The sequence below is a fragment of the Pavona decussata genome, unplaced genomic scaffold (assembly GCF_977016875.1).
Source record: "Pavona decussata unplaced genomic scaffold, jaPavDecu1.1 SCAFFOLD_184, whole genome shotgun sequence".
NCBI classification, from domain to species: domain Eukaryota; kingdom Metazoa; phylum Cnidaria; class Anthozoa; order Scleractinia; family Agariciidae; genus Pavona; species Pavona decussata.
This window is the reverse complement of record NW_028145593.1, coordinates 2,468,979-2,610,423: the sequence shown is the minus strand read 5'-3', so window position 1 is coordinate 2,610,423 and position 141,445 is coordinate 2,468,979. Positions and strand designations below refer to the sequence as shown.

At 39.1% G+C, this 141,445-nt stretch overlaps 14 protein-coding genes, 1 long non-coding RNA gene and 3 other non-coding genes across 24 annotated transcripts in view; 8 read left to right on the top strand and 10 right to left on the bottom strand.

Moving 5' to 3' along the window:
* Window positions 1–16,188, top strand: part of LOC146462950 (E3 ubiquitin-protein ligase MIB2-like) — a 23,477-nt gene extending 7,289 nt beyond the window's left edge. For both annotated transcript variants that reach the window (XM_085084996.1, XM_085084997.1), the window contains exons 6-20: window positions 1,189–1,293; window positions 1,998–2,102; window positions 2,756–2,924; window positions 3,567–3,697; window positions 4,807–4,914; window positions 5,263–5,303; window positions 6,482–6,647; window positions 8,399–8,553; window positions 9,072–9,198; window positions 10,229–10,429; window positions 11,649–11,830; window positions 12,819–13,143; window positions 13,374–13,677; window positions 14,845–14,910; window positions 15,674–16,188. In XM_085084996.1, coding sequence (XP_084941122.1) covers window positions 1,189–1,293; window positions 1,998–2,102; window positions 2,756–2,924; window positions 3,567–3,697; window positions 4,807–4,914; window positions 5,263–5,303; window positions 6,482–6,647; window positions 8,399–8,553; window positions 9,072–9,198; window positions 10,229–10,429; window positions 11,649–11,830; window positions 12,819–13,143; window positions 13,374–13,677; window positions 14,845–14,910; window positions 15,674–15,903 — 2,415 coding nt within the window. In that variant the 3' untranslated portion in view covers window positions 15,904–16,188. The remainder of the gene's footprint in view (window positions 1–1,188; window positions 1,294–1,997; window positions 2,103–2,755; window positions 2,925–3,566; window positions 3,698–4,806; window positions 4,915–5,262; window positions 5,304–6,481; window positions 6,648–8,398; window positions 8,554–9,071; window positions 9,199–10,228; window positions 10,430–11,648; window positions 11,831–12,818; window positions 13,144–13,373; window positions 13,678–14,844; window positions 14,911–15,673) is intronic.
* Window positions 7,275–7,358, top strand: Trnal-uaa (transfer RNA leucine (anticodon UAA)). Its single transcript has one exon. It is a non-coding gene; the product is annotated as a tRNA-Leu (tRNA).
* Window positions 7,552–7,635, top strand: Trnal-uaa (transfer RNA leucine (anticodon UAA)). The gene has a single exon. It is a non-coding gene; the product is annotated as a tRNA-Leu (tRNA).
* Window positions 16,189–17,506: 1,318 nt separating the features above from the next.
* Window positions 17,507–28,038, top strand: LOC146462949 (uncharacterized). Its single transcript, XM_085085199.1, has 3 exons — window positions 17,507–17,551; window positions 17,670–17,856; window positions 27,735–28,038. Exons 1-3 carry the CDS (start codon window positions 17,507–17,509, stop codon window positions 27,908–27,910), a joined length of 408 nt encoding a protein of 135 aa, XP_084941325.1. The 3' UTR covers window positions 27,911–28,038.
* Window positions 28,039–28,470: 432 nt separating this feature from the next.
* Window positions 28,471–30,148, bottom strand: LOC146462948 (uncharacterized). 2 transcript variants are annotated; one of them, XM_085085221.1, is made up of 3 exons: window positions 30,081–30,145; window positions 29,355–29,841; window positions 28,471–29,012 (listed from the first exon to the last, which is right to left on the bottom strand). In XM_085085221.1, exons 2-3 carry the CDS (start codon window positions 29,791–29,793, stop codon window positions 28,564–28,566), a joined length of 888 nt encoding a protein of 295 aa, XP_084941347.1. In that variant the 5' UTR covers window positions 29,794–29,841; window positions 30,081–30,145; the 3' UTR covers window positions 28,471–28,563. The 2 variants fall into 2 exon arrangements, with proteins under 2 accessions (XP_084941347.1, XP_084941346.1); XM_085085220.1 differs by having other exon boundaries at window positions 29,355–30,148.
* Window positions 30,149–31,130: 982 nt separating this feature from the next.
* LOC146462946 (uncharacterized) lies at window positions 31,131–44,833 on the top strand. Its single transcript, XM_085085218.1, has 3 exons — window positions 31,131–31,400; window positions 42,179–42,665; window positions 43,929–44,833. Exons 2-3 carry the CDS (start codon window positions 42,227–42,229, stop codon window positions 44,411–44,413), a joined length of 924 nt encoding a protein of 307 aa, XP_084941344.1. The 5' UTR covers window positions 31,131–31,400; window positions 42,179–42,226; the 3' UTR covers window positions 44,414–44,833.
* Window positions 35,247–35,330, top strand: Trnal-uaa (transfer RNA leucine (anticodon UAA)). Its single transcript has one exon. It is a non-coding gene; the product is annotated as a tRNA-Leu (tRNA).
* Window positions 44,834–47,521: 2,688 nt separating the features above from the next.
* On the bottom strand, window positions 47,522–68,229 carry LOC146462945 (solute carrier family 12 member 8-like). Its single transcript, XM_085085126.1, has 13 exons — window positions 67,893–68,229; window positions 64,964–65,042; window positions 64,239–64,306; window positions 62,773–62,964; window positions 61,149–61,380; window positions 60,181–60,382; window positions 58,903–59,137; window positions 57,661–57,909; window positions 56,259–56,568; window positions 55,402–55,514; window positions 53,983–54,100; window positions 53,415–53,475; window positions 47,522–52,148 (listed from the first exon to the last, which is right to left on the bottom strand). The coding sequence occupies exons 1-13, from the start codon at window positions 68,055–68,057 to the stop codon at window positions 51,998–52,000; spliced, it is 2,175 nt and encodes a 724-aa protein (XP_084941252.1). The 5' UTR covers window positions 68,058–68,229; the 3' UTR covers window positions 47,522–51,997.
* Window positions 68,230–70,971: 2,742 nt separating this feature from the next.
* Window positions 70,972–72,472, bottom strand: LOC146462944 (trace amine-associated receptor 8b-like). Its single transcript, XM_085085219.1, has one exon. It carries the CDS (start codon window positions 72,272–72,274, stop codon window positions 71,156–71,158), a length of 1,119 nt encoding a protein of 372 aa, XP_084941345.1. The 5' UTR covers window positions 72,275–72,472; the 3' UTR covers window positions 70,972–71,155.
* Window positions 72,473–74,581: 2,109 nt separating this feature from the next.
* Window positions 74,582–84,957, bottom strand: LOC146462943 (very-long-chain (3R)-3-hydroxyacyl-CoA dehydratase 2-like). Of its 2 annotated transcripts, none has more exons than XM_085085166.1 (8): window positions 84,841–84,957; window positions 83,510–83,627; window positions 82,257–82,275; window positions 81,481–81,569; window positions 79,397–79,518; window positions 78,646–78,685; window positions 76,814–76,952; window positions 74,582–75,386 (listed from the first exon to the last, which is right to left on the bottom strand). In XM_085085166.1, the coding sequence occupies exons 1-8, from the start codon at window positions 84,894–84,896 to the stop codon at window positions 75,313–75,315; spliced, it is 657 nt and encodes a 218-aa protein (XP_084941292.1). In that variant the 5' UTR covers window positions 84,897–84,957; the 3' UTR covers window positions 74,582–75,312. The 2 variants fall into 2 exon arrangements, with proteins under 2 accessions (XP_084941292.1, XP_084941293.1); XM_085085167.1 differs by having other exon boundaries at window positions 83,510–83,601; window positions 84,841–84,896.
* Window positions 84,958–85,399: 442 nt separating this feature from the next.
* LOC146462942 (uncharacterized) lies at window positions 85,400–90,143 on the bottom strand. Its single transcript, XM_085085168.1, has 4 exons — window positions 89,871–90,143; window positions 88,687–88,758; window positions 87,681–87,947; window positions 85,400–87,015 (listed from the first exon to the last, which is right to left on the bottom strand). The coding sequence occupies exons 1-4, from the start codon at window positions 90,036–90,038 to the stop codon at window positions 86,950–86,952; spliced, it is 573 nt and encodes a 190-aa protein (XP_084941294.1). The 5' UTR covers window positions 90,039–90,143; the 3' UTR covers window positions 85,400–86,949.
* Window positions 90,144–91,098: 955 nt separating this feature from the next.
* On the bottom strand, window positions 91,099–95,045 carry LOC146462941 (melatonin receptor type 1C-like). Its single transcript, XM_085085163.1, has one exon. It carries the CDS (start codon window positions 94,075–94,077, stop codon window positions 93,004–93,006), a length of 1,074 nt encoding a protein of 357 aa, XP_084941289.1. The 5' UTR covers window positions 94,078–95,045; the 3' UTR covers window positions 91,099–93,003.
* A 4,421-nt stretch (window positions 95,046–99,466) lies between these two features.
* LOC146462939 (melatonin receptor type 1A-like) lies at window positions 99,467–111,571 on the bottom strand. Its single transcript, XM_085085162.1, has 2 exons — window positions 106,409–111,571; window positions 99,467–101,474 (listed from the first exon to the last, which is right to left on the bottom strand). Exon 1 carries the CDS (start codon window positions 111,054–111,056, stop codon window positions 109,893–109,895), a length of 1,164 nt encoding a protein of 387 aa, XP_084941288.1. The 5' UTR covers window positions 111,057–111,571; the 3' UTR covers window positions 99,467–101,474; window positions 106,409–109,892.
* On the bottom strand, window positions 103,047–104,854 carry LOC146462940 (melatonin receptor type 1B-B-like). The gene has a single exon (XM_085085164.1). The coding sequence runs from the start codon at window positions 104,376–104,378 to the stop codon at window positions 103,305–103,307; it is 1,074 nt and encodes a 357-aa protein (XP_084941290.1). The 5' UTR covers window positions 104,379–104,854; the 3' UTR covers window positions 103,047–103,304.
* A 3,140-nt stretch (window positions 111,572–114,711) lies between the features above and the next one.
* On the bottom strand, window positions 114,712–118,652 carry LOC146462938 (melatonin receptor type 1A-like). 2 transcript variants are annotated; one of them, XM_085084994.1, is made up of 2 exons: window positions 118,064–118,652; window positions 114,712–116,811 (listed from the first exon to the last, which is right to left on the bottom strand). In XM_085084994.1, the coding sequence occupies exon 2, from the start codon at window positions 116,699–116,701 to the stop codon at window positions 115,736–115,738; it is 966 nt and encodes a 321-aa protein (XP_084941120.1). In that variant the 5' UTR covers window positions 116,702–116,811; window positions 118,064–118,652; the 3' UTR covers window positions 114,712–115,735. The 2 variants fall into 2 exon arrangements, with proteins under 2 accessions (XP_084941120.1, XP_084941119.1); XM_085084993.1 differs by lacking the exon at window positions 118,064–118,652 and having other exon boundaries at window positions 114,712–117,449.
* A 4,078-nt stretch (window positions 118,653–122,730) lies between these two features.
* LOC146462937 (uncharacterized) lies at window positions 122,731–124,445 on the top strand. The gene has a single exon (XM_085085165.1). It carries the CDS (start codon window positions 123,162–123,164, stop codon window positions 123,933–123,935), a length of 774 nt encoding a protein of 257 aa, XP_084941291.1. The 5' UTR covers window positions 122,731–123,161; the 3' UTR covers window positions 123,936–124,445.
* A 2,539-nt stretch (window positions 124,446–126,984) lies between these two features.
* On the top strand, window positions 126,985–130,235 carry LOC146462936 (macrophage-expressed gene 1 protein-like). The gene has a single exon (XM_085085161.1). The coding sequence runs from the start codon at window positions 127,198–127,200 to the stop codon at window positions 129,487–129,489; it is 2,292 nt and encodes a 763-aa protein (XP_084941287.1). The 5' UTR covers window positions 126,985–127,197; the 3' UTR covers window positions 129,490–130,235.
* Window positions 130,236–131,578: 1,343 nt separating this feature from the next.
* Window positions 131,579–139,380, bottom strand: LOC146462935 (uncharacterized). Of its 3 annotated transcripts, XR_014857054.1 has the most exons (8): window positions 139,233–139,380; window positions 139,073–139,149; window positions 135,646–135,685; window positions 134,835–134,879; window positions 133,658–133,675; window positions 133,434–133,451; window positions 132,569–132,623; window positions 131,579–131,701 (listed from the first exon to the last, which is right to left on the bottom strand). It is a non-coding gene; the product is annotated as an uncharacterized LOC146462935 (long non-coding RNA). The 3 variants fall into 3 exon arrangements; XR_014857055.1 differs by lacking the exon at window positions 133,434–133,451; XR_014857056.1 differs by lacking the exon at window positions 133,658–133,675.
* Window positions 139,381–141,445: the final 2,065 nt, after the last annotated feature.

Here is a 141,445-nt window from a genome sequence, read left to right as displayed (position 1 = left end):
AATCGGATTATTGTTCTGCAAAAGGCGATAATCAGAATAATATCTAAAGTTTCTTTTGATGCTCATACTGGTGTTCTTTTTAAAGAACAGGAGATTTTAAAATTCTCTGACATTTATTTATACCAATTAGGTAAATTTATGTATCTTTTTAAAAGAAGCTTACTTCCAAATTATTTTCGTGATATGTTTACTCTTGCAAGCCATATACATTCTTATAATACAAGAAATTCCAACCTTTTCTTTATATCTTTATACCTTATTGTCGAACTATAACCTTCGAAAATTCTCAATTCGGTTTCAAGGTCCTACGTTTTTCAACTCGCTAAGTCGTGAAATTCAAAACAGTGAAAACATCAGTTTGTTTGGCAAAAGACTTAAAAAATTCCTTCTTTCTTAGTTAAATTGACTCTTTGTTGAGCTACACACCTTTTCTTTATGTTTTCTTTTTTTCTTTCTTTCTTTATTTCTTCTTTAAAAAAAAAAAAAGAGTTTTCATTCAGTACCCTTAACTTCTATGGTTTATCCTATAGTTCCAGGAAGCCTATAGTTAATAAGCCCCCGGCTTCTATATAGGCTTCCTAGCCTTTAACAAATTTAATCTTGTAAATAGTTTAGTAGTCCTGAATATTGTAATAGTAGGAATATTGTGTATTATCTTTAATGTATTTATGTTGTATTTTTTGGTTAATGGCAAAATAAATAAATGAATTGAAATGAATAAAGGAATTTCTATTTTTGTAGAAGAGAGGAGAAGGGCTAGTGAAAATCATGTTTTTTACATACTCGAATTTTTTTCCGAAGACTAACCTCATTCCCCTGAAAAACTGAAAAGGAAACCAAGAAGGGTTTTACTTCGCATTACGTTAGAGAAGTGTCTCTTTTGACTATTATTACCTAGAACCTCTCACCTTTCCTCAATTCAAATTCGCTCTGTAATTTTCATATATATAAAATGTTTTGAAATGTGTCTCAGCCAAAACGACAGCCTGCGAGTGAAACAAGGGCCGGAAAAGCGCGTCTGCTCCCGCAGGCAAAAAACGACTACGTCAGTAAAGTACAATTTATAAAAATTCAAAGTAAGTATTCTTTTAAAGAGTAACTTGCAAAAAAAACGTTGCCTAAAACTAGTCGTTCACCTCCTTTCATTACATATTTTCACGTTTCCTTTTCTCTAACATTTTCATACAGTTTATTGGGAAGGTTGGTGTCGTGCAGGATTTTGCTTCAAACGGAGATGTGCTTGTGGAGTATCCTGACAAGCTATGGCGTTATAATCCTGCAGCATTAACAAAGGTGGGTAAAAAAAAAATAAATCGGGTTAACAAAATTTATAAAAATAACGTTTTTATTTCCTAAGATTATTCAATAACACTTGACACTAGAATATGAGTTTCTATCGCGTAGTGGTTGATGAGAGCGGCGCAGCCCGAATCAACTATCAAGTATTAGAAATCTTGGAGGGCGAAAAATCTAATTGTTTTATTACAAGCGTTGATTAATGTCAGTTCTACAATGAAATGTTTTACTTAGTTGCATTATTATTTTTAAGATTAAACTGCATGAGTCGAGCGCCTTTACGCTACTCACTGTCTAATTAACAATTATTCCACTTGCGCTTGTTGGATATGAGATTATAGATAGCCAACTCGGCGCGCTATAATCATCTCATATCATATTTAACAAGCGTGGGTAGAATAATTGTTTTATTAAAAACAATACAAAAATGCTGATTTTGCTTTGGAAGAACAACCAGAAGACAATTTAATGGTTCCTATTTCTCGGGCATGGTGCAATGGCTCATATTCCATGGCCGCTACGCCAATCAAATCCCTAGAATTGCATTATGTAATGATCCAGTTTTTAATAAACAGATTTATTCTACAGAGAGTAATATCACAATCGTGTGATATCACATCATTGCTCACGTCGTGTAGTATTGTATCCTACTATGTGACATGTATTATCTCATTTCGTTTTGCGTCAATGTCTTCGAACAGATCCAGCAATTTAAGCGTGGAGACGAGGTCATAATTAAGACTGACAAGAACCAGGTTAAAGAACTTCAAGATGGTCATGGAGGCTGGAACGAATCGATGATTTCAGTAAGTCTCTTTTATATTTTATTACACAATTATCTGCTAACAAGAGTTAAGTTGATGACACAATGAGGCAAGAGAGAAACCTTTAACTACTCTTCATTCTCTTGAATTGATACCTACTCCATGAGAGTGGGCGAGAATTGACGAGAGTCGTCAAGGGTTACAGGAAAGCTATAGGTAAATTTGAAGGTTTCAAGCTTCAGGCTTCCAGATCAATACTGACTCATCGGCCGCCAAGTCTTGTTTGACCTCTAATGATATCTAGACCTGGGAGTTTTCGTTCATTCTTTGAGAGGGTGGCCCAAGTACACAAATTGGCTTGAACGTTTACAGACGAACACTAATTCATTCATTCATTCATTCATTCATTCATTCATTCATTCATTCATTCATTCATTCATTCATTCATTCATCCATCCATCCATCCATCCATCCATCCATCCATCCATTCATTCGTTCTTTCGTTCTTTCGTTCTTTCGTTCGTTCATTTGGTCGTTCGTTCGTCGTTTCGTTCGTTAATCCTCTCGCCCGTTCGCTCGTTCTTCATTAATTAATTAATTAATTCATTAATTAATTAATTAATTTATTTATTTATTAATTTATTTATTTGTTTATTTATTTATTTATTTTTTTTTTTATTATTTATTTTCAACAGATCCTTGGTCGCACTGGCAAGGTCCTGGAGGTTGACGGGACTGGAGACCTGGTGGTTTCAGTTGAGGGAGATAATTGGATGTTAAACCCGGCTGCTGTGACGTATGTCACTGATCCAGAACCCGATGAGGAGCCAAGTGGAAGTAATGACAGCAGCGATGATCCACTAGGTCAAGATGCAACCTTCAGTTGTTATTGTTGCCGTAGCTGTCACTGTCGTAGCCATTGCCCATGCCGAGGATATTACCATTCAAGAATGTCGTCACTGTTCACTGTACCTGTTGCTGCTGCTGCTGCTGCTGTTCTTGTTGTTGTTGTTGTTGTTGTTGTTGTTGCATTGTTCATGTTACTTTGTTGTTGCAATGCTATGAGGTTTCACGAAAGTGGCCATTAAGTTGTTGCTTTAGAGTTTCTTTTAAATTTAATCAATCTCTAGTTTGCGTCTATTGTATTTTAAAAAGAAAGAAGCGATGGCGCAGTGATGAGAGCACTCGCCTCCCACCAATGTGTCCTATTCTCAGAAGTGCGTCTAGTGTGGATCCTAAAAGAGGCTTTTCGCTGGGTTCTCCAGTTTCCCCTTCTCCTCAAAAAGCAACATTTCCAAATTTCAATTCGATCAGGAACGAGAGAGTTTTGTACGCTTAAGATATTGATACTTAAATAAAGTAATTTATCTAAACAGATTTCCTGGACGTTACCACGTTACTTTAGTACCATCAGCTTTATTAGCTATATATCACTTTCAAACGCACTTGTTTCTTCTTGCTTATTAGTTATTTTCAATTTTGATGACTTTGTATATTTGTTTTCAGGCTTATTCCATCTCTTTAGAGATCTTCTTCTACATCACGCTATCGAGCAAGGAAGCCGCCATCTTGTCAGTGCCTGTAGAAACAACCAGGTGTCGAGAGTCAGAGAAATTCTTGATAATCATCCGGAAACGGTATAAGAAAATAACTTTAAAACGTTTTCATACTTGAAAGAAATAAGGATGTTGTGGTCAGTGATATTGGCATACTCGGAAAAAGGAGATCCGAGTTCACTCCAGCAGGAGTTGAATCTGTGACCTTCCTATTACTAGTTCGAATGCCACTGAGCTACAGGAGACTCGTGGAAACTAAGGCCATTAAACTAGGTTCTCGTGACAAACACAAGTCTTCTGTAGCTCAGTGGTAGCGACACAAGTAGCGACGCCTCCTTTATGGTTTAGTCTGCAAAACATGTAATATCTTTTTATCCCTATCTAGACCGGTCTTCTGGGGGCGGATTTCCCCCCTCCCCCTTCCTTCCCCATAACTCCGCCAGTATTAAACCAGCGACAATGACACATTGAGATCCGCAACTAGAAGATTTGAGTCCTATGTCGCGGTAGTTACGTCATAACCGCCAATGGCGGCCATCTTGGATCCGCCATCTTGGATTTCTGGATTCTATAAATCCTTGGGAAAACGCCATAATTGAATAAAAATTAATCAAAACCACGAAGAGAACACCAATTTGAGCTAAAAACATAAAAAAGTTACAGCAAAAAAAAATAATTTTTCTTCATTTAAAAATAGGATTTCCCATTTTTCCGAAAAAAGAAAGGCTTTTCAAAAATTGGTTCAATGAACACTGAACGACCACATCAAATTGTATCCAGATAAATGTTGAAAAAATCACCAAGTTTCATGGCGGTTAAGAAAATGTTAAAGAAACGTTTTTCAGGTTCAAAGTCGCCAAGGGCAGAACCCCCCACCCCCTCCCCCTCTCCCGGTCTAGATAGGATTAAAAACGATTATTCCACGAGCGCGCCGAATTAGTTGTAATCACCTCATATCCAACAAGCAGGAAAAACATTGCTAGATCTTGTTTATTTCGCTTTGCAAGAACAACCAGAAGACAATTTAATGGTCTCTATTTCTCAAGCATAGCCAAATTCCTGGAATTATGTTATACAATGATCCAGTTTACAATAAAGTGATATTATATCCTACATTATATCCTAAATGTGTAGGGTTACTAAGGTATAGGTATCCCTTCTAGACGTGTTGCTGTCATGTTATTTTTCAGATTGATGAAGTAGAAGGCGGTCATGCAGCAATTCATGTAGCCTGTCACGAGGGGCACTGTGACGTCATTAGAGAGCTTATTGACCGAGGAGCTGACATGAATAAACTGGTAACGAAAATACGTCGAGAAAGCCCAGTTGTATATCAAAGGGTTATTGATTATAATTTTCGAATTTTAGAATAGTCTTGCTCAATGGGCCTAAACCATTTCGTTTCCCAGTGGTTTCTTTCCTCTTTTCATGGAATGTAATTTTCCACATTCAATTTGTAAAACGAGATAGACGAACAACATTTGTACCAAGACTATTGTCTCCATGGCTGCAGGTAGCTAACGACCTGAATTGCCAAGTAGGAATTTTTTTTAGTTATACCGAGCATTGATTTACTTATAAATAAGAAAGAAAATTGTATCTTTTTTCTACGTAAACTAATTGCGCTTCATTTTGACATGGTGTAGGATACGCAAGGATATACAGCTATTCATCACGCTGCCTATGGGTGAGTCAATTTACTGCATTTAGAATTAACACTCAATAAGTACATATTACTGAACAAAAGGTGCATCTAACTGTTCCGTCGATCACAATTATACAATAATCTGGAAAAAGTCCCAACCTACCGTCAGATTTCAGTACGTTACGCCGATTTTAATTCGAACACCAGAAAAGAATGGCAAACGTTGCAGTAAACCAGCCCAACGACCACACTAACAACAGATAAGACTCTTTAAAAATTCATGTCCACTTAGTACTGCAAGAAACGATTCTGGATATGGCGGGCTGTTTGTACAGGAAAAACCGGTTTGGCGATTATTTGGTCCGGCTTAAAAAAAGTTTAAAAAAAAAGTTTACTAATGTGCGCTCACTCATCCGTTTTCTTTGTAACTTACATGGAAAGATATGTTGGACAACAAATCGCTGTGCGGCTGGTCATTGAAATACAGCTCAACATTGCCCGTTCCGAAGTTCATGAAGGGACTAGGCCCTAGCTTACACATTGTTCAAATTGCGTCATATGAAGAAATGAATTGAAATGAAACTGGGGACGAGTTTTTAAATTTTCATTTTATCGGCAATTGGAATCCATCACCAGAACTATCACATAAAAATTAATAAGTTTACTAAGCTTGGTCATGTTTCATTGCGTAGTAACCAGGCTGTGGCCTATAAAAGGTCGTCCAAATTCCATACAAATGTCTCTAATTCTGAGACGGCGTCTCCCAAATCCATACAAAGTCTCTAATGTTTCCGATTTTGAAAGCCTTTCACATGGTTGCAATCTGACGACAGAACCTCAAACTTGATAGATTTATTTTAATGTGATCTTTCTTGTGATGAATGAACATTTAAAAACTCGTCCCCAGTCTTCATTTGAACTCCTAAACGGGCAATTATCAAAACATCTTAGCTAATCTGGGATTTCTTACATTACACGTCAATTATACTGAACACTACGAACATCACTTACAATACTCACAATACTAACCACAATAACTATATCTTCATTGTTAACAATACTTACTATACTTACAAAACTAAAAGTACTTGCAATTTCCACAATGTTTTGTAAGTAGTGTGTTGAATCTTAGTATATAGCTAAAGTAATCGCCAGAAGATGTGAGCTACCAAGTGTATAAAAGCTACATTTTTACGAGCAGCATTTTCTGTAAATTCCAGGGACAAAAGTGGCGAAGCACTGAAACTTTTACTGGAGAAGGGTTTCAGTCCAAACGTACAGCACGGTGATAACAGAAGCACACCTTTGCATCTGGCGGTGAAAAAGAACAACGAGGTGGCCGTGCAGATCTTGGCACAGTATACCGAGTGCGATGTCAATCTACAGGTATGTGTGAAACAGGACTATTAATATAAGGTTAAGAGTTATGTTTTCAGTAAACTTCCAAAGGTGATAAATATTGTGATGAACAAAAGTTTACATTATCCTTGGGGGTGGGACATGCACAGAATATGTAATGCATTACGGCCAGGCAGTGTCTTCCACATACCATAATTCGGGGCAAGTTTATATAGATTAAGGACGGTGCCTACTATTGTTACTGCGCATACGGTCTGCGCATCTGGAGATACTCGGGTTTCCTATGGGTGGTGCCTACTATTACAGGGAAATTTTTACGCGCCTCAAAACTGTGTGGAGAAAGCAGAACTTAGCAAGTGATTTCGGTATCCAAGAAGAAAATTGGGGGTAACCATGCATTTTTCAGAGATAATAAAGCTTCAGTTTGGAAAAAAGCGCCATACATTGCTTTATATTTTGCTGCTTTTTAAAATAATTGTTGGTTAGTTATCTCTAAAACATGCGTGGTTACCCCCAATTGTCTTTTTGGATTTCAATAGCCGCTACCAAGATCTGCTTTTCCCGCATAGTGATAAACCGTGCCAAAATACTTCGCTATTAGTAGGCACCGTCCTTAAAATCAGTTCTCAAAGAGAAATAGATTCATACGTCCTCACCAGGATGGCCGAGTGGTTAAGGCGTTGGACTTAAGTTCCAATGGATGTATTGTCCGCGTGGGTTCAAACCCCACTCCTGGTATTTCACTTTTTTTTTCTACTTAAATTGCAAACGTGCTCAATTGTGAACAACGTGATATTTTATATCCGCCAAAATGGAGAGAGGCATTTTAGTTTTGATGTTCCAAAATGTAACTTTGGCTGTTTCTGCAATCTCCAAGAGAAGTTAAGGTATTTGAATTACATTGTTAGTAGTAAAGGATTCATGCATCCTCACCAGGATGGCCGAGTGGTTAAGGCGTTGGACTTAAGTTCCAATGGACGTATTGTCCGCGTGGGTTCAAACCCCACTCCTGGTATTCCTTTTTCTTTCTTTTTTAAATTACTAACGTGTTCAATCGTGGACAACGTGATTTTGTTTACCGGTTTCCGCCCAAATGGGGTGAGGTTTTGAACTTCCAAAATGTAGCTTTGACTGTTTCTGCAATCTCCAAGAGAAGTTAAGACATTTGAATTACATTGTTAGTAGTAAAGGTCAATTTTAACTAAAAAACGGTTAATGTACAAAAAATAACATATAGAAAAATGCGAGATAAAAGCACTTCTTTAAGCGCAATTCGCAGTAAAGCTAATTTGGTTTTGGAATTGCTTAACTGCGATTATCATCAGAACGATCATCAGTCATAGATTGCTTTTCGCTTACCAGAACTGGCGGGCCGGACCAGCCAGTTTGTAAATCGAATGCGTCATTTTGAAGGGATGGTGCTGGAACATCTTTCAAAATAATCACTCCGAAACTGGTACACTCTATTTTGAAGAACTTCGAGGGACTTGGATAAAACTTATTCTTAAAACGGATGTATTCCATTTACGAACTGAGCGATCTTTCCAACTGGAAAGAGCCCATAATCATTGTCATCATCATCATCATCATCATCATCATCATCATCATCATCATCATCATCATCATCATCATCATCATTATCATCATCATTATCATCATTATCATCATCATCTTCATCATCTTTAGTTTAAGTGCCACTTCTAGCAACAAGGGTAGGAAAAATAAAACCTATCTTTTCAATAGACATGAACTACTAATTATGCGTTGACTGTTTTCAGGATGAAGTAGGAGACACTCCTCTGTATGATGCCATCGCTGGTGAGAAGCACGATATGGTGGATGCACTGTTGGATAGTCCAAGGATTTCTCTGACAATGACCAACCAAAGAGGCTTCAATTATCTCCAGTTTGCTGTCTTGAAAGGAAATACTCGGTAGGTCAATAACGTTTGATCTAATGGTAATATATATATAGCGGCGACAAGAGAGCGTTCTTGAGTATATTCAACACCGAGGTGAGGGCGGAAAAACTACAGTTATAGACAATATCCCAAGAAGAGGTCATTACGGTGTTTTTACATGATATGCATATTATTTTGTATTGTGAAAGGCCACGTTTAGAGGGTGGCTTCCTCTGCCTTTCGATCCAAGTGCACAAGGCTTCCAGAGAAAAGTGACGAAGGCACCTCCGTTCGGCAGAAACTAAAACAACGCCGGAAAATTGGCGGCTAATTTGCGTGTCTTGTGAGTTGATGTAAAATATTTCGCATGTGTTCTTGAAGACGTTTTCTTCTCACTCAAAACATTTAAAACAACGGTAATCAAGCTAATAGAACACAATTTATCTATGTATTACTCGCATGTTTTACCTGTCTTTCCAGCCTAGGACGCTTAATCACTTTAGGGATCCTTATCGTGATTATATTTTTTGCATTTGATTTTGTAATTGCAGAGCTGTAGAGAAGCTGCTTGCGAGAGCTGAAAGCATTTTGAATGTCCCTAAAAGTGATGGGTTCACAACAATTCATATTGCGGCAATCAACGATCATCGTGAAATAGCCAAACTACTCCTAAAGCAGGTTAGACTTCATGTTTGTTGTGGTCTTCAGTCTGACACTTTGATAAAGGGATTAGTTTCTAAGATACTGTGGAGCTGCATCGTTGATGGTGTGGAAACAAATATTTGGTTTTATCAACTGAGCTGATAGGTCAAGAGCTGGCGTTTCGAGCGATTCCCTCTGATGAAGGGCTAACGACGCTCGAAGCGTCAGTTCTCAATCTCTTTACGTTGGCCAGATCATCTTATCAGATATTTGCCTGACACTTTGCTGCACGCGCCAGTTAGCTGGAAAAAGTCAACATCGCTAAAACTCTGTTGTTGGCCGAAAACACATCATGTGTGGACATGCACGTGGTCCAAAACTTCGACTTTTAAAGTTAAGACGACAATAACCTTATAAAACAGATAAAGAAAACGCTACCCATATACAGTGTGAGAACCAAGTAACAATTTTAAACAGTGTTTGTAGAAGGGTACCTACGTAAAATTTCATAAATTGTTTCAATTGTCCTTTTCTGATTTCCGATACTTTTACAGCCCTCTGTTCCTTTCAGTAGGACAGAGGCTTTTAAGAACTCCTTTTTTGTTCGGGTTTGCCGCCAGTGGAATATACTACCTCTCTCAGTCTTTCGTAAGAACTTGATTGCCTTCTTTTATCATAAATTTAAGGCAAATTGTCTTTTTAATTTAGTTTATTAAAGACTATGGTATATTAGGGGGTTTATTCCAAGGAATGTGATTTGGAATTTTGATTAAAAAGACAAAAATTACCTGATAACACCGCTCATAAATACTTTAGTACTTTAATGTTGACATATACTTTGGCCGACTACTATCAGGTGACATGGTTAATTATATTACGGGTACCAATAAATCGGATTGTTTTTGTTATTGTGGTTTATTAAAATCACATACTGGCACTCGGAGGTGAATTACAATGTGTTCACAAATCATATGGACTAATTTACAGTATTTGATTGTTATCTCGATTGCTCAAAGAAAATAGGTTTACAATGGGAGTAAGGTGATGACTCCATTCTGTCTTTTAGCCCGGTTGCCTTGTTAATGCTCCAACAAAAGAAAATCAGACGGCACTTCATCTGGCAGCCAATGAAGGTTACGCAGTCATGGCTGAGATACTCTTAGATCATGGAGCGTATGTAAATGCCTTGGATAATGATAGAGACACACCCCTACACATCACCCTGGCCAAGGAGTGCGTGCTAAAAACAAATCTTGTTGCTCAGCTGGTAAATATACTTTAGATAGAGTAAATATTATAGGCATGAAACAGACAACAGGGATATTCGTAGATTATGAATCAGCCATATTTTTTACTTATGATTACTGCCTTGAATACAACTATAATAGTGCCGTAAAAACTTGTGTAACGTATGACTAGCAGTTGCACATTTTTTGTAACTTTTGGCGAGAGAACCTATCCTTGAGGTCAGGATCGGTTTTCGAGTATGGATCTCTATGGATCTCAGTTGTGGAATTAGGATGTCGAGTTGAGATAATGCATTTTTAGAACTTCAAATCAGGCAACGTACAAGTCTCTCGTGGGATAGGGAATTAGTAATTTGAGTTAAATGATTTCAAGTCAGGACTTCGAATCGAGATCCTGAGACTAGTTTGGAGTTAGGGAGGGGGCTGAGGATAATTAAGGGTAAGGGATGACCGGTCAGTGCTAAGGTTAGGGCCACGGTATGGTTGATGTTAGGGTTAGGCTCAAAGTGCTTTTCTCCGAATCATGGCTTAAAATCTGACGTCATATTGCTGCCTAGTTCTTGAGATACGAACGCAAGATATTGTAGCTTATAGTTTGTCTCCCTTTTGACAACTTTCTGATGATTGTCCTTTCTAGCTAGAATATTTCTAATTACTTTGGTAGACAGACTTATCAAGTGTCGAAAAGCGAACGTGGAACTTGTCATCTCCACTTCTTACAATTGGATGTTTTACGGTTCTGTTTTGTGTTTAGTGATGGGCCGTTGCTATTTAAGTAATGTTTGAAAAACGAGCAGGAGTGTTTTATCGGGTTAATTTATTAAAACCACGAAGCGCAGCCGAGTGGTTTTAGACCCGATAAAACACGTGCTGCGACTTTTTTGAACGGCTTCAAAAACATGCCTGGGAAAGCGTGTTTCAATAGAGTTCATAACAATCATGCTTTTGTGAATCAAACGTTGGAAATTGGCATACGAGAAAAACAGCATACTAACGAGGAGTGTTTTATCAGCTGCTAAAACACTTTTATCAGCTGATAAAACACCGCACACTAATAAGGACGGTTTATCAGCTGATCAAACACCGCATACTAATAAGGAGGCGGTTTATCGATATAAAGTCACTGAAAGTAATTTATTATCGACTATTTGATAAATCAATTGGCTTATGAATTATTAATGAGTTTTGAATAATGTTTTACTCCACTGTATCATCGTCTATTTCCCCTTGACCTTTCAGCCGGCACTTCATTTGCTTTTAAGAGGAGGAGGCGACAGTCGATCTTATGCAGCTGTTTCTCGATGTTTGTTAACTTACGGAGCGGATGTGCGGCAGATGAATAACAAAGGAGAAACACCCCTGGACAAGTGTGCGGGCACAGAAGTCGAACAACTCGTCAGGGTGATCGCGGCCTCTAACGGGTGCATATTCATTTTTTTAATGAATATTAATGAAGATGATGATTTATTTTATAGTGCAATATTTTGCTGTTTGTGCAAGTGCACTATCGTACAACAACAACAACAACAAAGAACCTCTTGCCCCCGCCCCCCCCCCACCCCACCCCCGAGCCGTCTTGTTTAATTCTTAAACCATGTTTGTGTATTGCTTTAACCAATAGTGCAAATAGTGAGCTTCAACAGTAAGATATGCTCTTGTTTGCCAGGTTCTTATACATGAAAAACATGTCGTGCATACCCTGCTAGGCCTAGTGTTATCGAAAAAGCACAGCATGATGCTTAATGTGGATATTAGTTCACTTACCCTAGCTTGACTGACTTGAAGCAGATTCTTGCTAGCGCCACCAAATTTCGAGAAAGAAATTTATCTTAGAGCAATTTAACTAAATTCTGACGGGCCTTTTTTTTCCCCCTTTCAGAAATTGGAATATTCCTTATAGCTCAAAATTAATCGTTGCTCTCACGACTGTGTCACGTGGGCTCCTGTTCCTTTTAGGTCTTAGATCATTTGAGTGTTTTTTTTTTTTTTTTCGGTTTGGTGTTGATTACTTGTTAGTCAATTTTGGTGGCTTCCTGAAGTATTGGGCAATTTCAGAAATCCAGGATGGTAGATCCGCATCCAAGACGACTGCCATTAGGAATTTTTCACGTAATTTTCACGTCACTTGACTTAATAATAATAATAATAATAATAATAATAAGTATTGCGCAAATTCTATATGAATATGCTTAAATGCGCATACAAATACTTAATAAAAAATTACAATTTCTAACTACTAATCAGCAAAATGCAAATTAATCAGCTTAATCACTTCACGTTGCTGACCTCAAAGGAAACATCTTTGGCACACTACTCACCTTTCAAGTCTCACTGACCTGCTTACTGTATGATTTATTTCAACATACATCTATTTATTTAACAAAGCGATTTTGTATTCTCTAATTGTAGAACTTCTCAAGTTAAGAAAACTCCAACCTTTGGAGGCACTGTCCATTCAGCCTGTCAAGCTGAGCTTACAAATGAGACAGGCTCATCACCTGCCGAGGCCCCTGCAGAGACAGAAAACGACGAAAGTGTTGAAAACCAAAATGCTAGTGCTGTTACTAGTGAAGAAACCAGCAGTGCAAGCTCTGAAGAACAAAACGACCCAACTTCAAACGAAGCCTCAAACCAATTGACACAAGGAGAACAGCAAGAAGAAAGCGGAGAGCAAATAACAGAGGATGTATCTCTAGATAACAATCTTGTGGACACTTCCATGCAACAGATTCAGGTAAGAAGCTGAGACAGCCTTTCAAACTGATCCATACTCTGACAGCGTTAAAATGAAGTCTTGCTAGGCGCCTCCAAATTTTGTGGAGGAGACCCGAATGTTAAAATCTATCAAGAAATTACTCCCTGTGATGCTGTTTGTTACACTGTAGAAAGTGGTTGTAGCCATTTGTGGTGTTTTTTTTCTCAATTTTGCATAAAGTAAAACATTATTGTTTCCCCTTTTCTTAGGAAAATGTCGTTCTTGAAGTTACCAATCAAGTTCAACAGGAACTCTCTGCTTCTGCAGAATTGTCAAATGGTCATGCGAATACCTCTGAGTCAGTGATGAATAATAATAGCGCAAGCGCAGCAAGCGATGAAAATGATGTCATTGGAGACAACAACAGCCCACCACTGCGAAAGAAGAAGAAAACTGAAGTAGATGCGGGTGAAGAAACAGAGGTCAAAGCAGAAAAACCAAAGTGTCAGATCTGTGAAGAAAATGAGGCGGATGTGGCATTTAAACCCTGTGGCCATATTCCAGTCTGCACAGGTCTACTTTTTGTTCTGTTGTTGTTCAGGTTGTTTTAGCCGCTGCCGCTGTTTTTGCTGCTGTTGCAGTTGCTATTGCGATAGTTGTTATTGTAGTTGTTATCGCTGATGATGCAGTTCTTAGTGATGATTTATTTAGTTGTTTCTATTGTTATTGTTGTTGTTGTTGATGTAGTTGTGTTTTATGTATTTTCACATTTTTGTTCCCGATAATTCAGTTGTTGTTGTTGCTGTTGTTGTCTGTTCCAAGGCGGTGTCTTTTTAAAGAGAACCTCCACTCCGACAACAAATTGACGTTAATTTATTGGAAAAATGTACACATTCTAAATTTTAGTTTGAAAAGAAGGAATAACATTTATGTTTGCTAAAAATTAGCTGTGATTATCCTCTGTTTTTGCTTTAAAGTTCCCGGCCGCCACCATATTGGATTTTATGACGCCACACGGTTTCCGCTATTGTCATTAAAAAGGCGTTCCTTTGTGTGAAACAATTGAGCAACCGTGTTAAGACGTAAAAACCAACATGACGGCGCCTGGAAAACTTGAAAGCGAAAATGGGCGACAACTAAATCTTGTTTTGTCCGACACAGGAATATCATTTCTATGTTTTCCAACGAAATTTGAAATTAGATTGCATTTTTCGACATTTTAACGCTAATTTATTTCAAGAGTGGTGGTTTCCTTTAATGTCAGTAACCGTTAAATGTTTTGAGGCCTTATGTTCCGATGAGGATGTGTGTATGTGTTACGGGTAAATCACATTAAGCCCCGTTTAAACGGTTACAACATTTGCTCAACATTCTTTCAACAAAAGTTGAACAGATGTTGGGAAAATGTTGGAAGAACGGAGTGTTCAAACGGTTTCAACGTCATTCAAAATTTTCAAGAACAAAGAAAATGTTGCATCGATGTTGAATAAAAGTTTAAACAATTTTAATTTGATTCGAAACATTTTCAACAAGCTTTCAACATTTCTTTTACGCTTTCAACAATGTCGAACGACCTGTTCAAACTCTCCTGACATTTGGTTCAACAACTATGTTGAACGCATGTTGAAGTAAATGTTGAAACCGTTTAAACGGGCCTTTATTTTACCAAGGAAAGAAAACGTTAACGGCTGCGAAATAACAAGGCTCCTTTAAAACGAGGCATGTGTCTTTTACTTGCAGAATGTGCACCTCGATTAAAGCGATGTTTGGAATGCAAATCTAAAATTACTGGAAAAGCCAAGAAAGGTAATTTTAATTATTAATAAAACTTGCTTTACTGTGTAATAATGTAGAAGCTTGACCTTGGGAAAATTTATGCTTAAGTGCTCATTCTGTCCACTTCTCGCCCTTTTTAACCAGTTCTTAATGTGGTTTTTTTTTTTTGTCACATTTTAAAGGCAATAGTTTCAACTCCACCGATTTGAATTTTATTTTTGGACGTTGAAGTTTGAACTAAGACCCCCACCACGCTAATGCATTTCATTTTTTTGACAAGGAATACTTTGTTGTACATTTTCCCGCTAGTCCTTACTAAGACTTTCCAAAAACAGATATCTCTCGGTAAAAACGAAGGTTTCCAAAACGATCACCAAAGTGGAGGCTTTGCGACAACACTGACGTCACAACTAATTATTCAATGCTGGTAATATCCCTGCTCGGTGCCATTGAAACACGCGCGCAAGACACCAAAAAGGCCTGAAAAAAGCCTGGAAACGTTCTATTTTCCTAACCCTTAAGCGTTTGTTAAAACTATTTTCCACTGATTTCAAGCTATCGTCTTGTTACAAAAAAAAGCTGATGAACAAATGATCCCTGGTCTTTCCTTGCAAGCTCCTAATCAGAGTGTACCTCGGCGTGTTTATCTATGCCTTGAAATGGTTTACTCCCAGTTATCTTCCGATTCTAACAGCGTACAGTAAATCAAACTTTTGCCCTTGGTGCTTTAACGTTTATTTATTGCTTATAATTTAAGTGTTAAGAATTACTGTTTCTTAATTATAATTTCAAGATGGCACGCCGATAACAGGACTCAACGACAAGTCACTGGCTATGAAATACCAGCTACTGGAAGGAAAGATGCGCAAGTTAGAGGAATCCATTATGTGCTGCATTTGTGTTGAAAGAAGGAAGAACGTCATTTTCCTGTGTGGAAACGGCACGTGCCATAGTTGTGCATCGCAGCTGAAGACCTGTCCGATTTGCCAGAAGCAAATTGAGAAGAAAATTACAACATTTTGAATCTCAACTTTGACCTTTTGCTTCTAATAATAACTTTAACTTGTGGACGTTAGATAAGCGACAATGCACGTTTTGGTTTAAAATTTGAAACAGGTGACACTTAAATAATCCCATGCACGTATGGCCAGAGAGTTGACACCTGATCCTGTAATGAAGGAGCTGATAATTTATCAGAACCAAACTGCCAATTCGTAAGTTTAAAGGAGACTGGGGAGGTGGTTTAAAATCTTAATCAGAAATATCAGTCCATGGCAGAAAAGATCGTATTAGAATCAGTCAGTTTACAACGTTTGAGGTTCTTTCGTTATCTTGCAGCCATGTAGAAGGCTTTCAAAAATCAGAAAAATAAGAGTTTTTGTGTGGGTTTGGGGAGGCCATAATGACATTTGTATGGAATTTGGGCGACCCTTGACAGGTAACATCCTGGTTACTACGCAATGAAACATAACCAAACTGGATAAACTGGTTAAATTTGACCAATGTGCAAACTGGGGCACTGCAATTGTTCCTTTATGAAACTTCGGACCGGACAACTGAGACAGGAAATTACAATATGTTATATCAGAACTTTGACATTTTGCTTGTAACAATACTTTTTACTGAAGTCCTTGAGTCAAGATTACGACATTTTTGCACAGATGTCCGCTGAATTGACGCTAATTCTATGCTGGTGATCTTTATACTGAGAAATAAAACTGCGCTCCATTGAAAACGGTTGTTTGTCAATCGAGAGAGTGATCTGAACAATTCATAGTTGCTGACTAAAATCAGCCAGTGTGATCGTTTAATTAGAACTTGGAATTGTTGGTACAGTACCTGAAAACAACCTTCATTACTTTGGGTGAGAAAATTTCTAAATGCACGCAAGACTCCCAGAGTAACGATAGATAAGAAAATCCGTCAGCCAGACGCAACTCTTCTCAATAGCTAACTCGGAAGTTGATTTCAGATTAATGCATTCAAGCCAGAAACAAAGTTTGACACTAAACACTTCATAAGTCTTGGAAGCTCCATTTGTGTGTAGCAAGCGTGTCGGAGGAGGTTTCTGTACTTTTCGCTTTTTAGACCGCGCGAAAGTTGGAAAGAGGTTGTGGAGCTGCTAAAAAAAATGGGGGGGGGGGGGGGGGGGGGGAAGAGACCTTCACAGAAATGCTTGCCGCCAAGCTAGGTCGCTCCTCGTTTCATCGTAATCCTGGCCAGCATGCATGTTTCTAGTTCATTTTCAACTGTGAAAATCCTCCACGAATCGTGATTGCGGAAGGACAACGTATTCGCGGAAGACTGGCACGATGAATAAAATCTATAAATAACTCGAGGCATATTCTCTAGGAAGGGATTATTTTATCTTTTTGTCTGTCGAATAACTCAGGCAGGGTATAAAAGCAGGATAAATTTGTTCTAGCTGGTTGAGCGTTTAACCAAAATTACCATGCATAAGCTCGTGAATTCGATTAAACTATATTAAGTACGTTCCAAACATTTTATGTATCGATATGGGTTGCTAATTAAAGTATTCTATAATGTTATAACACTGTAACGTATGTGTAACGCACGTTTAAGGTAATAATTGTATCAAAACTCAGAAACAAAATTAACACTGCTCATGATCAAGATCGCTGCTGGCATTTGTTCGGTGTTATGTCACTGGGTAATTGTCGATTTGGATATGTTTTGGTTAAGTTCTTAGTTGAATCCACAATCTAAACATCGCACTTTACTGGAGATTGAAATAATTCATCACCCAAAACACAAGTCTCCTTTGTCAGAAACTTGGAAAAACAAATCTTCTCAAGGTACGATTCCTCCACACGCCTGAGAGAGAGAGTAAAAAAGGAAAAGGCTTCTTTAAAACGAGTCTTTCCACAGGCATCTGTCTTTTACTTGCAGAATGTGCACCTCGATTAAAGCGATGTTTGGAATGCAAATCAAAAATTACTGGAAAAGCCAAGAAAGGTAATTTAAACTATTAATAAAACACGCTTTACTGTGTAATATTGTAGAAGCTTGACATTAGGAAAATCCTAAAAACATATACATGCTTATTCTGTCCACTTCTCGCCCTTTTTGACGAGTTCTTAATGTTTTTTTTTTTCTTTTTCACATTTTAAAGGCAATAGTTTCGACTCCACCGATTTGAACTTTATTTTTGCACGTTAAGGGTTGAAATAAGACTGCCACCACGGTAATGCGTTTCATTTTTTTGACAAGGAATACTTTGTCGTACATTTTACCGATAGTTCTTACTAAGACTTCCCAAAAACAGATATCTCTCAATAAAAACGAAGGTTTCCAAAACGATCTCCAAAGTGGAGGCTTTGCGACAACACTGAAGTCACAACTTATTATTCAAAATGGATAAGAGGATTTACGGAGGAGCTGAGAAGGGTGATGGTCATTGACCAAGGGAACACAGCATTAACATAAACACCAGCCGGTCTCAAGACACTACGGACAGCTGTTGGAATAAACAGCACCATGAACGCCACCAAGGTGTACCTCATATCGGCTAGGACTTTCTTCTCTCTGATGATTAGCCGCTGAAAATGAAGTGAACTTACATCGTTTATGACAGAGTGGCTGTAGCGCGACACAGCCACGAAGATTTTGACATGATAAGCTATCAGAAAAGTTCTCAATACAGTTGCTATGGCAGCTCTAACGGCTGTTTTTGCACGTTCTGCGATGATCCATTGAAGTAGAACGACTATGATGCCCAGGTAGTCCAGCATACGAAGGCTTGGTAACCAGCCACTGTAAAAGAGAAATGTATGTTTTAAACAACGTAGATAAGACATCACTCTGTCTTAATCCTGTCTAGACTTGTGGAGAAATCACCACGCACGAAACCATGCATTTAATATGCCAACAAAACCAGCCACAAATCTTTGCGACTCTTGCAAATATTTATCTAGGAAAAGTTTGGTCTGGCTCATCGTTAATCATGAAATTTTGTTGTTACCATGGCAACCGCATTAGATTTTTGAAAATTTTGCATTTCTTGTTTCTTAAAAAAATTCACGTTTCGTGAGGCAAACTGCAACAATGTCTCACGTAGTGCCGAAAATATGGCAAAAAGAAATTCACGAGCAAATTCAGGACAAACGAAACTGCAAGTCAGTGTATGCTTGTGTTTAAGTGCACAAAACGGACTAGCGGCTAATTACTTACTGAATGATTTTCAGCATACGTCCATTGTGTATAACTTATGAGGATCAAGAAGAGGGACCTTTTAAGGCTTCCTCTATGGAGAACTAATTATAAGACATTGCTAGGGACTTTTCGAATTAATTGGGCAACACATTTCCTAGGACAATTAGATCAATAAAGACCCCTCTAAAGTCGAAACAACTCCAGCGAACTTCTTTGAAAGACAGTCAGTGATTTTCGAGAATGGTGTATTATTCAGTGAGTGACACAGGTAACTCGGAAAAAGGTAATCCGGGTGCTCCTATCTGGAGTCGAACCTTAGACATACCAATTACTAGTTCGGATGCTCTACCATTAAGCTACAGGAGACTCGTGGGAGCAAAGGTCATTAAACTAGGCTCATAGGACAAACAACCTGCATACTGCTAGGATTTGAATGTCGATCAACGTGTAGCACTATGCGCAATGGAATAAATGGGATGGTATATTTTATGCCTGGTGAATGAATGAGAATGGAGAATTAAGTAAATTCAAACAAAGTTCATGTGACAAACATCCTGCTCACTGCTAGGATTTGAATTTTAATGTGTGGTATCTGCGCGAAGACATAAATATGATGGTGTTATTTTTACTCCATCTACCTTTAGCAATTTTGTGCATATTCCGGTGTATTTTTTCTATGTAAGCTTTGTCCTTTACTTTTAATATTTAATTTAATATAAATTCAGCAATCCATTTAAACTACAGAATTGAACATTTCCTGTATAAATATTTGTTCAAATTGAAAAAGAGAGAGAGAGAGAGAGAGAGAGAGTAAAAAAGGAAAAGAAATCAAATAATTCATTTCGGAGCCAAAGAAAGGCTCTTAGAAAGTCTATTAAACCCCAGGTTTGAGCCTTACCTTTCTTCTTTCTTGGTGACTGATACTGAACTGGATTGCAAAGGGCATTGCATCGATCCCGTGCAATACACACCATATGCATAAAGGAACAACCAGGTAGACTCCGCTATCTTTGCCAGGCGCTCTAGTGAATAGCAAGTCACTTGGTTATAGTGAAGAACCAATCGCAGTGCAATGTACAAAGGCCTGGCTACTAAGACAGCAACACTGTCCACTAGAGTGAGGCTGAAGATCAGAGTGTGGCAAGGAATCTTGATCAACTGTTTTGTCTTCATTACCACCGCGATAGCAAGGTTGCAAATCAGAGCCAAAACAGCAGAGAAACCATTCACAGAAGATAGAGCGAGGTCGTTGGCGAGATACTTGTTTCCAGCCTCCCATAATATAAATGAAGATAACAGGCATGTGGAGTTACCTTCTGACATTTCATTGACAAATGTACTTCAAGACCAAAGCTTGCCAGGTGAGTCAAGCTATAAAACACGAGAAAAACATAAGAGGCGATAACACTATTACACACCAAAACAACCAATATTATAAAATGTTGCTTTGATCATAAAATAAAATAGAAGACTGAAAAGAACGAAAAAAAAAATACTGACATGTATGTACTGTCAAAACAATGCACAAGTCGGTTTGAGACTACACAAATAACTCTGTGAATATTGTGCCCTTTCGATACTGCAGGTATGTTTGGCACGTTTTCCCTACAATATTAAGTGCAGTTGGATACCGTTTGCACGTGGTAATTGCAATCCTACTTAAAACGTAACGTGAGTTGCCGGGAAATTTCTTTTTCTGGGCCGTCCTGACTGGCCCTATAATAGAGACCTTTAGATTTTAGTACGAGTACGAGTACGACTACGAGATTTGACTTCGAGTTTTTAGCGAAGTACTCAGAAAAGATATATCACAGAAAGTTTCATTTCACTCTTAACAACCGACGAACTTGACGCAATTGGTTTGAATGATGATAGTTAAGCCCTTTCGTGTTTCCAACAAGACGAGATCACCTACGTTTCGAGGACTCGTTCTCGCCATTACAAGATTCTTACAAACACTCGTAGTAAAATGACGACAGCTACCTCGTTTTCCCGCCAAAATGACGCTGGTTCACGCGCGCGCACTCTTTATTTATTGGAGAAACTCGTAGTCGTACTCGTACTCGTACTAGAATCTAAAGGTCTCTAGTGAACCATGACTGTCGACTAGTTGAACAGCGCGCGGGTATTTGAGCTTGATTAGACTGAGTGAAGGTAAGTGGAAATTCAGCGAGTTGAGGTGTAGCTATCTTTTAGGGGGCAGGGCCTGGCTGCATCTTAAGATAAGCAGGAGTTTTCTACAGTGGCCCCCTGCCTTTCGAATAATTTTCTTGCGCTATTATTGTGTTCCCTATCCTCAATAAATCGCCTTCAACCGACTGATCCCGTGCGCGAAAGAATTCGTCGTAACGTAGGGAACGACTGCTAACGGTAATCTGCTCAAAATAGCGGAACGCCCGGAGCCCCGTTGATAAGAGATTTTGGTAAACCCTTGAATGAGCAAAATTTTGGTTTTGGTTATGTCGTCACTGTCCGACCGTCCGTCCGTACGTCTGCCCCTCTATGTGAGCCATTGTAAAATGCCATACTCAACCTGTGTCGCAATCCGCGTTTTTTTGTTTCTGTTTTTTTCGGCAAGAAGTTGCATCACCAACTGCGTTTAAAACAAAAAGCTAAAAATAATTTGAAGACAAAAAAATATAAATTTATGTGACCAACGGCGGGAGAAATACCAAGGAGACTATAGGCAGGAGAAACAAATCTACTGGCACATAATCAGAATCTTAAAGTGAAATCATTTTACTGCGATCCGGCGCGACGAAACGTTGGATTTTTGCTCTTGTATTAAAACTTTTCGCTCACTTAACGTGTAAAACGAACCAAAAACTCAGCAATCGAATAAAAGGACCAGTTATTTTTCAAAAAGGCGAGTATATTCATGTGGTTTTGTTGACAAAACTTTGCTGTTTTGCAAGATAAGTCTTATTGTTTTTCTTGCCGTGTGGACACTGCAACGTGTTTAACTTAAACGTAATACTGCTAACTTCAAAGCAGTCTTTTGAGCTCATTTTTTTCGGTTCATGTTCGTTATTTCCCTTGGTGTTTTATTTTCTAATCTCATCCCATTTTGCTTCATTTAAAAAAATTTGATCCTTAGCTAAAATATTCAGTCAAACAAACGTCTCGAAACACCGTTAGCATAAACTACTGACACGTTTTTCTCGCATATATTTCTAATATAGCATTTATTTGTGACAATTTTGACAGAGAACAAGCACAAATACTTAAAGTGCCCCTGGGACGAAAATTTCATTTTCCATCTTTTTGCATTTTCGTGTAGAATATGACCCTCTTACTCATGTTACCAAATTTCATTCCTTTACGGCGATTGGAAGTATTTTTTGTTTAGCTTTTTATTCGAGATTTCACGGCCGCCATTACTTGGCCTTGTTCCGGAAGTTAAGGCTCAAATTATAGGAAGTGACGTCATTGGGTCAACTCGAAAAATTCCACATGGCTAATTTTCATATGGATTCTACTTCTTAAACTGTATTCTGCTGTTGTTTAGCTTGCACTAACAGTCTTTTCAAAGAACGTTAAAAGCAAATGTAAAATTAAAGTGTGACTTGATTTTCATCAAAACAAAGCTTACGCAAAACATTTACTAAGTATTCGCTTACAGTTTGTGCGAATTTATGAAACATCGTTTTTTAGTTTATTTCTGTATTGATTTCTATGAATTATTACAGTTTGTTTTATTTTCCATTTAGTACTCCAGAATATTAAGCAAAATTTACTAGACCTTGACAGTGCTACGTAGCACGCGTTGACTGTCAATAAACCGGTTCGCCTCGATCATCTTAAAAACTAAAAGAGTAACATAAAAACAGAAAAATAAATATCTTTTGGAGTCCATTCAACGAAACTCTATGCAAATATCACTTTGAGCGTGAAGAAAACTATCATAACTCATTAATTCACCGATCCCGTCCTGAATATTTACCTACAGTGTACATGTTGAATATTTTGATATTTTTTTGGATCTCCCACTCACATAATCATGTAACCTAGAGAGTCAGTTATACTGAAGTGGGTGGGTTTTGGGGGTTGAAGAGGATACCTTACTACCTTGTATAAGAAGTAGTATTTTTATTCGCATGAGGCCGAGTAGAATTACTTATTAAGAATTAATTTTCAAGCGCATTTCTAAAGTTTCCCAAATTGCGCGACAAGGGCAATTTGAGAAAACTTTGAAAATGCACAGGGAAATTAGTCCTTAATCTACGAGGAATCATTGCAATTACGCTTTTAAAACACAGAGGATAAAATTTTCTTAAAACAATCAAGGAAGTTCGTAAAACAGTCAGTAAAACACTCGCCGTAAGCAAGCAAACAAACAAATTATTTTACTGTTCGTAGTGTCAAAAATAAACAAAACTGACGAGAAGAGTTACCATTATACACATGTAATTAAGAAAGAATACAACTTTAATTCGGGAGCAACGATAAAACTTAATGTTAGGCAACTATTAATTGTTCATCTGCGCAGTGAGGCTTCTTTGGCCGCTTGAAAATCGCACGAAAATAAATCGATAAAAATAGGAAACGGTGGATCAAAAGAAGCAACGTACGGAGTAATTGCTTCCACTTAATTTGACGTGCTTCTTCCTCCCATCAAAAGGACACTGTTATGCTAGGTTCTCGTTCCTTGTAAGAACAAGTAGCGAGGTGAAAGCACTTGGTCGCCATGACTGATTTCAGTTTTTCAGTCAAACAAATATCTATCCGATCCAAGTTTTTTGTTATGACACAAATAATCTTTTTCTGTTTCTTGTAAGAGACACGAAAACATAACCTTAACGAATTTCCTTTCTATTCAAACCTCTCTATGAAAGGCCAGAGTTACTTTGCACTAGACTGTAAAATTTCATTTTACAGTGTATTCTTGTCTATGTTCTATTTTTTTTTTTTTTTTTTTCAATAAAACTTGAACGCGAATGTTTGGCGTTGGTCGTAAACTCGATTCTAAATCGGCCAAACCTCAATAAAGTTCGCTGGAGAGAATGCAACATTTTGGTTTGTCCAGAAGTACTGATCAAAACTGATCAAAACTTCTTTCGGCAATTTTTTGAATTTATTTGGCCAGTTGTCAACCACGCAAAAGTCTCGATAACACATATTGCGCGTCTTGTTTAACAGAACTAATGTTGAACTAAGAACTGTCCGGCATCACTTCGGTTCATGCCGCGCAGTTTCTATAAAATATTCAATTACTCCTTACAACGAGATATTAATAATATATGAAATAGATTATAAAGATTTTATATTTTCAGATGGTTTCCTATTTTGGTCATTTGAACAGTTTACGTTACTTGGTTAGTTAAACAAACAGGAGGCTTGTCATAACAAAGTACAACTTGTAAAACTACAAACTACACACACCAAACATAAAAGAATACTTTTGATGAGATTTTTCATTTTTTGAGATTTTTTTTCCATGTAATATGTCCTTTTGACATCCTCTAGTTCTGTGATATTTATTTTTCCATTTGCTTGCCCAGCTCCGGCTGCCTGATAATTCACTCCGGTTGAAATTAAAACTTTACCTGCCATTCGATCCCACGGTTAACAACAGTTGTTTTCACAAAACCAAATCAAACCTCATTGTCCAGTTTATGACATCGAAAAACGTTGCCATAGAGTTACTTTGAATCAACCGGAGATCATTCGGAAATGAAGTAACGTACATTGCTGAAAAGTAGATTAAGAAGCATGAAAAGACTCGAATCGTAGTGATCATTAGAAGCGCGCGGTAAGTCCATTGTGCGTTAACTTTAATGTTATGATATTCACTCATAGACAATCTACGTGAACGGCTCCACAAAAAGGTTTTCCTTTAGGAAAAAACCGGGATGATTGCATTTAAATAATGTTTCGAGAATATTGGATGGCACTAAATCGCAGCGTTAATCGGGTTATTAAAGTTTCCGCCAAATCGTGAAAGAAACTCTTAATATAAGCTAAGCGAACTGTCCACAGGACTATTTTTGTTTTTAAAAAAATGTGAGGTTTCCTTTTTGTAAAGGAAACCTGATTTGTTGTCGATAAGCAATGTTTGTTTTTTCAGTTTGCTATCAATAACTTGGTCCATACATTGTATTTTTTTGGCGATGGAATAGGAAGCGGAGTCTGAGTCGAAAACGTAAAGAAATCTTCGAAATCCCTTCCAGTGTGAATAAAAAACGGAGACGGAATTGCAATCGTAAGTACGACGGAATCGGAATCACAAAGATTAGTAGGTTTGGTACATTAATTTCCTTTTTGTTCCGATTATGCTTCTGATTCGGTCGCTTGCGATCAAGTGTAAACTGGTTGATCGGAAGCGGAGGAGTAAATCTTAGCAGTATGCAGGATGCTCGTTCCATGAACCTAGTTTAATGGCCGTAGCTCCAACGGGTCTCCTGTAGCTCACTGGTAGAGCATCCGAACTAGTAATCGGAAGGTCTTGGGTTCGACTAGTGATAAGAGCCCTTGGATTTCCTTTTTCCGAGTATGCCTGTGTCACTCATTGAATAATACATCATTCTCAAAGAATAAACCGGGTAAAATTTGCCTGTTAACGTTTATATGGAAAGGTCTATAAAATTCCAAACGATGCATGGTCCTGACAACGATGATGACCATGGTTAAGATCAACGCATTTTAACAATTTTAAAACTAATCAGATCTTCTTCACTGCCAATTACAATTAAAATTTATCTTGTATTTTTCGCGAGGCTTTTTAGCGTCTCTACTTAATTCAGGACTAATTGCAGCAACAATCAGTGTTGGATTTTGGAAATCTCCATGCAATTTAGGCAGACATAAATAGCACCTCACTCGTGAAAGTTTAACCAATCTACAAAACGACAAAAATTAAAAAAAGTACCAGGAGTGGTGTTTGAACCCACGCGGACAATACGTCCATTGGAACTTAGGCCCAACGTTTTAAATTCTCGGCCATCCTGGTGAGGATACATTCATTACTTCCTTCATTCCAGGAGAGATTAGTCTATACGATCGTTTTCCTGGATTTCATGAGACTTGTGGCCTACAAGAGATACCGCCCAGCTCTAAATGCTAAGGACAACGTTTTTCTATTGCACTTGACGTTCAAATCATGATATCCTTTAAAGATTTTTTAAACATGAAATTATCCTGTTCCAGGCGTTCGTTTACATTCCAGCAGATAAAGTTCCCAGCAACATCTGGTTTAACAACATTCATAATATGAGCATCGGCAAAGGCCATTTAGTTGAGTTTTGAGCGTTGCTACAAGAGACCAGCTATTCCAGTTTAACAGAAACCTTTACGAACAAATTTGCGGTGTCGCAATTGGATCGTCTTTAGGCCCATCCATGGCAAACGCGTTTATGTGTTAAGTTGAAGAGAAACTTGTGCTTGAGAACAAGCTTCCGAGTTTCTATAAGAGGTGCGTAGATGACACGCTGGCTTCAGTACGTAACCATTCTGACGCCACTGACTTTCTTACTACTCTAAATGATGCCCATTCTTCCGTTCAATTTTCGACGGAGGCAGCCACAAAAAAATCGGTAGCCATTCATTGGTGCAAGGAGATCATCACATAGACATCATCTAGAAACTTGTCTATATGAAAAAATAAGAAGAAAGGGTTTCTCCTCCATTAAAAGTCACGTGAATTGCAGATAAAAACGGTCACTATGGAACTATGATAGAGCGTGCAAGGCGATTATCGTCTACACGAGGTTTCCTCTCGCGAGAATGTGAGAAAGCGGATGCCATTGAAACACGCGCAAAACACCCCAAAAAGGTCTGAACAAAGCCTGAAAACACAAAAGCATTTTTCTTTCTCTGGTGAGGACGATAAAAAACGGTGTGAAAACGCCAATGTGGGCTCGGATCTTTTTATACGTTATCGAGACACTAAAAACGTATTAGGGCTGTTTAGATGAAGGGAGGAAAATCCTAGAAGCTTAAAACAACTTTTCGTTTGGCTTCCATCAGAAACTTCGGTCGGGGTGGTTATCAAGTGGAGAAGGAAAGGAAGACGAAATTGTCGGCCTTTAGCAGCTGAACAATGGGCCTCGAAGGTAGAACGGAGGTAGTTTACATGGTAATAGGATCTTCCTATCTCTCAGATAGGAAGACCCTGTAAACTGAATACAGAAAACATATGGCGCTAGGATGATCCGCCTTCTAGGATCTTCCTGCCTCCATGTAAACATCCCCTTAGTGGGGACGGAGCATAAGATGTAAAACTTTGAATTATGCTTCAGCTTCATGAAATTACCTACTGTTAACCTAACATTTACAGTTCTCAAATAACAGAATTTGTAAATGAAAAACTAAAACTGATCCAAACACTTTTGGTTCAAAACAAATACAACAAGAAATGAGTTTGAATTCTGAAAAATGTTCTCAAAAACGTTCTATTTTAATAAACTTAAGCTCTTTTTAAAACTGTTCTCCACTAATTTCAAACTATCGTGTTGTTCAAAAAAAATGTTGATGAACAAAAGAGCCCTGGTCTTTCCTTCGAAGCTCCCAATTATAGTCACACCTCGGTGTGCTCACCTATTCCTTGAGTTGGTTTACTCCAAGTTATCTTCCGATTCTAACTGGATACAGTAAATCAAACTTTTGCCCTTGGTGCTTTTAGGTTTATTTATTACTTATAATATAAGTATTAAGAATTACTGTTAATTAATTATAATTTCAAGATGGCACGCCGATAACAGGACTCAACGACAAGTCACTGGCTATGAAATACCAGCTACTGAAAGGAAAGATGCCCAAGTTGGAGGAATCCATTATGTGCTGCATTTGTGTTGAAAGAAGAAAGAACGTCATTTTCCTGTGTGGCACTGCACGTGCCATAGTTGTGCACCGCAACTGAAGACCTGCCCGATTTGTCAGAAGCAAATTGAGAAGAAAATTACAGTATTTTGAATATGAACTTTGACCTTTTGAATCTAATAATAACTTTAAGTCGTGGACTTGAGACAAGTGACAATGCACGTTTTGGTTTAAAAACTATTAACAGTTGACACATGACTGAATAGTTCACACTTGATACCTGTAATGAAGGAGGTCATAACATTTGTCAGAAGCAAATTGCTAATTCCTAAGTTTAAAAGGAGACTAGGGTTGGATAGCTCAGGCAGGGAATAAAAGCAAAACAAATTTGTTGTAGCTGTTGACCGTTTAATCACAATTACCTTTAATAAGCTCGTGAATGATTTTAACTGTATTGAGTACATTCGAAACATTTTATGCATCACAGTATTGATATGTGTTTTTAATTAATGTATTCTATAATGTTATATCGCTGAAACGTATGTGCAGTGTAATTTCAATGTAATAATTGTCTCAAAACTAAGGAAAAAATTAACACTGTTCAAGGTCGCTGGGATTTGTTAGGTGTTATGTCACTGGATAATTGTCGATTTGGAGATCTTTTGGTTAAGTTCTTGGTTGAGTCCACAATCTAAACGTCGCCTTTTACTGGAGATTAAAATAATTCAGCACTAAAAACACAAGTCTTCTTTGTCAGGAACTTGGAAAAATAAATCTTCTCAAGGTACGATTCCTCCACACGTGGATAAGAGGATTTACGGAGGAGCTAAGAAGAGTGATGGTCATTGACCAAGGGAACACAGCATTAGCATAAACACCAGCAGGTCTGAAGACACTAAGGACAGCTGTTGGAATAAACAGCACCATGAACGCCACCAAGGTGTACCTCATGTCCGCAAGGACTTTCTTCTCTCTGATGATTAGCCGCTGAACATGAAGTGAACTTGCATCATTTATGACAGAGTGGTTGTAGCGCGACACAGCCACGAAGATTTTAACATGATAAGCTATCAGAGAAGTTACCAGTACAGTTGCTATGGCAGCTCTAACGGCTGTTTGTGCACGTCCTGTGATGATCCATTGCAGTAGAACGACTATGATGCCCCAGGTAGCCCAGCATACGCAGGCTTGGTAACCAACCACTATAAAAGAGAAATATCTGTTTTAAACAACGTATAAAAAAATAACTCTGTCTTAATAACGGTCTATACAGGAGAGAGAAATCTGCACAAACGTCCACCCTTTGTAATTTTGGACATATTTCGGTGTTTTTTTTTTTTTTAATGTAAACTATGTCCTTACTATTAATATCTCATTTTAATATAAATACAGCAATCCATTTAAACTGCTAAATTGGACATTTCCTATATAACTATTTGTTCTAAAAGAGAGAGAATAAAAAGGAAAGTAATTCCAAATAATTCATTTCGGATCCAAAGAAAGGTTTTTGAGAAAGTCTATCAAACCCCAGGTTTGAGCCTTACCTTTCTTCTTTCTTCGCGACTGATACTGAACTGGATTCCAAAGGGCATTGCATCGATCCCGTGCAATACACACCATATGCATAAAGGAACAACCAGCACAAAACATTATGGCGGACTCCGCCATCTTTGCCAGGCGCTCCAGTGAATAGCAAGTCAGGCGGTTATAGTGAAGAACCAATCGCAGTGCAATGTACAAAGGCTTGGCTACTAAGACAGCAACACTGTCCACCAGAGTGAGGCTGAAGATCAGAGTGTGGCAAGGAATCTTGATCAACTGTTTTGTCTTCATTACCACCGCGATAGCCAGGTTGCAAATCAGAGCCAAAACAGCAGAGAAACCATTCACAGAAGATAGAGCGAGGTCGTTGGCGAGATACTTGTTTCCAGCCTCCCATAATATAAATGAAGATAACAGGCATGTGGAGTTACCTTCTGACATTTCATTGACAAATGTACTTCAAGACCCTAGCTTGCAAGGTGAGTCATGCTATAAAAGACGAGAAAAACATGTAATAAACATAAACAAAGATTATTATTACGATTATTATTGCACACCAAAATAACTAATAACAACTTTACTATAAACTGTCGCTTTGATCATGAGCAACAAAGGAAACCACACTGTTTTACGTTTGGTTGGTCGAGAGGACAAAGGTGTTGGAAATACATGTAGACTCTCAACGAAATGTCCTCAATGGTTTTGGAGACCGTTTTGAGACTACTTACGTATTTATGAACTGTGTAGGATCCCAGAAGTTTCCAGAAGGTATTTTGAGTGTACTGTGATGTTCTTAAGGCGGGAAGTTACCGGTTAAACCAGTTTTGGCAGGTTGTGATTCTAGAAAGTTCTACCACGTAATGTAAGCCAATGCGTATTGTTCAGTCTCTCTCTACCTTTCAATAAAAGCCAAGTTACGTGTATCAAGTGCTGGACTCGTTTCGGTGTGTTTTCTGACTGTCGGCGCAGATGCAGCTGCAGGTTATAAGGGTCAAGTGTAAATGAAGCTTTTGAAAGTCAGTTGGAGACTATACAAATTTTTCTGTTGATATCGTACCATTTCTGTACGTATATTCGGCGCGTTTTCCCCACAATATTAAGTGCGGCTGGATACTTTGTACACGTGATGACTATATGTTATATGTCATGTTCACACCTCTACCATCACTGAAACTAGTGGCTTTACAATTAATATGTTGGGACCGGTTAACAGGCTCATCTAATGCCTAAACTGATTTGATAAGGAATTTTAGATTAAAAAGATGTCGAGAAAAATAAGTTCCTTTGCTAAAGAGACCATTTACATTTACGCAGAGTTCATCCAACCAATTTGAAATTGGGAAAAATTATCATAGACTTTCACTAGCTAAAGTCACGAGAAGGATGCCTTTTTTCGAAATATCACTTGTATCTTAAGAAATACATCTACATTGCCGCACAGGCGATCTCTTACACACCTTGCATCTAAGTAAGGTTCTGATAAAAACCAATGATGTCTGGGATATATTTATGAGAAAGAACAAGACGTTCAATTAAACTGCAAACCATATTGCATGAACGAATTTTCCTTTTACTGAATTCAACGAAACGGTAAGAATTCAATAAAACTATTTCAGTGTTGAAAACGACAGCAGAGAAAACATGCTCGAGGTGAACAGCCCTTGTTTTACGGGTAGCAGTCATATACTTTGCGTCGTAATTTCGCTAACATTTCATTTATATGATACTTTGAAAGAAAAATTCTACAGAACTGGCAAACGTTGTTTAATTCAGCAAGATGAATGTATGCTTAAAGCCCGTTTCGTATTCCATTTAATATTGGGATATTTCATAAAAGCCGGTTTTGATTGTTCGAGAAGGGGCTATTGTTAGTGGCAACTACAAGGAACGGATGATACGTAATAAGCATAACTTAAGTGATTGATAACTAACTTTGTCTACTGCGAATGTTAAATATATTCTATGTATTGATCAGAAACAATGTAGTCACTTCGGACTAGCGCCGGTACGGATCGGATTTTGTTTAAGAGTTGGCTGTGTTGACGAAGGTGAGTGCTGGGGATTTTCTCAGTTTAAGGTTTAAAAAATGTTGAAAGCTTGCCGAAAGCGTGTTGAATCAGTTTTAAATTGCTTAAAGCTTTCACTCAACATTCGATTGAACATTTCATTTGTTCTCGAAAATGTTGAATGGCGTTGAAGCCGTTTGAACACTCCGTTAAGGAGTTCGCCTCTAACATTTTACCAACTTCAACTTCTGTTGAAGGAATGTTGTTCAAATGTTGAAACCGTTTAAACGGGCCTTTATCCTCATTAGTGATAAAAACAATAACCTGCTCTTATGAAAAGTAGAGCAACGGCATATATTTTTTAACTAGTGTGACGAATGCCGGCTCTTTTACTGAAGAGGCAGATACATCGGTTAATTTTGGTCGAATTTCACGGATCCTGCAGGCTGCTTGATTTTTGAGGAGCTTGGTTTCTTGCTATTTGCGAAGAGGAACAAAACGACTTCTTCTGCCATTGTTTTGAATTTATTCGACTAGTACAGTTGTCAACTACACAAAAGTTTCCATAACACATACTACGGTTCTTGTTTGACTTAACAAGTCAAAAGTAACCCACGTAAAAGAACAAGTGGATTAAGAACCTCCAGGCCGAAATTCGTCATTTTAGACACCTGCTATATAAGAACCTTTAAATAAATATATGAAGATTTATTCAGACTGGCCTTGAAAAAAGTAGGTTGTTAAATTTCGGTGTTTACTGTACCGCGCAGTTTCTACAAAATATTCAGCTGCGCCTTACAATAACATATTTTAAAAATTAATAGATAAAATAGATTATAAAAATTATATATTTTCAGATCGGTTTCCTATATTTTCCTCATTTTAACAGTTTACGCTGGTTAGTAAATCAATTATTAGATGTTAGTCGTTTGGATTTTTAATAGTCGCCCTGGAGGCTTGACATAACACAGTACAACCGTACTTGTAAAAATAAATAGGAATAGTACACACACAAAACATATTTTAAAAAAAGTTTTTGATGAGATTTTTCAGGGTCTTACCTTCCATGTGATATCTCCTTTTGACCCCCTCTAGTTCTGTGATATTTATTTTGCCATTTGCCTGCCGAGTCGTGGTCGCCTCTGAATCCACTCCGATCGCCAAATAAAAACTTCACCTGCCACTCCAGCCCACGATTTTACAATAGTTGTTTTCACTACACCAGATCAAACTTCAAACTTTGTCCAGTTTATGAAATCGAAAAACGTTGCTATAGAGTTACTCTGAATCAACCGGAGATCATTCGGAAATGAAGTAATGTGCTTTGCTAAAAAGTACACGAACACGCGTGAAAAAAATTGAATAGTAATTAATGATCATTAGAAGCGAGCGGTAAGTCCATTGTGGTTAATGTTAATATGAAAAATTCATTTTGCTGATAAAATCAGCCAGTGTGTTCGTTTATTTGAGACTAAGAACTATGAATTGTTGGTACAGTACCTGAAAACAACCTTTCATTACTTTGGATGAGGAAATACAAAAAAGAAGGCAAGACGGAGTGAAAATAGATAAGAAAAACCGTCACCCATACGCAACTTGTCTCAATGACAAACTCTTTAAGGACGGTGCCAATAATTATTACTGCGCTTACTTTCTGCGCATCTCCAGATACTCGGAATTTCTATGGGTGGTGCCTACTCATACGGGAATATTTTGACGCGGTTTAAAACTATGCGGAGAAAGCAGAACTTAGCAAGTGCTCTTGGTATCCAAAAAGAAAATTTGGGGTAACCATGCATTTTTTTTTTAGAGATAATTAAGCTTCAATTTGGAAAAAAAATGTTATACATTGCTTTGTATTTTACTGTTTTTTAAAATAATTGTTGCTTAATTAACCCTAAAAAATGCATGGTTACCGCCAATTTTCTTTTTGGATTTCAATAGCCCTTGATTAGATCTGCTTTCACCTCATAGTCATAAACCACCAAGAATACTTCTTTGTTAGTAGGCACCGTCCTTAAGTTGATTTTAGATCAATGCCTTAAAGCCAGAAACCCAATGCAGTCCTAAAGTGATGACGTCACAAAAACTAAATTTACGAAATTACGGTTTTTGTTAGCATACTCGGAAAGAGCATGATGAAAAATGCCTACTTGCCAAAAATCAGCATCTTATTGCAATTTTGCCTCAGTTCCAAACTTTTGGAACTGAGGCAAAATTAGAAGGATTTGTATGGAGTCATTGGGGATAACAGAGCTAATATCTCGCCCCCAAATTGCAATAAGATGCTGATTTTTGGCAAGCAGGCATTTTTCATCATGCTCTTTCCGAATATACTAACAAATCCCATTATTTCAAAAATTCAAATATTTGTGACGTCACACTTTAGGGCTCTATTTGACACTAAACACTTCATCTCAGTAGCCCCTATTCTCCTTGGCAAGTGTCTCGGTGGAGGTTTCTGTACTTTTCGCCTTTAGACTGCGTGAAAGTTGGGACGAAGTTGAGGAGCTGCTCAAAAAGAGAAACGGGTAGTGACCTTTACGGAAATGCTTGCCACACAAGCTAGGTCGCCCCTCGTTTCATGTTATTCCAGGCCAGCATGCATGTTTCTATTCATTTTCAACTATGAAAATCGTAATTTTTAAGATTACGACATTTTTTAATTTGTAAGACATGTTTCGATGTTACAAACATCATCGTCAGTTATAGAATATTTGAAAAACCGTTAGGACTATATAACAACTAAGCGAAACATGCATAATTAATTATGATTAAATGACAAAAATAGAGAACATATTTGAGTGGGTAACAAAGCGTTGGAAATAAAATAAAGCCTAAAGCGGAAGTGCCAGGTTGACATGCAATGACACGTAATATTCTGTAACTGACGATGATGTTTTTAACATCGAAACATGTCTTACAAATTAAAAAAATGGTTCGTAATCTTCTCAAAAATTACGATTTGTTTCAACTATGAAAATCCTCAAAGAAACATGATCGAGGTAGGACAACGTATCCACGGAAGATTGGCACGATGAAAAAAATCTAGTATAAAAAGCTCAAGGCATATTCTCTTGGAAGGGATTCTTTTATCTTTTTGTCTGTCAAATAACCCACGCAGGGAATAAAAGCAGAAGAAATTTGTTGTACCTGGCGTAGCTGGTTGAGTGTTTAGTAACCTGTTCCAGGCTTCTAGAGAGACGCGCGAAGGAGAGGGCTAGGGGACGAAAATGAAGGGGGACTAGTACACCCTCGTTTTCGTTCCCTCACCCTCTCCTTCACGCGTCTCTCTAGGAGCCTGGAACAGGCTAAGTGTTTAGTCAAAACTAACTTTACTCTCAGACCAATAGTTGTAGGCAATAACGTTACAGAACGTGTATCGACTTACAAGATTTTAGGGGTTTTAGTTGACAGTGATCTTAAATGGAATAGTCATGTAGATTAAATGTATAACATGAAAAGCATGCAAGGAGCTCTATTCCTTACGTGGTCTACGTAGAGCCGGTGTTGAACAAGGAAGCCTATACAAGCTCTGTTAGACCAGTTCGAGAGTACGCCGTGTCCGTGTGGCAGTCCATTCCAGGTTATCTGTCTGAGAAAATTGAATCCGTACAGAAAAGGGCGCTAAAGATTATTTTCCCGTGTGCTGATAGGTCGATGAGGGTTGTTTATCTGCTGGAATGTGAATGGACGCCTGGATCAGTAAAAGGTAATGTTTCAAACATGTTTAAAGATATTTGAATATGAAATGAAATAATAAATATTGCCCTTAGCATCTAGAGCGGGGCGGTATCTCCTGCAGGCCACATGTCCCTCATATCATCCAGGAAAAGGATCACGTAGGCTGAACTCTTCTGGAATGAAGAAAGCAATGAACGCATCCTCACCAGGATGGCCGAGTGGTTAAGGCGTTGGACTTAAGTTCCAATGGACGTATTGTCCGCGTGGGTTCAAACCCCACTCCTGGTACTTTATTTTAAATTTTTATCATTTTGTAGATTATTTAAACTTTCATGAGTGAGGTGTCATTTATGCCTCCCTAAAATGCGTGAGCATTTCCAAATTCAACATTGATTGTCCCTGTAATTCGCGAGAGCATAAAACTAGTTCAGAGACTAAAAAGCCTAAAGAAGATAAATTTTAAGAGAAATTAGAAGTGAAGAGGATTTGGATTATTTTTAAAATTACTAAAATTCGATCAATTATCGTCGTCGTCATCGTCATTGTAGCCGCCATCATCATCTTTTGGAATATAAACGACTTTTTTTATATTATCCTTTCTGAAAATTTTATCGACGTTCATATAGAAACGAACAAGTTTTACCCGTGGTCACACAAACATCTACAAAAATCCCTGAATTTACGAAACTATATATTCTATCACATTTATTTCATTGCGCATATGCCACACATTGACATTCCAATACTAGCAGTATGCAGGATGTTTGTCCCATGAACCTAGTTTAATGGCCTTAGCTCCCACGAGTCTCCTGTAGCTCAGTGGTAGAGCATCCGAACTAGTTATCAGAAGGTCTTAGGTTTGACTCCTGGTAGGAGCACTCGGATTTTCTTTTTCCGAGTATGCCTGTGTCATTCACTGAATAATGCATCATTCTCATATATCTTCCCTTTACAAGGCTCTCAAACTTAGCCTCTCTCCTAATTTTAAGCCGCTCTTTCCAGCAGTATCAACTGTTTTTCGTTACCTGGCCTGCATAGAAATTTCAAAGTATCGTGATAAAGGTCTATTGATTTATTTGCATGCGACATAATTGCAGCCATGTTGGTGTACAGGAACCGTAAGATTTTCCTCCTCTGTGAGTTAACTTCCATTTTTATGCAAACTATGTGAACAAATTTTCTTTTGTTTTGTACACCAACATGGCGGCAATGCAAACCACCTATAACACAGGTAGCCCAAGCTCGAAATATGAGCGCTAGTTACGCAACGGTTGAAAAATATAAGGATTTGTATGGGAGAAAAACAGTTTATTTTAGAGGCCAAAAAAATGAACGAATTCTTAAATAAAAATCACCCACCTTACTTCTCCTGTGTATTTCTTGCCTCTTGTGTGGTTTTTAGGGCGATTTAGCGCGATTCCAGTGAGTTTTAGTTCCATCGCTCTCTCTGTATGTATCCTTTAAACTAAAACTCACTGGAATCGCGCGAAATCGCCCTAAAACCCACATAGAAGGCAAGAAATACACAAGAGAAGTAAGGTTGGTGATTTTTATTTAAAAATTCGTTCATATTTTTAGCCTCTAAAATAAACCGTTTTTCTCCCATACAAATCCTTATATTGTTCAACCGTTGCGTAGCTAGCGCTCATATTTCGAGCTTGGGCTACCTGTGCCTATAGTATTATGATCGAAATTTAGCCAGCATAATGTGTCACTGGTAATCGATCAGTTCAAATAGGCGCGACAACTAGAATTGCACGTGAATTAAGCTTCAAACGTAACAGGAACTGGATAAACAAGATTAAGTCATTAGGTTGAATAGTTTTCTCTGCATGTGTTCTCAGGACAGTACACCCAGGCCTGGTTCACACTGGCTACGGAAGAGAATCGGAATCGGAGTCGGAATCAGAAGGATCTTTTTACCTAGTATGTATCGATACGAAGGAAGCCTCCCTTTCGGATGGTCGCAAAAAGGAAACTTCAGTTTTTTTTTTATTTCGTAGCTAGTTTTTTACCCAGTGTGGGACAGGTGTCGACGACTACGCCATCTTCAGTGTTCTTCAGCTGGACATGGGTAGGAGTGCTAGTTACCAGACTGGCACACAAAAAGGAAAACATCGGTTACTTTGACCTTCACTTTGTGGAAAAGCTCTATTGAGTACTAATAGTTGTTCAACACAGGTAATAGCGGAGCTAAGAGATATTGGTAAACCCATCAGTGCGAGAAATTTTGGTTTGGTTATGACGTCACTTGCGTCCGACTTACCAACCGTACCAACGTACGTACGCTACTCCGTGTAAGCCAATGTGAAATGACACACTCAAACTTTGTGCTGCAACCCGAGATTTTTTCGGCGGGAAATTGCATGGCCAACTGCGCTACCGCCTGCGTTTGTTTGGCGGGGAGTTGCATCGCCAACTGCGTTTGAGAAAAAACAAAAAAAATCGTCTTGAAGACGACAAAATACAAAGTCAATTTATGTGACCAACAGCAACAGAAAAAGCACGGCGACTAGCGGCGGGAGAAACAAATCGATTGGGGCATCATCAGAATCTTGAAGTGAAATCATTTTACTCCGATCCGACACGACGAAACGTTGGATTTTTCTTCTTGAAGTGAAACGTTTTGCTCACTTAACTTTGTAAAGCGGACGGGAAAATTACCAATGAAATAAAAAGACTGGTTATTCTCAAAAGAGGTTGACACACCGTTTAAATTAAGCTTAAGCTAAATACTGCTAGCTTCAGAGCAGTCTTTTGAGCTCATTTTTTCGGTTTATGTTGATTATTTCCCTTGGAGTTTTATTTAATAATCTCCTCCAATTTTACTGTCAAATAGCGGGAGAAAGAGCAAGGCGACTCGCAGAGGGAGAAACAAATCGACTATTTTAGAGGCGGCACTTCATAAACAGCGGCCGAATCTTGAAGATAAATTATTTTACTCTGGTCTGGCGCGATGAAACGTTGGATTTTTCCTCTTGAAGTGAAACTTAACATTGTAAAACGAACGAAAAAATCAGCAATCGAATAAAAGGACTGGTTATTCTCCAAAGAGTCGAGTATATTCATGTGATTTTGTTGACAAAACTTTGCTGTTTTGCAAGATATTGTTTTTCTTGCAGTGTTGACACTGCAACTTGTTTATCTTCAGATCGAGCAGTCTTAATTAACTTCATTTTTCGGTCCATGATTGTTATTTCCCTTAGCGTTTTATATTCTAATCTCGTCCCATTATGCTTCATTAAAAAAAAATGATTCTTAGCTAAAATAGTCGGTCAAACAAACGTCTCGCAACACTGTATCGTTGGCATAAACTACTGACAAGTTTTTCTCGCATATATTTTTAATTTTAGCATTTATTTCTCACAATCTTGACAGAGAACAAACAAAAATATTTAAAACAGTAGGATATAACGGCAAAGATTAAGAAGTGTGAGTATTTTTCACTGAAAGTCTTTTCAAAGAACGTTAAAAGCGAATGTAAAATTAAAGTGTGATTTCATTTTCATCAAGACAAAGCTTACGAAAACATTCACTCGCTAGTATTTGCGAATTTTTCAAAGATCGTTTGCTTAGTTTATTTCTGTACTGATTGCTATGAATTATCACAGTTTTTTTTTTCATTTATTACTCAAGGATATATTTCAAGTCTGTTTTTTGGTTAGTGTATCCATTTTCTCTGAGGTTTACGTACGGCCTTCTTGATAAGCAAATTTACTAGACAGTGACAGCGCTACGTAGCGCGCGTTGACTCTTCAGAAACCGGTTCGCCTTGATCATCTTAAAAACTAAAAAGAATGAGAAAAACAGAAAAAATGAATATCATTTGGAGTCCATTTATTTCGCTTTTATAACACAGAGGGAAAAATGTTCTTAAGACTATCAAGGAACTTCGTAAAACCGTAGGCGCAAGCAAACCAACAAATTATTTATTTTTTTCGTAGCGTACAAAACAAACAAAACCGACGAGAGCAGTTCTTATTATACACATGTAATTAAGAGAGAATACAAGTTTAATTCAGGAGCAAACTAACAACGATAAAAACAAATGCCGGGCATCAATTAATTATTCACCTGCGCTTTGAAGCTTCCTACCGCTTGGAAATCACACAAACATGATCGATAAAAATAGCAAACGGTGGATCCAAAGAAGGAACTTGCAGAGTAATTCAGTCTTCCACTGAATTTGACCTGCTCCTTCCTCACATCAAAAGGACGCTGTTATGCTCGGTTATCGTTCGTTCTAAGAAGAAGTAGCAAGGTGAAAGCACTTGGTCGTCATGACCGATTTCAGTTTCTCAACCAAACAAAATAAAATCAATCAGATCCAAGTCTTTAGCTTTTGAGACAAATAATTTTTTGATGCAGCACTTGATTTCAATGTATTTTTGGTACAAACAACCTGGCTTAAAGAGTCGAACTCCAAAGAACCTCAAATTAAGAACTCGTTGTTTTTGGACACAAAATGAAGAAACAAACAAAATGTAAAACTGGCGTGCTCAGCCAATCAGAAGCGAGTATTTTGGCCGCTCGATCAATCAGGAGTAAGTAGTTTTGCTGTCGGTGAAAGGAAAATTACGAAAAACTGCCCTCTGTTACAACAAAACAGCATTCAGTATTTTTGCCCTCTGTATTACATTGTTATTGTTGATGAGCAGTTTGCTAGAATGGATGACTAACTCATATAAGGCTATTACGTTCATACAATAAGCAGACTTCTATTAATATTGTTAAAAATAGGAATTGTGGAGCTTCGCTTTTAGGCTCGGCTAAAAGTATATATTAGTCGAGAACATTTTCTCTAAGTCTGTCGAGGTCGTTAGTGTACAGCCATTCGCACGAACCACATTGCGAGTTGGCTCAATAGACCGTGACCTGGGTATGCGAATGACAGAATATTTTCAAGCTGTTTGATAGAAAAAAAATTTCCACTTTTTTCAAATAAATTAATCCAAACAACAGTTGATGTTGTAGGGGTGCTCCCCAGACTGTAAAACCACCCGAAAAATCGCGCTTAAAATCGTTCTATGGACAGTGGGCTTAACAAGATATACAGTTTCATATATTTACATTTATGTTTCATATATTTACATTCATTTATATATAGTTTCGTTCACGATTTAGCGGAAACTTGAAAAATGTTTTAGTAATTAATAACCCGATCAATTCATCGATTTAGCGCCATCCAATAATCTCGAAACATTATTATTGTTATTATTTTTTTTTTTTAAGGAAACCTTTTTTGTGGAACGGTTCACGTGAATTCTCAATTAGTGAACATCATAAGATTAAACGCACAATGGACTTACCGCGCGCTTCTAATAATCATTGCTGATTACGATTCAGTCTTTTTACGCGTCTTTGTGTACTTTTCAGCAATGCACATTACTTCATTTCCGAATGATCTCCGGTTGATTCAAAGTAACTCTAAAGCTACGTTTTTCGATTTCATAAACTGGACAATGAAGTTTGATTTGGTATTGTGAAAAAAACTATGGTAAATCGTGGGCTGGAGTGGCAGGTGAAGTTTTTATTTGGCGATCGGAGCGGATTAGGCGACCAAGACTCGGCAAGCAAATGGCAAAATATATCAGAGTATCACAGAACTAGACGATGTCAAAATAACATATTAGATGGAAGGTAAGACCCTGAAAAATCTCATCAAAAGTATTTTTTATGTTTTGTGTGTGTGCTATGCCTATTTAGTTTTACAAGTTGTACTTTGTTATGACAAGCCCTCAGGGCGACTAAAAATACAAACGACTAATATCTAATAATTGATTTACCAACAAACGTAAACTGTTAAAATGGCCAAAATACGATACGATATGAAAATATACGACCTTTATAATCTATTTCTTCTATTATTAATACCTCATCGTAAAGAGCAGTTGAATATTTTATAGAAACTGAGCGGCATGAAAAAAAAAATGATGAAAGATCTTACTTCAACATTGGTTCCTTTAAACAAGACGCGCAGTATGTGTTATCGAAACTTTTACGTAGTTGACATTTGGCCAAATAAATTAAAAAAAAAAAAATGAAATTCCCAAAAGAAGTCTTTTTGATTGGTACTCGAGGCCAAACCAAAGTGTTGCAATTTGTTCAGTGAACTCTCTTGAGGTTTGGCCGAGTTAGAATCGCGTTTACGACCAACGCCAAGCATTAGATTCGCGTTTATGTTTTCTTGAAAAAAAAAAAAAAAATACGTAGACAAGAATAATGCAAAGTAACTCTGGCCTTTAATAGAGAGATTAAGAATTACGTTTGCGGCAAACGGCTAACAGCTGAGATGACCACGTGATCATGTTTACCCTACTTTCCCGCTCGCTGTTTTCAGTTTTTCAGTAAAATTGAGCAGATTAACGTTTGTAGTCGTTCGCGACGTTACGAAAAATTCTCTCGCGCACGGGATCAGTCGGTTGAAGGCGATTTATTAAGAATAGGGAACACAATAATAGCGCAAGAAAATCATTCGGAAGGCAGAGGGCCACTGTAGAAAACCCCCACTGATATTAAGATCGATCCAGCCGGGCTCTGCCGCCTGAAAGATAGCTACACCTCAACTCGCTGAATTTACACTTACGTTCACTCAGTTTAATCAAGCTCAAATACCAGCGCGCTGTTCAACTAGTCGACAGTCATGATTCACTATAGGGCCAGGCAGAACGGTCCAGAAAAAGAAATTTCCCAGCAGCTCACTTTATACGTTTTGAGTAGGATTGCAATTACCACGTGCAAACAGTATCCAACTTCACTTACTGTTGGGGGGAAAAAGGACCAAACATACGTGCAGAAATGGCACAATATTCACAGAGTCATCAGTGTAGTACGTGTACGTGTATGATAGTGTTTTCAGTAGACATTCTCCTTTCAAAAGCTCTTTTTTTACTACATATTGCATTGATAACCTGTAGCTGCTTTTTTTAGGGCTGAAAACATTGTTCTGTTGTTCATGCTTTTGTTTTCTCGACCAACCAGGTAAGATGTTGCAGATGTGTAGGTCGCCCCAGTACCTTTGTTTGTTTTAGTTTTAGTATTCTTTGTTATTCATATCAAGGCGACAGTTTATAATAAAGTTGTTATTAGTGTGTAATAAATTTTATGTTCGTTTATGTTTTTCTCGTCTTTTATAGCTTGACTCACCTTGCAAGCTTGGCTCTCGAAAGATAACTGTTAATAAAATGGCAGAAGGTAACTCCACGTGCCATTTTTCTTCAATTATATTATGGGAGGCTGGAAACCAGTATCTCGCCAACGACCTCGCTCTATCTTCTGTGAATGGTTTCTCTGCTGTTTTGGCTCTGATTTGCAACCTTGCTATCGCGGTGGTATTGAAGACAAAACAGTTGATCAAGATTCCATGCCACGTTCTGATCTTCAGCCTCACTCTAGTGGACAGTGTTGCTGTCTTAATAGCCAGGCCTTTGTACATTGCACTGCGATTGGTTCTTCACTATAACCACCTGACTTGCTATTCACTGGAGCGCTTGGCAAAGATGGCGGGGTCTGCCATAATGTTTTGTGCTGGTTGTTCCTTTATGCATATGGTGTGTATTGCAAGGGATCGATGCAATGCCCTTTGCAATCCAGTTCAGTATCAGTCGCCAAGAAAGAAGAAAGGTAAGGCTCAAACTCTCCCTTTTTCAATTTGAACAAATATTTATAAAGGAAACGTCCAATTCAGCAGTTTAAATGGATTAAGTGGATAAGGACATAGTTTACATTGAAAGAACACACAAAAATATGCACAAGATTGCCAAGTGTGGATGGATGGATGGACGGACGGACGGACGGATGGATGGATGGATGGATGAATGGATTGATGGGCGGACGGACGGACGGACGGAGGGACGGACGGACGGACGGACGGACGGACGGATGGATGGATGGATGGATGGATGGATGGATGGATGGATGGATGGATGGATGGATGGATGGATGGACGATTGGATGGATAGATGGATGGATGGATGGATGGATGGATGGATGGATGGATGGATGGATGGATGGATGGATGGATGGAACAAAACTCGTACCATCACATTTATTCCATCGCACATATACCACTCATTGACACTCAAATCCTAGCAATATGCAGGATGATTAGCCTAGTTTAATGGCCTTAGCTCCCACGAGTCTCCTGTAGCTCAGTGGTAGAGCATCCGAACTAGTAATCAGAAGGTCTTAGGAGCACTTGGATTTCCTTTTTCCGAGTTGCCTGTGTCACTCAATGAATAATACACCATTCTTGAAAATAACTGACTTACTGAAGAATATCGCTTGAGCTGCTTCGACTTTAGAGGATTCTTTATTGATACAGTTATCCTATGGAGTGTGTTGCCCCATTAATTCGAAAAGACACTGGAAATTTCTTATAATTAGTTCTCAATAGCGGGAGCGTTTACAGGTCCCTCGTCCTAATCTTATAGTAATACACAGTCCGTGGACGTATGCTGAAAACTATTCAGTAAGTAATCCGGCGCTAGTCTGTTTATGCACTTAAACACTGACTTACAATTTCGATAGTCCTGATTTCGCCGTGAAATCTTCACCCCATCCCCACTACCAACTCCCTGGGTCTCCGAGGATGAGTTTCATAAGCTGTTTTTTTTTTTTTGGCACTACATGAGACGTTAAATGCGAAATTTCTAAAAATCTAAAATATGGTTGCCATGGTCACAAAACAATTCATGATTAACGATGGGCCAGACCAAACTGTTCCTAGATAATAAATTTTTGGAAGAGTCGGAAAGTCAGTTTTGTGCCTGGTTTTGTTGGCATATTGAATGGTTTCGTGCGTGCAGATTTCTTCTCAAGTCTAGACAGGATTGAGACAGTGATTTTTGTCATACTTTGTTTAAAACAGATATTTCTCTTTTACAGTGGCTGGTTACGAAGCCTGCGTATGTTGGGCTACCTGGGGCATCATAGTCGTTCTGCTGCAATGGATCATCACAGAACGTGCACAAACAGCCGTTAGAGCTGCCATAGCAACTGTACTGGTAACTTCTCTGATAGCTTATCATGTTAAAATCTTCGTGGCTGTGTCGCGCTACAACCACTCTGTCATAAACGATGAAAGGTCACTTCATGTTCAGCGGCTAATCATCAGAGAGAGGAAAGTCCTTGCCGACATGAGGTACACCTTGGTGGCGTTCATGGTGCTATTTATTCCAACAGCTGTCCTTAGTGTCTTGAGACCCGCTGGTGTTTATGCTAATGCTGTGTTCCCTTGGTCAATGACCATCACTCTTCTTAACTCCTCCGTAAATCCTCTTATTCACGTGTGGAGGAATGGCACCTTGAGAAGATTTGTTTTTCCAATGCGAAACATTTTAAACAAGTTTCTGACAAGAGGACGTGTTTAGTTTAAACCATCACCCTTCTTAGCTCGTTGGTAAATCCTCTTCTCACGTGTGGTGGAATCGCACTATGAGATTTTGAACAAGTTGACTCAGCTAAACAGCGGGAACCTAAATCGACAATCAATTATTATTTAGCGATATAATACCCAACAAGTTTAAGCGATCTTGAACATTGTTGATTTTTTCGGATTTTTGATACAATTGTTACATTAAACTTACGTTACACATACGTTACAGTGTTATAACATTACAGAATAGATTAGTTAGTAATACCAGCCCTATCGAAATACAGAATGTTTCGAACGTACTTAATACAGTTTAAAACATTTTCGTGCTTATTAAATAATAATAATAATAATAATAATAATAATAGTAATAATAATAATACGAAGAAGTGATTTAGAAAAACATTTAACTATAGAAAAATTGAGAAATAATATTTCTTAAAATCATTTTAAGATTAATACATTGCTAATGACGTTAGCTAAACGTCATTATCAAGTCAAAATATGTTGGTAAGTTGCAGTCTATAAATACTAAAAAAAAACAGTAGCTGATTAGCTACAGCCTATCAACAGTCTATACAACGTCCTCCCGTCTTTCACGCCATCTGACGCCATCTTACAAGGAGCCGGAAAAAAAAATCTACCGACGTGGTTCGCAGACTGAGAACTTCATGGCCTTGGAAGAATCAATCATGATTTGCAATCAATCTTCACAAGCAACAAGATCATTCATGATGTAAGAAGAACGGAATTCAAGTCTCCCTTAATCAACCAATTGAATGCTGTACATGAGTCCGGTGTAATGTAAGGGAAGTGGTCAAAACTACTATACTCGAACACGACCCACCAAACCCCAAAATAGATAGTGGTCTCTACCTGCACCCCCCTTCCTCAACCTCAAAAGATGGTGTCTTTATTTCATAGCCACCCTTCTATCCAGCAGTAAAAAATGACAGTGAAATTCAAACCTCACTTTCCTTGTTTATCTAGCAATGTTGACTCTTGCTAGCTGGATTTTTCTGTGTCAACTCAAATTTTAAAGCCAAAAACATTTTGTCGGTAATGTCCACGAGATAGGTGGTGTCTTTGATAACCACCCTACCCCAGACAAAGTGGGTCCTTTTTGAACAAACTTGTTATGACCAGTTTCCTAAGTTATATCGGTTACATGTGCCCGCCCGCTACGTACCTCCACCAACGAGTAGAGGAACATAATGAATCCGCAACTGGAAAGCACTTCAAGGCGAACATAATTATAAGGCTGGTGAGGCTTCGTGAGAACTTTAAAATGCTTTTCAGAAGCTTGAGTGTTTAATTTGTGAAATGCTCATGAATATAAAAAATTTCCCGCATAAAAGAACCTACATTGTTCCACGTTAGCCTCAAAAGGTTCTTATACACTTTCTCTTTACTGGGAAATTAGGCTATTTAGGTTCTTAAACAGGTTCTTATTTTCTAAAGAAAAAAGTTCTATTGTTATACAGTGGTACTGTTGTTGCCTCACTGAAAAGAGTCAACTACAGTTAACACCCGAAGAAGCTCCAGGCTGAAATTCATCATTTTAGACAACTCTGGGCCCAGTTGTTTAAAGCCCTATTTGGCTAATCCTGGATTGACGCAACTTTGATCCAAGTTTAATTACTAATCGGTAAGGATTTTTCTAAAAGAGTTTTGTCCCTCAGTTTTGACTTAGACTTTCCTTTACCTTTAGCTTGAAATTAGGCTTTAAAACCACTTTTCAAGAGCGAGATGGAAACCTCGATTAACTGTTAATCGTAGATTAGTGTTTATCGGCTTTCGAACAACCCGGCCAGAACCTTACAATAAATATATGAAGACTTATTCAGGCTGACCGTGAAAAAAGTAGCTTCTTAAATGTGGGTGTTTACTGTATTTAATTGTGCAGGTACAGTGTGCATAGTGTCTACCGTATACAGCTATTTCAATTAACGTTGTCGGGTCAAAGTATAAAGCTATAAAACAAGACCTCAAGGCTCTGTGGATTTTTTTAAGAATAAGTTCATCAAAATCAGCTATGCCTCGTCTGTCCAGTGAAGATATACGATGGCGAACCATTTGGATGAAAGAAATGTTGGGACATCAAATGGATGAGTTGGCAGCCTCTTTGAAGATGTCTTAAAGCTTTGGTCCCACAACGTTAATTGAAATAGCTATATGTATCTGAAATGACATTGCAAGGGAATTGGTTTATTTTCATGACCCATTAGACCTTGATTGATTTGAATTTTAAGTTTTAAACGAATACTATCAAATAAGTAAGATCTCCTATAATATGGGTCCAATATATTTAACTCATTTCCAGATACAGCTCACAATTTAAGGAACTAAATGAAAGATAAACCGAGTAATTGCATTTTTGTGCTTGACATTCCTTACGACAATATTTGTTTTTATTTTTTATTCTTTCACAGTACCATCATCAGGCATATAATGAGGGCTTTTTGAATAATATTTAATTGCAATATACATCACAATCCAAGAAAAAAGGTGTTGGATCCAACAGTTTCATGAAAGTTGTTCTTAGATGGTATGTCTTTGTGTTGTTCTAAAAATAGGTCAGGCTCCAGTTGTTCAAAGGCCGGATAACTTAATCCAGTGGATGTCAATATCCGACAGTTTCAACCTGTACAAGATTTCAGTCTTTCCTCGTGTACAAGCGAATATGCACCTCTAACCACAGTTAAATTTGGGTGTACGAAAACCTTAAACAACGTTTAACGTGAAGTATATTTTAGACCCTGAATAGTGCCTTATCCAGCGGATGAAGTTATCCGGCCTTTGAACAACTGGGGCCAAACCGTTAAGCTGAGCAAGCCCTTTGCGTTGAAAGAAGTGACATTTCTGAAGGGGTTTAAAGACAGCGCTGTAATCTTTATCGCGAAAACCATGGATTCTTAACCCCTCCCACCCCCCCCCCCCCCCCCACCATCACCACCAAAAAAAGAAAAAATTAACACAAAAACAAGGAGTAGAGGTATTTCAATCACTTATTACAGAGCCTGTGCGTCCTTCTCAGGGAGCAGCAGGACCATATAATAGGACCAAAATTAACACAAAATTCAAAACTCAAACAATACACAAAACGTGAAGATGAGTTTAGTTTATTCCTTTAACAGCCTCTCCATAGGATCAAAGATTGCTATTGAGAAGTGCTTTTGCCATTTCTTGAATGTCTCAGAAACCAACTTACTGACAGACAGCGCCATAACTTATATCTTAGGTCTGTGTTTTACAGGCCGCTTAAGGACGGTGCCTACTAATACAGAAGTATTTTTGCACGGTTTACCACTATGCGGGAAAAGCAGATTTTAGCATCCAAAAAGAACATTTGGAGGTAACCACGCACTTCCAGAGACAATCAAGCAACAATAATCTTAAAAAGTAGTAAAATACAAAGCAATGTGTGGCGGTTTTTTTTTTTTCCATACTGAAGCTTTATTATCTCTGAAAAATGCATGGTTACCTCAATTTTCTTTTTGGATACCACGAGCACTTGCTAAGTTCTGCCTTCTCCGCAACACTTTAAACTGCGCAAAAATATCCCTGTATTAGTAGGCACCACCAATAGTAAACCCGAGTATCTCAAGATGCGCAGAACGTATGCGCAGTAACAAAAGTAGGAACCAGTCGTTCCGTGAAAATGCTTTGATTGTCAAAATATCATTTAAAGATGTTTACATTACATTAGCCTGTTCTAAGCGTTCAGCTAGTGGGGATCGGCCCGAAGAAAATATTGCGAGTCTTCTCCCGTTTTTTCCCACTTACTATATATTTCTCCAGCTTTATTATTCGAACACATCGCAATTTTCTTCGCGCCTTCTCCACTAACTGAACGCCCGGGGCTGGTTAACATCAGATATAAACGTTTCTGGAAAGTTTCTTCAAGGGACTAGCTCAACCTATTAAATTAGGCGATTTTGACATAAACGTTTAAAAAACTCGAACGTTTCAAATCGGCCAAAGATATGCAGAAAGTAGCAAAAAGCCAAAACGGATCAGGACGGGAACAGTTGAAAACACGTATGCGTGTATAAGAAAAATGCAAATCGCATAGCACAGTCAAGAATCGCTAAAATATACGAAAAACACTACAAATGTAGCCAGATGTATTCATAACATAACGCAATGAATCGTTTGTACGCTGGCTCTGAGAAACCATTAGTCGAACCTTCGTACATCGGTCTAAAGACTCCCTTATGCAGTGAATGATTGTATAACAATAAATAAATTTCAGACATTTATCTTTGCTTTGTTGACCTGTTGTTTCTTTTTAAGAGGTACCATAATTTTTTGTAACTTTAGCACCTTTTTCGTTTGCATAATTTACACATTTCTGCCAGCGCATAAGTGGGAAAATCATGAAGATCGAAGTTCCTCGATAAAAAGAAATCTTTCTTCGTAACGTTTTTCAAAGCCAGCGTCAAACGAAATTTTGATAGAGAGAACTAGCCCCTTTAATATCCTATCAGGAACTGGCTCCATCCCAGCCGTTCAGGTAACTACATAACCCTGTGAGCGATGTATTACCAGACTGGTTTCTCATTGGCTACGGAAGAGTTGTTTATCGAGTCATAAACGGCTCTGACACTGAGAAAGCACAAGGTAGATATCGCTAGTGTCAGACCGCCAATAAATCGATTTTATCTATATCCTCAAATACGATCAGTACATAGGTTATGTTAACTTAAGACAAAAATTCGCGGTAAGCGGGGTTAATTTGAAATACCAGCTAAAAAGAAAAATTCTTGTTCATGAATATATTCGCCATACTGTATTTGCCAAACCTGATAATTTTCGTCCAGATCTCATTCTATTCAATCTCCGGTTAAAATAACAATTCAAAAACAGCGATTTTTTGTCCCACACTGAAAAAAATGCCGTGTAGTTTCAAAATTAGCTAAATATTTTAAATTTCCTCGCGTTTGAATGAGAACTTCAGGAAACTAGTACAGGCAACTCTCTCATAGCGACCACTTCTCGTAAGCAACCACCTCCCGTAAGCGACCACCTCGTAAATAACCGTTTTGATTGCTAGTTAAATACTGTTTCAAGAGTTCTCTCGACCACCACTCAAATTTCTTAAGGGACCGCGACCACTTTTTAGGCCAGAAATTCAACATCTTCTTTTGTTTTCTGTTTTCGGAGAGCGACCACCCAACATAAGCACGTATGATCGTTAATAAATCATTACTTAGAAGTAACAAAAGTTCAATTTCAAATCACGCTCCCCTGGACTGCTGGCAGATAATAACAGTTTATAGACAGAGAAAATGGCTATAATTAGATCTGCAGGTAAACGGGAATTGCTACTGTGATCTGTTACACAAAGTTTCATCAGAAGAATTAATAGATGTGAAAAAATCAGATAAAGTAGTTTCCATTTGCCTCATTTTAGCTGCTAAGGTAATATTTTTATGTGATTAATTTATCAATCCAGTATTAGGCTTATTTTGTTGATCTTTCCCGTAAGCGACCACTTTGTCGTGCCCCAAGGGTAGTCGCTTACGAGAGAGTTGACTGTATAGTTGATTATGGCGAATTTATCCATTTACCCGTTTTTCCATTCTATCAAATCATTGAAAAATGTCCGCTAGCTGAGAATATTAAACTCTCTTTAAGTAATTTGGAATATTCCCCCACCCTTTCTCATCTTAGCTTTATCTCGTCATTAAATTATTATTTTTTCTCTTATTGTAATATATTTATCCCATTGAAACAAATAGAAAAACAAAAATAAAGCTTTGAACATTGTTAATAAATTAAAAATCTCCACGAGAGATTTCTTTTACAACATGTATAATTCCAGCAGCCGATTTCGACCCAAGGTCGTAATATTTGTACTTTTTACACCCTGAAATACTAATAAATATATTGACAACTAAAAGTACATAATTATAAATTTCCAATGTTATGCATTTCTGTTATCCACAACCAACACTATATATAATTCCTTCAGCCAACACAGTGAACTGAAGATTTCTTCAAAAAATCCTTTAGTTGCTGAATAGAAGAAAATGAATTTCCACCCAGCCTTTGCTGTTGTTGTCGTAACCTGCGAGGGTAGACGCTTTTGCGGATTTTGTTTCACATCGGGAAAAGAGCGACGCTCTCTTCGCCGAGGCTCAAAAAAAATACTCAAAAAAAAAAAAAAAAAAAAACACCATAAGAGGCGTCTGCTCTCGCAGGCTATAATCATAGTTGTGTTTAGTTAACCTTGCAACCCATAAAACTATTAAAGGGCCATTTCCACAATTTTACTAATTAAGAAGTTTCAGATCATTTTGCGCTTTTCGTCTTTTTGATAACATTGAAACCGTCCTTCTCCATTGCGTGTGCAATTTGTAAGCGACAGCAGCAAACAATGGTTGAGTCTTTTCAATCATCCGTTAGAAGTAAACAAGCGCTACATAAAGGCGTCTTTTTAGCGTTCGCTTTCAAACCGCTCTGGGTAAACAAATATAAGCGACGGACCAATTTAATTTTAAGGGGGTGGGGGAGGTAGGGCAACATTCTTCAGTCAGATTTTTTCGCGACTTAAAGCTTTGTGTACTTTATATTTCACCAGTAAGGCAGTTTGCAAGATATTGCTTTGCTTTGTTACGCCGTGCACGAATTTGTGTTTTTTCTAATGAAGTGCTGTGGACTTCCATTTACCTAACACCTCCCCTCCCCCACCTCTCGAAAAAAAAATAATAATAAAAATAAATAAAATGATCCGTCTCTAACCCATGTCATGTCATAGAATACTAGTTATTGTATTATTCTTAAAAGGTACTGAACAACAAAAAGTATGTATAAATGGCCTTAGTTGAATGGGTAATGAATATAACTTAGCACACTGTATTCACAACGTTAAATTCCGTTATTTCTTGTACCGTACTCTGAGAACTATTTTCTTGGAGCATCCAAATAATTTTTAGAACAAGAGGACGCTAAATTGAAAAGAGAGAGAGTAACATGAGTCCATCAAAATAATTTACACGGATAATTTAAGCATACTTTAACCTTTTCCCACCCAGAGACAAATATTAGTCATAAGATGCGCTTGCAACTATTCAAGGTGAAAGCTTCTCAGCAGCGCTTTCATGTGGTGCTGTTCATTATGCTGTACAAGGTGGTTCTAAATTTTGAGTCCGTAGATGAAATCCAAAAGTGTGACCATTCAGAAAAAAGCTACTGAGCAGAACTTTCCTGTGGTGTTGTTTATTATGCTGTACAAGGTGGTTATAACTTTTGCGTCTGTTGATGAAACACTAAAGTGTGACCATTCAAATGAACGCTACTGAGCAGTACTTTCCTGTGGTGCTGTTTATTATGCTGTACACTATTTTGCGTCTGTGGAAGAAATTCCAAGGTGTGACCATTCGAATGAATTTACTTTCAAACGGAAGAACTCCACGGAGAGAAAAGGTTAAATCAATGCATGAAATAAATTCCGGAAACCTAACTAAATATATATTACATATATACCTCTTTTGATAATTTTAAATAAATGCACAATTTCAAATCCCTTCTGAATCCTCCACCTCCCGCACCCCTCCCCACCTCGATCATGATTCATTCACTGAGGGCCTATACTGGTTACCATGGAAGATTGATGCCGCTTATCCCTGTAAGAGAAGTCTGTGTTTTCCTCTGTCAGCTGGTAGGTAGACATCTGATATGGGATCCCACTTACTGGGACAACGATCTGTTGCTGCGAAGACTCCTTCCTATATACAGAATTCACCATGATTCAATATTATTACTTTGAACAAAACTGCTACAAAGAATAGCAAGTTGTAACATTGTAAATACAATATAGTTGCATCTCCATTCGTTAGTGGAAATAAGCGCGAACAAAGAGTTGAAAATGTTTCAAGAGGTGCGAAACACGGTCCAATTAAAGGGGAAGAGTTTTTGACCTGTTAGGTTAAAAATGGTGAAATAAGACCTTCGTATAGCTACAAAACAATTTTAGAACAACGACATGAAAGAGATCAACTCAATTCTTGAAAAGAACAACTCGTTATCTGGTCTAGCGCATTTGTAAAACAAAAATGCAAGAACTTGAAAAAGTTTAGCCTAACATTTTTCAAGTTTCAATCCATACCGGCCTACCCTGTCTCTAGCCAGAGGCACTAATCGACAGTTTTATTGCACTAGGGTGATAACTTATAACAAAACTAGACAATTATTTTATGTTTATGTTAGCAGACAAACATTTTGGGGTTGAGAAATGGCATCAAATTTGCGTGATACTTCCCCTTTAAGCCACGCCAACACGAGCGATTTTTACATTTCCGTTTATGTCGTGACGCCAGCGTAAGGAGAAAATCGCGCGTGCAGCCACTCATCGACCGTCGGCGCGATGGTTTTATTCCCGCTTTTTTTATTTATTTATTTATTTTTTATTTTTATTTTTATTATTATTATTATTATTATTATTATTATTATTATTTTTTTTTTTTTTTTTTTTTTTGCAGTAGCGTCGCGTGCGCGAGGTAGCTACAAGTATGCTTTTCGCCTCGATACGATTTTTTTAAAATCGTGTTGTCCGTGTAAGCAAAAATACAATTACATAAAATAAAAACTAAATTAAAAAAAAACTCGTATAGCAGTTGCCTTAGTAGTTACTGCGGGAAAGCAGAACACGAGAAAATTAATCCTTGCATCAAGCGCATAGCACGCCGGGAAAAGACGCAAACTTAGAGAGCGCGCTTTAACGGCCCATGTTCACCCAATAGGCATTGCGCGCGTTTATTATTGTTTACAAGCGCTTCTACTGTTTAGTCTTGCGATCTGATTGGTTTACCAGAATATTCCTGCTGGGATGAAAGTCCTGGCGTATTCAAAATAAATCCGACCAGCCAAAGCTCAATCGATACTCTGTGTTGTTATGCGTTGAATGCATTCACAAGGGTGCTAATAAAACCCTCGGCTGTACAAAGGGGAAATATGTAGGAAATACTACTGCGGCCGGATTTATTGTCACATACCTTGTCAGTTTGTCCCACAATGACTGCACCCACTTGGAAAACACGAACTCAGAGGCACAACCTAAAAACACAACAAATGATCAGAACGCGCTGGGACAAAGACAGGTTCCTTGAAACCTACAAGAAGGCTAGCTCAGTAAAAAGAGGCCAAAAAGTTGCGCTGCAAATCAAAATTACAAGCCTTGGGTACTACATCACTGCAAGCAACAGTTTAAAAAGGGCAAAAACAAACAAACAAGCGAGGGAAATAATTATCATTACGCTATCAAGGCAAACTGCACCTGCACATAGGCTTGGAGCACTCTCTCAGGAGCACTCTTTAAAGCGCGATGTCGATACTATATCGATTAGGAATCGATATATCAACATGATATCGAAAGGCGATGCCTTTATACGATATCGCGGGATCCATATTGACTGCATGTAGGCGAGGACCACCCTCTCAGGAGCAATCTTAAAAGCGTGATGTCGATACGATATCGATGCGGTATCAATATATCAACATGATATCGATAGGCGATACCTTTATAGGATATCGCGGGATCCATATTGATTGGTAGTGCCTTACCTTTAGAGAGCCCAGGATTTGCCTGGCCGATGTATATGTACACTATTAACGTCACAGATATGTTGGCTAGTGCGTATCCCCAGTTAATAAGGAACATTATCAGCACGCTTGCAAATGCCTGTAAGGTAAATATGACTGCGTTACAACATCATTTAAGAAATAAACATTTTACTTTGCTTCCATATAGAGTAAGAGAAACGCGAGCTAACGTTTGGCGGAACGAAAAAATGTTGTGAAAACTGTTAGCGTTTGTTCCCACTGCACGCTTACTTTCGTCCTTCGCTTTTTAACAAACGAACTGATCTCCATTTTCGGCAGCATAAAGCAACTGAGAGTATTAACACTCTACACCCTACATGTCGCACGATGTTCCATGATGCTGAACGAAGTTGGACTTCTATCAAACGTCGTCTTCAACATCGTCCAACATAACATTTGTTCTGAGGTGTGAACAACAATGTTGCATTCGTTCGGCCACCGTGTTCAACATTGTTGAAAGCGCGCATGCCCACTAAGCTAACTTTGCGGGTATCTGTATCCATGGCGATGATTTATTGTTTATATTTGCTTCGTGCGTTACCGCGTGGGTGTTTAAGCTACAGTATGACGAACGAACAAGAGAGAGAGAAAGGGCAAAGCAGTAAGTGAAACTGTAACACCAAGAAAACGGACAAGATGGTCCGACGCAGAGGTCGATTGGTCTCGCGCCATTTTTGGGCAAACCAATATGGCGCAGGTTTGCTTTCTAAGGATTCTGGGTAGCTTTTGGTCCCAGACCCTTTGAGTCCAAGTGTTGAATCAAACATGTTGCTTTTGTTTGGTCACCTAACGTTACCTCGTCGAACACAACATCGTCCAACAATGTTGGATGACGTCGCAACCGTTTGGTTGGGCCTTAAAGGAAACCTCCACTCTTGAAATAAATTAACGTTAAATTGTTGAAAATACAATCTAATTTCAAATTTCGTTGGAAAACATGGAAATAATATTTCTGTGTCGGACAAAACAGAATTTGATTATCGCCTATTTTTCATTCAAGTGTGCTAAAAATTAGATATGATTATCGCCTGTTTTGGATTTTAAATTTCCCGGGCGCCGCCATCTTGGATTTCATGACGTAAAACGGTTGCTCGATTGTTTCACACAAAAAGCTTCTGCTTACTGACAATAGCGGCAACCATATGACGTCATAAAATCAAAAATGGCGGCTCCCGAGAAATTTAAAATCCAAAAAGGCGATAATCATATCTAATTTTTAGCACACTTGAATGTCATTTCTGCTATTTAGAGTAAAATTTAGAATTTGGCACTATTTCCGACAATTCACCGTTAATTTGTTGTCGGAGTGCATGGAGGTTCCCTTTAAGGCCTAGAGATTATAGCGAGTGAACGGACCTTAAGAATTAAACTAATACTCACCCCTGCTAATGAAATCCATCGGTTACACAATTCTGAGTAATAAGAGGACGGCTTTCTCTCTATTTCCCATTTGATCTGTCGCTCCTCATGGTAGTATTCTTCTTTCTTGCGTTCTGAATTGCGAAAATTAACACAACAGTGACAACAAAACCAACGGCATTACTTTCGCCAACAAAGACGGTCTTTCCTACTAAACCTGGTCATCATCATCATTTGGTCCTTTTCCCTTTAAGGGAAATGGGGCCTTACTAAATCTGGTAGCAGTAGGCAAAAACAAAACTCCCTGACTTTTCACTGACTTCGTGAAGAATTCCCCAGCACTTCTCCGACCATTGAACTTGAAAACAAAGGTCTTCCCCTGTGCGTTAAATATATGATTTCCTGACGAGATTGAACCCATGACCCTCCGCTCATCGACTGGATGCTACATTTGTATTACTGAGGCACTAGGGGACTGGCACTGGCAAGCTGCGCCATTTCATGGGTTCATATCAATTCTGTCTTTCTCTACTCCACTACTTGAAGTTGACTTCGTTCAGTGACGTTCCATAATCTTAAGGCGTTAACCCCTTAAACCCTAACATCAAAGACGAAAGTCTCCTGTCTTGTCCCCATACTTTTCTTATAAAAATGCTGAGGAGAAGTTCTCAAAATATCAATAAAATTTACCTTGGGTGATCATATCCTCAATTCTCATGACCTCAGGGGGTTGAATAAGCATTTGATATTACAAGGACAAATTTTGATGCTGATCACTGCTGGGGCTTAAAGGGGTTAAAGATTAAATTTTCTTCCCGAAGCCATTAAAATGTAACGAACAAATTACACCTCAGAAAATTTTTATGTGATTATCTCACCTTTTTTTTTTTCCTTTCCTACTTTATCTTGATTTTTTTTGCTCTGTATTCCTTCTTCTAGATCATTGTGTTTGTTATAATCCTTTTCTAAGAGCGGTGTGGAATCACTTTCGAGATTTACTTTAGTTTCTTGTTTATTATCATCCATGTCAAGAGGCGAGTTGTGTTCAGCGGGGAAGTCATCTTTATTCAAGTTCTCTTTTTCTCCAGAGTCGTCTTTTTCCGTGAAGTCTGGCTGATTGAATTCCATATCACCAAAATCGTGCTTTTCGAAAGATCCACTACCGTAGCTTGTCTTCTTTCCATTTTCCTGATTGAAAAGAAAACGATTGACTTTATTGAAAAAATTATAAACTTACACTTTGACGGATCGATACTACCGCTCTTTATCAGTTGTTACAACAATCATGATACCAAAAAAAGAATTATTAATATTGGTGACCAAGCTATGGTCATTTTCTCCAAATAATAGGTTACCGTAGAAACAGTACGACCTCTAAAAAACGCCCTTAATTTTACCCGGCTTAATGACCCCCATTTTTTAACATGGAAATAATCAGTTTATTTAGATACAATTTTTTGCAAAGTTTTTTTTTAAAACAAATCCTACCAGAGGAGTTCAGAGCCACCTTAAATTTTTTACCTTAATTAATTTTTTTTCGGATCACCTTAAATTTTCTACCTTCCGTTGTGCGTTGTTCAAGGCGCACAACGGAAGGTAGCTCAACCAGACGGAAAATACGTCCCCTAGTATAAACACGGCCATTGTTTTACTTCTGATAACAAAGGATTTGGAAAAACATTTCAGAATAAAAAGTAGCGATATTAAAACATGACGTTTCGGCGACGACATGTCACCATTATCAAATGTAAATTATAATAAGATCGGTAACGTTATATAAAGAAAGGAAGGTGTGAAATTACATTAGAATAAAACGAGATGGAGTAAAACAAAAGAATGTGCAAAATTAAATGAACAGTTTTGCTGGTATGGAGTCTTTTTGAGTGTTAAGAGTCGGTCTCTTTTTCCTTATTAGAAGCATCTCGTAAATAAGGCACTCGAGTTTCCCGCGGCATTTCTTTAGGATGGCAAACTACTCGTGAAGATTGTTCGACTCTTAACACTCAAAAAGACTCCATACCAGCAAAACTGTTCATTTAATTTTGCACATTCTTTTGTTTTACTCCATCTCGTTTTATTCTAATGTAATTTCACACCTTCCTTTCTTTATATAACGTTACCGATCTTATTATAATTTACATTTGATAATGGTGACATGTCGTCGCCGAAACTTCATGTTTTAATATCGCTACTTTTTATTCTGAAACATTGTTTTACTAAGAAAGAAAAAAGCGAATATCTCTGTTATTTCAACAGTGTTTCCGTGCTAATAATAATCACCTGAGAGTCAGAAGAGATAAGTCTGGTCTGTGCAGACTTTGGTTTGTTCCGTTCAGCTAGTTGATGCTGCTGTCTGATATCGTAGCTCATGGCCAGCTTGAAGTAGGCGTAGTCTATTGCTGCGTAGGTCAGTAAGAAAGGCATAGTAACAATAGGCGCCAGAGCGTTCAAGTTGCCGATCATGATAAAAGACACTGCGATCACAGCTACGAATATGGCTGCGAGGTAAGGCTCTTGATTTGGGCCTCGCTGGAAGGAAATCAAACACCAAAAGAGTTAAACCAAGAGCGTTTTCCTTTTGAATGGAAAAACCGATCATTTTGGTGCGACAACAAATGGAACAGTTCTTGCCACTGGAAATCTTGTCGGCAAAAAGGGATAACTTCAAACGTATTCCTCTTTTCTCGTTTTTACCGAAAAGACCGGAATGTCACTGAACCTTTTGCCTCACCACACTTACGTACCATGTTCCTTGGAGAGACGCGGTTTATTTCCCAAAATTGCCAGCGGAAAGAACCGTTCCATTAACTTCCCCAACGGCACAAATGGAAAAAGCTCGAGAATTGTACGGCATACAAATGGAAAGCATTCCAGTGAAAGGACTCCAAAATTGGTCATTCCATTTATCCGTTGTACATTTACCAGGCAAGTCTACATTAACCTCTCAACTTTGAATATTAATGGTAGGGATCAGCAATCCCGAAAGGTCCTCACGTTAATTTCTGTGCCTATCAGCCATATATACAACATTGCAACCCGCTTTGGTACGATGCAAGGTGACTACGAATGCATTCCATTCACACTTTGGCGCGAACTCCGATAAAACGATGCCTTCACTTTACTGGGGCAACCCAATGCATCGCTTCCGAAGGTCAAATGTCACCTCAACATTCGAAAATTGTTTTCTCAGAGAAAAAAAAAAAAAACACTTTCGATCTTCAGAAAGGCACCCGTTCCTCAGAAAATTCGGGGAGTAAGATTCCCTTCTTTTAAAGGTAGATACTATCGTCATCATTACTCATCATCATCATCATCATCATCATCATCATCATCATCATCATCATCATCATCATCATCATCATCATCATCATCATCATCATCATCGTCATCATCATCATCATCATCATCATCATCATCATCATCATCGTCATCATCATCCTTTTTATCATTACTATAGCGGAAAATGACAGAGGTAGGACCAATAACGTGATGCCAAGTAAACTCATGAGGCAAAACACTCACCCCTTTGCCCAGTGGTTTAATAAGGGGCACCACATTCTCCTTGCTGATGCACTGCAAGACTCTCGGTGCCCCGTACTGCGCCCCAAGGCAGGAAGACAGAGAGGACACGTACAAACCAAACAGAAACAGAACACCAACTAAAGACACCTTGGACGCGATCATGTAATCTGTAATCAGAGCGTGACGGGTACAAACTGCTCCCAGCAAGACGGCGAATAAGATGTACAGCATTCCACTGCGAACAAGAAAACAAAATAATAGAGAGATTTAGCATCGCGTTTACGGCAAACGGCAAACGCCAGGCTGAAATTTTATCTTTGATGGAAAACAATGAAGCTTTTTTCGTTTAAGCTTATCTTCACCCAGTCGGCGACAGCTATCGAGCAAACACGAAAAAGAAAGAAGTGAGTACGAGAAACACAAGTTTATGCATTTTAGAACAAACAGCGGCTTGACGTTTCCCGTTTGGCGTTAGCCGTAAACGCGATGCTAAATCTCTCTAATATAAGTCCGGTGTAACACGTACACTGTACCAAAGTGCTGAAAATAATACAATGTACGTCATGGGGCTGGCGAACAAGATGGTGGAAGCTTACTACAGTAAGCAAGACTGAAAAAATTCTCAGAAGCATTGATGCTTGCAGTCATAACAAAAAGTGCAAGTCTAAACATTGCCTAATGTAATACAACAATACTTGGGAGTTCTAAAGCACCAGATGCATATAGTTCTACTCTAAGAGTCTGGGAAATCCTAACTTATGACTTATGTGTACTATCTTTGCTGTGCTGCTGTTTATTATGCTGTTCAAGGTGGTTTTAACTTTCGAGTCTCTGGGCGAAATCCTAAAGTGTGACCATTCAAATGAAAGCTACTGAACAGTACTTTCCAATCCTGTGGTTCTGTTTATTATGCTGTATATAATGGTCCTACTTTTGAGTCTGTAGATGAAATGTGACCATTCAAATGAAAGCTACTGAGCAGTACTTTCCTGTGATACTGTTTATTACGCTGTACAAGGTGGTTCTAATTTTGAGTGTGTGGATGAAAATATTAATCCTTAAATGTGACCATTCAAATGAACTTTACTGAGCAGTACTTTCCTGTGGTGCTGTTTATTATGCTGTGCAAGGTGGTTCTAATTTTGAGTTTGTGGATGAAATCCTTAAGTGTGACCATTCAAATGAAAGCTACTGAGCAGTACTTTTTGTTCGTATTGATTGTTTCTCGCTTCTGTACAATTCAACTGAGCGTAGCTTGTAACGATAAAAGTTATTCACCTGAATCCTAAAGCCGCCAACGTCCCAGCGGGAATATTACTTGATGGATCTTTCAAGTCCCCACTCATGTTAATCCCCGCTAGCACTCCTGTGGCACTGGGGAAGAACACTCCAAATACGGTGAAAAAATTCTGATTGTCAGAGAACTTTGGCGGGGCATTGTTTTCCATATTTTCCGATCGATAGCCTGTGAAACCCGCAGCTAAAAGGAAAAAAAGGATCAAAAAGGTAAAGAACAGGTTATTCAGTTCCACTTTTCGGTCGGAAACTTCGTAAACTTTCCGTGTAAAGTGGAAAGGTTTGTATTGCAGTAGCCTGCACTGTACAATGTAACTCATAAACTACAAGTGTAAAAGTTTATTACGGACGGTGCCTACTTTTGTTACTGCGCATACGTTAGAACTGCGCATCTGGATATACTCGGGTTTCCTTCTGGAGGTGCCTACTAATACAGGGATATTTTTGTGCGGTTTAACACTTTGGGGAGAAAGCAAAACTTAGCAAGTGCCCTTGGTAACCAAAAAGACAATTTGGGGTAAGCATGCATTTTTCAGAGATAATAAAGCTTCAATTAAAAAAAAAACGCCATACATTGCTTTATATTATACTGTTTTTTTACAATAATTGTTGCTTAATTACAGTATCTCTAAAGAATGCGTGGTTACCCTCAATTTGCTTTTTGGATTTCATTAGCCCTTGCTTAGATCTGCTTTTCCTGCTTAATTAAAAATCACACAAAAATACTTCCTTAAATTGACACAAGGTTAATAGACCTTTCTTATAAATGGTGGCTGTTTAATTATTCTTTTATTTTTATGATTATTAGCCTTACTTGCCTCGTTAGCATGTGCAAAATTCAATAGCATTTTTACTTTGAAGTAAGGTTAGTAAGAAAAAAAAACATATATATAAAAGAATGAAAAGACGGCCGCCATTTATGAAAGAGGTCTATACTGTCCCCAGCTTACCATAGTCTGTATGTGCAAACGTGCCAACAAGGAAGTCCAATACGGAGAGCATGAGAATGGCAAGAAGTAACAACTGTAGTTTGACAACCCATTTCACGCCAGCAAGAACAACGACTAATAAGATGAGGGAAGTACCAAGGCCAATGACACGCACTGCCCACGCACCCTCCCAGCCAGTGGTCTCTGCCATGGACTCACCAAAACCAGCACAGAATAGTGAGATACTTACAGCCTAATGGCAAAAAAATTGATCTTGTTAGCACACTGCTGATCAGATGCTACTAACAGTAACAGAAGGGGTCTTTGAAGACAACAGAAGTGCAGTGACTGTGTATTCAACCCTGCACCCACCCACCCCGGGGAGTGGGGAGGATGTGGTTACTCCTTAGAATTTTGAAGTGGGCATGAGGCTAGGTTCTCCAAATCATGACCCTACATCATTTTCCATACTTGTTTTCAGGCTTGGCCCTCCCTCAAAGACACTCTTCAATGGCTTGTCACTCAATTTTTCCTCCCCAGAGGGAAGATTGCAGGAGCTAAAACAGCGTTTGCGAGGGAAGCTACTTTATCCATGCCTGTTTTCAAATGTGATGTTTGCATATCTGAAGTGGTACAAAGTAGATCAACACAATGTGGAATGGCATACATGTTAAGCTTGGCTTCTTCCCTAATATAATTTTTCCTTTTTGTTTTGCTTTTGTTTGAAGTCAAAACGATACCAAGTGAAAATGAACAGTATATCATGTTTCTACGCATATAAATAAACCACACAATATCAGATCATAGCAGCTCAAAAGTCATACCATTGGGGGCAGCTCAACCTACATGTAGCTAGCATATACAGGGTGACCTACCCACTGAGATTCCCCAAACGAGTTAAATGTAATGAAACCTGGGGTGCTTACCATTTACATGGAAAACCCGGAAATTCCAGTTGGAAAATCAAATGGTACCCATTGTTCCATATGGGGTACTTCTGAAAAATCTTATGGGCTTCTGGTCAAAGTGATGCAGTTTTATTGCTCCTTTTGGGATTTACAGCTGATGTTCATACATTTTGCATGTTATCCTTCCTCTGTTAAGAAAAAGCTAAATCATTTCGCATTGATACTGAAAATTTCCATCCGGGTGGTTTGCGTAAATGGTAAGCACCCCTGGTTACCTCGTTTACCATGCCCTAAGAATTTTTGTCTCAATTGTAATTTTTCTTTTCAGTTTGATCGGTAGTATCAGTAAATGTATGTAAGATAAAGAGTGACAGTTCTTCATTCCCCTCCCAACAAGGTGTTCTCCACCCCAATCACCACCACCTCCACATCCTAGGAGACCCAGAGGCAGACTTAGTCAGGACCTGGAAGGGATTTTTGTGGGCAAAAGTTTACTGTAAGAACGGGAGAGCCCCTCGATCAGTGGGCAATTACTCAGGAAATTTTTCTGGCCAATCAAAAGCGGGGAATTCAAATGCTTCTGGAACTGGTTCGGTAAGAGTAATTACCCAGGGGCTCGTCTCGTTCTTATAGTAAACTATCTCCCATGAAAATCCCTTCTATCTGACTAACTGCCCCTGGGTCTCCGAGGATCGATGCGTAGAAAGAAAACAACAATGAATATCATCTTCCCTTACCATTCCAAATGAATAAAGTATTCCTATTGTTCCTCCGCTCCGCTGACCAAGAACATGTGCTAACAGAAAATAAACACCTCCACTCTCAACATGTGTTCTCTCGCAAATGCCGATAGCAGATAAGGCGGGCGCCAAAGCAACAAGCAGAGTTAAGACAATAATCAGGAGGGATAGACCAATGCCTGCATTGCCCTGAAATATTAACACAACATTATATTTAAAGTAAACCAAATTGCTTCATCAACAACGTTGAAACTTAAGTAAAGCCGCCGTTACACGTTGAAACTGTTAGCTGAATGTTGTACGTGCATTATGGCACTGTTAAACAAGTTTCAGCAGGCGTTGCACCATGTAACACGGTTGGTTTCAAGAAACTTTTTCGAACTTCCATTGCAAGACAAGTTTCACGAAAAGTAGATCCGTTTTCTACTACTGCAACAGCTCGGAACGGTCACAGTGGTTAAAAAACAACAGTTTCACAGTGTAACACCACTTCGTGAAACTGTTTCACAGCGCCATTGCACACAAGTTTCAGCTAAGAAAATTTAATGATGTGTAGGGCTGGCTAATTTTTTTTTTTTTTTTTTTTTGAGACTGTGAATGAAATCCAGAATGTAGATATTCATAACAATTGAAAACTAGAAAATAATGTACAGGCTGTACACTGACTGTGTCATACACCTTGGGGGAAGACTAGCCTAATGAGTGCATGTACATGTTACGTGTTACACAACTTGTACATATATGGCGAATGTACAGTGTGTATTCACACAAGGCAGGTCAATATTTCTAACATTTGAATCAACTTAAAGGATGAAATCGATAAATGATACTGTTGAAACAAAGCTTTTTCACAATTATTATAGTTAAGTGTAAATCATGCACTTAAATTATACATGACTTGTATTACTATTAGTTATGCTACACAGGGTTGCTCTTACTATAACATTGAAGTCTGTTTAATGAAACTCTAGTGTGACCAATCAAATATTTAAGGCCACTAAACAATGCATGTGGTAGTTATATACTGAGGAAGGTGGTGTGGCCATTGCAAGCAGGAGGTCCTGAGTTCAACTCCCCGCACTCTATCCACTTGTTGAAGTTGTTCTTACGAATTGCCTCAGCTGCACTTGTAAATAGCAGGCTGGTCTGCCTCGACCCTGCCAGTTGGGATTCTTAACCTCTTTGAATGTTGAAATTCAATTATTTGTTTTCCATCATTTGAGTGGAGTAGTGCACCTCCACTATAAAAAAAGCATGGGTCCACTATAAGCAGAGCAATGATCCAAACTAGTAATAGGAAGCTCTTAGGTTCGACTCCAGTGATAGCAGACTACCCTGTGTCATTTACTGATTAATGCATCATTCTCATGTACATGTATCATGACTTTGCAAAAAAGAAGTTTAATTTTTTTTTCCCTTTTTCAATTTGTTTTTTAGTACAATTACACTGGTCAGGAACATACCACCATCCATCCTGTCCTGAGAAAAATGACAACTCCAAAAATGTTGAGCATACAAGATGTAAAAACACCTAGAAAACAGTAAATAATTATTTATTATAAATGACACTGATGACTTGTATATGTTGTGGTTCAATTGCATCCTTGGTTCAGTTTTTACTTTCCTTTGTTTTGCATGGTACAAGATAATGAATGTAAAACAAAGAAAAAGAAAACTTGAACCAAAGATAAAATTGACAAAACGTATACAGTACATTCAATAAGAACAAACCAGGATGCCAAATATTTTCTTGTGCAGCTGCAGTTTCAGTGCAATTAAATTTAGCAAGATATTGCTATACATTTTCTAAGAGACCCTGCAAATTTTCCATCAAGTGTCAAACACGTCCAAAACCCCTGCCATAATTCACAGAAACAAAATCTCACTGAAATTGCCTCTATAAATTTAAACTCTGCCACACCCACTATCAGTCAATCTGGATGGAAACAAGCCCAGGTTCTTTGTCCTAGAATGAATGTTTGGTTTATCAACAGAGTTGATAATTACTGAGGTACAGTGTACATGTACATGTACATAAAGAGGTTAGATTAGACATTTGGTCGAATTTCTCAATTATGGTGGCCAATTTACTTTTAGTTATTTAACTCTTGTCCATAAACCAAACATTCATTTCTACTGTCCACCGATGCAGTAAAACCCCCTTATCCCTTCTTGCAGAGTGACCTACCATCCCATGTTCCAAACAGCACTGGCTCCCTGACAAAGAAGTTCGCCTTCCACCATGGCTTTTGTGATACTTGATCTCCCTATAGTGTACAAAAAAATAATTATACATTAAATAATCAGTATATACATGTATAAACACAAACAACATCATAACTTTAAGGCACTGTCAGTAGAGAGGGTGGGAAAAGTTTGGGTGAACATTAATGCTCAACCAAAAACATAAAATAGATAGATCTGTTTTGAGACATGCTAAAATATATACAGACAGGTGCCTGGTGATTGAAATGTTCCATTAAGCTAGTGTTTACTGTAACTCCCACAAAAAAGCACATGCCGTTATAACACTCATCATTCTTTAATTGGCCCCTCCTTCTTTTAATCCCACCACCCTCAACATACTTTGCGTACCTTCAACACAATTCACTAAAGATTGTCACTAAGTACAGTACATGTATATATACAGTGTACATGGGGTTGCTGGATTGAAGGGTGCATGGTTTATAGAAAAGATAAAAGTTATCACAATATCGAGGTGACTCTACTAATTAATAAGTGCTGAAAAATAAGGTTTCACTGCAGGAGAGGTTTGAGTGGGAAACTGTAAAGTCACGCATGAGCCACAGGGCAGCCACTCGGCTAGAGGATAACCTGGTGCCAGTACCATGAAGCAACAGTTACTACATATACTTAGATTAGGCTGGAGGAATTTGCTCACTTCCCACTGGAAGGGACACTACTCCATTGCTGATTTTAATATACAGCCTGCACTGTGTTTAACTGCCTGACTGTAATCCCTGAGTACTATGTCACCTGTCTGTGAGTGTTAGCATCATACCATGTGGAATATACATGGCATGTGACTGTGAGCAAATTTCATAAACCAAAGTTAACAATCAACCTCCAAAATTGTGAAATTTGGTTCCCCAAAACATTCTAACTTGTAATATTACATCGGGGGCACGAGCCATTCAGCCAAACATTCCAGACAGAATCTCCAAAATGAGGGTGGCAAATTGAATGTGACAGCACCATAAAGTAGACTTTCTGTTTTCAGTCAGGTCAGACCAAACTGATCAATTCAGTTTTGGAGCACAAATTTCAACATTCAGAGAGAAACTGGGAATGCCAGTTAAGCCTGTTTTTCACTAACGAAGCAAGCACAGGCACAAGCACAAGCATAAGCATAAGAGCTTTATGTCAAGTGAAAAAGAACGCGACGGCAGACACAAGCACAAGCGCAAGAAAAGGAAAAAGTTTGATCCTTGTGCTTGTGCTTTAATGCTTGCGTCGAGGCCGTTTTCATGGTGAAATACGCATTCTTTTGCTTGCACTTTTGCTTGTGTCTGTGCTTACATGTATGTTCCTATTGAAAACCAGGCTTCAAAATCAAATGGAATTATGGAAAATTTCTGATCAGACCAGTTAGTCAAACTGAAAAAAAAGTGGTGTACCTCGAAAGGAAGACCTTCCACTTTACTTTTCCAGTTGGACGGAACAGTCTGATTCATTCAGTTTTGAACCAAACTTTTTTGCACCCAAGATGCACAAAATTATTTACCGGGTACCAATGAATTGTAATATTTCCTGTAAATCATGACTGTTGAAATCAAGCTCTGAAAAAGTGGGCACAGTGTTTTTTGGAAGACATTTCATTTGTTATCATGAAATGAGCAAGTTGCAATTAACTGCAAATGTGTCCCTATGTAAGTATATGTACGCTTAAAAGGATTAAATAAATATGCTTGTGAATAAAACTGCAGTCAAGCTTAATAAATATTCCGCCCTCTATATTACGCAAACATGTTAACAAGAACTATGGCTCTGGCTTTGTCGATCTGGTGCGAAGTCCAATATTTCCTGGTGCTTATATTGTGCACGTAAAAGCGAAAACGACCAAAATCGACCTCTTTTAAGGGTATACTGTTCAAATTGAGAAACTTAATTAAATCGCGAACTTGCATCTTGAGTGATGTGTTTTTGCACTTGAGACAATAAGCCTGAGTTGCATCAAAATAAAAGGAGTTTTCGATTTGCTAAAAGAATTCACCCTGTTAGGCCTTGTCGATATTTCGTGGAATTGAATCATTCAGTACGGTCCTTTAATTTTAGACGATTATAAATCGGGCGAATGTACTGTAAGGTGATATAATTCGTTTCAAGCGATCGGAAAGATGCGGAAACTGCGTCGTGTCGATGATGAATCTTATTTTTGTACTTTTTTTCAAAAGGGAATTGATTTCACGCTCGAAGGAGTTTAAAAAATAAAACAAAACTCATTCGATTCGGACAATATATTACTTGGTTATTAATTTAAAATGCGGAATTAAGCGTTGCGTTTATCGAACGCGATCCGTATGTACATGTAAGCTTACTAGCTTCGAAATTGCATTAATATCCTGCATTAACAATTCATGTCAGGAAAAAAATATGACCGCAGTAAGCTTAATTCCGGTTCCTTTTGTTTACAACTACAAGCAAGAAAATATTCCCGCTTACCAGATTCATAGAATCTTGGTTCGGTTTCAACCCAAGCCCTCTTTAAAATTTCGAATACTACGATCGATGCCCATGAAAAAGCCTATTTTCCCTTTCCAAGTTAGCATAAAATCAAAAAAGTATGGTATATTCAGAACGGTGATAAATAAGGGCAGCTGGATTCAAACAGAACCGCATAAAATGTAAACTCGAAAGTAAACCTTGGATGCGAGCGAACCTAATAGAGTGAATATTTTTTCCACTCTACGGCGTTAAAACTTCATTGAACTCTCTTCGAAAATAAAAGAATTTATTCTCAGTTCATAAGCTTATAAATATTAACCTTAACAACGAGTGAAAATCGACAAGATGAATTTTCAAACGAGAACGGATGATCATGAAATCGACAAGTTCTCTGCGTAAATAAAAAAGCAAGGCTTATATTTTCCGCTTACCTGATCTTCATCAAACAGTTCTTTAACGTTAGGATTTCCACAGGCTGTACTTCCACTGGCTGTAGCCCCTGAATGATCTTGATGTGATCGCGGCGGTGAGCCTTGACCGACAGGATCCAAACCGAATCTGCTCCAATTTACATCTCCTTTGTCGTTCTCCGTCATCTTCCCGGCTTTCGTGAAAGTTCAGCCCTTGAAATCGCTTGTTTGGGAAAATCCAAAGGGCTTTGCTGGCCCATGAAGGGCAAAAGTTCACTCAAAAGGAAGAGAATCTCATCGGATCCGGACACTTTTTCACGAGTCAAAATTCGAGGCGGTAAAAATATGAATATTCATACAGTGACAGTCGTCTCCGTTTTAACAGCCAATCATGAGTTGTCAATGACAACTAAGCGAAGCTGAGAGGGGTGGGACTGCGCGTGTGAATTTCGCGCGCGTTCGCGCGTGCTTTAGTGGGATGACACACGACCTTCCACCTTGGAATAACAACAATAACAATTTGGATGAACTGAAACAAGACAGAAACCGCAAGCGTGGACCTGACGCAATACCCAGTTGTTGAAACAAATTTCTAGTTTTAGAAAGCAAATTAACCCCCCCCCCCCCCTTCCCACACCACCCTACTTCACGTCATAATCCCGCGCGGATACGCGCAAATACGTACTGGCCTTACAAGTATGCAACTAGAAGTGTAAGTTGAATTTATCTCGCTGAATACAAACGTTTCTTTCTTTTGAAATAAAGTGCATTCCGTGTTATTTAACAATTATTCCACGAGTGCGCGTTGAATATGAGATAATCGGAAGCGCGTAGAGTTGGCTATAATCATCTTCAGTATCCAACAAGTGCGAGTGACATAATTGTTTTTTGTTAAAAGAAATCACGAAATGTTGCAAGATCTTACTAATTTCCTTTCTAAAGAACCACCAGAAGACAATTTAATGGTCTCTATCTCTCGGGCATTGTATCGATTGTGCTAGCATAATTTTTGGCAAAATTTCGAAAAAATAAGCATAATTGTTGCATTTTTTTTTTTTTTTTTTTAGTTGTTTGAAGGGAACATTACCAGAGTCATTACATGCTTGGTTTCTAAGATCATGATAATTTTCAAGTTCTGCCCATGGTTGTCTATTTTTATTCGTCGGGGGGGGGGGGGGGGAAAGGTTACTGCAATCTACGTCATTCATCGTCTACCTGTCTAGACGGGTTGGGCACACCGGGAAGTAAAGATTCATTGGTACCCGTGCCCGTGCCCGCTTTCACTGGCAACAAAATGGTGTCATGCAACTGACAGAAACGAGAAGAAGAACAGCTGCCTGATAGGCCAGGACCAGCTGAAATTGCTAGAGATCTGATAATATAGAACATGACACGAACATCATACATTATAACACATGCACATCAATTGAAATTCACCACTTCGAGTCTGGAATGAAGTGCAGTAGTCAGTTGTGTTTTATCAGAAGAAATGTGTAACTCAAGAAAATATCATGCCTTGTTAACAATAAATATCCAATTTTAGACTTGTTTTGTGTTTTACTTAAAAGCACACTTTAAGAAAATGTAGCATAATTTTCAAAAGCGAGCATAATTTTGTGCATAATTTGGGAAAAAATTGGACGCTGCTGGTAGTATAATATCATGGCTACTTTTGCTAGCCAATCGATATAATGGCTCACGTGCATACCATGGCCGCTTCCGGCTAAGCCAATCAAATCCCTGAAAGTTATACAATGATTCAGTTTTTAATAAAAGAAAATTATTATATAGTTGAAAAAGACTCCGTAGTCCCTATACCAGAGTAACAATTAAGAGCGAAGAGACCTCTCAGTACTTTTTAAGTTCCTCCTGTTCAATCAAAGCATTGAAAACAACTCCTGGAAATCACCGCTACTGACAAGAAAACACTACAACACAAACACAAGCTGAATATGTTCCACAACGTTGATAAACTAAACTTTTATTTCAAGGAGATTACAAGATATCGGCTTATTTTAAACATTTGGACGCCATTTTGAACGGGAGGAAGGAGTTTTGATTTCTTCCTCGCGCGATCCTTACCAACTACACGCGCGTATGGCGCATTACACAGGAGCGAAAGGGGACAGGCCTAGCAACCAAAATGTTACATCATTACGGATTCCCGAGTACGGATTGGGTAAAAAAAAAGATATATAACTAATTTATAATGCCGACTTGAAGAAACATTTGTTTGATATAATGAATAAAATTAAGAAAAAAAAAAACACATTTCATCTCAAAGTTTCGATACTAATTTGAAAATTTGAATAAATAATGTCAAGAGCCAGACATGAGATGTGCCGACTTGAACAAACATTGTTCCAAAACGTTTCGAAAATCCATAGTGAACTGACTGGTGACAAAGGACATGCTGTATATTTTTACATAGTATTGGCCATGTTTTTAGTGGTTATGGTTAGGATATCGTACTTCAGTAACTCCTAAAATCCCTTATGAGGGATTTCTTGTCATCGAAAAATATTGTTTCGGTGCAACGCACCTTACTGTGGCCACCCAACAAACTTTTTTTCACAAGTTAGCCAATCGGGATACGCGAATTTGATTAACGGTCACGTCTCATTGCAAAGTCTAACAGACAAGCAAAGCAACAACGAATTATCGAAAACATGTCGTTTTGTATTTTGTGAACAAGGAGGAAGATATCCTGATTGGCTAACCGTGTAAAAAAAGTTTGTTGGGTGGCCACGGTAAGGTGCGTCGCACCATAAATTATTTCAAGAAATGACCACAGCAATAATCCATAGATAGAATACTGCTTCTCAGGTCTCAGGAACGTCGAATGCAACGTTTCAGATGGTGCAATTTCAACATTTCTTGAGGGGGGGGGGGGGGGATGGCGGGAGCATGCCCGTGTACCTCCCTAGCGAACGCCCCACGGAATAAACATCTTCGTCCGATGCTTTTCAGGATATAGATCTTTTTTCTTCTCAATGGAGTTCAATAACCACATAAATAGTTCAGAAACCACACATCAGTTCAGTGACAGTAGACCTCAATATTAGAAGATTTTCTTCACTCTACAATTCAATAGTTCAATAACCACACAACATAAACAGCCGCACTTTGGATAAGATTTCACAAAAACACACTTTTTTGCTGATTAGATCCTTCACTACAAGATCGCTGTTACTTTTATTTCATTGCGGTGGTCCTTGCAAACACAGTTAAAGTACTTATTTGCACGCATGTGATATGATTTTGATTCTGAATGGCCAGTGAAGTTAAGCGGGGTTTTGAAACGGAGGATTGAGCACGCTCAAGGTGTTCATTTCAGTTGTGTTCTGCGAGGAAGGAATGGTTATCGAACAAGGACCACAATTCGTTTCTTCGCTATAACGTACCATGAAACCATCTCTAGCGACGTTGGCGACGATACTTAAATTGTTCCGGCCAACATGTTGGCCATAGATGATGTTTGACCTTCCACGTATTCCAATTCGCCTCAATACCTGCTTTACCCCGGTTCGGAAGTGTCTTTTACGGACGGAATAGATAATCGGGTTACACAGCGAGTTGGCAATGAAAATACAAGACGTGACCAGAACAACCTCGGATGGAACTTTAACACTGCCAATGAACTGACGGCAAATCGTCACGGCCCAGCCAGGAAGAAAGCACAGCAAAAACGCGGCAATGATAATTCCGACATCAACAGCTGCCCTTAGCTCGATTCTTTGTCTAGGCGGTTGCAGTTGCTGAGAGTGGGCTCTGTTTTCCATTAGGCTGCCTATAGCTTTCGCTTGGTGTTTCGCCTTCTTGTAAACAGACCAGTTTAGACAAATGATGACCGCAAATGGCAAGATGAAGCCGATAAACATGAAGAATGCCAACCTTGATGAAGAGTACACATCTCGAGCCTCTCGGGCGTCCTCGCAGAAAAACACTTCTGGGTTGTAAACGAATGGACTTCCATAACCAAGAAATGGACCGATCGCAAAAGGAATCGGGATGATCCATATGAGGAAGACAGAAAGAACTTTGGATCTGGTCATTGTGCCATGATACGTCAGAGGAGATTTGACGATCGCCCTGTGTCGATCATACGACACCGATATGAGATGAGCAACCGTGTTAATGTAGAAGTACCTTGCAAAGAACGGATTGAGATGGCACATTGTATCGCCGTACAACCATCTTTGTTCTACTATGCTTGCGATGCGGAATGAATTAACGAGGATTAAAAACATGAAGTCTGACGCTGCCAGGCTGGCGAGGAGAATGTACCGAAACACGTGAAATCTTTCTTCCAAGAAGATCGTTAAAATTACCAGCAAGTTTCCCGGAAGGCCGATAATGTCGACGATTACTAGGAACGCGGCAATTATTTGAGACCACACCATGATAAAATGTTCAAAACTTAACCGGCCTTAACACGTTAAATCTGGTTGCCAAGGAGATCCTCAAAATTACCACCAAGTTTCCTGGAAGGCCCCGATACTGTCGACGATTACTAGGAACGCAGCAATTATTTGAGACCATACCATGGTGAAATTTTCAAAACTTAACCGACCTTCGATGAAATCATGCTCGTTTTAGAGCTTTCTCAGTGTTATATGCGGGGAAGCATATATTGTAGCAATTTATCCCAAAATTCGTTTTACAGTTTATTTCTTTTGAGATATTGAAAGCGGTAATCTTTGTACGGAAATGTGAAAAAAGCAAAGTGGCAACTAAAAGCACTTAATTTTTAGAGGAATAATATATAACAAAATACAATCGCCAGAGATTCGCAATCGGTGTGTGTAAAATTTAAAAAAAAATCGCTAATCTCTTTTGCATAAAAATCAGTCCAAAATTCAGACAGAAAAAGTTTGTTTCAAAACATGAAAATCCCGAATAATCCCCTCAAAAGATAATTTATTTTGTTCATGTTTCGCCAGATGTGATGAACGAGTAAAATTTCAGACCACTAAAACACTTTTATGATATAACACAAATTTGTTTAGCCGGTAATTTCCAATTTGTCCAATAAAGTTAAAAAATGCCAACTTTAACCCTTAATCGACAGCTAAATTTGTACCCTTTTAAATTAAGAACTTTTAATTGAAAGCTTTTGCCATTTAATACAGATTTCGCGGCAAATCAATGACTAAATTTCTTTCATATAAAAATGTTGAGCGAAATTTCTCAGCAATTAATGGCGAAATTTGTTGCACGTAATGTGGGATTCAATATAGATTTCGCCGTACATCAATGGCTAAATCTCTTTCCCGAGATATGTTGAGCGTAATTATCCCAGAGATTAATGGCGAAATTTGTTGCACACAATGTGGGATCATTGGGTCAGTTTAGACGGTGTTTAACCAAACCACGTTCTAAGCCATTTTCAATTTTCCCAACAGTCATATCAAAACATCGTCTGATGCTGCTGACGGTAACAAGAAGGCTTGCATCCCAGACTAGAAAACTATTTATCTACTTAAAATAAGACACTTACAAACAGATTTGGAGGCCCAGTGATTGTCTTAAGCCGAGGCCTAAGTTAGACTTTGTTTAAATAACTGGCCCATTAAGTTTACAGGAATTACAGCAGAGTGGATAAGATGAAGGCTAAAGAACAAAATGAACCCGCCGAAAGACAATAGACGCCTTAAGAAGGAGAAGAACTAAAACTTCAACGGTTGTCTGTGGGAGTATCGAGCAACGCGAAAACGGATGACAAGAATTGGACCTCTTGAATTTGTTCCATTTGACGAAGATGAAGAGATGTCGACGGTTGCAAACATCAAAAGCACACGTGAAAGATACTTCATCCTCAAAATCGGGAAAAACCTAGTCTGATGTTCTTGCGAGAGACAAGGGTCCTTCCTGCAAAGCAGTGTCCCAAATACAAGTGAATGATGTGCCGCTAGCACTGATAAGGACACAAATGATGGCTCAGAGAATTAACTCTGCAGTGTATATTAAACTTCCTAGCACTTTAACATACACTGCCGAGTAAATTATCTGATCCACCATTTGAGATGTTATTGCTAGCAGCACAACCTTCATTTGTATCCTTCACATTTACATTGCCGTGGCCGTAATTACCACCTTTATCACCCACGACTTGCTCCCGTCTGCCCTCGTAGCTCAGTCGGTAGAGCCACGTTCAATCAAATCCAGAGGTCGTGGGTTCAATTACCACCGAGGCCGGAGATTGTTCTTTGCCTCGTGTGATATCCTATTTCCTTACTAGGGCAACGCTCAATGGGAAATTCATGGGTCCACTCATTTGTGTCCCAAATACCCGATTTGAAATTGGTGTACATACCGGTACGTTTCATTCTGCAGATGGAGGCAGACGTTCAAGAAAGCGAAAGGTACCGGTACTGCATTCCTGGATAACGTGTTCGCCCGGCCTCAGACTAAGACTTTCTCCCATCTCGAAAAAACTCAAGTCAAGTCCAAGCAAACTTATCTCGCAAAAAGATAAACAACCCAGGGTGCCTACACCAAGTAAATATTATCCCCGTCAGTAACTTGTCTATTTCCGAGATGATGGCCAAAAGTTCCCACAGCTGTGGAGGTTTGTAAGCAGAAACCACTCGTACCTCAAAACATCCAGAATTTACCAATAATACGGCGTAGGGGCGTCATCATCATCATTCATTTATACGCATAACGCCTAAGAGCTAGTAGCTTGTTCATATTGCATACATGTCAAATGAATATCGAACTCACTTGCTTTTATTTCATTCTGGGTTTGACTTTTTTTTATTTAAAAATCAAATTCTATTTCAAAAAGTTCATATTTCATTTTTGGGGTGTTAAAAAATGAAAAAAATGGTATTGACAGCAAAGTGTTAGCCACCATAAATCCGATGATAATCAACCAACGTGTGTACGGCTGGCTTCCTTTCCTAGGAAAGAGTGCTACCCAATCCCTCTTATTTTCGCGCCGCGTCTGTTTTGTTTCGATTCGCAATTTTCACGACAAGCTAAAGGCACGAAAGTTAATTCACACAAAGAAACGGTACAAAAATCCCCGTCTTAAATTTCTCAACACAAGGAAGTTAAGTTGTTGTTTTTTTCTTATTATCATTAAAAGTTTAAGAAAAACAACAACAGTTTTGATTTTTGAAAACATGTTTGGACAGCTCCTCTGTCATCTTGTCACTTGACAGACGAGCTGTCGAAACATGTTTTCAAAAATCAAAACTGTTGTCGTTTTTCTTAAACTTTTAATCTCCATACTGCTTCTTCTTATCTGTTATCATATATTACTATTTAAAAAAAAAAAAAAAATTTTTTTGATAAAGATTATCGCATTTTTTGTGCAAAAGGCCACCGACTGTTCTACAAACACACTCCACGTAAAACAAATAAAAATGAATAAAATGCAAAGGGGTTGATCTTTCCGTCTCTGAAGTTGACCAGCTATCAGTTCGTTAGTATCTCATTCAGGTTTGGTTTTCCCGCCGATCACCTTCTTCCTCTGACGAACCATGTGAAAGTAAAGCTGTGGGAAGACTGCGAATGAAAAAAATCAAATGTCGAGAAATGAGCGGTACACTTCACGGAAATAAGAATTTGTGAGAAATCTTTACACATGTTGTACCACACAGTAGAATACGCAATGAGTAGTCACCATTAAGGATCGTTTACACATGCAATTTTTGATTTTAAAACGTTTGCCGCACTTCAATTTTTTCTCGTCCAAGGCTGCTACTTCAAATCACACGTGTAAACCAGCCGGTGCCTACTTTTGATATTGCGCATACGTTTTGTGCATCTCGAGATGGTCCTAGAAAGTCGGGATTCTTAACAGCGATGCCTGCTGAAACGGAGATATTTTTGCGCGGTTTATGACTACGCGGGAAAAGCAGATCTCGGCAAGGGTTATTGGAATCCGAATAGAAAATTGGAGGTAACAATGCATTTTTCAGAGATACTTAAGCTTCAATTTAAGAAAAAAAATTATTTTGGCGCTTTTTAGAATTATTGCTGCCTTATTATTTCTAAAAAATAAGTGGTTACCCCCAATTTTCAATAGCCCTTGCTAAGATTTGCTTTTCCCACATAGTCATAATAGGCACCGTCCTTAATGCGATTTCAGTGCGATATACCAGTTGCTCTTCTGATAAATTCTGGAAATTTGTATCAAGTTGCGCCGCTAGTTCACACACGCGATTCAATGCTTCAAAAGTTGCATAAAAAGTGCGACGAAAATTGTACAAAAACCACACATATTTGTAAACGGGCCTTTAACGGCCGTTACCATCCACTTCATACGAATATTGGTCTCTTCTGGACCCTATAGGCATACTCTTTCACGACGGCGCTCTCTGGAGACGTTTGCCTCAGTTAAAAACGGATCTTAAACGGGCGTTTTGGTGGCCTTCAACCCACTTCGTTTCCAGGATTTTTCCGTTGTAAAGCTTTCCCCGCCCCTTCCAATTTACAAGGAATAACCGTGGGAACGAGGTTTGCCTTCGACCACAATACCGTTAGGCAATTTTCAACCAATTACAGTCAACTCCCTTTATTACGGACACCCTCGGGACCGCGAGTTAGTGTCCTTAATAGCGAGAGTCCGTAACAGCGGGAATTTATTTCAGTCAAACGTCTTAAATTTATTTTTGCTGAGGATTTAGCTGCTGTCGGTATTATCGGGGTGTCCGTGATAGCGAAGTGTCCGCAAGGCGAGAGTTGACTGCACGTCTTTGTATAACAAAAACGGCAAAACAAAAAAACGATTCATTAATAGTTTACCCCAATAATGATCAAGATGAACTTTAGCCTCCTACACAGAAGCAACCTCGTTCCCAGGGCCGTGGGAAGGAGTGCGTGACGGCTAGTTACGTCACGCAATCCTCCTCGTGGGAAGTATTGCGTGACGTCACGAGCAAAGAACCTCTGCCTACTGACGAGGCTAGATGAACACTTTCACTACTCACTTGGAATGTAGGACAACATCACCATAATTAAGAACAGATGAAAATCAAATCCAAAATTGAAGACATTCGGCATGGATAGACTGTACAGGCCAGATTTGGAAACATGGCGAAGTGAAGAGTATATTGCCACCAGTTCACCCTTGATTACCAAGAAAGAAAGACAGAAAAAAATAAATAAATACATAAATTAATGTCAGACCAGAAAGTCAAAGACTCTCTCCATCCAATATACAGTTGTCCATTGAGTCGTATAGTACAACAGTATGGACACGGTGTTTTAGCTTTCGAGTCTGTGAGTAGAATTCACTTAATACATGTGCAATACATTAAACCAAACTTTCCAGAAATTTTGGTAAAAAGAATGAGAAGAGATTCGGTAAAGAACGTCCACCTTTCAAGGTGCATCACTCTTTCGGACCGGTCTCATAGGACATTTCCATTTGACAAAATTCAGTTTCTAGTGCCTCCCTTCTCATATTTTCTTGTCAAAGTTGCCTGAATGGATCAGCTCGGTCCTACTGAAAAGGTGTCTGAAGTAATATATCAAACACGAGAAGGCGTGTTTCATCAGATATCCAAACACTGAGAAGTAGGTTGAAAAAACGAGGCGCAGCCGAGTTTTATTAAACGACTTCGAGGTGTTTGGATATCTGATGAAACACACTTACGAGTGTTTGATATGGCTTTTCAAATGATCACTAATTCTTGGAGAAATTCAAGGCTAAAGTTGGCAAAATTTTATGGTAATTAGGAACACATATCCAAACCACGGTCACAGTAGTGATTTTCTTTGCTTTTTCTTGATGCATTGTTAATGAGCTTGAGAAGCGTTGGCCATGTTCCATTTGCCACCGTACAATTTCAGAAATTGCGTCCGGAAATCTTGGTTGAAAAGATCGCGTCCAGAGTGATCATTTCTATAAGCAGTCTGATTGAACACTTTTATGCATAGTGAACTTTAAAATGCAACACAGTAGACTTTTTAATAAAACAACATGGTAGACTTGACAACAGAACAACAACTCACAATATGACCAGCTCCCAGTTGGCTTGATAGCTCAGTTGGTAGAGCACTGCACCGGCATCGCAAAGGTCATGGGTTTGAATCCCGTTCAAGCCTGAATTATGTCCAGGCTTTCTTTTCGCAACTACTTAAGTTGCGTAGTAATTGAGAGGATCTTTTTTTTTTTTTTGCTATTTAAAATAGATATGATGGCAAAACATATGAAACGTAGTTCTTATTTTAAAGCCCTGGTCAAACGGCGCATGATAGTCGATGATAGTTGATGATAATCAAAACTATCATCAACTATTATCAACTATCAAGCGGGTGGTCAAACGGCTCAAAGAATCTCGTGATAGCTGACGATAGTTTGCCATGAGCTTCTTGTGTAGGCACCTGCCGAGTTTAAACATCGCAAACAAAACTTCGCATGCATGAATTTTTCGCAGCGAAAGTGAGCAGCAGCCTGCTTCGCTTTCCTTCAGTTGTTGGAAGAACTAACGGAAAATAAATCTATAAAAGCGCTGGTGGACAAAACGGCTGACCGAAAAACTATTATCGACTATCATGCGCGTGGTCAAAAGGGGAAAACTATCATCAACTATCATGAAGAATTTGAACACGCTCAAAGTGAATGGTAGTTGATGATAGTCGATGATAGCGCATGATAGTTGGTGGTCAAATGAGCGCGTGCGTTTTAACTACATGTATCATCGACTATCATCAACTATCACTGACTACTGTATCATTCGCCGTTTGACCAGGGCTTAACGTTTCAATCTTTTGCAAGCTAATAAAGTGAAATGCTTATTATCAATATTTCGCTTACCGTTACACCAACAGGATAGAGGACGAAAAAGAAGGTGTATCTGTAATACAAATCCCCATAAATATAATTACATTAATAACAACCTTTATTTACCATTGGCAGTGTTTATAGCACAAGTGCTAGTGGGGCCGAGCATTAAACTTCACAAAGAAATGATTTAAATTGAAAATAACATGGTTAAAAATCCCAGCTGGCAGGAGGCAGACCAGCTGGCTATTTACTATATTTACAAGCACGGTCAAGAAGTTGAACTCAGGGCTACTGAGAAACAACTCCAGCTAGCAGTCAGAGCGGGACTTGAACCCGGGGCACCCAGATTTCAAGTGCGGCGTCCTAACTGCTTTGCCGCACTGCCTCAAACAGTGCTTTCAGAACCCAACGGAGACCCTTTTGCAAAGGTGTAAAATTAATACTTATTTTGGTAACCAGGCTCACAAACGGTAGCCTCCCTCGCAAACACTCTTTTGGCTCATCACGAAAGATTACGCAACAAGCAAAAATAGTATTTTGCGAGGGTTACTATACAAGCGCAGGCCAAAATGGTAGCTTTAGTCGCAGTTCATGGTAGCACAGGCAGTACCTAAGAACGTGAATCGCTTCTTGTATCTACCATGACAGTGCCCCGCAAACCAAATGTTTACAGTGTTTGAAATAGTGACAAACTGAAAGTTTAAAGACACTTTTGAGTCCTCAGCTCCTATGACAATAAACTCGCAACTTTAAAAAGTTACTAGAGAGTAAAAATACAAACCTGCACCACTGAATACAATACGGAAGTTTGTTAATCAGAGAGAATGCATAGAAAGAGTAGCGGATAACTTCAGTGACGGACCATGCTAAGACAAAGGCAGTTACGCCAGGACTGTCTTGAATCTAACCACAAAAAAATGTAAAAAAAAAGCGTGTTAAAAACATTACTTTTACTCTGCCAGCGGAGTGTTTCTTCTTGGTAAGTTTTGTAGCATGTATGCTGTCGTTCACGTTTCTGGTATTTCACGTAGTTGACTTGTTTAGCGTATGAAATACCAGAGATGTCAACGACTTCGCACATGCTAGAAAAACTTGCCAAAAGAAACCCTCTGCTAGCAGGGTATGGTAATTTTAATTAAAATGATTAACTAAATAATCAGTAATTAAAATTACTGATAATGATGATGATGATGATGATGATGATGATAAAAGGGGTGAACATAGGTTTGTCGATCAGCAGATCTGGGCAAAAAAATTGTTCAGACCACTGATTCAAGGATTCTGCAAATGCAGTAAATAGCAGATTTTTATACTATTTTTGGACTGGATCTCAAATTTATTTTATTCTTCTTCTGGTTATATCGTGGACTTCATCTTTCATTGTTCTTAGGCTTTTTTGTAAGTAGCTTTTACTCCAGACTGTTGCTTCCAGTTATGGTTGCAAGCACCTGCGAAAGCCTGCAACTTGAGTGCGATGGGAGACTTGCTGACATTTAAAACCAATTTATGATGGCTGGGAACATACTGGAGAAACTGACAAACTGTTGATGGGTACATATACTTTCTCATTTTGATGAATTCTCCTCCACCAAAGCTGGGATGTTTTTGGTGGACTAATTAGAGGTTATGCAGATTCTGATTATGGCAAAAATATTTGCAGATCAATGGATTTGATTTTCACGGATTGGCGGATTAACACACCCTTATTCACCTCATTGTGATTGTATAGCTTTTTTACTTCCCTGTTTTGTGCGGTGCCTACTACTTTCCATTAAGCATCTGTTAATTCTTTTGTATTTAGTTCACAAAGTTATGCTTTTTGTCTAAATTGTTATTGACTATTGTGTTCCTTTCACATACTAAACCTTATTTACTTTGGGGCACCTACTTGATTAGTTCCACAAACTATTTGGGTGTCCCAAACTCCACACAATTAACATTGTATTAAAACTATTTTGCTTCCTTCTTGTCCTTTTTCACTTTTCACTCTATCTATCGTTAATAACAATGGGCTCCTTTCGATATATTATGATTCAACAGGACACAAACAAAGAAAACTAAATAATCATGATTATTCATTTCTGTTGTTTGTCACCTTTGGACCTTGGTATCAAGTTGAACTTTTAATGTTTCGAAAGGAGCCTATTAATAATAATTATTGTGAATTATTTTGATTTTTACTATGAAGACTATTTATTGTACTAGTTACTGGTACACATGTACGTGTAATTTAAATTGAAAAAAATTATTACAACATAATTTCAATCTGTAAACATATTTGTGTGAGTTGAATAAAATTGACTTGAAAATTGATTTGACTTGGTTGATTGTCTTCCCAGCTTAAGTACACTGTACATGTTATAAAGGTGGTGGTAAGTTATTACTGGCGTGTACTAATAATATTATTATATCTGGTTCCTTTATTCAGTGACTTGAGAATGAAAGTATAGGGAGTAATTGCCTTACCTCACCAGGACAGAATGCTACTAGCGTATCACAGGACTACACATACAGACTTTTGCCAGGTTAGTTTTGGGGAACAAAAAGAAAGGTTTTTCACCTGTGACGAGGTTACACATAACACAAGCTTGAATGCGCAGCATGATGTACATAGTAAGGTACAATTTAGCCTACAAGACCAGGAATATTTAACTGCGTTTATTTTAAAACAAAAGCAGGAAAATAATCTGTTCTTATGGGCTTAAAGAACAACTAATCATTAACAAATGTTTTTTTTTTTCTATTACAACAATTAAAAGGACACATCCCTTATCTGGGATCCAAAGATACTAAGTTTACTGGCCCCCTTGATGACAATCATCCCTTCACCTCCCCCCTCACTCTACCACACACCACCCCACTCACCTGAGGCACACTATGAGCGATAGCCCAAGTCACAAAGAGTCTTGAGGCTACTTGAAATGCTGTCAAAACAACAGAAGATGGCACCAAACCTAAGAAATTACAGAGACATAAATTTGTTACACAGTCATATATACATGTAAGTACTGAACAATAATTATTTCAGAAACACGGCACTAATAGCAGCCTCCTATACACTAAATACAGATGATCTTTGCACTCATCATGTATTCCTGTCCCCCACAAACAAGGAATGTGTGATGAGCCCAAAGAGCATCTGCATACATGTAGTTGATTTAAACGATACCAAGTTTGGGATGTGAGTGCAGAAACTCAAAAATCGATTATAAAGTGTCAAACTCACAGAACTTGGAAATGATTAAATGAATAGAGTTTCAGTCTATTCTGCAGACTACCATAATATATTCCTTATTCTGTTTAATCCTGCACCGCACTTTCACCTTAAACATGGTACCATACTGCACATGCATGCAGAAACTGAATGATGGGATGTAGGTCCAGACAATGCGGTGGGAAAGAAATCTGTGTCCTTCAAGACAATGGTGCCATGATTGATGAATGTTGCTTGAACAATCACTTGTCTGTAATAATGTCAGTGAAACCATATACACATTTAGACTGAAGCTATGTTGTTCACTTAAGTACTGTTAATTTCACGAAAACATAAAGGAGGTCTCACTTACGGGTTGTGGGAAGGCAATGGCAGGAGGGATTAATGGGTACATAAATGTCTCTACGCTCAAAATAATGTTACTTACCGACTGCACAGTGTAATACCTAAGAAAAATTTAAAAAAAGAGATATACATGCAGTCAATTCTTTTAAGTCCATTAAAATCAATTCAATGAATGCTAGTAATTTCCAATAAAAGTCCAAATATAAACATCCATCCCACCCTCCATCTCTTAGACACTATCAAATCCTTCTGACAATTATGCACCCCCTCCACCCAATTCAACAGTCCCCATGGAGAATTAAGGACGGTGCCTATCATTACTACTGAGCATACGTTCTGCGCATCTTGAGATACTCGGGTTTCCTATGGGTGGAGCCTACTAATACAGGGATATTTTTCCATGGTTTAAAACTATGCTGAGAACCAGAACTAAGCAAGTGCTTTTGGTATCCATAAAGAAAATTGGGGGTAACCATGCACTTTTCAGAGATAATTAATCTTCAATTTAGGGAAAAAAGCCATACATTGCTTTATATTTAAGCGCTTTTTAGAATATATTATTGTGCTTAATTATCTCTAAAAAATTCATGGTTACCCCTATTTTTTTTTTTTTTTTTGGATTCCAATAGCCCCTCCCAAGACCTGCTTTTCCCACATAGTCATAAACTATGCGAAAATAACTCTGTATTAGGAGGTACTGTCCTTAAGCATTAGCTGGTTTAAGCTGGTAGCTTAAAGGTGATATTACATGGGACGATTTTTAGCACATTATTGTTGCCTTAAAAATTGTTATCGTGTACTGTAACAGTGCACAGACAACTTTCAACAAAGCAGTTGTGTTGCAGCATCACTCTGCAATTTTTTTATCTGCAGTCTTGAAAACCATGCAATGCATTGCAGCAAAAAGTTTCATGTAAAAGTTGTTCACACGCTATGCTGCGTTAAAAATCATGGTTAAAGGTTGTGACTCCTGTAACACCACATTAAGTGTTTGAAGATGTTTTCATTGGCAAGCCCAACCAACCCAGGCTTAATATTCAGAGGATAACCTGCTATAATAACCATTATAATTACAACTAAATCATTGTATATATGCAATTGCAGGGATTTGATTGGCTAATAGCTGCCATGGTATATGACCCATAATTTATGTCTTCAGGTTGTTCTTGCATTTAGCAATATCAGCAACATCTTGCAATATTTCTATTGTAATTGTTTTTAATTAAACAATTAATCCACTAGCGCTTGTTGGATTTATGAGATGATAAATATAGCCCCATTAGCTATCTGTCTCATATCCAACACATGCTCATGGAATAATTGTTAATTATTTACCTCAAGTATAGCTGCTGATTGAAAGATCTTCAGTGGTTTCTCTACTGTGTCATAAAGTCCTATATGGGTTTTCTTCTTTGCTAAGTGCTGCACTGAGAGGGCAAGAATGAAGGTCCACCTAAAATATGGTAAAATCTTTAGCCCTTTAACCTATTGTAATGAATGTATTTATATATTGCTCATATCACACAGTCTTGTCATGGTTTACAATTTTTCGTGGGGTGAGATTGGACATCACTGGCACCTGGTACATTAATGCATGTCATAAGAATAGAAAATTTGAAAAAAAAAGGTTTCTAACATTACATTATATTTTACCCATTACAAAGGTTTATTACTTTCTTGTTGGCATCCCGCTGCCCTTTGAATTTAACCCTCTTGGATTCTCCTTTTGTTGCTTGACATTAATTCTACACTAGAGTAAATTTTAGCATCCCAAATTTATTTGACAGTGACTGAAGTGGGCATTCGCTCTGTCTTGCATGTTCTAAGCCAGACAACAAAACTCCTCAAACTGCAAACTAAAAAGCTAGCTTGGTCGATGCTGGGCTGTGGGCCCAGAATGCCTTGTTTCTCTAATTAGTTTAAACAAACCAAGCAGGAAGACGGTAGATGAGATTGCAAATCTACAGCAAGAACGAGCATGATATAGTCAGATCGAAATATTTCTGGAACAAACAACAGGATTACAAACATTTAGAGAAACAACTATATCTTAAATGCAAGTAGTCATTTTGTGTTTAAAAATAGTTGGCGTATATACCTGTAGGCAGTTAATAGGCGTACCTATCTTTTTCACTGAAGTAATCCTACATATAGCGCAACCATTTCAATGAAAGCCTAGGACGACGCCGGGCATGTTGTCTCTGTTGCGGTTTCATTCAAGCAGGGATAATCTGGGCTGATGAGAAAATAACTAAACCCCGATCGTTTGAGGTCTTCTCGCACATGAAAGTCACGCTTTAGAGAGCATGAACGCGTGACTACTGTCCGAATCACTGCACAGTGTCAGTAGAGTTAAAGGATTTATCAATCGCGATATATCTATGATTCTGTTAAAGTAAGAACTATCAGACTGAAAAATCTGATTGATCTGGAGGTGACCTTTCTAGCAGCATCGCCAGTTATTCTGTCCAATCCGGCCAAACATATAATCAAAATTAAAAAGCATTCGAGACCGTCTACGCACAGCAGACTACGAGTGACTGGCTCAAAGCTTGCAGAGCCGTCCTCCCAAATCAGGGATTGAAAAGCACTTTTTCAGAAATCCATTCACAGAAGAGATGTCTAGATATCACAAGGCATGTGAAAATGTGAAAATTACGACTTACCCAAATGTAAGAACGACATTGTATAAGACGAGATAAATTTTCCCCACAGCAGCCATGTTGCAGAAGAAAAAGAAAGAAAACTGGTGCCTAGTTAACCTTCCCCTCTCCTGCACGTGCGAACGAAGAACTATTATGGACTGTATACTCAACTGTGGACCGCGGACTACGGACTTACGGACTCACTGTAAAATAAAAATTTGGAATAAAAGGGGGACAACGGACTACAGAATGCGGCTACAATGTGGAATAGGTCAAATTATGGGTAGCGATGAAAATAGGAGCACTTAATTAAATTTTTATTTCGTCTATTTTACGTTCTGAATTACAGAGTTCCCACCTGCAAGCAGAACAAGAATTGTCGCAAAAGGAATTATACACTTTTCAAAGAAAAAACAACAACAACCACAAAATAAAAAGAACTGCGATACATTACCAAGACAAACTCAATTTCAAAAGTTGGATGATAGAAACATAATTTATAGACTTCTAACTTCCCTTCCGGCCTTGTGGGGCATTGCTCGTAATAAGGAGACGCCAAAAAAAAAAAGTGCAACACATATCACAGCATTTTGTTTTACATGAACTTTATTCTTAATTCTTCTGAACTAAACAGTTTAGCAATAGCCCAATTTCGATATATTAAAATTGAGCCTGAAACAATAAGCATCACTGCGAGGCTCTGGGGAATAAACCAATATAAACTCTTTTTGTTTTAGGCTCAATTTTAATATATCGAAATTGGCTATACTATTCTTATCACAAAGTTACATTCTTAAAGTCGCATACTAATTTTGTCCTTCTTTTTTTTTTTTTTTTTTACATAGCACGGAATTAACGAGCGGCGATTCATGAACTGGGCCTAGTTGTTCACAAATAAAATAAAATAAAATTAAAATTATCTAAGCTGTCCGATCAGCCTTGCATTTGATTTACGTTTTATTCAACATTCCTGATCCTGATCTACACAAAGACCCGGCTACACTTTGCTGCTGTTTGTACAAGTGGTCCTTGCACCGACTCAAGAGTTACCTAGTTGTTCACAGTCCGATATAAGATGATCTTGGTTTGACGATAACTTTAATTGCAGTTTAATTACTAATCAATAAAGATTATTTGAAAGGTGTTTTGCCGCTTAATTTTGACTTAGACATTTCTTTACCATTAACTTAAAAATAGCATTTAAAATCATCTAAAAACGGAGATTTAATTCAAAAAAGGCGTTTCCCAAGTTTTCCTTTTTCCCCTATCCACTCAAAACGCCTCTAAACTTTTTTGAAAATGGCTTTTTTCTAGTAGACTTCTTCTGATATTAGCTGATATTACGTCACCTCTTTCGACATCCCCAGCCTTGTTCTCAGTATTCCTTGGCGCGCAGGTCGAACGTGACGTCACCCGATGAATTGGGAAGGTGCGACATGTAGCTCTCAGCTCGATAAGGACGCAAGACCTTAGCTAACGGCAGTCAAACGTTAATAAAAAAATAAATAAAAAGAAAATAAAAACTTCGTTAAAGATAAGGCTTCCGCTTTGAGAGATCAAGGCTGACAACTTCTTTTGTGAGTCTGTGAGTTTACTACATCATTTCATGATTTACTAAAAATGTTTCAAGTATTTTTACTGAAGTAAAGCATGTGGAGATTGATCGGCACTGTCTGTGTCTACTGTTTGAATATATGTGACATAATTTACTTTAAAAACCTAAACCTTTTTAGTAAATAGTAAAATGATTAAGTAAACTCTCACAGTCACCAAATTTTGATCTCTTGCAGCTAAAACCTTATCTTTAAGGGACTTTTCTTATTTTTTTTACGTTTGCCCTCGGTGAACGCAAGACCAAAACGTATAAAAAAAATCTTCATCTTCCCCGTCCAAGCGTAAACGATTATTTTCCAATTGAACAAAATAATATCTCTTTAGTATCATTTATACGAATTTTCGTCTTCGAATCGTTTTCTGTCTTTAACGGACGGCTGGAAGGAAATCGTTAATCCCAGTAGAAATATGTCTCGACGGAGATTAAGCACAAATTATACTAACTGGCATAGGCTATAAAGAAAGAAAAAGTTGGTTGAATTGCTCCACAGGTCTGCATTGATGTGCACGAGGCCGTCAGAGGTTGTAACTGTCATTCACATAAGAATAGGTACTGTCTGCAGCTTGTGGACCGCGCTGTTTCTGTGAAAAACAAAGCAACGCAAAACTACTGTTAGCTACTTTTGCAAACGTCTTCGGTGACTCAAAAGCTAACGACACATGCATTACTGGCTCTAATGTATCATGTTAGGACAACATACAGTAAAAGGCAAGATGCAAGTGCTCATGTAGGCATCTGGTACTGGATCAAAAGGATGAATAGAAAAGTATGATCACTTGTACCAGGATTCGGTATATATAAGTAGTACGGAATGAAACGTATACTGTTCGCTGCACAGTTGTTACATATGCCGGCATCCTTATACGTCAGTCGAAGTGAATATTTCTCTTCGTATACGAATACGTCATGTACAAGGACACATGAAACCACTATTTATTTGTTATTCTATGCAATGCAAGGTTGTTTATTATGTTGAACAACTGCAAAGTGGTATCCCCTGGGTATCTCTGAGAGAGATTCGCTACCCATGGAAATAAAAAGTAAAAGAAGGCCTATGCAAAAGCGGCTGACATTTTAATATTCTTTTGTTTGCTTTCCAATTAGCCCTATACTAACCTCATTCTTGATCTCGAAAAATCAAAAGAATATTTTACCTTGAACGAGGCTAGTGAGGCTGATTTGAATGCCAGCGAAAGAACATTAAAATGCCGGCCATTTTTACATTAGGTATATGAGCAGTTCTTACCCTCTTTTGATCTCGCTTGTACGCATGTGCAACATAACCAATCGATCCACAACACAGTAACAATTCCAAGCATCCCACAATGAGTATGATGACACTAAAGGCCTTAGCTCTTGACATTATTTGATCTTTGTATTTCTCATAAGAATACCAACTGAATGAACCAAGCTCATCTCCGGTGAATGCAGTGTGCACTGCCATACTGTAACACACCAGTAGCAGGATAGACATGAGGAGAGACAACACTGAGAACAGCAGGAAATCTGTCAACTAGACGTGCAAATACGTAAATGATCAGCAAGGAGCCTTTTCTGATTTTATTTGATTGAATGATTGATTGATTGATTGATTGATTGATTGATTGATTGATTGGTTGTTTGGTTGAATGATTGATTGATTGATTGATTGATTGATTGATTGATTGATTGATTGATTGATTGATTGATTGACTGACTGACTGACTGACTGACTGACTGATTGACTGATTAACTGACTGAATGACTGATTGATTGACTGACTGACTGGCTGATTGCAAGAGTGTTTGGTCGATTGACCGTCTGACTGACTGATTGGCTGACTGGCTGACTTACTGACTGATTGACGGATTGACTGATTGGCTGAGTGACTGACTGATTGACTGACTGACTGACTGACTGACTTACTGATTGACCGTCTGACTGACTGATTGACTGACTGACTGACTGACTGACTGACTGACTGACTCTCTAGCGACTGACTGACTGACTGACTGACTGACCATGGCTCAGATTGATTGATTGATTGATTGATTGATTGATTCATTGATTCATTGATTCATTGAAGTTTAAATGTAATGGTGATTATGAAAGACGAGAATGCAATTGTTTTCTGTAGTTGCTGTTGTTGTTTTTGTTTCTCAGGCACTCCCAGCCACAACGACATCATCAACAAACTTATTTAATTTACTTTTTTTTTTAACAACTTTTTTTTATTATATTAATTGTAACAAAACAAATAATAGTCAACTTACATAATACTTTTTAGTATTGTCCGCTTTCTCCATGTTTGAGTCGATAACTGCAATAGCAGCAGTGGCTGCGATCTACAAATTCAATAAATTCACGTTTATTTATCACATTCACATCCTAGGCGACCTCTCTTTCATACCGAGTCATTCAATATGGAGACGTCAGCCCATGACATACCTACATATTACAATTTGCTTTGTGATTGTTCATTCAACTGGATAGGGTTATATCAAAACACTGATTTGGTTCAGTGAAATGTCGAAGTTAAAATGGTCGAAATGTGTTTTATCATGATCACTTTTTTTTGAAATTGCATTGCTGAAACGTACGATGTTTCAGACGATGGGCTAGCTTAAAAGAACGAACATTGCAAAACCCTCATAATTAAATTCTATAGCTGTTATTTGCGCACTTTACTTAATATATTATTCACAAAAGAACTAGACCATTTCATCAGTCTATCTAACTGACTCAAAGAAAGCAGTCAAAAATTAATGCGACGTAGGTTCGGATTTTATTTTATAATTTTAATTTCATTTCTTGGTGATAGCCAGGTTAGACGATAAGAAAAATGATTCCTTTAGCTTTCTCAAAACAAGCAAATACTAAATCGCCAAACTTAGTCACGCCTTTGGTTTAAAAATAAATTCTTTGATTCCCGCTTATCGAAATTTTGATTAATTGGAGGCAAACACATGACAAGTTTGCATTGGCCTCGTGTGCAGTGAACATCTTAATAATTCATTACATAGCAGAAGTAGCTAATATGATAAAAAATATTTGAACAAATAATTGGTCAAATAGATCCTTTCCATTTAAAGAGAGAAATCTAGACTGTATATTGATTAAGTTCTAGCGAATTTATTTAAGATCAAATCTTCTGATGAACAATTTTTCTCTTTGCAGTACTATGAATTCCTGTAGCCTTATCATGTACTTCTAACATTAACGCTTGATAAACTCTGTGGAAAAACCCGTTGTTATACAAGGTGGTTCTAATTTTTGAGTCTGTCGATGAAATCCTCAAGTGTGACTATTCAAATGAAAGCTACTGAGCAGTACTTCCAAACTGTGAAATTTGTTTTTCAGTGCTCGCTAAGTCTGAAATTCAGTCAGACTCTTATAGGATTTGTTCTTGGTTATTCTCTGGAGGTTATTCATTAGGCATAAACTTTAGATCACTTACTACAGCACCAATCCATACACCCAACAGCATTACACTGGTCCAATGATCAACAGCAAGTCTAACCACAACTCCAAGAACGATGAGCAAACCACCCAAGACGCCATGACAGACTCCCAAGATCTTCAGGACGCCATCAAAATAAACGATACTCTCGTCTCGAACGCCCATTCTCCTACAAAAACTTACATCTCTTTACAAACGAAACTTGTTTGGCAAAATCGTCTATAGCGCTGGAGGAATGCGCGCATTTAAGTCATTAAGCTAATGTATAATACCCTAAGGCTGTTTTCATGACGTACACAAGGTGAAGTCAGCATCTATCATAGTAATAAGATGAATTGAATTTTGCAGTGATTGCGTGGTTATGTCAGAATTCCTTCACAGTCGAGCTACCAAGCGGGAGATCGTTGAGGAACTGGCTCCAGTTGTTCAACGCCCGGATAACTTTATCCTGTGGATAAGTCACTATCTGACAGTTTCAATCTGTGCAAAGATTTCAGTATTTCTTCTTGTACAAGCGAATATGCACACTCTGACCACAGTTAAGTTTGGGAGTGTACGAAAACCTTGGACAACGTTTAACGTGAAGTATACTTTAGACCCTGAATAGTGCCTTATCCAGCGGATAAAGTTATCCGGCCTTTGAACAACTGGGGTCTGATGGCTGAATTCCGAGCCAACCACTAATGGAATCCTGGCCCCAGTTGTTCAAAGAGCGGATAACTTTATCCAGTGGATAATTTGCTATCCAGCGGATAAAGTGTACTCCAACCAAAGCTCTTGGCACGTTTTTCACACACTCCCATACTTAAATTAGACAGACACGTCTACTTTATACACAAATTATAGTGCTTTAGGGAGATTAGTTGAGAATGTACCGAAAGTTGTTTTCAACCAATGGCAGAAATTATTGAAAATATCAAAACAAGCAAACACTACCTCACAAGGTATTGCTTTGAAACTCGTCATGTATAAATAAAACTTATGGTATGGTATGATGCATGTGGTAAGCGCGGTCTTACCTTCGAGCGCCTTAGCAATCTAAAAGTGCTTTACATGTAATAGGTTTTGCAGCGCACGGCCACATAAACTTCAATGACTTTTGACGATAGAACCAGGATGTCATGATCCTGATGGCTTAAGAAAAGATTATGAAAAAGAGAATTGCTGAATCTTAGGGGCAATAGGATATAAAGATTTAAAGGAAACTAAGATGAAAATTGCCACATGAGGTACAACACAGTACACTTTTATTTATCACGGTGTTTCTAAGAACCAACTCCAGCTTTTTCCAGTGTGAACGTAGAACAAAAAAGTACGGATTAAAAAAGGGGAAAATTAAGAAATACAATAAACAATTAAAATGATTATTAACAACAACATCCTATATAAGTTAAAACGTACCCATATTTACAATAATGTTAAGATCGGTTCACAAGCATTTCTGCCGTTGCCAGTTGCCATAAACGTCTTCTCTTTTGTCGGTATTGCGGGCATCACAGTCATCTCCCTTTATTGCGGACACCCTCGGGACCGCGAGTTAACTATAGTGTCCTTAATGTTAGGGTCCGTAATAGCGGGAATTTATTTCAGTAAAACGTCTGTAATCTGTTTTTTCCCGGGCATTTAGCTGCCCTTCGTATCATCAGGGTTTCCGTAATAGCGAGGTGTCCGCAAGGCGAGAGTTGACTGTATTAGGGAAACTGTCCACAACCTGCTAGTAAAATACGAAAAGGAGCCCCGTACATCCATTTTAGATTAAAGTGACAATACTCTCAATAACCTTTGAAGCCGCCTTTAATTATTCTTCTGCAAACGATTTTTTTAGGCGTTGGCATTTTCACGTCATTTGGCCGTTGCTTGGCCGAATCAGAGCAAATGTCCTACTCAAAGGACTTTGGTGCGTTTAATGAAGCCGCCTGTAGAAAGTTTCAGGAAACGGAATTTTGTTCCCCGAATTTAGTAACTGTTATTGGTTTTACTCGGAAATGCTAGATGACCTTTTCCAATTCTCGAAAGGAATTAGTTTCCCGTGTTACGAAATCATTTTTGATCTGACATTTTGCCAAAGAAACCAGCAGATCTTCTTGAGGACTAAATCCGAATTTATGACGCAGACCATCGGAACAGCCAATATCCACCAAAATAAACCGCTGGGTGTGCTCGAAATGAAGACGACTAAATAATCTACATGCGTGATTAGTTAATCATCGATTGCAGAGCGAAAACTGATCATTTCGAGAAGGTGGAAAATTCAGCAAAGTACGCGGCCTATTTGAAAACAGAACTTATACATTCTTATTATGACAACTATTATTAATTGGGTATTTACTAGGAAAATCTAGGCCAATTATTTTTAGTTCGGATGCACCGTATCGACCTTCAGTTCAATGCTGTTATACAAATCTGAATGAAAATATATAAATTGGCTGGTAAATACAACATTAACATAGCTATAGCTAATTTCAAATACAGGTGTTTATTATTACTGCGCCTTTCAATAACATGCAAACTCTGAATTTCAAAACCCAACGATTTGGGTGTTTTACTGGCGTCAATCAGAAACCGACAAAATGCATGGATCAAAATCCACCAATCACAGCTTTTAAATGTGCCTTTTTGAATCCCCCTGAGCCTAACTTTGGGATGATCCAGATCAGGATCAATGATCTAAGATCACTGGGATCATGGTTCATCAAAGGAACCAAGGAATCCACTCTGGGCAAGGATTCCTCGGTTTCTTTGATGCACCATGATCCGAGTGATCTTGGATCATTGATCATGATCTGGATCATCCCAACTGGAACACACCCTTAGTTTTCTCTTCAGCTGCAGTGATTAACGGCAGTGGAAAACGAAATGTTGGTTACTGAACTTCAGAGTCCGCATGCCAGTGCTGAGAGGCGCAGTAATTACTGAAAAAATTATACAAAGAAAACTAATCTTATAGTTCAAAATGGCGAGAGGTTTAAGAACGCCAGCGTTAGTCTACAGCTGGGTCTACTTTAAACTAGCGCATGTTTGTTTGTGATGGATAAATCAGGTACAGTCATTCAACAGATAGCATCTAATGAGGGCGGTCCAATTTTGTTGGGAAAATGCCGCTCATATCAAGAGAAGTGCTGACCCCAGATCATGTGATGGTGGTAGCATGGTTTCGCTGTCGCCCCAAACGTCTCAATAGATCTGTGCTTTGCGTCTCCACTTCATCGGTCTTTGCTCTTCCCTCACTAGATTCAACAACTTTGCGCCAGCGTTCACAGGACAGAATCTTCCGAAATTCTCGTCTAAATGCAGGGTTCATCCCAGCATATATAAAGGGATTAATAGTATTGGACAAATAAAAGAGAAACATGCAGAACAGTTCAACATTTCGCGGCATCCTTGCCACGAGATGAAACCGGCGGAAAATAACGATAATCCAAAACGGAATCCAGCAAATCATGAATGCGAACACGACTGCAAAAAGGGACTTACTGACTTTGATTTCGTGACTACTGATGCCTCCTTTTCTTTCACATCTTTGCATTCCTTCCAAGGCGGTAGGTTGACTTTGGAGAGTTGCAGACGCAGATGCATTGTGTTGTCGAATCACCTTCGCGACTTTTATGTAGCTGACAGTAGTCATAATCAGTGGTGTTAGAAAAACCAGGGTGAGGACAATAACGTAATGAATAGTTTTGCCGCTCTCACTGAGGTGGGCAATGGAGCATTGGGCATAACCTGGAACGAACTCCCATGCTTGAAGACCAAGTAACCGTGGAACGGCTATGTAACAAGCAACGAACGTCCACACAACAGCGAGTAGAGCGCGAGACTTCCGCATTGAAAACAATTTCCTGTATTGCTCGTCGGACTTGCAAATTCTGACATAACGATTAACAGCTGTTAAACCCATAGTCATCGGAGAAACGTAGACAACAAACATGCTGAAGAAAGCGTGAAGTTGACAAACTGTTCCGCCAAAAACCCATTTGCTGGATATCAACACACCCGTACCAATCGGCATCACCAGAACAGCGGATAGCAAATCGCTGACTGCCAAAGCGATGATGTATAAATTTGTTGTCGTTCGGAGTCGCTTGTTCTTGTAAACCGAAATACAAACCAAGGTATTTCCGGTTAAAGATAAAACATTTAAGATCACAAGCGAGGTGATCTCTACAGTGGTTAAAAAGACACTACGAGAGCTCAAATCATCCGCCATGGTGCACTTCTCAGTAAAGACCAGTAAAGGATACCCCCTGTGGGTTAGAGGGAGGAGACGGCTGACATTTCAGACTATTCTAAACAGAGTACCAGGATTTTCAGGGGGTGGGAGAGGGGAACGAGGAACTGAAAGATTTTGGCTTTGATCCCGATACATGTAGTCAATCAAAATCATTTCCAGTTGTTTCAAAGGTCAATATGAGCCGCTCAAAGGGTACAAATATCTATTGCGGTGAGGACTGCTAGATTTCACTAAGATTTGCTGGTCTCAACGCTAAATTAAATGAACATCCGCTAGACGAAAAACACTTCAAATAATCAGACAATAGAAGTAGGTTACTTTCCATGTAAGCCAATACATAGTCCGAAATTATAGCATAAACATGCATGAGCTAAATGACTTCAAATTCATTTCGTAGTTCCAACGGTCACTCAGTGTCATGAAAAGCCTTTGTGTTACATCCAATCAGCCTAACCCCAAGAAGCCGGAACGTTCGAGAGGATCTGATGATCGTCGCTGCTTCAGGCCTTCCTCCCCCTCTCTCCTTGGGTCAGGCTTGATGCTCAGGTTGAATATATTGGTGTTGATATTTCTTTCAGACTTGTGAAGGCAATATTTTAACACATTTGAACAATTTCGAATTGAATGGTCTTTGTATCGTTTGCAATTAATACTTCAACTATAAGTGTTTATCACGTTTCCAATTCTTAGTTTCCAAGAAAGTCATATTACTGAGCATATTACCAAGTTGATATACTCATTATGTACAACCTGTCCCCTCAATATATGTATTGGGCTTATCATATCTAAAATTTTCATAATAGAGCTCCAGTGCCAAAATATATATACCTTGTCACACCGAATAGAAGACTGTCTATGTGGGTGGTCTATGTATAAAACTTGTTACCATACCTACACTACGCTTGTAACCATTTCAGTATCAAGCTTCCAACTGTAATAATCACAAAAAACCGGCGTGACAATAAAAGAATAAAATAGTCACCGTAAAAGAGTTGTTACCAAATATGAAACTTTTTTTACCATATATAACTGACTCTTGTGCCAATATATGAATCTGTATGGCTACCACTAATAATTGCTGTGCCAACAACAAAATATATAACTTGTCGTCGTGTTGAAATTATTCACGCAACTTTTTTTTGCTATAAATATATTTTCAATATATGTTCTTGTTTGCATCGGTGAGCGTGATCAATGATTTTTTCGTCAGTGATAGCCGCGGAGCAGAAACTGATCGTTTAACAGTAATCGAGAGATCGTTCTTTCAAGAAAAGAGTTAGGAATTTAACCAATCAACGACAATAGTATGATAAAGATGCGGACTACATCGAACCTTTTGTTCTTCAGAAAATAGGCGAGTTTTGTGCGTGTAAAGGTTTGTGAGATCGTGAGTAAGGGAATAAAGAAAACAAGGAGAATTCTACTGTGTCTGTGAAAACGTGATTCAATCGTAATCCATACAATAATTGTGTTGGAAGCGAATCTCAGGGTTCACAACAATCGTATAAAGATACATCTTGTGACCCGAATATACTTGTCACCGTATTTCTTAAGGTTACGGTCATGTTTCGCGAGTGCCTTCAGGGAAATCGGCTTGCGTACGGGCGCTGCTTTCGATAAAACCAGGGAAAACTATATATCACTTTAAAGCTAATAAATTGAAGTTTGCAAAAATATCAATGTTTTTTTTATTTTGTTAGTTACATAAGCGCTCAGAGGCCTGCAAACTCAATACTAGCCACGTGTACTTAACTGAATTACCCACTCTCACGTAAAGGCGCACAACCAAACAGACTGCACAATATCAATCAGGAGATAATAGGCTAACAAAATGTGTCAGGCTTTTTCTTTATTACGCGGGATGCCCTGAAGGGGCATACCGTGTCTAAAAACGGGTCGATTTCTTTTTTTTCTTCCTCGTAGTCACAAATCGGTACATTAATTTATTACGCGGGATGCCCTGAGGGGGCATACCGTGTTTAAAAACGGGACGATTTCTTTTTTTTTACGCGGGATGCCCTGAAGGGGCATACCGTGTCTAAAAACGGGTCGATTTCTTTTTACGCGGGATGCCCTGAGGGGGCATACCGTGTCTAAAAACGGGACGATTTCTTTTTCTTCGTCGTAGCTTCAAATCGGTACATTAATTTATTCATTAAACTCACCCCTCTCCTACTCGGGGTGTATTGTTCTGATTGTCTTCAACAGAAGCAGGCCAATCAAAATCCATTCTTGTCGCTTACATCGCGAGGGAGGGGACCCACTCACCCCTACCTGTGTGACGTCAACGCATCATTTGATCTATTTATTAAAAACGGATTAAATTTGGCACCATATTGTTTATAACATGTTCTGGACTCAAGTGTGCCGTTTTCAAACGGAAATTTCACCATTTTGAAGCGGCAAATCAAAAGAATAACTTCTAAGAAGCACTCGACATTTAAAACGGTAGAAATTGGTGAGTTCATGGCGAAGGAATCGTGCTTTGTTTGACAGTCCTTGACAACGACGCGAGACAAAAAAGAGGTCATTGAGAAGCTTACGTTATCGTAATGGAATTCCACACATTTCCGGTGAAAGTCTGAGTCGCGTAACACAAGGAAAACAACGTAACGCGATCGTCGTGACTCAAACTATTCCATCAGCAAGGATAGATTTATCAATCGGCGAAGCATACAGTTGGAATAAATGAATGAGCCCCAGCATCACGCGTAATGCCAGTGTAGCAGGCATCTTGTTTTTCTTCCTCGTAGTCACAAATCGGTACATTAATTTATTCATTAAACTCTCCCCTCTCCTACTCGGGATGTATTGTTCTGATTGTCTTCAACAACAGCAGGCCAATCAAAATCCATTCTTGTCGCTTATATCGCGAGGGAGGGGACCCACTCACCCCTACCTGTGTGACGTCAATGCATCATTTGATATATTTATTAAAGACGGATTAAGTCGCGCCATATTGTTTTAACATGTTCTGGACTCAAGTGTGCCGTTTTCAAAGGGAAATTTCACCATTTTGAAGCGGTAAATCGAAAGAATAACTTCTAAGAAGCACCCGACACGTAAAACGGTGGAAATTGGTGAGTTCTTAGTGAAGGAATCGTGCTTTGTTTGACAGTCTTAGGCCACGACGCGAGACAGAAAAGAGGTCATTGAGAAGTTTACGTTATCGTAATGGAATTTGACAAATTTCCGCTGATAGTCTGAGTCGCGTAACACACGGAAAACAACGTAACGCGATCGTCGTGACTCAAACTATTCCATTAGCAAGGATAGTTTTATCAATCGGCGAAGCATACAGTTGGAATAAATGAATCAGCCCCAGCATCACGCGTAATACCAGTATAGCAGGCATCTTGTCTTCCTCGTAGTCACAAATCGGTACATTAATTTATTCATTAAACTCTCCCCTCTCCTACTCGGGATGTATTGTTCTGATTGTCTTCAACAACAGCAGGCCAATCAAAATCCATTCTTGTCGCTTATATCGCGAGGGAGGGGACCCACTCACCCCTACCTGTGTGACGTCAATGCATCATTTGATATATTTATTAAAGACGGATTAAGTCGCGCCATATTGTTTTAACATGTTCTGGACTCAAGTGTGCCGTTTTCAAAGGGAAATTTCACAATTTTGAAGCGGTAAATCGAAAGAATAACTTCTAAGAAGCACCCGACACGTAAAACGGTGGAAATTGGTGAGTTCTTAGTGAAGGAATCGTGCTTTGTTTGACAGTCTTAGGCCACGACGCGAGACAGAAAAGAGGTCATTGAGAAGCTTACGTTATCGTCATGGAATTTGACAAATTTCCGCTGATAGTCTGAGTCGCGTAACACACGGAAAACAACGTAACGCGATCGTCGTGACTCAAACTATTCCATTAGCAAGGATAGTTTTATCAATCGGCGAAGCATACAGTTGGAATAAATGAATCAGCCCCAGCATCACGCGTAATGCCAGTATAGCAGCCATCTTGTTTTTTTTTTTTTTTTCTTCCTCGTAGTCACAAATCGGTACATTAATTTATTCATTAAACTCTCCCCTCTCCTACTCGGGATGTATTAATCTGATTGTCTTCAACAAAATCAGGCCAATCAAAATCCATTCTTGTCGCTTACGTCGCGAGGGAGGGGACCCACTTACCCCTACCTGTGTGACGTCGACGCATCATTTGATCTTTTTACTAAAAACGGATTAAATTTGGCGCCATATTGTTAACATGTTCTGGACTCAAGTGTGCCGTTTTCAAAGGGAAATTTCACCATTTTGAAGCGGTGAATCGAAAGAATAACTTCTAAGAAGTACCCGAAATTTAAAACGGTGGAAATTGGTGAGTTCATGGCGAAGGAATCGTGCTTTGTTTGACAGTCTTAGACCACGACTCGAGACTGAAAACAGGTCATTGAGAAGCTTACGTTATTGTAATGGAATTTTACATATTTCCGGTGAAAGTCTGAGTCGCGTAACACAAGGGAAACAACGTAACGCGATCGTCGTGACTCAAACTATTCCATTAGCAAGGATAGTTTTATCAATCGGCGAAGCATTCAGTTGGAATAAATGAATCAGCCGCAGCATCACGCGTAATACCAGTATAGCAGGCATCTTGTTCATTAAACTCTCCCCTCTCCTACTCGGGATGTATTGTTCTGATTGTCTTCAACAACAGCAGGCCAATCAAAATCCATTCTTGTCGCTTATATCGCGAGGGAGGGGACCCACTCACCCCTACCTGTGTGACGTCAATGCATCATTTGATATATTTATTAAAGACGGATTAAGTCGCGCCATATTGTTTTAACATGTTCTGGACTCAAGTGTGCCGTTTTCAAAGGGAAATTTTACCATTTTGAAGCGGTAAATCGAAAGAATAACTTCTAAGAAGCACCCGACACGTAAAACGGTGGAAATTGGTGAGTTCTTAGTGAAGGAATTGTGCTTTGTTTGACAGTCTTAGGCCACGACGCGAGACAGAAAAGAGGTCATTGAGAAGCTTACGTTATCGTAATGGAATTTGACAAATTTCCGCTGATAGTCTGAGTCGCGTAACACACGGAAAACAACGTAACGCGACCGTCGTGACTCAAACTATTCCATTAGCAAGGATAGTTTTATCAATACAGTTGGAATAAATGAATCAGCCCCAGCATCACGCGTAATGCCAGTATAGCAGGCATCTTGTTCCTACTGGTTTGTGAGAAAACCCATCCTAAAGATGGACAATGGAAAATTTTTGTAGTCCCGTGAGATGTTAACACGTCACGGGAAAAATATTTCGAATTTCGTAAAAGCCTGACACACTTTGATGCATTAATACCTGATAACCATTTTGGTCAAATGTCGTTGAAATCTGGCAAATCTATATATACATACCCTATTAATTCATTTGAAGATGGGGGATTCGCGCAAAAACAAAAGCCGTGTTTTCGGCCTTGAAACATTTTCCGAGTTGTCGCACCTCATTAAAATACTTGTGAACGCGCTCACGCCGCCGGCCAATCAAACACAAAGAAGCATTCCCTGGGGAGTTATGTAAGCATTTATTGTTATTGTAATATTGTAAAGCGATTTCTTTATGGGAAAAGTTAAGTCTGGCGCAAGAAAGCCACCGGCGAAACCAAAACAAAGAAGAAAACGGCAGATAAACGCAGAACATGAAACTGGCAGCCCCAGCGGAGTTGACACGAGACACGCACTTCTCACCGCTATCAGTACAAGAGGCTGCGCGCTGAGGTTCGCTGCTTATTTTCAGCCGGTCAACAAGGGCGAAAGTGGCTGGATTGTCGCCGGCATCTTCGATTCCGGACTCCGAACTGATGTTCGACTCGACTCTCCACTATCCGATTTCTCGTCCTCGAATTTCTCTGCTGCCGAGGCAGTTATAGAAAATCTGACTGGTTGTACCAAGAACCCTTGTCGCTCTCCGCCAGCTGAAGTTTTTTGGCTTCGTCGAATGATTTATCGACCTTCTTTGGGCCCGTTTTTTTCTTAACTGTCACCCAAGGTGACTTTTCTAGTTTCGCTTTCTTCATGACAACCTTTTACGCAATGCTTGAATCCAAAATAGAACGCTGTTTCACAGTAAAATTTGACATACAACGCCGTGACATGCAATGAACACGATGTAGACAAAAATATGCAAATTTGCCGGTAATTCGAGATCGCGGGAAAATTTTGCCGCGTGATATATCAACACAGTCGCGCATAAATTGGATTACGACACCTTCACTCGCTCACCGCTTTTCCCACAAAACTTTGTTTTTCAGATAGCTCGCGTTATTTTTAAGATTTCTAACGGCTGTTTTCACGAAACTTTGCATCCATTTCTTGTTTCAACAATCATCTAAAAAAATTTATTTGAGAAAAATTCGACCGTCCTTCCCTATAAGTAACCTTAATACAGTCAAACCTCTTTATTACGGACATTAAGGGGACAGGAATAAGTCTCCGTATTATAGATGTGTCCGTTTTAGAGAGGTACGCTTTATATGGATTTCAGTCTCTCAGGGACCAAGTGAAGGTCAGTGAACTGTCCGTAATAGAGAGGTGTCCGTTAGGAGAGGTTCCACTGTAGGTCTTACTAAAATAAAATAGACTTAACATGTTTTTTTTTTTCTTTCAACTTTTGATAAAGACCAGTTTTCGAATATCCATCGACACTACTGGAAAGAGCACCTTAAGATAAGTAAACTTGCCAAGTACGAAAGTAATATGTTACAAGTGAGCGACGATATTGCTCTGAATTATTGCTCTGCAAAGTCGCGAAATTTTACAGATGTCTGTATGGTGGGGGCACAGACTTGTCCCCCACCATACAAACGTCTGTAAAATCTCGCGACTTTGCGGATGCATATCCTCGTTAGTTTACAAGATATCACTCTCAAACTTGGCAACTTTATTGATTTTAAGACGTCGTTTGCAGCGGTGTCTGCGATGGATTTTCGGTAACTGCTCCTTGTCAAAAGTTTAAAAAGCCGTGGAAAGGTATATTGAATTACTATATACAGGCAAGGGTCAAGACAGGAAAGGAAACGACTGGAGGCCCAACACTTTCCTCGTCGATACAAATACCTGAAGCAGTTTTTCAGCTCCATTAAGTCCATCATCATCTCTATCCGCCATCCTCTCTCTTCAGACGGAACCGCACTGACCAAGTATAGGTCCAAATTACAGAAAGCGGGACTAGATGGAGATACACTTTAGCCAACCCCAATCGTCCATTATCAGTCGAACAGCCAGCAAATCACGAAGTTCCTCAGAAGACACATCAGTTTTGTGTAACTAGAGGATCATACATCCGTGGAAAAAAAGTCAAGAAAGTGATCAAGCAGATGAATTGTGACAATGTCAAGGCCGCCGGAAAGGATATGACCTCGATCCACCAGAATTGTGCAAATGTCTAAACAAGGCATTCTGTGACGTCCGGACCATGCAGTATTTTGAAAAAGAAATAAATGCTGCTTGACTTCCATGACACCACGATAATTGCCCAGTACAAGTGACAAAGGCACAAGAGCTGACTGCGAGAATTATGTACAGTCTGAGGTATATCACACTTTTTTCCATTGACGGTATAAGATCCTTGCCTGCATCATCCTGAACAGACTGGTACGATAATTGTGGCCGGGTTCCGATGTCACTGAAGTACCGTCGATACGATCTTTAAAGTAAGACAGGCCACGCAGATGTAAGAGAAGTGCCTAGAGTAGAACTGATATTACTGGGGCGGATCGGGTGGTTCGGGTGGTTCGGGTGGTTCGGTCGAACCCCCTAAACTGAACGTAAAAACGTATAAAAAACGCGTGGTTAAAAAAAGTGAACCAACTCAGCTAAAAAGTATATCTTTTGAAAATGATATTTCTTTGTGTCGTTGTACGCGAAAACAGCAATAAAAACAAGACAAAATGGCCTCAAGAACGTCCCGCGCTTGAGCTATAAAATTACTGCTTATTGACGCTTACACGTCCCGCCAAAACTAAAAGTTTATGCCAAATCTGCCATTCATTCCAATTCCGGCATTGCGTAAAGCCACGTCGTTCTTTGGAAATCAGAGTTGTGGATCGTTCTCTCAGTGAGTCAAAGATTGCGCCGGGAGTATTTTAAAGAGAAAATTTACTTAAACGTTCCTCAACGTCAACTCACGACTTAATATGTCGAAGAGGACAAAGCAACCACGAATTCACCGGTTTTTCGGACCGTCATCAGCAAGGTAAACATTAAAATATTAGTCTATTACACGAGTACGCTTAATTCTATAGCCAGCAGACAGTGCTGATTTCTCGAGAGTTGTTAACTAGTGCACGGATGTAAATTTAATTTACATGCATGCACTAGTTAATCATCGAGTGGAGGGCAAACACTGATTATTTCGAGAAGGCGGAAAATTCACCAAAGTACCTGACGCCTATTTGAAAACAGAAGTTATACATTCTTATTATGACAACTATTATTAATTGGGCCTTTAGGAAAACATGTTTCGGATGCACCGTATCCTTCTCAGGGCTCGTATCGATCTTTAGTTCAATGATGTTATACAAATCTGAATGAAAATATAAATTGGGTGGCAAATGCAACACTAATATAGCTATAGCTAACTAGTTTAAAATACAGGTGTGTATTATTACTGCGCCTTTCAATAACAAGAGAATTTCAAAACCCAATGATTTGCGTGTTTCACCGGCGTCAATCAGAAACCGACAAAATGCATGGATCAAAATCCACCAGTAACAGCTTTTAAACGTGCCCTTTTTGAATCCCACTTAGCCAAACTTTGGGATAATCCAGATCAGGATCAATGATCTAAGATCACTGGGATCATGGTGTATCAAAGGAACCGAGGAATCCACTCTGGGCAAGGATTCCTCGGTTTCTTTGATGCACCATGATGAAAGTGATCTTGGATCATTGATCCTGATCTGGATCAACCCTAAGGAACAGTAGTCCACATGCTATTGCTTAAAGGCGCAGTAATAACTGAAAACATTATACAAAGAAAACTACCTTTATAGTTCAAAATGGCGAGAGGTTTAAGAACGCCAGCATTAGTCTACAGCTGGGTCTACTTTAATCTAGCACACGTTTGTTTGTAATGAATAAATCGGGTACAGTCATTCGCCCCTGTATCAACAGATAGTATCTAATGTGGGCGGTCCAGTTTTGTTGGAAAAATGCCGCTCATATCAAGAGAAGTGCTAACCCCAATTCATGTGATGGTGGTAGCATGGTTCCGCTGTCGCCCCAAACGTCTCAGTAGATCTGTGCTTTGCGTCTCCGCTACATCGGTCTTTGCCCTTCCCTCACTAGATTCGACAACTTTACGCCAGCGTCCACAGGACAGAATCTTCCGGAATTCTCGTCTAAATGCAGGGTTCATCCCTGCGTATATAAAGGGATTAATAGTATTGGACAAATATAAGAGAAACATGCAGAACAGTTCAACATTTCGCGGCATCCTTGCCACGAGATGAAACCGGCGGAAAATAACGATAATCCAAAACGGAATCCAGCAAATCATGAATGCGAACACGACTGCAAAAAGGGATTTACTGAGTTTGATTTCGTGACTACTGATGCTTCCTTTTCTTTCACATCTTTGCATTCTTTCTAAGGTGGTAGGTTGACTTTGGAGAGTTGCAGACGCAGATGCATTGTGTTGTCGAATTACTTTCGCGACTTTTGTGTAGCTGATTGTAGTCATGATCAGTGGTGTTAGAAAGAACAGTATGAGGACAATGCTGTAATGAATCATTTTGCCGCTCTCACTGAGGTGGGCAATGGAGCATTGGGCATAACCTGGAATGAACTCCCATGCTTGAAGACCAAGTAAACGTGGGACGATTGTGTAACAAACAACGAACGTCCAAACGAGGGCGAGCAGAACGCGCGATTTGCGTGCTGAAAACAATTTCTTGTATTGCTGATCAGATTTGCATATTCTGACATAACGATTCACAGCTGTTAAGCCCATAGTCACAGGTGAAACGTAGATAACAAACAGGCTGAAGAAGGCGTGAAGTTGGCAAATCGTTCCGCCAAAAACCCATTGGCTGGTAATAAGCACACCACTCCCAAACGGCATCACAAAAACGGCGGATAGCAAATCGCTGACTGCTAAAGCGATGATATATAAGTTTGTTGTCGTTCGGAGTCGCTTGTTCTTGTAAACCGAAATACAAACCAAGGTATTTCCGGTTAAAGATAAAACATTTAAGATCACAAGCGAGGTGATCTCTACTGTGGTTAAAAAGACACTACGAGAGCTCAAATCATCCGCCATGGTGCAGTTCTAATTCTCAGTAAAGTTTATTGTAATCTGAGTACCAGGCTTTTCGGGGAGTGGGAGAGGGGAACGAGGAAGGGAAAAATTTTGGCTTTAATTCAAGCCTTCCGCCCCCTCACAACACGGTGCTCGTTTCTGATAATTTTAGTCAATCAAAATCATTTGCGGTTGTCTCAAAGGTCAATATGAGCCGCTCAAAGGGTTAAATTATCTATTGTGAGGACTGCTAGATTTCATTTTAGTTGCTCCCAACGCTAAATGAACACCCGCTAGACGAAAAACACTTCAAATAATCAGACAATAGAAGTAGGTTACTATCCATGTAAGCCAATATATATTCCGGAAAAATAGCATAAACATGCATGAGCTAAATGACTTCAAATTCATTTCGTAGTTCCATCGGTGTGTCATGAAAGGCCTTTGTGTTACATCCAATCTGCCAAACGCCAAGAAACTGGAACGTTCGAGAGGAGCTGACGATCGCTATTGCTTCAGGTCTTTCCCCCTCCTCCCAGCCCCCACCCCTCCCCCCTCTCTCTCTACTTGGGCCAGTATATTTTGTGTTCATATTACTTTCAGACTTGCGAAGGCAATATTTTTGCACATTTGAACAGTTTCGAATGGAATGTCCTTTGTATCGTTTGCAATAATACTTCAACCATAAGTGTTTATCACGTTTTCCAATACTTAGTTTCCAAGGAAGTCATATTAATGAGCATATTACTTATTATGTACAACCTGTCCCCTCAATATATATAAAAAGCTTATCATATCTAAAATTCTCATGATAGAGCTCCAGTGCCAACATATAAGCCTTGTCACACCGAATAGAAGACTGTCTCCATATATAAAACTTGTTACCATACCTACATTATTTCAGTATCAAGCTTCTCACTGTAGTAATAATCACAAAAAACCGGCGTGACAATAAAAAGATAAAGTAGTCACCGTAAAAGAGTTGTTACCAAATATAAAACTTTTTTTGCCATATATAACTCTCGTGCCAATATATGAATCTGCATGGTCACCACTGATAGTTGCTGTGCCAACAACAAAATATATAACTTGTAGCCGTGTTGTAATTATTCACGCTATATTTTCAATATATGTTCCTGTTTGCATAGGTGAGCGTGATCAATGATTTTTTCGTCAGTGATAGCCGCGGAGCAAAAATTAATCGTTTAACAGTAATCGAGCTATCGTTTTTTCAAGAAAAGAGTTAGGAATTAAACCAATCAACGAATAGTATGAAAAAGATGCGGACTACATCGAACCTTTTGTTCGTCAGAAAATAGACGAGTTTTGTGCGTGTAAAGGTTTATGAGATCGTGAGTAAGGGAATAAAGAAAACAAGGAGAACTCTACTGCGTCTGTGAAAACGTGACTCAATCTTAATCCATACAATAATTGTGTTGGAAGCGAATCTCAGGGTTCACAACAATCGTATAAATATACATCTTCTTGTTACTCGAATATAAAACTTGTCACCGTATTTATTAATAAATAAAATAGACCCTTCCACGGTTGTTGTTGTTATTGCTTTTTTGTCAGCCTTTGATAAAGACCAGTTAGCGAATATCCATCGACACTACTGGAAAGAGCGTCTTAAAATTAGTAAACCCGCTAAGTATGAAAGCGATATGTCACCAGACGTCTGTACGGGTGGGGGGCACAAACTTGCGCCCCACCATACAAAAATACAGGAAAGGGTCAAGACAGGAAAAGAAACGACTGGAGGCCCAACACTTTCCTCGTCGATACAAATACCCGAAGCATTTTTTCAGCTCCATCAATTCCCGATCATTATCTCTATCCGCCATCCTCTCTCCTCAGACGGGGCCACACTGACCAAGTATAGGTCCAAATCACAGAAAGCGGGACTAGATGGAGATACACTTTTGCCAACTTACAATCGTCCATTATCAGTCGAACAGCCAGCAAATGACGAAGTTCCTCAGAAGACACGTCAAGAAAATGATCAAGCAGATGAATTGTGGCAATGTCAAGGCCGCCGGAAAGGATAGAACTCCACCAGAATTGTGCAAATGTCAAACAAGGCATTCTGTGACGTCCGGACCAGTAGTTTGGAAAAAAAATAAATGCTGCTTGACTTCCGTGACACCATGCTAATTTCCCAGTACAAGAGTCAAAGGCTCAAGAGCTGACTGCGGGAATTAAGTACAGTCTAAGGTATTACATTTTTCATTCCACTGACGGCAAGATTCTTGCCTGCATCATCCTGAACAGACTGGTGCGATAATTGTGACCGGGTTCCGATCTCACTGAAGTACCGTCTATATAATATTCAAAGTAAAACAGGCCACGCAGATGTAAAAGAAGTGCCTAGTGTAGAATATTAATTAACCTCTATTATTTTCGTCTTCATTGATCCAACGATTCGAGCCGTGTGTTCGCCTCAGAAAGCTCGGTTGCCTTTCGTAGCCTCATTAGACTTATCCAGCTCTTTGACGAGGACGACATGGATACTCTCGGATGGAGAACAATCTGAGAAATTTAACATCCCCAACGTTTTGAAGTAGGATTGTGTGCTTGCTCCAGTGCTCTTCAACTTGTTTTTTACAAGTACTAATGTACTTTGTCATTTACCTAGCCCTTGGTATCTACATCGTGCACCATCTAAATGGTTACGTGCCGGCCTCGTGACAAAAGCAAAGACAGGGAGAGACTTATCACTGAGATGTTGTTCGCCGACGACTATGCCCTTATGTGACCACCTCTTGATCAGGAAATTGTCGACCGGCCAGTACTCTGAAACATCTAGGTTGTTTGGCCTTACAAGCAGCCTCGGAAAGAAGGAAGATCTCCTCCAGCCTGCGAAAAAAGTTCCCCGTTGATTGTCAGTCGTGCATCACCATCGATGACACACAGCTAGCTATGACACATTTAAACATCTGGGCGGCATCATCTAACGCGCTGGATCCTTTGACAAAGAAATCAAATTCCGGATCTAGAGGGCCACGACCAGTCGAACACTTTAGTAGAGACTCCGCAGTAGAGCTTGCAGCACAGTGACGTTAAAACGGACTAGTCCTCTCGTTGTGCCCTTGGCCTATGTAACAGCTGGGTCAGTTTCACGCTGACTCTCTACAGTCAATCCTATGTGGACTCCCTAACCCGGCTCCCTAACTGGACAGAATATCAAATTTGGCGGTCTTCGACCGAGAATGGTCTAAAAAAATCAAAGCAAAGATACTCCAATTCAACTTTTCTGGGCCGGCCATGGCATCGGATAAAAGAAACAAGGTTACCTTAAGGCTGCACTTCTATGGGGAATAAGTGTTAAGGAGCACCAAATCAACTGAGGTCACCCAACGAAGATTGAGATTCAAGGATGACCTGAAGTCCTACATCAAGCGGCCAGAACTTCAATCAAACCAAGTCGCGTCTGCCGCCTCTAACAGGAGAAACTGGTTTACCCTGATCAGAAGGGCAACAGCCAACTTCGAGGAGGACAAGCGCCTAGCAGCTACGCACAATCACAGTCACAGAGTTTGGCAGTACCTGTCCCAGCAACAGGCGTTTCACGCTCTATGAGCCACCACCCATGAGCTTCAGCCCTTGAGCTGAGAAGCCACTTGCGCCTCCCTCTCCTCCCCCACCCCCCATGATTGAACAATGTGCCGTTTTCCTCGGCTTCGAGCGGACTACCAACGGGTAGACTCAGTTCAATGCTATTATTTATTAACTTTCAGGATTTTATCCCTATTATATCTTCAAGGTAACTCAGGCAATCTAAAATGCCCCGGAGAGCTTTAAGTCTTCATCATTGATTGTAAAAACTACAATAGAAGCAGGGGATTGGTCAATCTTAGAGCCTGAAAGAGAAATTTTAAGATTCAATTGAAAAAATGCAATTTGAAGTATTATGTCTTCTCTCGCCAGGCAATAAGTGATATGCACTATATTTTCGCTACTTTTATTTCATCCAGAAACCCCGCTTCTGAGTGATGCGGAAAAAAAATCAAGCATCATCTTGACTCCTCTTCAACACTTACACAACTGAGTTTGAATGACCGACATCAGCACTTATAACATGAGTTAAAATCTTTCCCCGAAAATGCTAATACATTTATATAATTATAGCTATTGTTACTGAATAATGATTACTGAATAACCTGTGTAAGAACTGGCCAAAAATGGAAGCTCATGTTAATCAACTGCCGTCAGGAACTAATTCGTACAACATTGTTCATAATACCTCTTTGTTATTGACAATAATCACATAAATATACACTCTACGTTCAATGAATGTCAGGTAATCCAAAATATTTGATAGATTTTCAGAATGATTATGAAGTAAATGGGAAAGAGCGGGAGATTTCTTCGCACATAGCCCATACTTTGGTGAAGGTGTGAAGCCCGCCTTTTGATGTCCTTACCCATTTCAGACCAGACTAAGCTATGCTGCTCTTTCCCTGACCATTTTCAGACCAAAATTTGTAAATAGAATCTCACTTCACGGCTTCAGACCCTGAGCCGGGGTACGTTTCTGAAAACTACCAAAAACATTTCGGGTGCGCAAACCAATTTTAGGAGTATGGTATAGTTATTGGAAAATCCAGTTTCTAATAATTTTGAAAGCCATAACGTTCAAAACATTACAATGATATAAGAAACGCATTAGGGTAGTTGCACCAAAAACTACCTGACCAACTGAAAGAAAACGAAACTAAAACATATTTCTTGGCAGGCTTGAGAATGGACCCCGTTAAATTGTTACTCTTTTCTAGTTCTAAAATTTATAGGGGCCAGCAGTTAATCAGTGGAGGCGCTAGCTCACAGCATTGATCGAGTATATACTGTAGACTGTCAAATGACTTCAGTGCACGGACTTCCCAGCGCCATCTCGACCCCTCGAGACAGGGCCACCCAACGGCTCATTTTAGTGGTTATCTGTTCGGATGGCTTCAATCCCCGGCTAATCGTATCAGAAATTTGGATTTAGTTGTAAAGAAAATCTACATTTTTTTTCGGCAAAATGTCAAGCAACTCAAAATTTTGCAACATGGAGAAGTCATACTTTTCGTTTCCGAAGGAACCTAAATATGGCGTTAAAGATGCCAAAAAAAAAAAAATGTCGGCTAGCACTAATTTTTCTCGCAAAAAACCAACAACAGTTACAGTGTAGTAAATTTAGGGAATAAGCTTCGGTTTCCTAAAACGTTCTGCAAGTTAAATTTTAGCTAACGCATCCGAACAGATCAATCTGTATTAACTTAGTACGCAGGAAGCAACCGTTTTAGCATTTTGCTTAAATGTTTTTGTTGGGTGCTCTTGTCAAGGGGACAAAAGTATTCGTTAATTCGAAAAAGCAGGAACTTGTGACAGCTAGGTGGACATTACTGCTAAAAGTATCCAAGAGAAATGATATAGTGAACGTTTTGAAAAAGGCTAGTGTTTGTGATACATGTTGTGAACAATGCTTTCGCAATGTTATGTGTTTGATCAACCAGCTAGCTAGCCATTTGCTTTATCATATTGATCAACAGTTTAACAGCTAGTTTCTGTTGTGGACGGTGCAAGCTTAACTTGTCTTATTTGGCATATTTCGCTGATATCAGGAGAGAAACTGATCCCTGAAGCAGCATCAGGATGACTCCGCTGCCGCCGAAAACGTCGAAATAAAACTGTGCTTTGCGATTCCACATCATCGGTATTTAGTCTTCCCTCAGCAGATCCCACATCTTCACGGCGCCAGCGTTTGCAGAAGAGAATTTTTCGGAATTCTCGTCTAAATGCAGGGTTCATACCAGCATATATGACTGGATTTAAAGCATTGGAGAAATATAGAAGAAACATGCAAAACAGTTCGACATTTCGTGGCATATTTACCACGAGACGGAAGCGCCGCAAAACAACGATAATCCAAAATGGAATCCAGCAGATCATGAACGCGAAGACGACTGCAAAAAGGGATTTACTGAGTTTAATTTCGTGGCTACTGATGCCTGTCTTTCTGCTTTCGGATCTCTGGACTCGTACTCGAGCGCTAGCTCGTCTTTCAAGAGTTGCAGACGCAGATGCATTGTGTTTTCGGATCGCCTTCGCGACTTTTGTGTAGCTGACAATGGTCGCTATCATCGGTGTTAGAAAAAACAAAGTGAGGACAATGCTATAATGAATCATTTTGCTGCTTTTACTGAGGTGGGCAATGGAGCATTGGGCATAACCTGGAACGAACTCCCATGTTTGAAGACCAAGTAACCGTGGAACGAGTGTGTAACAAGCAACGAACGTCCAAACGAGGGCGAGAAAAGCGCGCGATTTTCTCACTGAAAACAACCTCTTGTATTGCTGTTCAGACTTGCATATTCTGACATACCGATTGATAGCTGTTAAGCCCATAGTCACAGGAGAAACGTAACTAACAAACATACTGAAGAAAGCGTGAAGTTGACAAACTGTTCCGCCGAAAACCCATTTGCTGGATATCAACACACCCGTACCAAACGGCATCACCAAAACAGCGGATATCAGATCGCTGACTGCCAAAGCGATGATGTATAAATTTGTTGTCGTTCGGAGTCGCTTGTTCTTGTAAACCGAAATACAAACCAGTGTATTTCCGGCTAAAGATAAAACATTTAAGGCTATAAGGAAGCTGACTTCAACAATGATTAAGAGGACACTGCGAGAACTCAAATCATCCGCCATACTGTCCAGAAGGCACAGGCAAAATGTTGAAAGATAACCTTACGGCTCTAAGGTTTAGTTATTGTCGGGAAGAGTCTCAACTTCAAGGTTTTTTCATTTTCAAGTTACCGTTGTCTAGCTTCAACGTTTGTGTCACAGTTTGCTTCCAGCGTTTCGCTTTCACCAGAAAGTACGTCAGTCACTGTCCCAGTTTCGACATTAGGGAGCTTAAGCAACGACGACGGCGACGGCAACGACGACGCCGCAAAACAATAGGTTTAATGAGCAAAAACAATCGCTCTGCATGTGTGTTTTACATTTTGGTACATTTCCTTGCCGTCCTCTGCAAAACAACAACGTGAAATGACCACATTGAAGGTTTTGTGGGGAACGTGAACGCACGACGGTGAATTTTTCATTTTCTTTCTTAACTTGTGCGCCACTCCTACCAATTTAGTTCCTTGATAGTTCGCCATTTTTGTAAAAGTTGAGCGAGTTGAAATAATTGCGAAGTAGCACAAAAGAAATAGATATATTTTCGGGTGACGTTTTCGTTGCCGTTGCCGTTGCCGTTGCCGTTGCCGTCGTCGTTGCTTAAGCTCCCTATTTGCGTATACGCTACGGAACAATGTATTGGCGAAGATAGGCATTTGAAAGAGCGCTATTTCTTAACTCTTGAGTTTTGCGAATTTAACCAACTTGTTGACTATCTGCTCATAAATGACTTTCGTTTTTCATACCATGTTCTAGTTTGGCTAAAATTTCCTTAAAAGGTAAATGTTGGCAAAATACATCAGAATGCAGTTCGCTTTCAGTATTTACTGATTTGGTTTATTAAATTTCAGTTTTCAACAAATTAATTGCAATTGCTGATTGCCGTCTCTGTTTCATGAATAATTCTTTTAGTTAATCTTACTCAGCATAGACTTTTATAACGGTAATTTTACTTAAGCAATAGAGGACTTTTTCCCTGTTTTAATGCATAGCCTCATCTAAACACGAGGCGGGTTGGGAGAATTCGAGACATTTATGCAAACCGCATAACTTTCGAGAATTCTCCCAATTCCCCGAGTGTTTAGATGAGGCTATGTAAGCACGGGAAAAAAGTCCTCTATTACTTGTAAAAAATATTTCTAACAAATAATTCGACAAATAAAGGAAAATTTTGTTTATTTATTTCTTGATTGAAATGGATGTTCTCAGTACTCGCTCTGGACAATCATATTTGCTACTAGCCAATGAAAACGCCCATCTGACAACACATGAACCAAACAAAATTTGCGTTATAAAAATCAAACTCAAGATGAAATTTGTGGCAAGCGTCAGCGAGCCCCGTGTAGATGTCGACGATTTTAGCTTTGAATCCTCGTAAATCTTATAGAAAAATACCGAACGTTCGGTGAAAACTAGGAGAAATGTTGAAAATATATGATTCTGTAAGGAAAGTACTTCAAGGTGAGGAGTTTATTTAAGCTGAAAATGAATGTCACTGTGCTTGGTCGCTCTTGAAAGTCACGTGAACTTGCCCGATTTGAAAGCCTGAGAACATGGTTGAGAAGTTGAATCGCTCATCTTGGCTTGTGAAGTTTTGCTGGTTAAATCATAGCACAAGCAACAGATCCAGATTGGTGAAGTTGTTGCTGGTACTAGTAATAGTAACAGGAGATTTTTACGCTGAGAACGTCTTAGAGAACATACATTTTATACAAATTTGACCCTCAAAACACGACAACCGACCGTACAAAGTTTGATTTCAAACATTTATAGTCTGTAACATATAGTTATGTGTTCGTTTTCGTGTACATTTTTTAAATAAAGAATGTCTTTTAGAGAATTTTATTGTGGTACTCAGATGCAAAAATTACCTTGGAAAACGTTTACTGCGTATTTTGTCGTCTTCACTTGAGCTCCCTCGACGAGGTCGTCTAGCTACTGAAACGATCATCAAGGCAGGCAAAGCGCTGTGGATCTTCTTTCAATTGCTTTTTTTTTTCCTCGGGCTCAGGGGGGAGGAGATAGGCAAACCCAGATCAAAATTTGGGAAATATTTCTCTCTATTTCCTTAACAGTGGTACTTGAAATTACTTTGCGAGTCTTGCGAAAGCTTTGAAATGTTTTCAAATTTTCACATTCAACTGTGTTTACATACTCTTATCTAAACACACCTATCGACCAATCAGACCACCCCCCTCCCCCCCGTATTTTGATGTAGGTCAGGTTACTAGAAACCATTAACACTGCTTCGCTATTTTGCAACTGAGGCAAGTCTCTCAAACTTGGCCTTTTGATTAATTTAAGGACGGTGCCTACTTATACCAAAGTATTTTTGCGCGGTTTATGACTATGCGGGAAAAGCAGATCTTAGCAAGAGCTATGGAAATCCAAAAAGAAAATTGGGGGAATTACGCATTTTTTAGAGAGCTTTATTATCTCTGAAAAATGCGTGGTTATATTACTTCCAATTGTCTTTTTGGATACCAAGAGCACTTGCTAAGTTCTGCTTTCCCCGAATAGTATTAAACCGCGCAAAAATATCCCTGTATTGATAGGCACCACCCATAGGAAATCTGAGTATCTCGAGATGCGCAGAACGTATGCGCAGTAACAATAGTAGGCACCGTCCTTAAAGCCGCTCTTTCCAGCAGTGTCAATGATTTTGCGTTACCTAGCCCGTACATCTAAATTTAAAAAAACACCGTGCAAAGGAGTATGGGGGAAGGGATGAAGCACAAAGCGCCAACGTGGATTTTGAGCATTCACATCTTTTTTTCTTTAAGTTAAGCAACACATGGCAAAACCTTGTGACTTTTTATAAAATTTATCTGATTTTCATTTAATTGTTCACGTGACATTTTTCCATGGCAAAAAGTGTATTGACAGCCACGTTTTACGAAACTGTGAAAATTTTTTTAAGTGATTGAATCATCTTAGCATTTCTTTTTTGGCTTTCAATATTTTTTGGATCAATTTGAACGCTTTTCAGATCCTTGGCTCTCAGATGAATCGAGAAATCCAAGATGGCGCGGCTGTGAAAAATCATTCACGTAATTCGCACGTCACATGAAATTAGTTTGGACGTTCTGCTTACCCTCTAGGCTTCATTGTCATAGTTTTAATGCTCTTCAAGATACAAAGGCGATATCAAAAATCCTAGGTTGAATTAGCCTCCTACGGAGGAGTGCGTAGGCTAAGGTTGTATAGGGTTAATTTATTTTGAAACCCACGGACTTTTTTGGTTAATTTGTTTTCCCATTGAGGGGCTGGAACAATAAGACCGCGGCCCACACAGACGGTAACAATGATTTCCTTTCTACACCTTAAAGGGGAAGTATCACGCAAATTTGATGTCATTTCAAAACCCAAAAATGTTTGTCTGTCAACAGACACATAAAATAATTGTCTAGTTTTGTTATAAATTATCACCCTAGTGCAATAAAACTGTCGATTAGTGCCTCTGGCTAATGATAGAGTAGTTCGGAATAAATTGAAACTTAAAAAATGTTAGGCTAATGTTTTTCAAGTTCTCGCATTTTTGTTTTCAAATGCGCGAGAACAGATGAAAAAGTTGTTCTTTTCAAGAATTGAGTTGATCTCTTTTCTCTCGTTGTTCTAAAATTGTTTTGTAGCTAAGTGAAGGTCTTATTTCACCATTTTTAACCAAACAGGTCAAAAACCCCATGAGACTTCCCCTTTAATGTGTTCTAAGTTTTTAAAATAACAAACAAAATGAAAAGATCTCACTGATTAGCCTTGATATTAACCTGCCCATTCATATTTGTTCAGTTTAAATACATGTGCCTATGACTGTCATAGAGCCGAAACACTGTAAATTTTCCACTTGGTTATAAACCAAAAACTGATTTTAAAACCGATGATAACCATCCTCGCTTTTATTCATTTTCCTCTTTAAATTGTCAAATGGCTCTGGATTTTGGTCTTATCTCCGCTCTTTTGACATTAATGGTTGCAAGTTGGCAGTAGAATTTCAAAGGTGCTGAATTATAAATAGCCTATTTGTTAACCATCCTCTTCCCGTTTTATTCATCTTCTTCTTTATCAGATGGCTCTGGATTTTGTTGTTCTTAAATCATAGCAGTCTTGGTGAAAATACATTTTGTTACGGGAAATTTTTCAGTAAAAGTAGATCTCACCCATGCAGTTCAGAAAATATTGCAACCTTGAACCTCCTAAATAATCACAACGGTGTTGAACACCTGCTGTTCTTTCGAATACGAAATGAACTTCAGGTTGTAAAGGCACGAAAAGTAATATCTTTCCATATTCTTCCATTAGCTATTAAGCTTTCTCAAGCGAAGTTGAGTTGTCGAAATTCTATTGGCTACAGGTTTAGTATGACAAACGTTCTTCAGTAAAAGCTCTTGAGTTCTGCCTATAACAGAATAAGTCAAGCTCTGAAATAATAAACATTATGTTCCTTGAAGAAGATCAAGTCCACCACTTGATGTAAAGAAAAAAAAATACAGTGTCGAAAGGAACAGGGCACCTCTTGCTTACATGCGGAGACAAATTTCCCAAAAGCCTCTGTTCCATTTTTATCCTTGCCCACAAATAGAAATTAGGTAGATTATTCCACTAGATTACTCCATTCGTTTTTTATGGTAGTCCCCCAGCGATCTTTTTCGGTATGCATAACATATTCAGTTTTATTGCAGCTTCAGTTAGAAGTTCCCGTACAAACACTACGATTTCTGTTCAGTTAGCATGTCTATAGTGTAAACGTTCCTGGTCGTCTTTCCTCTACTTTCGCTCCCTTTAGGTAGCTGACTGTCCACATCACTAAGTGCGGTTTGTCTGAGTGCGCGGTTTGGAAAAATGATTTTGCTGTGTTTCAACTCTGCAGTCTGTGTTTTCCCAGTATCACCAGATTCAACACCAACTTTTCGTCTTCGTTCGCAGAAGATTATTTTACGAAATTCCCTTTTGAATACAGAATTCATTCCTGCATATATGAAAGGATTAATTGTGTTGGAGAAATAAAGAAGAAACATGCAGAGCAGTTCCACATTTCGTGGCATTTTCGCCACTAGATGGAATCGCCGCAAAACAACGATGACCCAAAATGGAATCCAGCAGATCATGAACGCGAAGACAACTGCAAACAAAGATTTACTGAGTTTTATCTCATGAGTGCTGATGCGCGTATTTCTCTCGGGTACTGTCTGGGTTATTTCTAAAGCGCTAGCTCGTCTTTGGATAGTTGTAGACGCAGATACATTGTGTTGTCGGATCATCTTCGCGACTTTCGTGTAGCTGACTATAGTCGCTATCAACGGTGTCAGTAAGAACAGAGTGAGAACAATGCCATAGTGAATCATTTTGCCACTCTCACTGAGGTGAGCGATAGAGCATTGGGCATAACCTGGAACATACTCAAAAGCCTGAAGACCAAGTAACCGTGGGACGATTGTGTAACAAGCAACGAACGTCCAAACCAAGGCGAGCAGAGCGAACGATTTGCGTGCTGAAAACAATTTCTTGTATTGCTGATCAGACTTGCATATTCTGACATAACGATTTATAGCTGTTAAGCCCATAGTCACAGGAGAAACGTAGATAACAAACAGGCTGAAGAAGGCGTGAAGCTGACAAATTACTCCACCGAAAACCCATTTGCTGGTAATGAGCACACCACTCCCAAACGGCATCACAAAAACAGCGGATAGCAAATCGCTGACTGCCAAGGCGATGATGTATAAGTTTGTTGTCGTTCGGAGTCGTGTATTCTTGTAAACCGAAATACAAACGAACGTGTTTCCTGTCAAAGACAAAACATTTAAGATGGTAAGCGAGCCGACTTCCACAATGGTTAGAAAGAGGCTTCGGGAATTCAGATCATCCGACATAATGTCGCTTATCCCCTCAACAAGCCTTCAAGACTGTAAAGTTGTATTGCCTTGTCAATGGTTACAATGCCAATTTCTACCCTCTGGCGCTGCACAAAAGTTCTGTTAAATTCATTTTTTTTTGTTTGAATTGTTAAGTTGCCTTAGTCACACAGTTTGACAGAAGTTTGATAGCCCATCTATCATCAAGGTTGACAGCGCCATCCCCTTGTCTCATTTTGCATTTCCTCGCGTCGAATAGTATTTAATAGAAAATCTTCTGAAACAACTTCAAATTTCTTATGCAAATGATTTCTTGTCCTTTCCTGTGTATTATTCTTCGGTGTATAAATTATTTTTTTTTTCTCATCAATGAGCTGTGTAGCATAATTTACCCTCACTAAAACTATACGTATATACGTGTTTGCAGGTGCACCTGTTCCAGATTGTCAATTTTTAATCATGAAACTTGGGTGCTTGTTTACATTACCCTCATTCGCCCCTCAGAGCAATTTTTTGTTTAAACTTACAAATTGGAAAACTAAGTTTCATACTATTTAGCAACTGCAATCGCTTGTCTGTAACCACTTTCTAGATCTCGGGATATCTTTGGACAGTACGTATTTTCAAGGGACCCAATGACTTAAACGTTTTGGCCATGGTGAATTGGCGTGCTATCTTGTCCTACTCGCAACTTAGTTTGTTTCAACTTTATTTTACTTGTTCAGCAGGAGTGCCAGTTCCAACCTTCCCTTTCTTTTTTCAGTGCCTTGTACTCATGGGTGTCGGTTCAGATACTCTTTTGAAAAGTTTAAACTCCTCACAATTGAGGCGATGGTGAAATATCAGCAATTTTGGCAAACACTCGCAGAAGTTTGAGTCTTTCTGCTTAATTCGGTTTGCCCTCAGGTTGTTAGTGTAACCTTTCTACAGGACTCCATTTAAACCAGCCCTGCTGAACAAGCATTTCCTGTTTAATTATTTGTGTAAATAAACTTAATTACAAAAAATAATTTATGACAAATATAAAAATTTCTAAACTCGAGTAATGGCACCACGAGTCGAAGCTCTCGTAAGCGACCACCTCGGGAATTGGAAAAAGTGGTCGTAACTAGAGCTGGTCGCTTACGAGAAAGCACTCTCTTAAGAGACCAAAAGCTGAAACAATAGAAGCTAGTCACTTACCAGAGCTTTTAGCATAAAGCTTTCTACCTCGGTCGCAAGGTAACACTCTTGATCTAGCCGTAAATCATCTTGAATTTTAGATTCGACATCTTTATGTACAAGCGTTATTAGGCAGTGTTATATTAAAATGTGATCACAAAGTGTATACCTACTCTTTGAACTTTCGAGAGCTTTTGAGAGCATAAAAACAAAGTTTTTAAGCTCTCTTTTTTTTTACCAGTTGGTAATTCCCAAAAGTGGCCGCGGTCGCTTATGGCGGAACGTTTGCTTATGGGAGCTTTTGATTTCAAAGTTTAAGTGACAATTCAAACGGGGTTCCACTATGGTGGTCGTAACTAGAGCTGGTCGCTTACCCGAGAGTGGTCGCAAGGAGAACTTCGACTGTACATACGTACACTGGCCTTGGCTTAAAATAACTTAGGTTCCTAATTGTTCTTTGATTCTTAAAGGCAGTATGTTCGTTCAGTCTCGGTGGCCTCGCTTACTTTAATCTGAACGAACATCGGCCGGCAACATCGAAGATAAACTATACAGTAGCTATATGGGAGCTAGTTTTGCACTCGTCACCTTGTTATTTGTGTTGTGTTCGGAAGTATCACCTGCGTTTGAACTCGTTTCAAAACCCAAAAATGTTTGACTGATAAAAACCAAAATTTAATAATTGTCTGGAGTTTTACTATACTGAAATTGTCACCCCAGTGCAATAAAACTGTCAATTAGTGCCCTTGTCCAGAAACAAACTTGAAAAATGTTAGGGTCACGTTTTTCAAGTTCGCACAATTTTGCTTCAAAATACGCTAGAACAGATCACGAGCTGTTCTAGAACTATTTGTTTTAGCTCAGTGAGGGTCTTATTTCGCCATTTTTAACTAAAGAGTCGGTAAAAACCCTATGATACTTCTCCTTTAATTTGCTTCAAATATTTACTGTAGATAAGTCAGTTTGTGTTGACTTGAACTGTCTGAAAGGAACCTTTATTCAATGAATTGGAGATTCGCGTACTATATCAGACTTCATGAGATATCCAAACACTGAGAAGTAGGTTAAAAAAACGAGGTGCAGCCGAGTTTTTTTAAACGACTTCAAGGTGTTTGGACATCTGATGAAACACGCTTTCGAGTGTTTGATATGGCTTCTCAAATGATCAATAATTCTTGGAGAAATTCAAGGCTAAAGTTGGAAAACTTTTATGGTAATTAGGAACACATATCCAAACCACGGTCACAGTAGTGATTTTTTTCTGTCTGATGCTTTCTCTTGATGATTTATTAATGAGTCAAGTTGAGAAGAAAGTGTTATGACTAAATTAAAAGAAAACAAAAAAGACGAAAAACCTCAAAAAGGTGCAAGGCAATCGTCCGAAAGTGATTTCGGCCGAACTTTTATGCCCGTAAATTAGAAGTCGGCGCCGGAACATTTTGTCATACAAGGTACACCAGGACGAGGCATTACTTTTCTACATTTCCTCCGGCAAAGCAAAGGAGGAATTTACCATTTTTAATAATTAAACATGAATAATATTACGTGCTATGTCTGCTCAAGGCCAAACTTGTTATCTTACACAAACAGCTAGTTTCATCGTTGTTCCTTTTTTACTGAGACATTTCATATTATGGTACGGTATTAAACTGCACAGGAATCACTCGTAAAAATAAGAAAGGGTTTCCTGTTCCTTGTTTAATCTTTTCCTCACTCACTCACTCATCTTTATCGTCCCTCGGCGAAGCATACATGAGGTCCTTCAGTCCTCCAAAAAAAGAATAACTTTTAAATACATTCCACTTCTTGCTGAGCACTACACCGTACTGACCGTTAGCCAACCCGACTCGAACGAAACAGCTGTCCATGGTTGCATTTTCATTCTCGCTGTCATGTTAAGTTTTATACGCAGTCAGATCAGCCTTGCAGTCATATTAGTCATTTAAATACATGTTTGTTTTGAAATTATTAATCAAGCTGTATTCGGCATGGAGTTCCGTAGAAATGTAGCGACAACGCGCATCTAAAAAAGCTTGAATCGTGACTAAAAAAGAAAGCGTGTTAGAAATGAAAGCAAGTTCACCTGTAGCAAGTTTTAAATAAAAGCCATGCACTACAACACATAATGTCTGCTATCATCAGTCCTTTCTCTCGTCGTTTGTTCTAGTTGTGCTTCAGCGCATGTTCTATCTTTCAGACTTGAATGCACATTAAGTGGTTAATTATTTGGTGCTATTCAAACAGCAAAACGTGTATATAGCGTTGCGGCGATCGCCGCGTTACTCGCTCGAGCTTCAGTTGAGTTTGTATTGAAATACCGTATTTATTCGATTAACCGCCCGCCCACCTTCGAAGCCCACCTCCAATAAGCACCCACCCTGAAAGCCCAAAAAGTTAATAAGCGCCCACCCTTTAAACCCAAAAAGTTAATAAGCGCCCACCCTGAAAGCCCAAAAACTTAATAAGGGCCCACCCCAACCCCCTTCCAACAAAAAACATTTCTGTACTAGCCCAGCGTGAAGAAAGACGAGCGTCAGTTGTGTTCCAAAATCGGTTCTAGATACGGTAGTTAATGAACTCTTATATTGTTTATGGCTTGTTCATGTTAGCTTTGGAACTTTGTTTTGTCTTGTTGAAGCGGAGTAAACTTATTTGTTATCCCTTGTATTGTTGTTCTCTGAAAATGTCCTCGTTTGCTGAAAATGTTTGGAAAATAATAAGCATCAACCCTCTTAAGCGCTCATCCTCAGGGGCCCCAAAATTAAATAAGCGCCCGATGGGCTAATGGGAATGTGAATGGTGTGCCAGTGAATGTCTTTTGCGTGACTCTTTCCATGCCATCTTGCATGGCCAGGCGTTCGATCCTTGGTGTCAGCAACGATATTTTAAATTCATTTGCGTTTGGTCTTCAGGACTAAAATGCATTGGTTTTCTAATGTGCGTTACAGACTACGAAAGTGCTTGTAACGCCAGTTACAATAACAGCGCCATACTCGCTCGATCTCGATGTTCTATCTCCGCGGCTTATGTTAACTGAGAACGAGGTATACAATACATTCATGTATCAGTTCCTTAAGAGTTTTAAACCGTTATTATTTCATGAATCATACATTTTCTTTTGTTATTCAACATCCTTTATTTAACTTACATCCTTCATGAATATTAAACTAACTGAAACGAGGGATTTATACAGATAAATCCCTCATTTACATTAGCAGTACTGCTTCTATTGTTCTCCGTTTCTCACCTAAGTGTGACGGTACTAATTAGCCGGCGTTTGTCCCCTTGAACAAAGGAATAATTTCATGAAATAAGTCAGATAAATACCTCGAACGTCGGTATTAATCCATATACATCCCTAGGGCCTACGGCCCTCGGGATGTATATGGATTAATACCGACGTTCGAGGTATTTATCTCTTACATACACTCGCTTGTTTATTTGCGTTGACTGCCTCGGCCCGCCACGTGTTCATTAACATTAACACTTCCGGCTACAGAAGTCAATTACGACGCCATTTTGCATAATCAAGTCAAGTAAACAACTGTAAACTTAATGGTATTTGACAGTTCCTTCTTTCCCCTCGTCTCATGCAGTTTTTTTTTTCCTTCCAGTTGCTCGTTTTCTATGAAACAGTTTCTTGTCAGTTTCTCTTGCAGTGTGGTGTTGGCTGCCTTGGCTAGCCAATAGGGTGTTTTTCTTAAATTACTGTACTGATAGAGGAATCAAATTGATTGGAGTATTGTCATTGTTCTTGGATCACGTTTAGAGAACACTGTGCACTTGCATTAGCTCCTTATTCTCCTTCGCATTGTTACTGCGGTTGTACACGTGCCACTTGGTCAGTTCACTCAGAAACGCGAAAATTTCCTTGGAGCTATAATTGATTGGAGTATTGCCATTGTTCTTGGATCACGTTTAGAGAACGCCGTGTACATGCATTAGCTCCTTATTTTCCCTCGCATTGTTACTGCGGTTGTGCATGTACCACTTGGTCAGTTCACTCAGAAACACGAAAATTTGCTTGGAGCTAAAGGAGCTAGAGACTCGATCTGGAAACGAGGCTGGTGTAGCAAAAAGTGTACTTATTTTCTCGGCGATTATTTAAATTTCGGCAGTTTTGACCCGCCGTTTTGGAGGCCGACGCTTAATCGCGGTCCGGCGTTTATTAATGAAATGCGATTTTCAGCCATTTTTCCAGGCGTTTAAAAATCGGCAGTTTTGACCCGGCGTTTGTGAAGCCGGCGTTTAATCGAGAAAATACGGTATTTAAAAGAAAATGACCCTGAATGGACCACTAAAGGGCGAGTCTTCTTTCAAACACGTTGTGATATTTCCAAGCCGAAGTTAGACACTTATACTATTGCAGTTCAGGGGTCACCTTGCAAGTCAACAGAGTTTTCGTGTATGTTTGGTTTTTGCTAACTCCTGTGTTGTTTTGTCACTTGCTTTATGAATTTTCTACAGAATTTTACAATTTTGAAAGATTTAAAGCACGAAAACTTACCGTTCATTTGAGAATTTGAAAGTGGTTTCCGTAAAACTGAGCTGGTTTAACACTGAGTTAGTAGCTATGCCATTGTCTTCCTAGAAAATTGACAAATTCAAAGAATAATGCTCGATTCCATAGCAACAAGTTATTACCTCCCTAAAATTAAATTCTGATATGACAAGAGATATTTCCGCGCCTTCACCGATTACCTTCGGGCGGTATCACGTCCCAGAAGCAAGAAAAAACTTTGCGGTTATCCACCGTTTGAGTAAAGTCATGCAAATCGCCCCAGGCATTAAATTAACAATCACACAACTCACGGATTTTAGTGTAAGGAACGATTTCACCAGTGTTGTGAATTTCCTGAAAGGGAGCTAAAAAGACGTGAAAACAGAACTGGAAGTAAAGCTGCTGGGATACGATTACCGTTATTTGAAACGGTTTGGTTTCATCCTGACGAAACCAAACGCCTAATTAAATTAAACGTCACGCAATACTACGTATATTCACTAGGGGAGGTCGAAGGACATTCAGTGTGCAGTCTGGGCTACACGAGTTAATGCAAGATAGAGTGAGATTATTGAAGACAGGATCTGTTGTCGCGATCTACCTTGTTCTGTCGTTATAATGGCCTCTGATTTAGCGGATTCTTACAAAGGTGCTGGTAGGTCCAGCATGAAATCATTTCAGGAGAAAATGAACAAACTCAAACACCAACTCAAGGAAACAGAAGATACAGTCAACAAATACAAAGAAGAGACATTGGCTGCGAGATGGAGAGAGCACGACGCCAAACTCAAAATGAAAGCTATGTCCGAGAGGATAAACGAAACTGAAGAACAAATAAGGAAGATTGAAATCCGTATTGCTCAACAGAATAATCGGAGGAAAGAGATTGCGGAAAAATACCGGGAAAACGGCCGAGTGAAGGAAGTTTGGGAGGGCAGTAATATAAACATTGAACGCATGATGCATGAATTACACGATGCACAACAGCGCACAATGGAAGTGAAGAAAATGAACAAGGGACTCTTAAAAGTGGTGGCTGTTTTGGAACCGAAAATTGAGAATGCAGAGCGCCGCGCACAGAAGGCTTCGGATCGAGCGTTTTTCATTAATCAGAAGCTCACCGTCCATCGTTATCTTGCCGAGAAAAGGCCGGAAGGATTGCCACAACCAGATGAAGAAATGAAGGCTCCGCAGTCCGAGCAGGAAGCCAAAATAATGAGCTTGAGAGAGAAAATTAAGGGGGCGATCCTTCGCAAAAGAGAAGCAGAGAGAAAAAGGTGCGCTTTGCAGAGAAAGATGGATGTTATGGAACAAGCTTTGGAGAACTACAAGAGACGAAATCTAGAGTTTCAAGTTAGCAAACGGGAGTTACTTAGCTCGAATTTTTACTGAACATTATTTTTGTCCTGACATGAATTTTCCTTTTGGCAGTATTTCAAGTCAAGTTTTCCGCGTCTTTTTATAGAATTCAAATGAACACTTTTGAGCAATACTTCAGGATGTGTGTTTATTTTGCCATGCATGCAAGTGGATCCAACTTTTGAGTTTGTGCATGAATTCCTCAAGCCGAGTGTGTTACAAAGAAAGCTATATAGTAGAACTTTCTATGCTGTTTTCTTATGCTAAATTGTGTCGATGTGGGTAGCCAAGAAAATGTTCTCATTAGAAAGCGCTTTTTTAAATTCGATTTTAGTTTCTGAATAGTTCTTATTGTCAACAGACGGCGCCGGACAATAAAGAAACATTTTGTATGACCATGCATGAGTTAGCATTAATGTTGAGATTTCATATATTGGAAGATTGTGTAGATTTTGGAATATTTGTGATTCAAACGACATGAAAACAATACCATGGCTTAATTTAGAACGAGCTCAGCAATATAAGCGAATTTGTTTACTTTTATTTGTGGTTCGTATTCTCTGTAAAACTAGACTGAATCAACATTCCAACTGCAACTCGTCTTTGTCCTTGCATTTTAATATTTTTCAGCCGTCAACATTCTGTCATGTTCAGAGTAGCATTGTGTCCTTTAATAGTTGGCCTTCTTTCTGTTTCTATCAAATTACGTCAATTTACCTGGCAGCCCAGACGGCAGTTCTAAAACTTTGTTTGAACAAGCTGTCTCATCTTTGCAGGAATTTTCGCTTGCGTGTCCTGTTGTTGTTCCAGGTTCAAAACCCTGTTACGTTAATAAGGCCACCGACGAACCGTCCATATTGTGTTGACGTAACCTGCGATTAACCTTTTAACCGCAATAGAGACAACCAACTTTCACTACTCGTTCAAACATGCGACTCACAGGAAGAAGGAAAATGATCACCAAAAATGAAATGTCTTGATGTTGAAACAAATTCTCCCAAATAATATCAAAAAAATATAGAGAGCGTCCAGGAGAATATACATGTTGAAACAAGGACTGGAGTTCGTTTGTCAAATCATGATTGCCTGCGCAAGAAAAGAACATACAAAGCGAAACAACAAAGGAAAGAGCTATACGGCTAATTACAAGACGAAAAAAAAAAAGAGTTACGTTTAAGGGAGGCTGGTTAACATAATTATACAAGTAATTTGGTAATTTTTTGTTTGCTTTTTGTCTGTCAGTAAAGCTACCAAGCGTTTCGATTGTAAACGGGGTAAATGTAAAGAAACTAAGTCGTTGCCCGGGGTAGTCGATCGATAAAAATTGATATCGGAAAATCATTCGATAAATCGATATCTATCGATAAATTGAACTTAAACGATATCGATTTTATCGGTCAATCGATAAAATTCGATACTCACACGCCGACGAAGAGTTAATGTTATCGATTTTATCGGATTCATCGATCGTTATTGAATCGATAAAAATTATCCTGTTTCCGTTGAGGGAGCGTTTGATCGTGACTCTTTAAATGTAGATTTCAAAGGCGGCAATGAAATGATTTGTTGACAAACACTGTACAAGAGACCAAAGAGACTGCATTATGATTTTCTTCCTGATTTTATTGTTCGATTAACCGGGTTCGAGTACAAACGTACAGTATTTTTCCTTTTCCGGGTTCTCCACTTTAAGGTTGTCGTCTAAATTTTTTCTCTTCCTTCGTTCCGTTGGTTTTGAAACCACGTTTAACCTAAGAAATATGGGGAACAAGAAGAATTTAGATTACGAGCCCGAGGGCGTCTAGATGAATTGTTTTTTTCTTTACTCAAAAAATCACGAAAATCTTTCCCTTTAAAGACTGGGTGAAAGAGCAACGGGTACGAGCGTGCGATTGTGTTACATCAGCAAATAAATAAAACAGTGGAATAATCAACCAGGGATGTATACCCTGTATCGGATTTCAAATACAACACACGCTGAGTAATACTAAAAGTTTGTAGAAAAGATGAAGCAATTTATATCGTTTTACGAACAGGGAAGTTGTTATAAGTGTCTCTGCGAGTTTTAAAATATCTTTTGGTGTTGCCGTTTCGAAAATTGGAACGATAATTCAGTTTCGATAAAATCGATAGCCCTGATTCAAGAATCGATAATTATCGATTTAATACTCACAACGAAATCTTTTATCGATTTTTATCGAATTTCGAAAAAATTAATCGGTTTTTATCGATTGTTATCGAATGCTATCGATCATCGATATCATCGATATCATCGATTGACTACCCCGGGTACAAATGAAGTGGTCGGATTACTGTATAAGGGGCTGTAGTGGATAAGAGAAGAATAAATATTCATCCTTCACGGGTATATTACGAACTCACAATATGACCAGCTCCCAGTTGGCTTGATAGCTCAGTTGGTTTAGCACTGACCCGCCGGGATCGCAGAGGTCACAGGCTAGTTTGTTTTCGGAACTGCTTGAGTTGCGTAACAACTGCGAGGATCTTCCTTCTATTAGGTAGCTGATGGAAATACCGTGTTTAAATAAAGTTGCCCTATCCTATCCTATCCTATCCTATCCTATCCTATCCTATCCTATCCTATCCTATCCTATCCTATCCTATCCTATCCTATCCTATCCTATCCTATCCTATCCTATCCTATCCTATCCTATCCTAGCCAGTTACGGGGTCTCCTGACATAGAATGGGGTATCCATTTACGAAGATTCTAGTACTGGGCCGGGTCCAAAAAAATATATATAAAAATAAATAATAACTAATGCTATTAATAAATAAAGAAAAATGACAGAAACTGATTTGTGCGGGCCAAAAAACCGTGACGTTTAGGATGTTACACTGAGTCGAACAAACAAAACAATAATTTTTCTAAAATAGAGTTTTGAAAGTTAGTAAATTTTGAGATCGGGTATTGGGGAAATTGCCTGTTTTAAGTATAATTTATAATACGGCACCCTTATAAGACGGGACCAGGCGGCACATAATACGCACCCTCCCCCTCCCCCCCGCTTCCACCCCCACTTCGATTCTGAGTTGTAACTCCCTCCGTTGATGCAGGAACACGTAGGTGTTTGTTAGAACAGGTTCCGTCAAAGTACAAAAACAACATTTGAAAGTGATGAAACAACGACTTTTGTTTTTGTTTCACTTTCTACCTGCAACGATCTGTAACGACTCTGTAACGAAACCGAAAACTGATCGACATGCGGTCACATGATTATGCAAAAAAATAATATTTAACAGCGGAAGCAACGGCGCGTTCAATACTTCTCGCAATGGCGTTCATAGCAAGATCAATTTTGGGTTTATTTCTATTCTGTGCAGTTTTGGATTCTCGTATATTTGCACTCGCCTCGAATGCTTCGTCACCAGCTCCATTTCCTGAAGCTTTCGGTGACCCAAGGAGCTGCCCACTTGCCAAAGGAGTTTATCGCTTTGAGGTTCTTCCAGGCGGCGGATGGGATAACTTGAGAAATCAACATATGGGTGTTGTTTCTGTGATGAATTATTCCAAATGTAAAACCTCCGATGACGGCAAGTATTTAATTCCGGATAATGTGTACCTTTATCCGGTGAAGAAAAGCAAAGTGGAAGCGTTCGCTGAACTTTACGACCACTGGAACAACTACTCTTCAACGACAACGAAGAGCGTCAACGCTGAAGCTTCAGGGAAATTCGGATTTGGTAGCATCAGTGGTTCGTTTTCCTCTGAGTTTGAATCAGTAAAGAAGCACCAGGTTGAAGATAAATCTGTCACAACTCGTGTCCAAATGCGTCACGTCTTGTACACGGCTAGACTTCAGCCCGACAGCGGTCTTCAGCCCGCGTTCAAAACGCGTCTGCTTGAAATCGCGTCTCATCTGCAGCATAACAATACCGCATATGCGAACTTTCTCGCTCAGATAGTGGTCCGCGACTTCGGAACGCATTTCATTACAAGCGTCAACGCCGGTGCGGTTTTAGCTAAAGTGGATCACTTGACGAAGAAATTTGTTGCAGATTTTACAGAAGATAAAAGCAAGATCACTGCATCGGCCAGTGCCTCATTCTTCGGAGCCTTTGGTGCTAAAGCGAGCTACAGTCAGACAACAGATAAACAAGATTTGGATCAATACACAAAGAACACTGTTTATTCGACCGTGTACACATTCGGTGGACCGCCATTCAGGGTGAATTTCACCATCGATCAATGGGAAGATCAAATGCAAGACGAGCTTGTTGCGGTTGACCGCGCAGGCGACCCATTACATTACGCTATAACACCCGGAAGCTTACCCGAGTTGTCAGAGGACTCAACCTTTGAGTTAGCTAACGTGGTTGAAAAAGCTATTAAACAGTATTACAAGCACAACACTATTACAGGATGCACGAAAATGGACTCGCCAAACTTTAGCTTCCAAGCTAACCTCGATGATGGATCTTGCGAAAGCCCCACCAATAATTACACTTTCGGGGGAGTATATCAAACGTGCGAATTTGACGGGTCTCCGGCGGGTAATCCATGCGAGCCCCTCCTTCAGAAGAACCCCCTCACATCAGAATACAAATGCAGTGAGGGATATGAGGCTGTTTTGGTTCATGAGGGTCGCACTCCTCAAAGCTGTCATCGTGACTGTCATGGTTGCTGGCTATTCTTTAGATGCTGCAACACAAACTGTGGTTATGCGACCTACTCGACCTACTGGTGCGTTGCTAAGGCCGAGGTGCCTCTTAATACAGGCTACATGTTCGGTGGAATCTACAGCAAGGTGTTAAAGAACCCCGTAACACAGACCGCTAGCTGTCCGCTTAAGTTTTACCCTCTCCGCTTTGGAGCCACAATGCAGGTGTGCGTTAGCGATGATTATGAGCTTGGTTTCCAGCAGTCGGTCCCATTTGGCGGTTTCTTTAGTTGCAGTGCGGGCAATCCGCTCGGTGTCAAGAAATCTGCGGTCAGCGGTTCACAAGGTCAACCAAATTTGGACATGTTTGTCAGTCAATCCGGTCCTCCCGGTTGGCCGAAATCCTGTCCAACCGGTTACTCTCAACACCTGGGCGCTATCGAAGAAGACTGTGAGATAAACTACTGCGTGAAGTCCAATGTATTCAACAGCCAGGGATTGCCAATTATCAGGAGGCCGCCCTATATGACTACACCTAAAATTCTCAACTTCTCCGTACCGTTAATGTTGATCAATCACGACTCTGGCCAGATCTGGTTCAAACGCCCCGGCATCAATCCTCAGTGGCTGCTTGCAACGAAAGACTCTACTATGGAGTTTTCAGAGCAAATGAACATCGAGGGACCCGCTATAGTAGGAATGAATCTCGCCAAAGATAACCTCAGTCCTGCCGCAAATGAAGACCAAAAGTCTTCCCAGAGTTCCAGTGATACCATGGGCGCTGGAACAGCGGCTAGCATTACATTTGGCGTCACCGCATTGGCTGGATTGTTGATCGTTGTCGTGGTGATTGGCTGGCGACGTCACAAGCGTGTAAGCAGAGAAAGCAGCAGCCTGGCAGAGCCCCTTAACTCTGGTGGAGGCTATGGAGCTTTACAAAATGCAGACACTAACCAACGAGTTTGATTAAAAGGCGAAACGTTTTACTTTTTTCTCGAAGAGATTAAATCACGCAATAGATCGATTTTCGTTTGGCCATGAAATATGGTTTCCTTAAGGGTTTGGTATTTGTTTCAACTGTCACTAGTTGAAAATCTCAAAACAAAGCCTAGCTCATTTTACCGCCGAAGAAGAATCTGTTCGTTTGGTTTGCTGAAAGAAACGGGAATTATTGATTGATTTCTAGAATATTATCTGACAACAGAGCGAAAGACGAGCTCCTCGTATTTTATTTTCCAATTGATTTGCTGTTTTGGTTTTGTTCGCCCATGATCATTTCAAGGTCAAACGAATCTTTTTTTAGTTGTTTTCTTTTTTTTTTCTTTTGTAATCAATTTTACTGCACTTGCATCTATTTTGCTCGAATTTTAATGATAACCATTTTCTTTGGCACCTGTTTAATTGAGCTCTAATTACTTTTAAATTGATTTTTGTTCAAATTGGTTTGTTTGATTTTCAATTTGCTTTTTGCTAAAAGTAATTTTACTCAAATTGAATGCACTCAGTTTTTCATTCAAATCCAAGTCTAGACTCTATATCTTCATACAGATTCACGAGCCCCTTTACTTGGTTTAAAAGTATATGCAATGCAATAGTAATAACATTAGTATTAGCAGTACAATGGCAATGACTGATGATGGCAATGGCAAATAATTGATGGGCATAGTGGTGAAAACAATCATTAGTGTGGCATTAAAAGGTCTAAAATTGCAGCTATTTGTTGGAATTGCTGAGTCGAGTACACAAACTAATATCATGGAATATATAATTCGTGTCCATCCTGTTAATAAGAATACGAAATCGTAAGAACGCGAGTGCATTTCGGGATTTATAGACACGAGTCACGGGTGTTTTGTTAGTTGAGAACTTTCAAAACATCACGAGTGACCATAAGTCACGAAATGCACGAGCAGGTTCATACGTAGTCTTCTTCGCAGCCGTTATAAGGGTCGTCACGCAACGCTCCTCCCCACTAGTGGGGAGGAGTGTTGCGTGACGACCCTAATAACGGCTGCGAAGGAGACTATTATTCACCAGGCTTGACATATTCCATCACTTTATTTCCATTGCACATATGCCACACATTGACATTCCAATCCTAGCAGTACGCAGGATGTTTGTCCCATGAACCTAGTTTAACGGCCTTAGCTCCCACGAGTCTCCTGTAGCTCAGTGGTAGAGCATCCGAACTAGTAATCGGAAGGTCTTAGGTTCGACTCCTGATAGGAGCACTCGGATTTTTTCCGAGTTTGCCTGCGTCACTTACTAATAAAATAGATCATTCTCATTTATTCACCAGGCTTAACATATTCCATCACATTATTTCCACCCACCAACTTGTTGTCAAACGGCTAACGATATGCTAAATATATCTATATATATATTTTATTTTTTATACGCGCACAACGGTCCAAACATAATTTGTGAATCTACAACGAAAAGGCCAAAAGTACACAAACTCAACAATTATTTGGTTTTCCTTCCTAACCCTATAACCCGTGGAGTTGAAAAGTTGGGAAGCCAGGACACCCAGGAGTGTTGTTGCGTATCATGCTTCGTTAGTGTTCGCTAAAATGACGACTCCTGAGGCTCCGTCCGGTTTCACCAATGTAAAACAACAAAAGGATAGAAAAGGAGCTGACTTTGTTGTTGGTTCTCATCCTTGAGTACTCCGAAAGGTTTTTCTCCGGACGGGAGCTCGGGTTTTCCCCTCTCTCAAAAACAACATTTCCAAATTTCGGTTAGATCTAGAGGGTGTCTCCAATTGGTGATCTGCGCTTGACACATTGACATTTAACCAAAGTGATTTAGAAAGTGACTTTTTTACCCATTATGAATATGACGCACCTATTTTTGGGGCGGTCACAATACGTAGCTTTTAAATGGGGAATGGTGGACAAATCGCTTGTGATACTGAAATAGTAGAAGGGATTACAAAGCAAAACAGCTGGTTTTAGTCGGACGGATTGCTGTGCAGTCCGGGACAAATCTGGCCTCTGTTTCACTTGCGGATCTTAGCATTTTGGCTTTTTACTAAATAAAATAGGACTAAGAAAAATGTTTACATCAGCTTTATTCAGTTATACCTTGCTGACATTAAATAAGGAAGAAAGCTGAGCAGCCAAATTAAACTCAAACAGATTCACCGCTAAATACAGACATCAGCATAAACTGGAAACTGAAAAAAAATACAGTGTTAATCATTACAAATATGTCTAATCAAATCTAAAATATGCAGTGTCAAAACCATAAACCACCTTCCACAGCTTAATAAACAGCCTTCTTTGATGAAAGCATTCATTTCAGTGGCCGGGTCACGCTTCAAGATTTCCTCCACAAACTCAAAACTTAGAACTTCGTTCAGTACAGCGTAATAAACACCACCACACGAAAGTAGTGCTCTAAGCTTTAATCCAGTGAATGGTCACACTTTAGAATTTCATCCACAGACTCAAAAGTTGGAACTATTTTGCACACAAGAAACAGCCCCGCATGAAAATGCTGCTGATATTGAAATCGCTCATATTGAAATAAATGCACTTTTTAAATGATTTAACCCAGAGATACATAAGTTAGGGACAGGTTACGAGGCATCATAACAAACAACACTATAACAGTGCTCAATCACTCTTATTTCAATGTTCACATTATAAGAATTTATATACGAGGCCTGTACAGTCCTATCTTCCTGCACTCCTAGTGGGGTGTACATTACTGATTACATATCGAACTCTCCTCTAATTGTAAGTTAATTATCTCCGTTAATTATTCTGTTGAGATAGAGTAGTTTTCCGCTCGAGCGTCGCTGAGAAAATCGCGTTGCTTTGGTTTTGTTTTACTAAGCTCCTTGCTATCACTTTCTCAACCAATGAGAAGTAAAACCAAAAGGAAATCGTGCCTGCCTGCCTGCCTGCACGCGTTTTTCCGCGCTTGGCACAGAGTACATGTATTTGCCTTGAATTCTGATTGGCTTGTTGGGTTGTTTAAGTTCTTGTGATTGGTCGAAGTAATTACTTTGGTTACTCAACCCGCTCTAGCTACTTACACGAACAAAAGGAAACAAAAGATTCCGCCAAAGGCTGGCACATTGACAGCTCCACCTGTGAATTAAAAGGCAAAATCCATTCATCGATAACGTCTAATGAACTCTGGGTACTTAACTAAAACGCAACCGTTTCTAAGCGCTGGAAAATTTGCATTCAACACAACCATCTGGGCGGGAAAACAAGCAATTCGTACTAAGCAGCAAGGAGGATTTATACAATGGACAACTTAACACTCGGGAGGGGTCACCGAGCTCGATTTTAGTTAAAATGTAACCACTTACTGTTGCTATGGTAACCTATCATGCCACGAAAAGGACTATGGCTTGTTTGCACTATGTTTGTTTTGATACTATTGTAGTTCAGATTATCAACTTGTAAAGGGTAGGATGATTCGTTAATTAAGGACGGTACCTGCTAATACAGAAGTATTTCATCTGCACAGTTTATGACTATGCAGGAAACGCAGATCTTGGCAAGGGCTATTGGAATCCAAAAAAACTATACGGGTAAAGACACATTTCTTAGAGATAACTAAACAAAAACGATTCTAAAACAACCGTAAAATACAAAGCAATGTACGGAATTTTTTCCTCAAAATTGATTAATTGAAGCTTAATTATCTTTGAAATACCAACAACTCTTTCTAAGATCTGATTTTCCCACGTAGTCATAAACCGCGAAAAAATATCTCTGTTTTAATATGCGCCGCCATTCAGAAGACGTCCGTCTTTCTCCGACCATCCCGGGATGCGCAGAACGTATGCGCAGTACGGCAGTAGCACAAGGAGGCACTGTCTCTACAAGTGATGGAAAGTGATAGAAGTTGTTGTGAGCAGAAACAAACAGTGAACATTTATCACTTACTTGTTATTGTTGGTGCCGCTGTATATGAAAAAGAAATCAACCATTTTATTAGAATTGTTTGTAACATTAAATTAGCAAGGGGCCTTTCCGCACTAGTGACAAAACTTGAACGCAGAACGTATGCGCAGTACGGCAGTAGCACAAGGAGGCACTGTCTCTACAAGTGATGGAAAGTGATAGAAGTTGTTGTGAGCAGAAACAAACAGTGAACATTTATCACTTACTTATTGTTGTTGGTGCCGCTGTATATGAAAAAGAAATCAACCATTTTATTAGAATTATTTGTAACATTAAATTAGCAAGGGGCCTTTCCGCACTAGTGACAAAACTTGTGGTCATGAATTACTTTTCACAAACGCGGATGGTTTGTTCGAACTTGACACATTTTGGTTGGAGCGAGCGAATTTTCAAAAGTGCCACTGGTGAAATTTGTGACATCTCGTTAATCATCCAGCTTAATCTCGTACCCAGATCTCAGTCGGTTCGCGGATGGGAGATCTGGGTACGAGATTACATCTAGCTTCGATCCGAGTAATAGTCATTATTAAAAACTGAATCATTGTATAATGCAATTCGAGGGATTTGATTGGCTTAGCGGCCATGGTATATGAGCAATTATACCATGGCCGAGAAATAGCGACCATTAAATTGTCTGCTGGTTATTCTTGCACAGCGAAATCAGTAAGATCAAGCAATATTTCTTGATTGTTTTTAATAAAACAATTATTCCACTTGCGCTTGTTGGATATGAGATGATTATAGCCAACTCGGCGCTACGCGCCTCGTTGGCTATCTATCATCTCATATCCAACGCGCGCTCGTGGAATAATTGTTAATTAGCATACTGCGCGTCAATCTCGTCCCCAGGGCCCACGCGCGTTTTAGGCTAGCAGACGTTTTTCTGATCGAAGGCTGGTCCCTTGTAACAGTTACTATTTGATGCCACACAGGGATTTAGTGTTCCAGAGCTCTGGGGCTCCATAGCCTTACTCCCGGGATGTTTTTAGCCAGCTTAATAATTTTTTGCCGTCTTCATAGATACACTATACACTCCAGGTCACCAGTATACGGAAACAGTCTGGTCTAAATAGGATTAATAGATAAATAAATATGCAAAAACCAACAAGAAGTAATTGCGACCACCCACAACGCCTTTTGACACCGTAGGTTATCCCAATTCCGAGCGTATTTGAAGTCACACCAGTGAAAAAGAGATAGAAGTGAATAGTCATTTGCGCAAAGTCTTGGCTCAGGATTTTTTTTCCTTGGTTTACTAAAAATACACAAATTCAGGCGTGTTTCATTAGGGTGAGTATGGGGCGCATGCGCAGTTCAAGGTCTTTGAGAAGGGATCATGACTAAACATGACTAACAGCGAAGAATAAAGTTATTTTTACCGACCTGTTGTTGCGTTGTTCTGTTTGCCTTGTACAGCAACCATGCAAACTTTGTAAAGAAAGAAAAAAATTACAATTGCGAAGTAACCACTCTTATCCATGACATAATTTTTCACTAACGGTAATTTTTATGGGATCCAGACCGATTCAATCATTGCTCTGTTAGAGGTCTTATTCAGGAGTGACCATCTGTAACGTTCTGTTTCCCCGGCACTTGCCGGAATCTCCTTTATAACGTTTTTCTTCAGTTTTGTTAACCATTCCCTTAGCACTTCGTTACACCAGGCTTGACTGCAATTCTGGTTTCCCTGTTCTTGGTTATTTCCGTTACTCTGGCCAAGAGAGGACCACTTAGTGGAGGTTAATTCGGCCAGTTATAGTTCTACTTTAAACTTTCAAAACGTTCAGGTGGCCAATGGAACAACATTCTTCTGTTAACAGTATCCGACAGCGGCTGTTTTCAATTGTTGAAAACAGTTTTCCTCGAGCTTGGCTCTCGGAAAACTGTTCGCTTCTCGGAACAGATAATGTCCGCGGACAAATATCTGAGCATGTTTTCGCACCAAACGGAGGCTATTGTTTATATATACTAGTACATAATTTCGTGTGTCGGGGAGAGAAACGACAAAATAAAGATCGATTTCGGACAGCCTTTCTGCAGTAAAACTGTGCTTTGTTATTAATCTATTCAATCTTGCGGAATATCCCCTGTAGACTTTAGCCAACTCGGCCTACGACCTCGTCGGCTAGGTTACAGGCGATATTCCGAGCGTTTTATTTGGATAAGTCAGTTACTGATGGACAGAAATACCTACCAGCTAGAAGAACGAACGACAGAATTATGATTTTCTGCATCTGAGTAGAAATGAAAAATAAGAAAGGTGAGTTAAGTCTTAACTATTTGTGGTAATGAAAACCCACACAAATTGCAAGATGAATATATTAGAATGTCACTTTTTGACTGAAACGTGCTGAGGGAGGATCAATAAATTTGCTGCAAATTTGACTCACAATTCTTTCAATTCGCTTGCGTGTTGTTCGCCTCGAAGCAAAACAAATGCACGCGTTCGCTTTTTAGACGTAAATAAAGTTAACACTTCTCTGAATAAAATTTTTCATTTAGGAAGATTTTTTCTGTTAGTTTTCTGTGTATTTTCATTGACGAAAAGTTGTAACTAAGCAATCTTACACAAACGAACAAATGAAACGAGGATCAACTTTCAGCGCAATTTGCGAAGTGTTCACCTTCACTGATTTTATTCGATAATGAACAATTATAACTATTCTAGACCAAAAGAGTACTGTTTGTTTTTTTTGTTTACCATGTTAGTTGTGTATTTGTACTGCACATGAGGTTGTTTATTACCAATTTGCTACTTTGTGAATTCACGAAAACACCGACCGTCGATGGTCAAGTCTATTGTGACCGAGCCAGTCTAGGATTTGCACACAAACGATCAAACCGTTTTTCCACGCTCTCTCTTGCCGCGGTCAAAACAAGCCTCTTAACTTCTAGATGTAACGGCATGAAGTACAAAAGTGAGTCGATCCTTCAAGTTGTTCAAATTCGGTTGCTAGGTGTGGATAAAATCAATTGTTTTTACGTCAACGTTGTGGTAGTTATAACGAATTCGAAATTAGCCTTGCGTTGCATAAATATTGATGTGCGTTGGAAGAGTGGGAGGAGGGTTAAGGCCGGAATAAGAAGGTAGCCGTGACTTTATAGTCGCTTTCGTATTTAGTACGTCTTTAAGTTGCATTATGAAGAAGCCATGATTTAAATTGTTTTTCGATTTCTTGAATTGATTCAAACTGACCGCGCAAACCAACTTCTAATCCGGCCTGGCATTGAAAACGATGATCATTACACCACAACACACCAGTTTTCTGATTTTATCGAAACTCTTATATCCAACGGTATCAGGCATCGACTACAGTTATACGCCCTGTTATAATAATAACTTATTTTTCTTGTATTCATTACAGTTATGAATTCAAACTGTCCGTGCAAACCAACCGCGAGCAGCCTGGCACTGGAAACGAAAGGTGCGGTCACACCACCACACACAGGTCTAGGTGTCTACTTTATCGAAACTTAAATTTATATCCAACGATATCAGGCATAGGCTACAGTTCAACGCCATGTTATAACAATAAAGTGGGAGTTAGCAACTAAAATTTACCGTTGTTACGGGTAACAAAATGATCGCTCTCAAATATTCTAATTTAGCGTCTCGCCAGCGAAGCGCGCGAAAAGTGCTCTTTAATCAAGGATTATAATTATCATATTTAAATTCTTTCCGAAATAATACGAGCGCATTATGTTTTCAACCATTGTACGGCAGCACATTATTCTAATAACAAAAGATCCAAGGCTAATGATATATTTTGAAGGTTTTTGTTAAACCAATAACACCACGTTTGAAGTCTACTGTGCGAGATCGAGTAGACGTCTTTTCCTGTAAGGTAAAACAAAAGTCATGCTTGCGCCAGCAGGCTAATTTGAGTCTTCAACACCTGTTAAGACTGGAACAGTGAGTTTTGCATATGATCACAAAATTCGAGTGCTGAAGATCTTGTATTTTCATCAGTTACTTTACTCGGCCAAAACTGAGAGATTGCCAGTATACCTTAACTAGCCGGCTGTCTCTCGGCCTCCTAAAGTACTCGTCGAGCTTTTCGAAAACAAGGGTGCACAAAAATGTGGTTATATTTTCCATGAAACTTAATTATTACCGCTACCAGGCTGTCAGTTCATCCAAAACAAGACATTTGCTCAAAACTCAGATTAATTTTATTGTGTAACGTTATCTCCTGCTGCCTGGATATTCAGAGCTTATTACATCATTATGCCCGAGTTAATGTTATTTGTTGCAAGAAAGAGGAAAGAGACCGTAGCACTACGAAGCTAACTTTAAGTCGGGATTTATCCAGAACTTTGATTCAGTGAGGTGTCTAAACGGCTAAGTCAATATTATGTCTATTCATTGTGACAAATGTTAGGGGTATTGAATGGTCTCATTCAATTTAGACAATTTAAAAGTGCTCGCAAAATTTGGCCTCTGCTCGTCGAATTGCTCGCAAAAATTACACGGGTGCTCGCTTGCTCATGCTCGCAAAAGTTTTGCAACTGCTCGCATGCTCGTTAACATGTGCTCGATTGCTCGAAATTTCGTTAATCCTCCTTTGTAGTTATTTTTTATACACATATAAACGATAAATCAGTTACGATATGGTTAAAACAAAAAGGTTGAAACATCCTTACTTCTGACTTCAGTCTTTCTTCAACTGAGTTCAGCTTGTAACTATTGTTCTTTTTTGGAGGTGTCAGCCAGATTATTAGCTATTACTTGGTGCAAAACAACGTATCCTATTTTAAATAAAAGAGAGATTTCCGCCAGCGGAAAATTTACGAAGTACTCGAAGTGTTCGCTGCTCGCCATCTGTATTTTTCTAAAGACGCTCGCCATCTGTATTTTCTAAAGTGCTCGCTGCTCGCAAGAAAAAATTGTCAACTGCTCCTGCTCGCAAGAATAAACACACTGCTCGCATGCTCGCAAATGCTCGCAAAGACCATTCGATACCCCTAATGTTGTCGCCTATACTCCCGCTGGCTTTACTTAAGTTTCACAAGAAATTTTAAAAGACTCACACACGTCTGCCACACACCCTAACACGAAATATATCCCTGAGACGGGGCCTATTATAACTAGCTTTAATAATAATAATGTTATCAACATCTAGACTCGACCTCCCAGTATAACGAAGAAGGAACTCAGTAATTCTATGAGCCTTAAGGTATATAGGCCATGCCACGACACCACTTTCTGACTCAATCTGTATTTTTGGTGAAATTTGTAATTTAAATTGGAGGGTGACTACACTCGAGTTGAAACAATGGATCAGTGATGTTTTTTTGCGGTCGGCTTAATGTTTGAACTGAATATTCTTGAAGTCGACGAGACCAGTTTGCGCAGATTTTTGTATAGTGCGAATCGAAAAACTTGCAACACCGTTATAAAGCATTGCGTGATCAACAAAGAAAACAAGCCAATTTTTATAATTAGTTATTTGTGACAAATCAACCAGTTGGTGTGGTCCCTGATCCGTTTGTCATTACCCACATTTACCGCCGCTTCATTTCTCATCGATAAGTCGGTATAATAGCTACGAAAATATACCTAAAGTTTTCTTTGCAAGTTAGTTTAAAGTTTACCATGAATTCATGTCTTTTTGACCTACCATTGATCTTATTACTCCTGGCGGGGATATCTACTCGGGATGTTCCTGCCTGCTTCCGGGTTAAGAAGGATTAAAACCTGCGAATTCGAAAGAAGAAAAGGCAGACTGCGTATCAGCTGATCCTAGCTCTGAACAAGTCGTGATATTCTCCACAGCCTACCTGTGTTAAATTGAAGCTTCAATCTTGCTCGCCACGAGGACAAACTTTCCGACTCGGAATGGGTCTGCTGCGCCGGAGTGTATGCGTAAAGACTTCAACAAGGGCGTGAAAAATGCTGACATGTAATTTTCCTATTGGCCGTTCAAAGATGATAAGCTGCATGACAAGTAAACTGCTCAGTTGGAATATTTTTACAGTACAGACAATGTCTTCTAGTTCATAAATAATCATTTACAGCACCTGTCGAAATTGTATTTGCGCTCTTTGCAATAATGGTTACTGCATTTTCGGTAACTGAACACAACCCTGATGATGTCCGCCGACCATATTTTTCATTGCGGTGGGCTGACATATATCGATATACAGTACAGGGGTTTTGCTTTAAAATCATAAGGGGTTTTTCGTACCCTTCGAAACTCATTACGTGACCACTTGTCACTAAACGTCTTGACTTGTCAGTGACCTGTTTGCATTTGTTGTAGTGTTCACGAGCTTTAAAGTGAGGGGAAACACAACAAGCTCTTCTCCCTCGTGATAAACCAATGACTAATTGAAAGGCCTTACCTGAGGCCCTAACAACATCGAAACTAAGAAGAAATGCAGAATTTAAAGATTTTCATATTAATGTAACACTGATCTATTTTTTCTTTCTTTTTTTTTTTTTTTTTTTTTTACAGATAAACGTTTTATTTATTTTCAGCTGTTTGCTGTCAAAATGAAGTATTATATGTAGTTTGTAATATTTAAGGTCTTGTTTAATGTTCTAGTTTAAACGCACGATCTTTAATTAAGGTGCATAAAGATACCCGCTTGGTTTTCTGACTCGCATAATACAATTACACCAGGCAATTACACGGCTTCAGCCAGACGTATTAGCTATAAAATTAGAATCCAGTACCGATAGTTTCCAGGTGATCATTTTGATACAAAATACTGACGGCAGACTGATCCCAACGACGGAGGTGACGAGCTTGATAGAATAAACAACAAAGGCTAGAATAATTGAAATATAATTATTTGTTTAAAAAACTGAAAAAAAAAAACAAAAAAAAAAACAAGTTTTGCCCAATACTTCGGTTTGCAATACAAACCTTCCTCGGGGGCTGAACGAAAAAGAAAAGTGAGAAACATAAAAGAATCGTTACAAATGAAGATTTAAAATTTAAAATGCGTGACAACGATTGGTTGTTTAGGACTAAGTTACAAGTGTGAGACATGTCATTGGCGTGTTTATACCAAGAGCCTTCACGAGCCTTTCTAACTGATCCCTTTGATAACAGACAGCCTACATCTGATCCGTTTTGCTGCACTCAGTTTTCCAGTTGAGGTCTACAAATAATATTGACGGGGAACCAGTTTAGTAACGACGACGGCGACGGCAAACGTACATTACATTTTTTTGGTAGCCTTTCTTTGCCGTCACTGCACGTTTAGGCCGTGACCGGTGAAATTTCCTGAAGGGATCAGTCAACCTCGTTCCCAGGCTCTCTCGAAGGAGAGACCCTGGGAACGAGGTTGGGGATCAGTGTTTTATGGAGGCAGTAAACACACGACGGCCAATTTGTGTTTCTCTTTCTAATCTTGGGTTAGCCTCCCACGCAGGCTCGTCACGCGTTCCTGCCCCACGAACGTCTGCTGAAACGAACAGCCACTTCCGTTCGTCGACTGCGGACCAATCTGGAGCCGTTTCCCAACTTTGGGTAAACTCATGTTTGATATTAAAAATATTACCCTAGACAGGATGGCGGACTTAAATGTGGTTTTTGGTCATGTGTGCCAAACGTTTGGTATAAGGAAGATGAATGCGTATCAAAGAGAAGTCATAGTGCAATTTGCGCAGAAGAAAACTGATGTGCTCGTAAACCTTCCAACTGGTTATGGAGAGACACTTATTTATCTAGCCTCCAACGCAGACGTTCTTAGGGGTTTGTGACGCGTTCCTGCCCCACGAACGTCTGCTGAAACGAACAGCCACTTCCGTTCGTCGGCAAATTGCCTTTGTCTGAACAGACCAATCAGCATTGACTCATTATGACAAGTAAAGCCAATCACATACTGCGAAACAATGAAAATCATCAACCGTGGAGATATTTTTCAACCCCGCTTCCGGACGTGCATATACGATTGAAATTTTTCCTTCCACAACACCCTTTGCATTTCCTTCAATGATTTCACTGAGAGAAGCGGCAAGAATTCCAAGATTTGCCAGTTTG

What these genes read in the sequence shown, in the direction of transcription:
- LOC146462949 (XM_085085199.1), top strand. Translation starts at nt 17,507, where the DNA reads ATGATCAAGATCGCTGCTGGCATTTGTTCGGTGTTATGTCACTGG. An exon ending in GTTCGGTGTTATGTCACTGG is followed by an intron (nt 17,552 to 17,669) that starts GTAATTGTCGAT and finishes CTCCTTTGTCAG; the next exon opens with AAACTTGGAAAAACAAATCT. An exon ending in TACTGGAAAAGCCAAGAAAG is followed by an intron (nt 17,857 to 27,734) that starts GTAATTTAAACT and finishes TATAATTTCAAG; the next exon opens with ATGGCACGCCGATAACAGGA.
- LOC146462948 (XM_085085220.1), bottom strand. Translation starts at nt 29,793, where the DNA reads ATGTCAGAAGGTAACTCCACATGCCTGTTATCTTCATTTATATTATGG. An exon ending in GTCGCGAAGAAAGAAGAAAG is followed by an intron (nt 29,013 to 29,354) that starts GTAAGGCTCAAA and finishes TCTCTTTTATAG; the next exon opens with TGGTTGGTTACCAAGCCTGC.
- LOC146462946 (XM_085085218.1), top strand. Translation starts at nt 42,227, where the DNA reads ATGGCAGAAGGTAACTCCACGTGCCATTTTTCTTCAATTATATTATGG. An exon ending in GTCGCCAAGAAAGAAGAAAG is followed by an intron (nt 42,666 to 43,928) that starts GTAAGGCTCAAA and finishes TCTCTTTTACAG; the next exon opens with TGGCTGGTTACGAAGCCTGC.
- LOC146462945 (XM_085085126.1), bottom strand. Translation starts at nt 68,057, where the DNA reads ATGACGGAGAACGACAAAGGAGATGTAAATTGGAGCAGATTCGGTTTG. An exon ending in TCAGGACAGGATGGATGGTG is followed by an intron (nt 62,965 to 64,238) that starts GTATGTTCCTGA and finishes TTAATATTTCAG; the next exon opens with GGCAATGCAGGCATTGGTCT. An exon ending in TTATCTCTTCTGACTCTCAG is followed by an intron (nt 56,569 to 57,660) that starts GTGATTATTATT and finishes CTTTTCAATCAG; the next exon opens with GAAAATGGAAAGAAGACAAG.
- LOC146462944 (XM_085085219.1), bottom strand. Translation starts at nt 72,274, where the DNA reads ATGGTGTGGTCTCAAATAATTGCCGCGTTCCTAGTAATCGTCGACATT.
- LOC146462943 (XM_085085166.1), bottom strand. Translation starts at nt 84,896, where the DNA reads ATGGCTGCTGTGGGGAAAATTTATCTCGTCTTATACAATGTCGTTCTT. An exon ending in AATGTCGTTCTTACATTTGG is followed by an intron (nt 83,628 to 84,840) that starts GTAAGTCGTAAT and finishes ACCATATTTTAG; the next exon opens with GTGGACCTTCATTCTTGCCC. An exon ending in TCTATCCTGTTGGTGTAACG is followed by an intron (nt 76,953 to 78,645) that starts GTAAGCGAAATA and finishes TTGGTAATCAAG; the next exon opens with GGTGAACTGGTGGCAATATA.
- LOC146462942 (XM_085085168.1), bottom strand. Translation starts at nt 90,038, where the DNA reads ATGGGCGTTCGAGACGAGAGTATCGTTTATTTTGATGGCGTCCTGAAG. An exon ending in ACAATACTAAAAAGTATTAT is followed by an intron (nt 87,948 to 88,686) that starts GTAAGTTGACTA and finishes TTGCACGTCTAG; the next exon opens with TTGACAGATTTCCTGCTGTT. An exon ending in ACAAGCGAGATCAAAAGAGG is followed by an intron (nt 87,016 to 87,680) that starts GTAAGAACTGCT and finishes TGTTTTTCACAG; the next exon opens with AAACAGCGCGGTCCACAAGC.
- LOC146462941 (XM_085085163.1), bottom strand. Translation starts at nt 94,077, where the DNA reads ATGGCGGATGATTTGAGCTCTCGTAGTGTCTTTTTAACCACTGTAGAG.
- LOC146462940 (XM_085085164.1), bottom strand. Translation starts at nt 104,378, where the DNA reads ATGGCGGATGATTTGAGCTCTCGTAGTGTCTTTTTAACCACAGTAGAG.
- LOC146462939 (XM_085085162.1), bottom strand. Translation starts at nt 111,056, where the DNA reads ATGGCGGATGATTTGAGTTCTCGCAGTGTCCTCTTAATCATTGTTGAA.
- LOC146462938 (XM_085084993.1), bottom strand. Translation starts at nt 116,899, where the DNA reads ATGTCGGATGATCTGAATTCCCGAAGCCTCTTTCTAACCATTGTGGAA.
- LOC146462937 (XM_085085165.1), top strand. Translation starts at nt 123,162, where the DNA reads ATGGCCTCTGATTTAGCGGATTCTTACAAAGGTGCTGGTAGGTCCAGC.
- LOC146462936 (XM_085085161.1), top strand. Translation starts at nt 127,198, where the DNA reads ATGGCGTTCATAGCAAGATCAATTTTGGGTTTATTTCTATTCTGTGCA.